The 122,910-nt window shown below is 37.2% G+C and overlaps 2 protein-coding genes and 1 pseudogene across 5 annotated transcripts; 1 reads left to right on the top strand and 2 right to left on the bottom strand.

Annotated features, from left to right (window-relative positions):
• The first annotated feature begins 12,068 nt into the window (after positions 1-12,068).
• LOC120781377 (lysosomal thioesterase PPT2 homolog) lies at positions 12,069-88,464 on the top strand. 4 transcript variants are annotated; one of them, XM_040113581.1, is made up of 5 exons: positions 12,076-12,323; positions 87,478-87,619; positions 87,686-87,793; positions 87,846-88,119; positions 88,177-88,464. In XM_040113581.1, exons 1-5 carry the CDS (start codon positions 12,195-12,197, stop codon positions 88,373-88,375), a joined length of 852 nt encoding a protein of 283 aa, XP_039969515.1. In that variant the 5' UTR covers positions 12,076-12,194; the 3' UTR covers positions 88,376-88,464. The 4 variants fall into 4 exon arrangements, with proteins under 4 accessions (XP_039969519.1, XP_039969517.1, XP_039969515.1 ...); XM_040113582.1 differs by lacking the exons at positions 87,478-87,619; positions 87,686-87,793; positions 87,846-88,119; positions 88,177-88,464 and adding exons at positions 46,045-46,294; positions 46,348-46,546; positions 46,604-46,963 and having other exon boundaries at positions 12,257-12,323; XM_040113585.1 differs by lacking the exons at positions 87,846-88,119; positions 88,177-88,464 and having other exon boundaries at positions 12,069-12,323; positions 87,478-87,579.
• LOC120781378 lies at positions 47,223-49,682 on the bottom strand (annotated as a pseudogene).
• Positions 69,437-76,516, bottom strand: LOC120781396 (lysosomal thioesterase PPT2 homolog). Its single transcript, XM_040113605.1, has 6 exons — positions 76,454-76,516; positions 70,595-70,696; positions 70,282-70,423; positions 70,108-70,215; positions 69,782-70,055; positions 69,437-69,724 (listed from the first exon to the last, which is right to left on the bottom strand). Exons 1-6 carry the CDS (start codon positions 76,514-76,516, stop codon positions 69,526-69,528), a joined length of 888 nt encoding a protein of 295 aa, XP_039969539.1. The 3' UTR covers positions 69,437-69,525.
• Positions 88,465-122,910: the final 34,446 nt, after the last annotated feature.

The raw sequence follows: 122,910 nt of genomic DNA, 5'->3' as shown, positions 1-122,910 counted from the left end.
ATGCTTCGCTACGTATAAAGGTATTCAAGCAATCAGTAAGGAAGTAAGTAAAGTTACTGAGCTACGTGATGGTAGCCTACTGCTCTTTGTAAATAACAACAAAACAGCTAGCAAATTTCTTTCTGCAAAAATTTTACCTGGCGGAGGTCATATCAATGTCAAGCTTCATAATACTTTGAATACGGTTAAAGGCACCATATACGCCCCATTCCTGAATAACTTATCAGAAGAAGATATTGTTGATGGTCTTAAGGAGCAGGGTGTTTCTGCTGTACATAAGTTTTCACGAAGTGCTGACGGCTCCCGTAATCCTACGGGTGTAGTTTTATTAACTTTTGATAAATACAAACTTCCTGAAAGAATTGATGTTGCCTGGAGGAACCTCACTGTCCGGCCGTATTACCCTAATCCTATGCGTTGTAAGCAATGTCAATTAATTGGCCACACAGCAAAATACTGCCGTAATTCACCTTCTTGTGTCTCATGCAACCTCCCTTCCGATCATACCCCACCTACTGAATGTAAGAGAATAATGTGTGCAAATTGCTCGGGCGACCACCCGGCATCATCTAATACTTGCCCTAAATATCAACAATCCAAAGAAATATTAAAAATTAAAACTATTTATAAATGTAGTATGCGTGAAGCTGTTACCAAGTATAAAATTCAATTTTCTCCATACAACTTCTAATGCAAACTCTTTTGCCTCTATAGCTAAAATTTCTAACAATACTAATCAAATCAATAATGAAACAACACCTAATAACAAATCCAACAATCCTACCAAAACTAATCTAACAACAACTACAGACATCAATTCATCTAAACAATCCCTTCCAACCCATCCTACCTCCTCTTCTGCAACTTCTCCTTCCCCTCTCTTTTCCCCTTTATCCATCTCTGAATCTCCTCTCAATATCCTTTCCTCCTGTCCTATCACACCCTCCCCCACCCTCTCCTGCTCGCAAGATCCTCTTGCATTACCCAATTTTCCTTCTTACAATGAAGACATTTAGTTTAAATAAAATATTCGTAGCTTAACTTTTTTCTTTTATAAGTTTACATATGATATGATGACACTTCTTCAATGGAACATTAACGGTTATGTTAATAATTATATTAACTTAGAGTTACTTATGGGATCGTACAATCCATCTATTATCCTGTTGAATGAAACTCACCTATCTTATAATGCCTCAGCTTTTACCCCTAGGGCTTATGTGGGATATTTTATTAATCTCCCACATAACACCACCAACAAGCAGGGAGTTGCCATCCTAGTTAAAAGAAATCTACCTCACGTATTACTTCCCATACCCCTTTCAATTTTTTCTTCTGTAGCTATTGAGATCCTCGCCCCCTATAAAATTTCAATCATCTGTGCTTATTCCCCTCCTGATCAATCATTTTCTACTACTGAATTTTTAAATCTTATTCCTTCCGGTTCAAATCCTTTTATCTTGTGTGGTGACTTCAATGCTTGGAGTCCCCTTTGGGGCTCTGCTTCGGCTAACTCCAAGGGACGTAGCATTGAGGATGCCTTACTAAGATCCAACTGCATTGTTTTAAATGATGGTTCCCCCACCCATTTTTCCACTCACTCTACCTTCACTAATATTGATCTTTCCATATGTTCTGCCTCCCTCTCCTCAAAAATATCCTGGTGTTGTATTGATGATCTCCATGGCAGTGATCATTTTCCCATCCTTTCCAAAATATCTACTTCTCGCCCTCATTCATTTTTTAAGCCCAGGATTCGGTTTAAAACTGATTCGGCTGATTGGGATAGGTTTGAAGAAGCCTGTTTTTCGCATTCACGTTATTTCCCTTTTCTTCCAATATAAATCAAGAGGCTTCTAGAATCCAAAAATTATACGTTCTGCTTCTAACTATTCTTTTCCCCTTTCTTCTTCTAAACCAGTCAAGCTTGCTCCTCTTTGGTGGAATAATGAGCTTTCTGCACTAAGAAATCTGAAACAGATCGCATGGCATCAATTTAAACGTTTACGTTCTAGTGCAAACTTAATAGCTTACAAAAATCCAATGCACTTTTTCGCCATAAAGCTAAGGCTGCTAAGGTTCATTGTTTCCAAGAATTTACGAATAATATCACTTCTTCTTCGGATTCTAGAAAATCTGGACTGATATGAAAAGACTGGCTGGTTTATCACCTTCTTCTCCTATCACTTATTTAAATACTCCTCGGGGCACTCTACTATATCCCAAAGATATAGCCTTAGAGTTTGCCACCCACTTTTCCAATATTTCTTTGGACTCCAATTTCTCTTCTGATTTTTCCTCTAGTAAACTTTCTTCTCTTTGCTCTCCTTACCTTCCTCCTTCCACCTTATCTCAATCAGCTGAATATTTAGATGCCGATATATCTGAACTTGATCTCGTCAGTCAAGGGCAAAACTCCTGGCATTGATAAAATCTCTTACCTTATCATCAAGCACCTTCCTCCATTCCTTATATCCCGTCTAGTCAAACTTTACAATAGTATTTTTCTCAGTGGGCAACTACCCTGTCCTCTGGAAGACTAGCGCGATTATTCCTATTTTAAAACCTGGTAAACCTCCTGGTGTGGTCAGCAGTTATCGTCCCATTTCCTTTCTTCCTTGCCTTGGTAAATTGATTGAAAAGATTATTGCTACTAGACTCGCCTGGTATGCTCAATCTAATAATCTCATTTCGCACAACCAAGTTGCGTTCAAGAGGGGCAGGGTACGTTGGATGCTCTCCTGCACCTTGATCACTTTATCTCTGATACTCTGTCCCACAAAAATCATGTTTCTATTCTTTCTTTAGATTTCCTAAAAGCATTTGACAGGATTGGGATTCATGTAGTGTTAAGACAGCTTAGTAGGTGGAGAGTGGGTTCTCGTATTTTTAACTTTGTCAAATCTTTCCTATCCAACCGTAAATTAAGTGTTATCATATCCAATGTTTCATCCTCTGTTCTACCATTAGATAATGGTGGTACCCCACAAGGGTCACCGCTCTCGGTGATCCTATTTACTATTGCATTTGATGAAATCAGTACCATTCTATCAGATTTTGTTACTATCCGGCATCAGATTTATGCTGATGATTTAATTTTATTCTCAAAAACTTCAAATTTGACTTCAGTAACAATTACTTTCTCTGAAATTTTATTGCGTCTTTCTCGTTGGTCCTCTACTTCAGGCACATCAATATCTTTTCCTAAATCGAAACTTTTTCATATTTGTAAAAAACATCAATGTACTATCCCAACGCTCACATTTGATAATACAAACATTTTGTGTACAGATAGTATTAAGTTCCTTGGTATTGTATTAAGGTTGGTATGCAGCTCGCAAGTAATTGCTCAAGAAAAAAATACATTATTTCTCAAGTAATTTGACAGCTGGTTACGCATTGTGAATGATCTACATTAGAAGAGCAAGAGAGAATAAACAAAGAAAACAAACTTTGTGCGTAATATGTATGTGTGTATGTGTATGGTAACATAAATATTTTCATTGAGATTTGAGAACTTCATAATAATGATTTCAACTAATTTAGGATGAATTTGACGATTACTTCGATGTTCCTTCAAGAAACAATTGTTGATTTGATGTTTCTTCTCAAAACCAGGTTTGCCATATTCACATTTTACTGAAAAAAAGTATTAAAAATTAGTACTAGATTTCTTGAGAGCTGCGTACTTGCACAAGTAAATTTATCGCAGGAAAGCTTCTTGACCGTTTCTTAAGCGTTTTTTTATATGAAGTTTTTACGTTTCTTGAGAGCTGCGTACTAAGCTTTAGACTCTAAGTATACATTTAAGAAACATTGTCAGTATATAAGAAAAAGACTTTTTGTTAATTTAAATATTATTAAATACCTCTCATGTAAGCGCTCACTCATCGGCTCGGCTTTACTGGTCAACGTCACTAAAGCCCTCATCTCATCTGTAATTAATTATGGCTTGGAAATTTATGGACATCATTCTAAGAATCATCTAAAGATGCTTGCTGCGCCCTATCATTCTTCAGTTCGTTGTTCTCTTCGAGTGTTTCCAACATCGCCAATTAAAAACATACTGACGGAAGCTGGCCTACCTTCTCTAAAAGATGCAGTGGAAGATAGCTTAAATAAGCTTTATTCAAAACTCATACTCAGCACGAACTTTACTATAAAAAAGGACTTTCAATCATCACTTTGCAGAAAGAGGTCTCCTAAAATACCGTCTTCTATTTTTAAAAGTGCTTTGTTTGCTAAAACCAATGAGTTGCCGCTTAAAATATTGCTGCCTTGCAGTAAATATATTCCACCGTGGAAAGTAAATGAATCTTCTTTCATTAGTGATCTTACTTTTCTTCGCAAATCCATCACTCCAAGCACTGTGTATAAATCTCGATTTTTGGAATTATCTGCGCACTTCAAATCTTTTGGTTGGCAGTTTATATATACTGATGGCTCCAAATCGTCGCATACATCTTTTGCTGTAGTTGATGATAACCAACAAAGAATATCGTATGTTTTATTATTTCCATTTTGTTCAATTTTTACCGCTGAAGCTACGGGTATTCTCAAAGCTGTCCAGTATGCCCAACAAAACCTTGGTAAATTCATCATCTGTACAGATAGTCTATCGTGTTTTCAAGCTTTAAAAAACCGCAGTAACTACAATGACGTCATTATTGGCATTAGATCGCTGTTGTTTTCGTTAGCACATAGACTAAAAATAATGTGGATACCCGGTCACTCTGGAATCATTGGAAATACTTTATGCGGACTCGGTGGCTAAGGAGGTGTGCATCACTCCAACAACTACATCTGCCTTGTTTGTTAAGAGTGATATAAAACGGCTTATTATTCAACAAAGATCCACTAAATTGGCGCTTGATTGGATGAATTACAGACACCACTACTCTAGAATAAATTCAAATCGTATCAAACCATCCTTTCCGTCATCGCTTTCATCTAATTATATCATTCCATATATCAGACTTCGCATTGGCCACTCCATTATCACACACGCTCACATACTAAATGGCACTCAGATCAACCAATGCCCATTTTGTGATTCAGATTTAAATCTATTGCATCTTCTGCAACATTGTCCAGCACTTCAAACTCATAGACTGTCAAACTTCAATAATACTGATCCAATAATTTTATTGATGGATCCCTCAAGCAACAACATTTCGAAAATCTACAACTTTTTGAAAGACAGCGACCTTCTTCGACGCATATAACATAACCAGTCGGCCGATAGCCCATGATGCTAGTGCTGCGTATTTTCTTAAGTTTGTATAATAATTGTATTATTATGTAAGCTTTTATAAAATAAAAAAAAAAAAAAATTAAAAAAAATAAAAAAAATAAAAATTTATTTAGAATAGCATCGCCCTATTTCGGGCTTTAAATGGGTATATACCAGGTATATATGGATTGCGGAGGTCTTCCCGATTAAGAAAATATATATACATAGTTGCCACTAATTTATGGTTTTTCAGATATTTGCATTTAAAGTTCAAATATTCAACTATTTATAATGCGTGTTTCTCCGACTTATATTTTTAACTTTTGGTAAAGGTTCAGGAGAGCGGCTTTTCCGAAAACGTGCACCAATTTTCACGGGAAATGTCTTAAAACACTCGTTTTTAGTTCTACTTTACGAATATGTTAGGCGCGTGCTTTTAAAAACAATATTTTCTTTGTTTTAATAGAAAAACATCGTATTTCCCGAAATCAAAAATTCACTTTTGCACTTTACACGCCTTTAGATGTTAAAAATTTATGTTCTATCAATTATATACACGTAATTATTGATGTTCTTTAATTAATTAATTAGAGAAATGGTTTTTATTGTTATTTTTATAAAAATATGTAAAACTTCACAATTACTTCACTTCAACGAAAATGGCAAGGTTATGTTCGAAATTATGGCATCGCTGTTGGAAATTCGAATCTATTGATTTATGCACTGATCGTTTTCGAATTATCGATACTCTCGATATTTGAGTCTGAAAGAGAATTGGTTAGAAGGAGAAATACGTAATAGGAAAATTTATAATTCATTATTATTGCAGAAAGAAGAAGAAGTTGGACACAGAAGAATTATGAACGCCGGGGTGTTGGACCGACCAGGGTTATTTTTTTTCGAGCGCTCGAATATGCAATAATAATGAATTATAAATTTTCCTATTATGTATTTCTCATTTTTACCAATTCTTTATCAGACTCGAATATTGAGAATATCGATAATTCGAAAACGATCAATGGATGAATCAATAGTGACCATTCGAATTTACAACAGTAATGCCATAATTTCGTACATAACCTTGCCATTTTCGTTGAAGTGAGGTGATTGTGAAGTTTTTCATACTTTTATAAAATTAACATAAAAACCAATTTCTGTTATTGATAAACTAAACAACAGCAATAATTACGTGTACATAATTTATAGAAAGTATAATTTTAACATCTAAAGGCGTGTAAAGTGCAAAAGTGAATTTTTGATTTCGGGAAATACGATGTTTTTCTATTAAAACAAAGAAAATATTGTTTTTAAAAGCACGCGCCTAACATATTCATAAAGTAGAACTAAAAACGAGTGTTTTAAGACATTTCCCGTGAAAATTGGTGCACGTTTTCGGAGGTAAAGGTTCAGGAGAGCGGCTTTTCCGAAAACGTACACCAATTTTCACGGGAAAGGTCTTAAGATACTCGTTTTTAACTCTACTTTACGAATATGTATGGCGCGTGCCTTTAAAAATTATATTTTCTTTGTTTTTATCTAAAAACATCGTGTTTCCCGAATTGAAAAATTCAATGTTACACTTTACACGTCTTTAGATGTTAAAATTATACTTTCTATAAATTATGTACACGTAATTATTGCTGTTGTTTAGTTTATCAATAACAGAAATTGGTTTTTATGTTAATTTTATAAAAGTATGAAAAACTTCACAATCACCTCACTTCAACGAAAATGGCAAGGTTATGTACGAAATTATGGCATTACTGTTGTAAATTCGAATGGTCACTATTGATTCATCCACTGATCGTTTTCGAATTATCGATATTCTCAATATTCGAGTCTGATAAAGAATTGGTAAAAATGAGAAATACATAATAGGAAAATTTATAATTCATTATTATTGCATATTCGAGCGCTCGAAAAAAAATATCTCTGGTCGGTCCAAAACCCCGGTGTTCATAATTCTTCTTCTTTCTGCAATAATAATGAATTATTAATTTTCCTATCGTATTTCTCATTTTAACCAATTCCCGATCAGACTCGAATATTGAGAGTATCGATATTTTAATTTTTTTTTATTTTTCCAATTATTATTATTTTTCTGTTATGTATTTCTCATTTTTACCAATTCTCTTTCAGACTCGAATATTGAAAATATCGATATTTCATTTCTTTTTATTTTTCCAATTAATATTGTTTTTCTATTATATATCTCATTTTTATCAATTCATGTTTAGTCTCGAATATCAAGAGTATCGATATTTCGAACCCGATCACTGTTTGTATCACTAGTGCTCAATTGAATTTCGAACAGTGATGCTATTTATAGCGTAAATATCGTGCAAAACCGTAATATTTTTTATTGTTTTATTGCAAAAAACAGAGAAATACATAACTCGCCATACATATTCGTAAATTGGAATTAAAAACACATTTTAAGACATTTTCCGTGAAAATTGGTGCAGGTTTTCGGAAAACCCGCTCTCCTGAACCTTTACCCGTTTAACATTTCACTCATTCGTTTCTAACTATTTATTTTATATTAAATAGTGTAAAACCAACTTTAATTTTATATTAAACTTTAGTTGAAATCCATTTATTTATACAATAAGAATATGACTGCAAACAAGTAAAAAATTAGTGTTACCATATTTTGTAATGGAATAAGAATAAGATAACAGAATAATTACAGAGAACGTAAATTATAGAAAAGGTGCATTAACGGGCAAGTGTGTGAACTGTCAAAAGCTAACAAAATTCGATGAGCGTGTTTCACCACAGCTAGTTAAGTAGGAGAAATTTTAACAGTGTCGCGTGAACAGCGATGAGCATTCAATGAAAGTTATGCTCAGAAATATACATTGCTATTACAGACGTATGTTGGCCTTTTGCTTATATTTTTATAAGTACGTTTACATGCAATCATATTAATTGATATGAGTATAATTTTGCGTATTTTTCTGAATAAACAATATTTGTAGTTAATGTGCGAATAAGAGTTATTTTTTAAATATTCCTTATGTTTAATAATTTCATATAAGAATAAGTTTGTGTATATGCTATGTATACGTTAGGGTGCTTCAAAAAAAAGGTTAACTTTTTTTTCAACTCTTACCCTCTCAAATGTTAGTGATTGACAAACAAAAAATCCTCTCTCAAGCCAGTCGCTGCAGCTTAACTGGGCATCTCCGCAGGATAAAATCTATGTCTTACTAACTGTCAAATCTATTGCCATTGCCAAATCTGTATGTGGGCATTTGTTATCATAAGATAATCATTTGCGCAAAGGCGTAGGGTAGGTAGGTTCGAGCTGATGTAGCGCATGCGTTGAGCTATTGAAAAATTTATTTTATCACTTTGCGAAATGCCGTCGGGTAGGTAGCTGATGTAGCGCATGTTTTGAGCTCTTGAACTGTTTAAATCTTTTATGAGGAAAATAAAAAAAGGATTACGTTCCTTTTACAAATGTATTTCTGGGAAAAATAAGAAAAGGAAAAAGATTCTTTTTTTTGCAAATGTATTTCTGTGAAAAATAAGAATTCATATTTTTGGACTACTATATAATATATATATTTTATCAAAATGGCACATCAACTGCTAATTGAGCCCGATAGGGCTGCACTCCTACCTACCTATACAATAATTGTAGCATATATACGAATTAAAATAATAAATTTAAAATGAGCAATGATATTTTGATTTTGGTAGTATAAGTTTATTAAATTTAAGATTTCGCTTATTCATAACCCAATTTGTATAATTTTTCTGTAAACTAACATGAATAAACTAAATATTAATTTTTTTTAATAAATGTTATTTTGAAAATGTAATTTATATTTATAATATAACACAACAGTCTTAACACTCGCCTTTCTAATTTTCATATTACCGAAATGAAAATGCCGTCGGCATATGTGCAAATAATAATGTTGCCTCTTCGAAATTTTCATTAAAATGAAAACAGCGCTGTCAAACTGTTGAAGCTGTCACGCTTATAGCTTACGGGCATTCTAATTAGTTCGCCATATATTGTAAGCTATAAGCCATGTGGTGTCTCCACAGGCAATAAGCACGGCAATACAGTTAGTAAGACATAAATTTTATCCTGTCGAGATGCCCCGTAACACTAAGGAGTCGCTATTTTTGTTTTAGGTTCCCATACATTTTACATAAGAATTTTCGTTTTTTCATTCAAACTAAAATTTCACCTACTAATTTTCGTTCCACCATACACATACACACATACATATTACGCACAAAGTTTGTTTTCTTTGTTAATTCTCTCTTGCTCTTCTAATGTAGATCATTCACAATGCGTAACCAGCTGTCAAAATTACTTGAGAAATAATGTATTTTTTTTCATGAGCAATTGCTTGAGAGCTGCGAACCAATCTTTAAAGTTTAAAGGCCTGGAAAGAAATATGTTCATGTACATACTATGTATATCTTATGTAACGGTCAAGAAACCTGCCTGCGATAAATTTACTTGTGCTAGTATGCAGCTCTAAAGAAATCTAGTACTAATTTTTAATAAATTTTTTTAATACAATTCGAATATGGCAAACCTGGTTTTGCGAAGAAGCATGAAATCAACAATTTTTTCTTGAAGGAAATTCAAAGTAATCGTTAAATTCATCCCAAAATAGTTCAAACCACTATTATGAAGTATAGTTACTTTTGAATTGTTGTGTAAAACTTACCAATCATGAACAACATTCATTAAATTGCAATGAAAATATTTATGTTATTACACAAATGAATACATACATATTACTCATAAAGTTTTGTTTCTTTATTTATTCTCTATTCTATTCTAGTCGATCTTTCACAATGCGTAAGCAGCTGTCAAAATTACTTGAAGAAATAATGTAATTTTTTTCTTGAGCAATTACTTGAGAGCTGCATACGAGCCTTAAGGGGGTTTATTTCGTCGAAAAAAGACCTTTTTTCATGAATTTTTTTAGGCTTATTTTACTTATTATTATATGAAAGTACAATATTTGAAGGATATTTAAAAAAAGTTTTGTCGGAAAATAGCGAGGAATAACGGATTTGTCGTCGATCTCTACAGTTACCACGAAAAAAAGTTTTTGTGCGGTGACCAGCCTACAGCATCACTGGATCATCTCAAACCAAAAAATCAAAATGCTTTCTATAGTTTATTAGTTTATCTTTCAATTGACGTCGAGTTTTTTTTTTAATTTTTCAATGTTTCAATTTTTGGTACCATTTTCAAGCCAAAATGACGATTTTAGACGAAAAAATCGACCTATTTGTTATTGTAAAATTGTTAGTAATTAAAATTTTTGGAAAAGCTCAACGCCATTCGAGAGCTATATATACATATGTAGAATATTTGTACAAAATTTCAAAACGATCGATGCAGTAGTTTTTTCTGTGGGCTGGTCACCGACTTTAAAAATGACATATTTGGGAAAATCGATTCAAAGTTTTTACCGCTCAGCGCAGGTAGCTGGAAGGCGTGCAAACCTAAGTTAGAGGTACCGTTATTCAACCTACTGTAACTTCGTTAGTTTTTCTCCGAATGACCTAAAACTTTAACACAATATTCTTGAGATGTGGATGGTTCAGAAAAAAAAACTAAAAAAAAAAATGAAAAAAAGTTGTCAAACCTTAACCCCCCCTTAACAACAACAAACAATGACTATTATTTATTTCCAAGGATTTTAATATATGTATGTATGTATATAAATTAAATGCAGAGTCGTTTGTGCATTGTAAATATGCGAATCTGTAAGCGTACATTCCTTAACATCGGAAATAGCATAATTTTTCTCATTTAACACTGAAAATGCTCAATTCTGATATTTTCGTGTCCCCTGATGTTAAATGTGGTGAAACACGCTAATCATTTTTCTGTGGTGTGATGAAACATGCTCATCCAAAACAGTAAATATCTCATAAGTGAAATATCCCTAATCGTGAACCTTCCTTATGATATACGTTCTCTGATGATTATGACGTCAATACAAAATTTCTTATAGTGTAATGAGTAATGTTACATCTAGCAGAATTTTTATTATCTTGATAAATCCCGGTGTTGTATCGGCGAGGGTTATTTTTGTGAAGCGCGACCGAAGGCCGCCAATGCAGAAAGGAGTTCAACGCGAAAGAACTTTCACGCCAATGTGGTGGTCCGATCAGGGTCTGTTTTTCGAACCGCTGTTGCAGACCGCCAATGCAGAAAGAAGTTCAACGCGAAAGAACTGATTAAGCCCAGGTGTTGCTCCGACCACCAGAAAGTAATTCTATGCGAAAAACTATAGTTTTTTTTTCTCTTCATTGGGGTATTATTTGTTTTCTTTATTTCTTCTGGTGCTTCTGTGAAATATGTACGTAAAGTAACACTGTTTATTAGTTAGAATGCAGAACTTTTGTTATTGTGTGACAAAAATAATTGACAAAAGTTAAATGTTAAATAAAATTTATTTTTTCTCTATTTAATATGAAATAAATGATTAGAAACAAAAAAAAGTGAAGTGTTAGGGAATATAAAAGCTAAAAAATTAAGCGTTAAATTCATTATAATCGGAGAAACACGCGTTTTAAATAGTTGATATTTTGAAAGTTAAATGCCAATATCTCAAAAACCAGAAGTCAGCGGCAACTATATATGTATACACTTGATCTGGAGGACCTCCTTTATGCGTCCATATCAATTTTAGCCCCGAAATCGGGGAATGCTAATCTAAAATTTACCCGCGAATTGTAACAGTATGGAGCTATTGATTTGCGATATAAGACCAAGGTCTAAACGCTTCTTTTGGCAATATTGACAGCAAAAAAAGAATTACGACTATATAAATAGCTAGTCAGGATGTTATGTTAGGGGTATGGAGTCTTAATTCGTAATATTGTAATAACCTGAACCATATCTCTCGAATGTGGTGAAACCCGATAATAAATTACAAATTTTTTAGTGTGACAAGCGTATTCAATAATGAATCTTCTTTTTTTGCTTTTATTCGGATTAATATGGAATGGGGCTACTTACAAGCCAGTGGTTTTAATACATGGTATTCTATCAGGACCTGAAAAAATGATTGTATTATTTGAAGAAATTGAAAAGGTAAATCGGATCGAGCTTTGTAATGTCTATCTAAGTTTCTATTGTTTTTAATCTGTAAAATTGGTACATGTATCCGATGATAAAGAACTTTTTACAAATATTATTGTTGCTTGTTGAAATGTATTGTTAATGAAGGAGGGAAGGGTAAATTTTAGAAGAACATCCTCAATTTCGTGGTTAAGGTCCTCCAGATCAAGAAAATGTAGGTACATACAAGGCGCCTTCCAAAGTAAATGGTACTTAAAAAAAACCAAAAAAAATGTTTTTTTCGGCAAAAGCAATTTATTTTATTCAAAAAGTCGGCTGGGATTTAGAATAGCATCCCCGGATTTCGGGAATAAAATGGGTATCACTGGAAAGGTGATGTTCTCCAGATCACGAAAATATATATATATAGTTGCCGCTGACTTATAGTTTTAAAGATATTTGCATTTAAAGTTGAAAAATTGAAAACTTTTGCATTGGTAATTTGTATATTGTGAACACCTTTTTCACTTATATTATGCACTTTTCAGCTGGGATTTAGATTAGCATCCCCGGATTTCGGGGATAAAATGGGTGTCACTGGAAAGGTGGCGCGGCGCGAAAAAAAAAATAACCATGGCAACCCTTTTCTTATTGTGCAAATGCAGAGAATTGTAACTAAAATAAAATAATTTAAATAAAGCTTTATTTACAATAAATATTAAAAAAAATAATATACAGAAACGTTATAGTGAAGTGTTAGTAAGTGAAAAGTGCATAATATAACTGAAAAAGTTACTCACAATACACAAATTATCAATGTAAAAGTTGTCAATTTTTCAACTTTAAATGCAAATATCTTTAAAACTATAAGACAGCGGCAACTAAATGTATATATTTTCGTGATCTGGAGAACGCCACCTTTCCAGTGACACCCATTTTATCCCCGAAATCCGGGGATGCTAATCTAAATGTTACCCCACTTTTCACTTACTAACACTTCACTATAACGTTTCTGTATATTAATTTTTTTAATATTTGTTGTAAATAAAGCTTTATTTTAATTATTTTATTTTAGTTACAATTCTCTGCATTTGCACAATAAGAAAAGGGTTGCCATGGTTATTTTTTTTGGAGCGCGGCCGAAGGCCGCCAACGCAAAAAGGAGTTCTATGCGAAAAAAATTCTGAAACACCCGGGTGTTGGACCGACCAGGGTTATTTTTTTTGAAGCGCGGCCGAAGGCCGCCAACGCGAAAAGGTGTTCTATGCGAAAAAAATCTGATACACTCGGGTGTTGGACCGACCAGCGTTATTTTTTGAAGCATTAATAGATAATTTGTACCATTAATAGATGCAATTAAATATGTATATACATTGCACTGAAACATTTTGGTTTTCTTTATTTTGAATTATTGTCCATACAAAAATGTTGGCTGGGTTGCATTGGTTTCAGTTTGTATGGAAAAATGAGCAAAAACACCGATTTTTGGTCATTTTCAAAGGGCTCCCTAGAGGTCTATAGTGGGTCGAGGGGGGGTTTATTAAAAAGTTCGAACCTTCCTCTTTCCGATAAGGGGGCGTGAGGGGGTCCTCCCCTGTTTTTCTCCATAAACGATACTAAACCGGTGCGATACCAAACATTTCCCGTGATTTGTCTTATAAAGAAAATTTCAGCTCGTAAATTTACGTTTTTCAAGAAAATTATGTATCTTAGTTTGTCTGAGGGCGAAAATTTTTCGAAACACATAAAGCAGTTCTCTGATGTCATTGAGAAAATGGCTGAAATAGGTATAGTAGTACCAGAGGAAATGTTAGTCATTATTCTGCTATCAAATTTACCGCAGTCATATGAAAATTTCGTGGTTGCTATAGAAACACGTAATAATTTACCATCATTAAATGTGTCGAAAATTAAATTACTTGAAGAAGGTGAACGTCGTCAGGAGAAGGATGCAGATGTTCAAAATATCGAGAATCAACAGGCTTTTTCGGCAATGACGAACTTCAGGAAAAATGTAAGTGCGCACAAAAATCTGAACAGAAATACTCGTAAAGGATATGCTTCAAATTCGGTAACGAAGCAATTTAACGTTAAATGCTATAATTGTGGGAATAGAGGTCATCTGGCTGCGCAATGTAGAGCATCTATGCAGCAAACTCATAATGCTATTGGAAGTGTACTCGCAGCATCTGGTGTACAAGAATTTAACCGTTTGAAATGGTGCGTGGACAGTGGAGCGACATCACATATGTGTTGTGAGGGCAGTTTGTTTCATACGTTTCAGAATCATACTGAAAAGGTGAGTTTAGCGGGTGAACATTTTATCGAAGCGCAAGGTATTGAGACTGTGATCCTACGATCAGGAAACGAAGATGTTATCATGAGGAATGTTTTATACGTCCCAGATCTACAATCAAATTTTATATCTGTTGGAAAGGCTTCGAGCATAGGGTGTACAATTTCGTTTAATAAGAAATTTTGCGTTATCAAAAATGATGCAGGCAAAAATTTACTGAAGGCGCACAAACGCAATAATTTGTTCATTTTTGGAAAAGCACTGAATTCATGTTTTTATCTAACGCTAATGAAGTAATGAAATGGCATAACAGGTATTTGAATTTTAAAAGATCTTCTTGAGTTAATCCATACGGACGTTTGCGGTCCAATTAATAAAACATCAATTAGTGGTTCAAAATATTTTGTAACTTTTATCGATGACAAATCGAGGTATGTACATGTTCGTATATTTCCTTAAAACTAAGGGAGAAGTTTTACTAAAATTTAAACACTTTAAAGCTATGGTGGAATGCCAAACTGGGAAAAGAATGAAAGCTATTCGCAGCGACAATGGGCGTGAATTTTTAAATAAAGATTTCGATAATTACTTAAATATGTACGGTATTAAGCGTGAACTTACTGTACCATATACATCTCAACAAAATGGTGTAGCTGAGCGCGCAAATCGCACTTTAGTTGAAATGGCGCGATGTATGTTAGTTCATACAGGAATGGATGAAAGTTTTTGGGGAGAGGCAATTCCTACTGCTGTATTTCTACGCAATAGATCGCCAACAAAGATTCTAGTAAATAAAACTCCTTACGAAACTTGGTTAGGAAGAAAACCAATGGTTAATTTTCTAAAAACTTTTGGATCATTAGCTTTAAATAAGAAAGAAATTCATAAGTTTCGACCTAAAGGTAAAGAATATATTATGGTTGGATATGCAGAAAAGGCCAATGCATATCGTTTATATGACCCAATAACACGCAAATTCATCATAAGTAGAGATGTTATATTCATTGAAAACTCTCAGAAAATTAATGAAGTCAGTGATAAGGTAGACGTGAGCGAATTATTACTCAAAACAAGTAATGACGAAGCAGTAACTGACACAGAGTGCATAGAGAATCTAGCTGGAGGAGGAGAGCAACTAAATACCAGCAATATTCCGATAGCAAAAGATGATAAAGTTGAAGTAGATCCTATTAATATGATAAATAAGGTGAAATCTAATACAAGAGGAAGAGGAAGACTAAAAATAATCCGAACTGGCAGGGTTGGTTGTCCTAGAAAGCAACATAATATATTGAATTCAATGAATAACAGCATAAAGATACCTGAAACTGTTGGAGAAGCATTACTCAGCGAATATTCTGCAGAATGGAAGAAAGCCATGCAAGTTGAATATGATGCGTTGATAGACAATAACACATGGACGCTGGAAGAATTACCTTCATGTCAAAAAGTTGCCGGATGTGAATGGGTTTTTTCTGTGAAGCGAGATGTTGATGGTAATATTGAACGTTTTAAGGCAAGGCTAGTAGCAAAGGGTTGCAGTCAGTAATACATTATAAATTACAATGAAACTTTTTCACCAGTGGTACGCTACGAAACTCTTAGGACGACAATTGCATTAGCAGTAGAGTACCAAATGCATTTACATCAAATGGACGTTGCAACAGCTTATTTAAATGGGGAACTTCATGACCAGAGTATTTTGTAGGTAAAATTTTCCCAAATCGTGTTCTTAAACTTCACAAGTCGTTATATGGACTCAAACAATCAGGAAGAGAATGGAATTCAAAACTCGATTTCATTTCGAAGAAAATTGGTTTTTTGTCATGTCCAAGTGAACCTTGCGTTTACACGAAACATTCAAGTGGGTGCTTGACAAGTGATTATACATAAATTGCATTATTTAAAAACATTGGGGTAGCGACGCTACGGACAGAAAGTCTTATACGGGATATGCTTTCTTTTTGGCAGGTAGCGTATTCTCTTGGCAATCTAAGAAACAAAACACAGTTGCACTCAGCAGTACAGAAGCGGAATACATGGCGATGTCCGCAGCAAAAGAAGCCAGATATATAAGAAAACTTATACAACAAATCGGGATTGATCCAACAAATAATCCTATAAAAATTAACGGCGATAATTTGGGGGCACAACATTTAATTAAGAATCCTGTATATCATTCCCGCAGCAAGCATATTGATATAAAATATCATCCTGTACGCGAAGTTTTAAAAAGTAGACAAATTTCAATTCATTACGTTCCAAAAAATGAGATGGTTGCCGATATACTAACGAAAAACTTAGAAAAATTTAATCATCATAAATTTGTTAAACTTTTGGGATTAGAATAATACATATACATATTTGGGTTGTTACTGTTGCAATTAATATTGTATTGAGGAGGAGTGTTGAAAGTACTTGCAACACAAACTACTTGTTGCAATTATTATATTCTAATCATTGTATTCTTCTTGTGATTTGTCTTATAAAGAAAATTTCTTCTTTGTCTGAATAAATGATTCTTACGAATAAAACGTTTTCTACATCTAAATTATAAACTTTTAGTTTACCAACTTTATTTATTTTAAAACAAAATAACAACATTTTTTAACATAGCTAAAGATATACTTTATTACGTCCATAGAACGTCAAAACATTCAATCGCGTACTTTCTTTTAAAAAAATTCAAGAAAATCGCCTAATTTTTCATGCGTCACACTGGTATAGCCCCTTAATGCAAGATTGGATAATTGCAAGATACAGTTTGATCCAAAATTAACATATTATTTAAGTTTGCCGCCATTTATTTAGTACAGCATTGTCAACCCTAAAAAGAAACAATTTGACTGCTGGCTTTTGCTTAGTAAAAATGGAGCCTCAGATGATAGAACAGTAAAAATTGAGATATCGTAATGAAACTTCGTACATGTATACTTCGACTAAAAAGTGAGTTCGTAAATGGGGGTTATAGGACTATTGCCATTTTCACACTAGCTCGTGTGGTATCGACGGGTCTGACAGGTCCTTACCGATTCTGATGTAGCTATTGGTATTGCTCGACGTAAGTTTACACAGTCGTATTAGTTTTGTGAAGCCCAAATTCAGACATAGCGGCATAGAAGCAGTTTCTTTCCGAACTATCGAGGCTTTAAAAATAAATTCCGGGCGATATAAGCGTTCCCTTTTTTGTGAATTGGGCAGAGTATCTTTATGTTCAAATCGTTGGCCATGCTTCATCCGACCATATTCTATAAAGAAGCTGATGCATCATCCTTATAAGTTCTTCGCCGCCGTGTTTGAATAGCTCGGCCGGCAATCCATCGGCCCTCGCCGCTTTGTTGTTTTTCAGACGGGTAATTGCTATTCGAATTTCTTCATGGTCGGGCAATGGAACGTCTGCTCCATCGTCATCGATTGGGGAATCGGGCTCGCCTTCTCCTGGCGTTATGCTTTCACTACCCTTCAGCAGGCTGGAGAAGTCTTCTCTCCATAATTTAGTATGCTCCAGCCATCGGTTACTAAATCACCTCTGGGGGTTCTACAAGAGTATGCTCCGGTCGTTAAACCTTCTGTTAGTCGCCGCATCTTTTCGTAGAATTTTCGAGCATTACCCCTGTCGGCCAGCTTGTCAAGCTCTTCATACTCACACATTTCGTCCTTTTTCTTTTTCTGTCTGCAAATGCATCTCGCTTACCTCTTTAACTCTCTTTATGTATCCCATACCGCAGTCTGTTTTCTCTCCACTGCGACACGGCACTCCTCATCGTACCAGCTGTTCTTTTGCTATTTCCGAAAACCAATGGTTTCGTATGCGTACGTAAGGAGCTTGACATGCAGTCCCACAGTTCTCCTATACAGAGTTGCTGATGAGTTCTTTCAGAGAGAAGGAGCGCAAGTAGAGCAGAAAATCGTTCGGCGGTCTGTTGTAATTGCAGCTTCTCGACATCGAAACTTCCTTGTGTTTGTTGACGTGCGTTTTTTGCTGCACAGTGGCGGGTGCGCATCTCCGCTGCAACAAGATAATGGTCCGCGTTAATCCTAGGACCTCGGGGCGTACGCACGTCTAAAACACTGGAGACGTGTCTTCTTTCTATCACAACATGATAGGTATGGTGGGTGGCTTTTCGATCCGGAGACAGCCTGGTAGATTGATGAAATTTCCTATGCTGGAATCTAGTATTATAGATAATCAATTTTCGGGCCCCGGAGAAGTCGATCAACCTCAACCGTTTTAGGAGTGTTTCATCATGTAGGCTGAGTGTACCGATCTTTGTGCCAAAGGCACCTTCTTTGCCCACCCTGACGTTAAAGTCGCCAAGCACGATTTTGATATTGTGGCTAGAGGACCATCCACCGGGCTGAACGCCAGGACTCGGTGACGTCTCTCTCCCACCACGAAACCCACCTCAAAATTTACGCTCCTTTTTATGGCCACTGTGGACAATACGACAAGGACCTTCTCGCCTTAGTCCTTGTTCCGTCCATCGCATGGGCGGCGGTGATGTCAGCCAAAATAACCCAACTCGCTACGGCCAAATCCTTTAAGAACCCCTGCCGACCCGACGGTTCGAAAATGGATGAAATCATATTATAACCCATATAGCAGTTTTGTTAAAAACTAATAAAAGGGCGACAAATCCATTGATAAATGCTTCAGATATATAAAACTCTACATATACCCAAGATGGTACGGTAATGTTTCATAGAAGCCGGAGTCAACTTACGATGATGGGCATGGTACCGTTCATTTTAGGTGAAAATCTATATTCGGGACCTATTTGAACGATTTTGGCCAAATTATTTGTAAAGCGCGGCCGAGGGGTGCTAACGCAAAAAGGAGTTTGAAGAGGGTGTATACATTTTTTAATGCTTGGGACTTCCTCTATCTGTCCTTACCAACAGAAAGTATAAATGTACCATTTATTCCAATGTGAGAGCGTATCAAAATTATAATTTTTGAAGACATTTTGTATTGTTGCCAGATCAGAAAAAAACTATTTTGTGGGTAAATAAATAGAAGTCTTTTATTTTCGTTAGAAAAACCTCGCGGCACTTACCCTTGGTGTTGGCAACTAATTTGCTGGCAAAAACGAATCGAAAGCGGGATACTGGTCGGTTGGTACTCGTATGTACGTATAAGCGCACGGATCGAATAAGAAAAGAGGCTCGGCGCCGTCCGTAAGTTGCTTTTGTTCATGGTGTCCAGTGTTCTCGTGTGTGGTGTGAAGATGTGGTGTGTATGTTGATGATGTGGTGGGCATCATGCCGATGTGTTGAGAAAGCGGTGTGTAGTGTGAGATGAACAAAAATGATGCGCATGATGCCAATGTGTTGAGCATGGTATGTGTAGTGTGGGGTGAAGATGTGTTGAATATGGTGTGTATGTGTGGGGTGTAGTGAGATTATATTAAGAGGGGGGCGCAGAATCTCATTTAACCATCCAGGTCCCCCTAAACGAATGTTTAGCCTAAAAGGCGCTGCAGCTGTTGCAGCGTTGCCACAACGCTGCTCAGCCCCGTAGACCGACGAGGTGGTGGTCCAGCCTGCTGACGCCGCAACGAGATTCCGCTTCGCTGGGGCGCGCCACGAGATGCGGATTGGAAGCGGGGTATGCGGCCGTGCGGGATGGGTGGCCGATTCACTTCGCGTGCCGCGATGCGATGTAGCAGCGTGTGATGCGGCCTGTGGCATATTTGGCACAGCCCTCGTGACTCACACGCTGCAGTCCCATGGGTATGTGACAGGCAGTTATGGCAATGCCCGTTGGCCTGGGCAACTTGCTGCCGTTGCACGGGTCGCATACCCCTAAATATGCCACAATGGTGCAGGCGATGTGGGCGCCGACAGATGGGGCACCGTAGGGTCCCCGTGGTCCGCGACGGGGGTGGTGGTGGTCGAGTGCCGCCACGAGGTGCGGATTGAAGGACCGCTGCAGACGCGGTTGCCGGTACAGGTGCCGGTCCAGTTGCCGGTGCAGTTGCCGGCGTCGTTGCCACCACAGTTCGGGGCGCTGGAGTAGGCACGGTGCGTGACGCATTGGTAGCCCGAGCTGTGGGCGTGGTTGCGACTGGTGTATCTACATCCATGGTGATCTGTGTAGGGAAGATTATCGATTATAAATCTATCATATAATTAGATATGGACCATCGTGCCACGATATGTGGCATGAATGGGTCGTCGTAATGATTGACTGATTTGTGTTAGTTTTCTTCGTTATTATTCGACGGTTTGTTATTTTTTTTGCGATTGGTTATATTTTGACGGTTTGTTATTTGCGTACTTTCTCGGGTTTTATTGGTATCATTTGGTTCGTTTATTGTGTAGCGATAATACCGGTTTATTTTTGAGGTTTTCGGATTCGCGATCATCGGAAATTGGCAGAAACCATAGCTTCACGAGCGGTCTGGTTAGCGTTCCGTTTTGCGTCCGGAGATCAACGATTCGTATGTGACCGTCGGAGCCGTAATGTAGTTTTCTATGCGGCCAAGCCGCCACTCGGTAGGGGGCAAACAATCATCGTGAATAAGTTTAGGCGCCTGTTCAGGAGTCTTCCAGCGGTATCTTTTGTGGAGATCCTTTATATATTCGTCCTTCCATAGGCGGCTGAAATCATGATGGAGAATTTTAATTCGTTCCCATCGATTCAATAGGGATAGCGACTCCACGCCTGGCTCAGGAATGGCCAGAATGGATGCTCCTTTTAGAAAATGCCCTGGAGTTAAGGCGGTGAAATCTGTGGGATCTTGCGATAGTACTGTGAGTGGCCGTGAATTGAGAACGGCTTCAATTCGATTTAATAACGTCGTGAACTCTTCGTAATTGAATTTATAATTTCCAGCTACCCGTTTGAAATGGGTTTTGAAGCTTTTTACAGCTGATTCCCATAAACCGCCCATATGAGGAGCGCTTGGGGGTATAAATTGCCAATTGATACCTTGAAGGGCGTACTTTTGAACGATGTCGGATGACACTTGTTTGAAAAAATCCACAAATTGCTTTTCTGTGGCTCGTTGAGCTCCAATAAAGGTTTTGCCGTTATCGCTCATGATCTTTGATGGGTAGCCACGTCGAGCGACGAAGCGAGCAAATGCCGCGAGAAAAGCCTCCGTCGTCAGATTACTACATAGCTCAAGATGTACTGCCTTTGTCGTGAAACATACAAAGACAGCCACATAGCCTTTCATGAGAGTGGGAGACCTTAACATGGACGCCTTTACCTGGAAAGGCCCAGCAAAATCAACACCTGTTGTAGTGAAAGGCAGAGCGAAATTGCAGCGTTCCGGTGGAAGTGCTGCCATAATCTGCGTTCGCATCTTCTGTTTGTGCATAGTGCAAATCTTGCACGTGAAGATGCACTTCTTAATTTGCGGTTTAAGACGGGGGATGTAATACTCCTGGCGTACCATATGTTGCATGAGGCGATGTTCGGCGTGTAGCATTAAGATGTGGATGTAATGGAGGAATAATGTGGCAAATGGTGATCTCTCTGGAATTATTATGGGGTGGCGTTCATTGTATGTTAGGCTCGAATTAGCGAGCCGACCATTGGCACGAAGCAGACCTTTCGTGTCCAGAAATGGGTTTAGAACTAAGAGTGAGCTCTTTTTATCAATCGGCTTCGATTCTCTTAGTGATATGTCGCGGCTGATGTAGCGCGCTTGTGTATATGCAATTAGTGCGACCTTTGCCTTTTGTAACTCTAGGTGAGTCACTGTGTTGCATGGGAAATTAGTTGATCCTTTGTCTTTGCTTTAGAGTTGCTCTATAAATTTGAACATCTAAGCAACTACTCTGAGAGCTCTTGGAAACGATGAAAATCGTTCAAGGATGTCGGTATCATCCAATAATGTATGAAAGGTGGCGATTTTGCGATCCACTGGGGCGATAATGTTGCGCATGGGGGACTGTGGCCAAGAGTCAGGAGATTCTATCAACCATCGGGGGCCATTCCACCTGTGGTGGTAGTGGCAAGGTGCAGTGGCTTGCACCCTCTTGTACCTAGATGTCAGCACTGGCTACGTGACGCCAAGTGGCTGATCCCAGTAGGTCAAGTATTTGAGACGTTCGATGAGAAATATACGTCTTCCATGCATGTGGTGGTTTTTCCAACCAGGCTAGTACAATTTCAGAATCGGACCACATATATAGTTTGCATTTCGTCATATTTAAATGCGTTTGCACCATGGCTACTAATTTTGACAGTAGTAGTGCGCCACATAACTCAAGTCGTGGGAGACTTATAGTTTTCAAAGGTGCCACCTTTGCTTTTGCTACTAATAAGTGGCTTGTGGTCGTGGTGTCACTTTGCGTGCGCACATAGATAGTAGCGCAGTATGCCTTTTCTGAGGCGTCACAAAAGCCATGTAATTCGACTTTGTGTTCGGGGGAGTAGTTTACCCATCGTGGAATTTGTATCTGATTGAAGATACCATTTTTCTAAGCGAAGAGGTTTCACTTGTTCGTCCCAGTCGGTTCCATCTTGCCATAGTTCTTGTATTAAGATTTTAGCTTGGATCATAATTGGCGAAAGCAATCCTGCGGGGTCGAAAAGTTTTGCCACCGAGGATAAAATCTGTCTTTTTGTGATGGCTGATAATGCGGATATGGACTCTGTCGTGTATGAGAACTGGTCCGATATCGCATTCCATTGGATGCCTAATGTTTTTGTCGTACTTTCCTTTTCGAATATAAGGAAATTAGTGTCCAACAAATTTTCGTTTGGAATATTTTTGATTATATTGGGGTGATTTGCCGTAATCTTTTTTAATGGAAACCCTGCGGAATTGAGGGCTTTTATTACCTGTGATAAGGCCTCGTATGCTTGTGGAAGTGTGTGACTTCCAGACAGAATATCGTCTACATACGTTTGAGTTTTTAACACTTCAGTTGCCAGAGAAAATTCTGACTTTGTGTTGTCTGCCAATTCGTGGAGTGTTCGAATGGCTAGATATGGTGCACAGTTAACGCCAAATGTAACTGTTTTTAGTTTGAAGTCGCGTAAAGGACTGGAGGGGGATCTTCGAACATAATACGTTGAAAATCTTGGTCGTCTTTATGTACGACTATTTGCCGATACATTTTTTCAACGTCCCCATTGAATACGTATTTGAATATATGCCAATTTAATATCAGAAGCATTAAATCTGGTTGGAGTGTGGGTCCCGTAAATAGGATATCATTTAGGGAATTCCCTGAACTAGTGGTTTTCGAGGCATTAAAAACAACTCTTACTTTTGTTGTTTTTTTGTTTGGCTTCACTACTGCCGTTGACGATTGGCTTTGCCGTTGACGATTTTCTCCCCTGGGGTTACTTCCTCCATGTGATCTAAACGGAGGTATTCTTCTAACACACCATCATACTCTGATTTGAGTTCACCTTTTTTAAGTAAATTTCTTTCCATACATAGAAACTGCTGTATTGCAGAGGTGCGAGAGTGATCTAAGGCGAGTGTGTTGGGAAATTGTTGCTTAAGTGGTAGTCGTACGACGTACCGACCGTTTTCTGATCTAGTAGTTGTGGCTTTGTAAAAATCCTCACAATACTGATCTTCAGGGGTTGTGACTGATATGGGGGGGAGTTCTTCTAATTCCCAAAATTTTCTTAATTGTGAATTGAGGTACTCGTTTAAGACTTCCTCAACTTGAGTTGTCAATGTTGTGACTGGTTCCGCAACTAGTCCACTTAGGGCCCATCCGAAAATGTTATTTTGCGCCAGAAGTGTATTAGTAATTTTCTCAATACCTTCGAGTATTATCTGTGGTATGAGATCGCTGCCTAAGAGAAGATCTATTTGAGCGGGTGTGTATCAGTTTGGGTCTGCTAGCTTTAGGTGTGAAACCTTTTGCCAATGCTTGCTATTTATATGATAGCTTGGTAGCATGTTGGTTAATTGCGGTAAGACAATAGCTTCTGCTTGTATGCGCTTATCCGCTTTGGGGGAAAAGAGGGTAATGGGGCAGATTTTATTTGAGTTTTGAACAACTCTTCCGCCCATTCCCGTGACTTCAAAGTTGGCCAGTTTTGTTGGTAACTGTAGTCTGTTTTGTGCCCTAGACGCTATAAATGATCGTTGTGATAATTGGTCTATTAAGGCTCTGAGTTTAAACAGTTCTACTCGGTGTTCCATGGAGACAACTGCTGTGGGTAATAGTACCCTACTGTGGTTTTCGCTATGTAGCGTTTGGGTTTTCATCGCCTTTGAGCAGCATGGTGCTTCTTGGCAGTTTTCAGAATTTGTTGTGGCAACTAATCCTGTTGCTCGTTTTACGTTTGCATTGTTTGGGGGTGAGCTGGAAAAATTGGTTATATGTAACATAGAGTGATGTCTTTTATGGCAATAAACGCAATTAAATTTGCTTTCGCAATCTTTAAGCGTATGCGCATGTGACAGACAGTTGGTACATAATTTTTTTGTTCCTACGAAATTGTTTCGATCGCTTACATTCATTTTTTTGAATTTTTCGCATGATTTTAGTTTGTGACCTCATCTACAAAGTTCGCATGACGTTTGCGTATATTGTTCAGAAGTGAACGATTGATTTTTAAAAAAGCTTCTATTTAAATTATTGTGACTACTTGCTTGGAGTCTATTGAAGCTTCTATTGAGGTGGTTTTGAACGTTTTTCGTTCTGACTAGTTTTTTATCTACCCTTTCTGCTATTTCATATTGGGTAGTAAGAAATTCTTTCATTTGCTGCCACGTTGGGCACTTTCTACGCGATGAGAGCGATTGCTCCCACAAAAGTAACGATTTTTCTGGTAATGCAGCTGTGCATATATTTACCAGAATGGGGTCCCAATTATCTATGGGAATATTCTGTGTTGATAAAACAGACAAACAATTTGAAACCGTGGATTGAAGCTTTATGAATTCTTCACTGGTTTCTTTCTGAATTTTTGGTAAATTCATTAGTATCGTCACTTGCTTGTCGACCAATATTTTCTCGTTTTCGTAACGTGCTTTAAGAGCTTCCCAAGCAAAATTGAAATTTTCGTCATTGAGAGCGAACTGTTTGACTATTACGCCTGCCTGACCTTTGGTTTTGTATCTGAGGTGATACAACTTCTGTGCTTGTGATAATTTAGGATGGTTTATGTACACAGCTGTAAACATGTGCCGGAAGGACGGCCACTGTTCATAACCACCATTAAATATATCTGTGTCGCATACTGGCACTTTAAGGTGAATGCCTGAACTTGCCTCTTGGGCTTGTCTTTGTGGCAGCTCTACTCTCGGTTGTGGAGTAGGTGCAATTGCTCTTAAAAGCTTTAGTTGATCAGAAATCATTGCCTTTGTGTCTTCGAACTGGTCTAGGCAGTGTTCATACTTGGTGTATGCCGAGGATTTAAAATTTTCCGGTAAATCTGAGTCGTCAGATTCTACGATTGCGTCATATGCCGCTTGGAGATGTGTCCAGAAATTGTCTAAATTATCTTTTTTGATTTCTAAGACCGATTCAGAATTGTCTTGAATCGGTGAAGATGAAAATCGAGTGCAGTATCGTATCAAACTGTCACTCTCAGCAATGAATTTTGTATAAGAAATATCTTTACCCCTCTTTAGTTTTGTAGCACCTTGCTTTGAGCGTGTAGCTTCAGCCGGTGTACACGGACTTTTTTCGTCTGAAATCATCTTTGGAACTTTTAGCAACTGAGTTGTTTTAGATTCCTTTGAGTCTGAGCTCATTTAAAGGATGTATATAATAAATTAAATCGTCTTAGTGAAAACTAGACTTGTAGATGTTTTGAAAATATTTCGTAAATTAAATGCTGAATAGAAGACTCTTTTGTATGTAAGAATTTCAAAAAATCAATAAAAGCAATGGCTTTTTAATAAACCGAGATTTCAAAATACTTTCGTGTATACAGTATATGTATGTATTTATGTATATAATTAGACGAGAACTCTTTTAGCTAAATAAGAGCTTTAAACGAAATTGAATAAAGATAACGCTTTACGTATTTCGGAGTAATAATATGCGCAATCGCGAACTCTTTTAAGTTAATAAGAGTTTTCAAATGAAATAAATAATTGATCGATTAAATTTGATTTAATTATTTATTAACGACCGGAAATATTTTATGTATTTTGATTTTCTATGTATATTTCTTTAATATATGCTTTATGTTCCAAAGTCCTATAGGGTATACCTATAGGTGGATATTTTATTTGTTATGTGCTAATGAGCGCTCGCTGTAGAGATCACTGCACTTTGTACATATGCATGTATGTACATATGTATTACGCTTTGGTTTTTTACACAATCCTGCTTGTTTTTGTTGCTCAAAAATCAAGGGGTATTGCGGGACATATGCCATTGTGGACTTCGAATATATTTTATACGCAATCCTGCTTGGCTTTGTTAGTCAAAATCCAAGGGGTATCGCGGAACATATGCCAATGTGGACTTTGAAGCACTAAGCGTATCTACATATGTGACAGTACACTTTTGTACAAATATTTAATTATGAAAAGTTGTTATAAAAACCTTTTGTTATATAATTTGTACCCAATGTCGATTGGGTATTTGTTCCAGTATATATTGACTATATTTATATGCGCCCGTATGTGCATATACATATATCTACGCGTGTATATATATACGTATATATGTTTGTACGAAAAAACACCGAAAAGAGACCGACCGTAGGTAATTTCACTTGTAAATAAGAATGTGTATAATTTGTGTAACTGCGCCGCATGTACATAAGTATGTATGTATATATGTACGCAGAGATAAGAAGCCGCGTAAAAAATTGAATAATCTTTTAAGATTAGATATGTATACATATGTATACTTGAAATATGTTAATTTGAATATTGTTTAACTTAGCAAAAGAGCAAGTTATGCTCTTTGCATGTTATAGCGGTATATGCAACATATATGTATGTATGTATGATGTACAATTTTATTTGCGCGTATGCTTTTTGATTGATTTTTTTTTCTTGTGATTGCCGTAGCTTATTTTTAAGCAATCCTGCTTATACTTGATTAAGTATAAGGGGTATTGCTGGAAATTGCTGCAAGTAAATACTTGAAAGCTTTTTTTGTTTTTTTATTGGTATTGGGATGATTTTTGTGTTATAACACAACGGTAAGCATTTACCGGCAATCACTAATCCGCTGTATACAGTACCAAACTGCTTTGTTAGCGGTTTTTCGGTTTTTACCGTAAAATAAACCGAATACCGAAAACAGTTTGGAAACGGTTTTCAAATACTTCCGACCTGAATTTCGGTCAGACCGCAGATTTAAGTTTCTGGTAATAAATCATACATATATGTATGTATACATATAATATAAAAATTCAAATGAAACGATACAACTCACTTTGCTTTCCGCCAGGGGCTTTTGGGGATATTGTGAGTTTACGTATGTATGTATCTGATGTGTGGGTGGTGTGCGTGCGCCTGTGGTTGTGCCTGCCTGTGCTTCGCTTGCTTCTTCAGTTCTCCTGTCCTTTTGTTGCTGGTGTTGCGGCTTGTATTTTTGTATTCCTTTTTTCCTTTTGTTTGTATGTTTTATGTCACTCCACTATCACCGTTTATATATATATACAGTGTCGGACAAAACTCATTGGACTAACTCGAGTCTCACACATGTTCCGTCATAACTTTTTACATAGATGCATTAGAAGAATAATTTTTTTTGCAAAAGATAGACCACATATTCTATATTAAGAAACAATGCAATAATATTTTTTAACTTTTATGTAAGATTTATAAATTATAACAGAAGGGAAAAAAGTAAAAAATTCGTGCGACATAACTCATTGGACTTTAGCTAAATATGAAAATAAATTAGTTTTAAATTAATATTTTACTGAGTAGCCATTATTTTTTTTTTGATTGCAACACATCTTTTAGGCATAAATGAAATTTAGTTACTAATATGTGAATCATTTATTCCAGTCTCGGCTCGTTTTAATACATCAAGTAGCTTGTTTTTATAACCGTGGACCTGTTCCTCTTTAATTTGCCTGTTGACAATTTCCCATAAGTTTTTAATCGGATTCATGTCACGAAACTGGTCGGACCATCTTATAACATAAACTTATTATTCCAAAAATCAATCCTTCACAACTTTGAGGATGTGCCTGGGGTCATTGACATGTTGAAACTGCCAATCAGGCAGCATTTTTTGGATAGCGTGAGGAAACATTTGGGTTGGCAGTATATTTTTATATTGGAACCCATCCATGTTCCCTTCTATTCTGTAAATTGGTCCTACACCCTAACCAGAAAAGCATTCCCACACCCTACCATGCTTTACTGCACCCTGCAAATATCGACACTCTAAACGCTTCATGTTGGTCTTCGTATACCTGTCATTCCATCTAAGTTCTGCAAATTAAATTTGGACTCATCTGAAAACAATATCGGCTTCCATTGCTCTTCAGACCAATTTATATGCAGTTTCGCAAATTCCAAAGGTGCTAACCGATTTTTTTGGAAATATTAGATTTTTTTACTGCACGGAAGCTAAAAAGACCAACATCAACGGCGCGCCGTTGTATTGTACGCGTACTCTCTCTTAGTTGTGAGCTATCTACAACATTGTTTGTTGATATCTGGCGATATTTTATAAACTCGCGCACTATTCGCAAGTCATACTTTACCGAATTGACTCTGGGACGTCCTCCAATATTAAGTTTTTTAACGGTTCCTTCAGCTTTGTTCTTGCGTAAAATAGCAAAAACAGTTGTTTTCCCCAGAAAATATTTTTTTTAAAGCTTCTTTTCCACACATTTTTTGTGAATTGTGCTTACAATTAATAATTTAAGTTCAGTTGAATGTGTTTTGTCTACTATTTTTATCAAAAATAATTTTTTTGTAGCATTATTCGGGAGAACTTTAAATATTTCACAACACACTCGTTATCATTAAAATAAATAACTCGAATAAGTGTGATCTACGATTTATAATAATTATAATTATTGTAAGTACCTGTAAAATTCTTTTCCCGCCACATAACGGTAAATTAATTCAATGGAAGTGGTTATTTCGATATCCAAAGTGTTAGTCCAATGAGATATGTCGCACGATTTTTTTACTTTTTTCCCTTCTGTTATAATTTATAAATTTTACATAAAAGTTAAAAAATATTATTGCATTGTTTCTTAATATAGAATATGTGATCTATCTATTGCAAAAAAAAATTATTCTTCTAATGCATCTATGTAAAAAGTTATGACGGAACATGTGTGAGACTCGAGTTAGTCCAATGAGTTTTGTCCGACACTGTATGTATGTATAGTAGGTGTCAATTTTTTTCGTTTACTTTGCTCTCTCTCATTTCACCGCACTTTTTAGTTATTATTACTTTTTCTTTTTCGCTTGTGGGCCGTTTCAACTCACTGTCACCTTACATATACTCGTATATGTATTGTATGTGTATATTAATTTTAACAATGCACTTTGTCACCTCACTTTGTTTAAGCTTTATACAGCACTCATTTGCACACGTAATGTGGTTTTTTGGTCTTTTCTTTTTTCCCGTTGTGTGCGTATGCATATGTATGTATGTAGATATGAAAACAAAATTTTTTTTTTTTCGTATGTTGGCTTTTATCTAACCATGTCACCACCGCTATTTTCCGCACTTTTAACAAAATATTTTTTTTTTTATGTATCCAACAAAGGTTATCCGAACTGAGTCACCTCACCACCGTTTTTTTGTTTTTCTTTTCACCTTTTTGTATGTATGTACATACTTATATATCCACCAACGGTTTATTCTGTAACCGTTTTTAAAAAGTGTCACCTCACTACCGTTGTCTTTTCACAAATTTTTGCACTCTTTTTTTCTTTTCTTTTTTTCCAACTGGTTCTTCACTTTTTTGTTTAAACCGTTGTAAACTCCGGGATTTTTTATTTCTTTTTTGTTTTAACTCCGGGTTTTTTTTTCCACTTTATTGCTTCAGTTACCGCGTTACCGTCACCGTTTTTTATTATATATATATATATTTTTTTTTATTATAATTTTTGTTCTTGTTACCACAACTGCCGTCCGGTACGGCTTCGAAGGACCATAAATAAATAGAAGTCTTTTTTTTTCGTTAAAAAACCTCGCGGCACTTACCCTTGGTGTTGGCAACTAATTTGCTGGCAAAAACGAATCGAAAGCGGGATACTGGTCGGTTGGTACTCGTATGTACGTATAAGCGCACGGATCGAATAAGAAAAGAGGCTCGGCGCCGTCCGTCAGTTGCTTTCGTTCATGGTGTCCAGTGTCCTCGTGTGTGGTGTGAAGATGTGGTGTGTATGTTGATGATGTGGTGGGCATCATGCCGATGTGTTGAGAATGCGGTGTGTAGTGTGAGATGAAAAAAAATGATGCGCATGATGCCAATGTGTTGAGTATGGTATGTGTAGTGTGGGGTGAAGATGTGTTGAATATGGTGTGTATGTGTGGGGTGTAGTGAGATTATATTAAGAGGGGGGCGCAGAATCTCATTTAACCAGTGGGCATTTTAAATAAAACAACCAATTAGCATTTTACACACCACCTATGAGGTACGCAAAAAAATTTGCATAAAAGAAAAATCTATACGATAACTATTCACAGTTAAATGTTCTTCTTCTTAATTGGCGTAGACCCCGCTTACGCGATGATAGCTGAGTTAACAACAGCGCGCCAATCGTTTCTCCTTTTCGTTACGTGGCGCCAATTGGATATTCCAAGCGAAACCAGGTTTTTCCCCCACCTGGTCCTTCCAACGGAGTGGAGGTCGTCCTCTTCCTCTGTTTTCCTCGGCGGGTACTGCGTCGAATGCTCTCAGAGCTGGAGTGTTTTCGTCCATTCGGACAACATGCATTAGCCAGCGTAGCCGCTGTCTTTTAATTCGCTGAACTATGTGAATGTCGTCGTATATCTCGTATATCTCGTACAGCTCATCGTTCCATCGAATGCGATATTCGCCGTGGCCAATGCGCAAAGGACCATAAATCTATCGCAGAACTTTTCTCTCGAAAACTCGCAACGTCAACTCATCAGTTGTTGTCATCGTCCAGGCCTCTGCACCATATAGCAGGACGGGAATTATGAGTGACTTATAGAGTTTGGTTTTGGGTCGTCGAGAGAGGACTTTGCTTCTCAATTGCCGAAGTTGCACCAGTTGCCAAGAGTTATCCTGCGTTGGATTTCTAGACTGACATTGTTGGTGGTGTTTACGCTGGTTCCAAGATAGACGAAGTTATCTACGACTTCAAAGTTATGACTGTCAACAGTGACTTGAGAGCTAAGTCGCGAGTGCGACGACTGTTTGTTTGATGACGAGATATTTCGTTTTGCCCTCGTTCACTGCCAGACCCACTTGCTTTGCTTCCTTGTACAGTCTAGAGAAAGCAGAACTAACGGCGCGGGTGCTGAGGCCGATGATATCAATATCGTCGGCATACGCCAGCAGCTGTACACTCTTATAAAAGATTGTACCTGCTCGATTAAGTTTTGCAGCTCGAATTATTTTCTCCAGCAGCAGGTTTAGGAAGCCTTGTCTGAAACCTCGTTTGGTATCAAACGGCTCGGAGAGCCGTGGGAGACTTATCCCATGGTAGTTGGCGCAGATTGAGGGGTCTCCCTTTTTGTTGATTGGGCAGAGCACACTTAAATTCCAATCGTTGGGCATGCTTTCGTCCGACCATATTTTGCAAAGAAGCTGATGTATGCTCCTTATCGGCTCTTCGCCGCCGTGTTTGAATAGCTCGGCCGGTAATCCATCTGACCCCGCTACTTAGTTGTTCTTCAGACGGGTAATTGCTATTCGAACTTCTTTATGGTCGGGCAATGGAACGTCTGCTCCATCGTCATCGATTGGGGAATCGGGTTCGCCTTCTCCTGGCGTTATACTTTCACTGCCCTTTAGCAGGCTGGATAAGTGTTCCCTCCATAATTTAAGTATGCTCTTCTACAAGAGTATGCTCCGGTCTTGAGATCTTCTGTAAGCCGCCGCATCTTTTCGTAGAATTTTCGAGCATTACCCCTGTCGGCCAGCTTATCAAGTTCTTCATACTCACGCATTTCTGCCTCTTTCTTTTTCTGTCTGCAGATGCGTCGCGCTACCTTCTTCAACGCTCGGTATCTATCCCATCCCGCACGTCTTGTGGTCGATCGTAACTTTGCGAGGTATGCAGCCGGTTTTCTCTCCGCTGCGACACGGCACTCCTCGTCGTACCAGCTTTTCTTTTGCACTTTCCGAAAACCAATGGCTTCGGTTGCAGCTGTACGTAAGGAGCTTGAAATGCCGTCCCACAGTTCCCTTATACCGAGTTGTTGCCGAGTGCTCTCAGAGAGCAGGAGTGCAAGCCGAGTAGAAAATCTTTCGGCTGTCTGTTGTGATTGCAGCTTTTCGACGTCGAACCTTCCTTGTGTTTGTTGGCGTGCGTGATTTGCTGCACAGAGGCTGGTGCGAATCTTGGCTGCAACAAGATAGTGGTCGGAGTCGATGTTAGGACCTCGGAGCGTACGCACGTCTTGAACACTGGAGACGTGTCTTCCGTCTATCACAACAGGATCGATATGGTTGGTGGCTTTTCGATCCGGAGACAGCCACGTAGCTTGATGTATCTTCTTGTGCTGGAATTTAGTACCACAGATAACCATATTTCGGGCCCCGACGAAGTCAATCAGCCTCAACCCATTTGGGGATGTTTCGTCGTGGAGGCTGTGTTTACCGACCATAGTGCCAAAGATACCTTCTTTGACCACCCTGGCGTTGAAGTCGCCAAGCACGATTTTGACATCGTGGCGGGGGCAGCTCTCATAAGCGCGTTCCAAGCGCTCATAGAAGGCATCTTTGGTCACATCGTCCTTCTCTTCCGTCGGGGTGTGGGCGCAAATCAGCGATATGTAAGAACCTCGCTTTGATGCAGATTGTGGCTAGACGTTCATTCACCGGAGTGAATGGTAGTACTCGGCGACGGAGTCTCTCTCCCACCACGAATCCCACACCAAACTTGCGCTCCTTTATATGGCCACTGTAGTAAATGCCACAAGGACCTACTCGTCTCTGTCCTTGTCCCGTCCATCGCATCTCTTGGACGGCGGTGATGTCAGCCTTTATTTTGCCAGAGGATACTTGGTCAAAGACCGGAAGTCGTGAGCTGCTTGAGCCATATGTAAAAGAATCGTTTCTGGCCACTACCAAGTAAATGGCGATCAGAGAACTTTCCTCACTTGCGTGAACTTCTACACATGACCCCATCCTCCATAGATATAAAATAAAATCAACCAAAATAATATCAGGACATATCACAACAAAACATATACAATAATAAAAATACCTATATATGCAATAAAAGCTACGGAATTTTTTTTAATTGAACAAAAACGGTTTTGGATACAATGATATTCTTTATTCCTGTAAAAATACATTCGATGATATTATGAATGGAACTCGCATAGCTACCACGGGCACGCTTGCAGAAGTCCATACGCTGAACCCAATTTTCGACGGTTTTGAAACATAAATCAGCCGATACGTACCTAGTTCATCAATCGTCGCTGGATCGTAAAAACTGGATCATTTCGTGGGATAACACGTTCACCAAACCTAGTTTTCAATAAATCGATTGTGACATTTGCTCTGTGGCTTGAGGTGCCGTCCTGTTGGAACTACAAATTGTCCAAGTTCACATTATCCAATTCGGGCCAAAAATATTCGGTTATAATCGAGCGGTAGTGATTCCCATTCACAGTAACGTGCCGGTCTTGATCATCGCGGAAGAAGTACGGCCCAATGACGCTTCCGACCCATATACCGCACCAAACCGTAATTTTTTCGGGATGCAATGGTATCTCCTGGAGTACGTGTAGATTGCTGTCTCACCAATGTCGCATACTTTGCTTATTGACGAAGCGATTCAGTCTGAAATTAGCCTCATTGCTTAAGATGATTTTGCGATGAAAATCCGGATCAATTTTAAGTTTTTGCTCAGCCCAAAACACGAACATATGACGATTCTGGCGGTTAAGCGGTTTTATTTCTTGATCGGCTTTAGAATTTGATCTTGTAAGGATGTAGGCCAAGATCTTTTCGCAAAATTCGACACAACGATGATTTGGGTCTTCCTCAATTGATGCGCTGCCGGCAGCAATATTCTCGACACTACGGGCACCTCGTTGTTTCACTGGTATGTGATCGTGTATTTTTCCATTATGAAATGGCAAACCTTACTGAAGAAAAATGTGAAAAGAGCGGGGAAACAGATGGCGTCGTTTGTTGTCCCAGTTGGTCTACTTTTGTAGCGTTCCTGTTGAAAAATCCGTTACAAATGCATACCTTTAATCCACAAATTCTCATTTAAAAAATATAATCTTTCTAAAAACGTCCTAACTTTAGAGTTTTTCTAGTAGTAGCCGGTCTGTTTAAAAATCTCAAGTGCGGAACACATTGGCAGGAAGCATGCGAGCATTTTAAAAATTTTCAGAAAAATATTTTTGCAAAAGTAATTAAATGTGTTTTATTTAAAAAGTTAATTTCTACACTATTGCTTAAATTGTTATGATTGATTGATAGAGTTTTCCAGTCGTGGTAAGCCCTTGAAATCCTCCCAAGGAAGGCCAATTTAAAGGAAATATTGCACAAGAAGAACATTATTCCTATGTTCTGAAATTACTGTATCATTTGCTTTTAAATGCAGCTCACAGTTATGTTTTGTTACGATATTTATGTAATGTAAGCCGCACGATTTCCTGTATATACTAGAAAATATGATAGGTGTTATTCTAATACCTCTCTTGATATGGAAGTCCTAACTGTAACAGCAATAGTCACAACAGTCTTAAACTATTTATATTAATTATCCACTCCTTGATAAAATTACTACAGGGTTTGTCCGAAAATTATATATATTTTCCCGTAGTTCCTAGTAATAGTACTGATTTTCTTCCGCCGCGGCTGTACTTTGGAGCGTCGTTCCTAGCTAACGAACGACTTGCTGGTCAGTTGTCTCCGAGCGCTTGCAGAGTCAGGACAAACATTTTCGCGCGACGTGTTTCTGTGAGTGGTACAAGCCGAAAATGCAGCATTCGTTACGAGCGTTTAAATTCTGTGTGTAACTCGGTAAATCTGGGACAGACGTTTGATATGATCTAGCAGGCTTACCCAGATCTTGCTTTAGCAAGAAGTGGTGTGTTTCGGATGCACCAGACTTTTTTGGAGGGCCGGGAAAAGGTCGCTGATAAAGACCTGCGACTTGAGTCGTGTGCGCAAAGTTTTGAACTCAAACCGTCGACTAATTATAATAACCGAGGCATACTAACGCTTTCGCAGCCGCCGTACAGCCCAGATAAAAAGGAAATGTACAGAAAGAATAATTTATTCAGATTTGCTTTCTTTGGTTCGAACTAATCGTGTTGTTATAGGAGCCGATTACTTTTAACACTCTTCCTCAATACGTAAAAACACATAAAAGTCATTCAATTTTTTTAAATTCTTAGTTAGAATATCGGCTATCATTTCATTAGTACATATATACATATACAGAAGATATTACACGTAGTAAAGATAATAATAGCAAATTGCATCCAAAAGGCAAAAAATATAGTATAGTAGGTTTTTCTCAAACATCGAAACCATATCAGTTATATGATCCTGATCAACACATGATAGTTAAGAAACGTGACGTAGTGTTTCTACTGTTTAAAAAAAACGATATAGTCGATTTTTCTGAGGTACCAAGTGACAAAGAAGCAGATGTGATGTGATTACGCGTTTGAAGAAGTTGTAGAATAATCGTTAGAAGCAGATTCTGAGAGTAATTACCAAGAAAGTCTTAGAGAATCTCCGGTTCACGAAGAGAGTCCTGCTCAAATAAGACCCAAGGTACTACGTAGTGGAAAACCAGGTACAATCAGGAAGAGAGTGGAACCAGAAATTGGATGAAGTCGTGAAAAGTGCATGCACAATGAACAGTGTTTGTACAGAACGAGCAATCGAGGTGTACGTTGAAAAAATATCAGTCAGCAATAAGTGCATTAATGTACTTAGGTGGCGTTATTCAAAGACTGTAATTAAAAACGGTGTTTGCATTACCAGCAAGCATAAAAGGAAATGTACAGAAAGGATAACTTGTTCAACTTGTCTTTGGTACGAACTAAACGTGTTGTTATACAAGGAACGTTCCAAAGTAAACTGGACTTAAAAATAAGGTTTTTTTAGGCAAAATCAATTTGTTTTATTCAAAATAGTCTCCTTCTTCAATACAGCTTTTTGCACGGTCCAAAAGCATGTCGAACAAGTGTTTTAGCTTGTTGGCCGGTATGGCCGCCAGTATGCCGGTGCAAGCCTTTTGGATGGCCTCTACGTCTGCATAACGCTTTCCTTTCATGAGAAAATGAATTTTTCCGAAAAGGAAGAAGTCGCACGGTGCCATATCAGGTTAATACGGGGAGTCGTTAATGCTTAAAATGTGATTTTTGGTCGAATAGTCGTCCTTGGAATGTTGGATTCTGAGCATTTAGTCTGAGTATTTTTAGTCGTCAGTCAATTTGTGCGGAACAAACCGTACACACACTTTTCGTAGGCCCAAATGTTCGGTCAAAATGCCATAAATCGATGTTTTGGAGACGTTCAATTCCATTTCCATGAATTTCAATGATGATTTGGGCTGATTTTTGATGAATTCACGCACAGTTTCGATGGAATTTCCGGTGATCACGGATTTTGATGGCCTACATGTTGATCGTCATTTATGTCCTCACGACCACTTTGAAAACGTTGAAACCATTTGTGCACTCTGCTACGGAATAGGCAATCATCGCCATAAACTTGTTTCATCAATTGAAACGTTTCGGTAAAAGTTTTACCAATTTTTAAAAAAAATTTAATGTTGGTTCTTTGTTCGAAGCTCATTTTCGCACCGATAACACAAACATATTGGCACTTACAACGCACTTCCAATCGATGAAATGTCATGAACTGGACAATCGATAAAGATAGCAGATTCTAACGCACCAGTCGACATATAGATGGCACCTAGGAACCGATTATTTTTAACAATTCCTCTATCAAAAATAAGTTTAATTAATTCGTAACAATGAAATAAATATATGTTTATACTCTCGCAACAAAGTTGCTAAGGAGAGTATTATAGTTTTGTTCACATAACGGTTGTTTGTAAGTCCTAAAACTAAAAGAGTCAGATATGGGGTTATATATACCAAAGTGATCAGGGTGACGAGTAGAGTTGAAATCCGGATGTGTGTCTGTCCGTCCGTCCGCGCAAGCTGTAACTTGAGTAAAAATTGAGATATCATGATGAAACTTGGTACACGTATTTCTTGGCTCCATAAGAAGGTTAAGTTCGAAGATGGGAAAACCGAAAACCTTAAAAGTGTCATAACTAAGCCATAAATAAAGATATTAAAGTGAAATTTGGCACAAAAGATCGCATTAGGGAGGGGCATATTTGGACGTATTTTTTTGGAAAACTGGGCGTGGCCCCGCCCCCTACTAAGTTTTTTGTACATATCTCTGAAACTACTATAGCTATGTCAACCAAACTCTATAGAGTCGTTTCCTTCAGGCATTTTCATATACAGTTCCAAAATGGAAGAAATCGGATAATAACCACGCCCACTACCCATACAAAGGTTATGTTGAAAATCACTAAAAGTGCGTTAACCGACTAACAAAAAACGTCAGAAACTCTAAATTTTACATAAGAAATGGCAGAAGGAAGCTGCACCCAGGCTTTTCTTAAAAATTGAAAATGGGCGTGGCGTTGCCCACTTATGGACCAAAACCCATACCTCAGGAACTCCTCTACCGATTTCAATGAAATTCGGTATATAATATGTTCTTAACACCCTGATGACATGTACAAAATATGGGTGAAATCAGTTCACAACCACGCCTTCTAATATAACGCTATTTTGGATTCCATCTGATGCCCTCTCTGTATAATATATAATGGGTTGTCAAAAAAGTCTTGCGGTACTTTTATTAAATTTTTTTTTATTGAAAATGAAATGCATTTTTGATGACTCATGCCCACCTTTTGACCGATGCTACGGCTGCTACTATGCCGGTCTCTTTCGACCAATTCAGCGATTTTATCGCAATTTTCGACGACAGGCCTTCCGGAGCGTGGCGCATCTTCGACCACCCCTACACCAGAACGAAAACGTTGAAACCATCGTTGTGCGGTGGAAATGAAATCTGTATCGGGTCCATAAACTGCACAAATTTTATTGGCGGCTTGAGATTAATTTTTGCCTTTATCGTAGTAGTACTGTAAAATATGCCGTATTTTCTCTTTATTTTGCTCCATGTTTGCGACGCTATAACTCACGAACGACTTAAAAGAAACGACAATCATTCAAACACGTGTTAGCGCGTGAAATGAGCTTTCCAAAAAGGTATAGCATGACTCGATCCGACGAATAAAACTAGAACTACGCGCTTTCAACGCCAACTAGCGAAAATACTGCAAGACTTTTTTGACAACTTAATACATTAGGAACCAATGATGATAGCGGAATAAAACTTTACACAAATACGATATTTGAAAAATATATAAATGACGGATAATGAAATCTAGATTATCACTTTATCATGCGAGAGTATAAAATGTTCGGTGACACCCGCACTTAGCTCTTCCTTACTTGTTTAACTTACATTTTTTCAACCGTCTAACAGAACACAGAAATAACAACGCAATATTAAAATTTGTTAGCGTTTATCTTCTTGCTTTATTTCTGATATCAAAATAGCTAAAATTGGTTTCGATGACACCCAAACCGATACAAATTCTGTTTCAAACCAATATCTGAATTCATGACACCAACTACTTCTTATCGGATTCAATTCTGATTCCGACAACTATCACATTTCATAACACCCCTGAACACTCGGAAAATTTTATTTGTTAAATAACAAATACTTTAAATGTTATTTATGGTATATTTTATCAACATTGTATTGTATCCAAAAATATGTATTTGCTCATAATGAGACACCTTGTAAGTAGTGAGTTATTGTGAATGAATTTCTCCTGACTCTATTTGTTTGTCCGACAGAAAACATGGAAAGTTCTGATTTCGGGGATGTTCGAGCAAGCAAATACCTGCAGCAATATTGCGACGGTGTTGTTTTTCTGCATATACTCAGCTGATACTTATATTGCAAAATTTTTGCGTCGAATATGATGCCTTGTTATACTGCCGCAGTGATTGAGACTCGAACATCGTCTTCCTTTATGAACCTTGGTTTTAAACTATTATTTTGATTGTATTATTTAGAGCTCGTATATTTATTTGCAAGATAAATAAATTTCCTTTCTTACGGGGCATCTCGACAGGATAAAATCTATGTCTTACTAACTGTATTGCCGAGCTTATTGCCTGTGGAGACTCCACATTGCTTACAGCTTACAATATATAACAAACTAGTTAGTATGCCATATATCGTAAGCTATAAGCGTGACAGCTTCAGCAGTTTGACAGCGCTGTTTTCATTTTTATGAAAATTTCTAAGAGGCAACATTTGCCCAGTTGCACATATGCCGACGGCATTTTCATTTCGTTAATATGAAAATTAGAAGAGAGAGTATTAAGACGGTTGTGTTATATTATACAAATAAAGCCTTTGCGCAAATGATTATGTTATGATAACAAATGCCCACATACAGATTTGGCAATGGCAATAGCAATAGATTTGACAGTTAGTAAGACATAGATTTTATCCTGTCGAGATGCCCCGTTATAGTAATAGTTTTCAATTGAAATTACTAAAAACATTTATTAATGGAGAGCTAATAAGCTTAAATCATTTTATTCAGGGGTGTTGTGGAATCCAAGACAGAGTTGCTTAGCTGTCAGAATTGCAAACCAATTCTGATTTACAATGGTGTCACAGAATCTGTTTCATCTTTTCGAACATACGAAGAATCAATATTCGAATCAGCTGTTTACTAATCTGACAAAACTTGCAAATGAATACATTTGGAAGCAATCCTATTAAAGTTTTTAATGAGTTCCGAATTAAAGAAAGATTTTAAGAGATAACATTTATCGAAATAATAAAGACGCATTTGAGTGTTAAATTACGTTTATTACGTTTTGTAAATCTAATATCTTTAAATATCCAGAATTTTTTTCCAAAAACTCAATAATGAAGACACTTCGTGTTTTATACTTATGTTTTTCCCCACAGAAATAAAATAAATTAATTCGGAATAATAAAATAACTTGATTTCTTAACTTACATTTCAAATCTGTGAGCGACTATCTTCTTGGTTTCCGTGACACCCAAAACCAATTCAAATTCTGTTACGAATATCAAACCAATAATATCTGAATTGATGACACCTACTACTTTTTTTTGATCGGTTTCAATTCTGATTCCGACAATTATCAGATTCCACAACAACCCTGATTATGTCTTGAAAGTTCAAAAGTTGTTTTAATATGGTTTCTCCATATTATTAAAGTCCAATATATAATAATTTTTAATCGTCCTGATGTGGCATCGAACGAATTCTTTTTATTCCCATACGAATAAAATGAGGCGGAGTATATTTGTGTGTATTGTTATTATTTGTTACTGGCTTTCTTATCATATTTAAGTTCAGGATATGTTATTTTATAAAAAATTACACAACGAAAACAATTTTACACATTTTATTTAAACATATAATAAAGTTTTTACCAATAGATCCACTCGTTATGAATATATCATTTTAATAGGCATAAAATATTAAAAATATGTTGGCTGTTTGAGCGTTTTACACGACGCAACTTTTGTTGCGGCAACTCTTGGTTTATAGGCGAGTGGGCGACGAGGAGAGGAGAATCGCGCCGAGTTTCCAGTGTTCAGCAAATCGCTTTGTGTTCTTATTCGTAACAGTTCGCTGCGACGTTTTTCGGCATTCGTGTTCTTTCTTTCGTAGTACATAGTTGCATTTGCGTATCTTTTTTTGAAACTAATATTTTGAATATATTTAAAAAATTTAATTTCATCTTTTGGTAAGTAATTTGCAAATATGTGTACAAGTATACATAATATAATATAAATATTTTAGAAAATGAAGTATGACGAAAAAATCGAATTAATTAAAGATATTGTGCAATGTATGGAGGAAGCCATACAAATTGATTCAGACGATAGTAAAAAGGGTGATATAACTTTGTTTTAATAAATAAAATGTATTTCTTAATTGACAGAGCTGATTAATAAATGTGATAGAGTGGCCCAAATACTTATAAGGAAAAAGAAACGACAATGGGTTAAAGTAAAGAGTAGCCAATGGGTTAAAGTAAAGTGAAAGAGAATGAGAAAAAAACTCGAAGAGAGTTGCGCATCACAAGTTGCTCGTGTGAAGGTAATGGGCGACAGCAAAAGAGAATCGCCCCAAAATTAGCAACAAAAGTTGCTTCATTTAATCGCGGTCTTTGTGTTGTTATAAATGTAACATTATTCAAAAAAGTCCTCGGTATTTATTTTCACTATTCATTGCATTGCCTTTCAAGCACCAAAACAGAGTATGTTCTTTTGTTGAGAGAACCAAACAAATCATGTTTGTCTAGGACTTTTGCCTTCAGTGCTATTTAAGTTCACCACTTACATTGCTGTAAATGATATCAAACACTGTTAATGCAATAGATCACTCGTTACATCGGTGATTGCGAGCATTCGAATAGTTGCTCTGCAGGGAATATTTGAACAAATGAAAATTGTTTGAAATCTAAACAGCGTTTAATTTTTGCTCGCCTTATATTTGTGAAGATGCCAATTGCGCCTGTATATACTACAAAGTTTCTATAAAGTTATAGGCTTAGTATTCAGCTCTCAGGAAATGTGAAAACTTCATATAAAAAAACGCTTAAGAAATGGTCAGGAAAATTTCCTGCGGTAAATTTTCTTCAGCTAGTATGCAACTCTGAATAAATCTAGTACTAATTTTTAATACATTTGTGCAATAAAATGCGCATATGGCAATGCTGTTTTTGCGAAGAAACATGAAATCAACGATTGTTTGTTGAAAGAAAACCAAAGTAATATCAGTCGAATAACAAGAATTCTAATAGCCTTGACAGACGGCGACGTTAATCCGGATTAACAGCGCACTTAATCACACTCAAACTTGTAGGTGGCAGAAGGCAGCTATGCGATATTGGAACTCTCGTAAACAGCTGATTGTCATTTTTATAATATTTCCAATGAAAATAGATAGAAGACAAACATTACGGTTGTTAGCCGCCCAGTCCTTATAAAACCATTTTTTATTACAAAAACATATCAACAAGTTATTTTGAATACTGCATCATAACATAAAACTTCTTGTTTTATTATTGAAAATTTGAAAAACAGCTGTCAGTGTTGTTTTTTTTTATTTACAGTAGATTAAAACTGGCCATTTTTAACAATGTTGCCAACGAAAATGCAGCTAATAGCCCTGACAGACGACAGCGCTAATATGCATTAGCGGGCATAAGTTACATTTATTTGCGCATTTGACCTATGTGAATGCAAGTTTGTAATAGCCCTGACAGACGACAACGCTAATATGCATTAGCGGGCTTAATTTACATTTATTTACTCATATGACCCATGTGAATGTAAGTTTGTAATGCACAAGAATTTCGTGCATTTGGCTGAATTTAGTAGGCAACATTGGTTAAAAATGACAGATTTTTGCTATTGTTTGACAGATGTCGCTTAAAATCTGCCGCCTTGTTTGTGTTTATAGCTTGAGAGGTAAACAGTTTTTATATTGCTAATTAAATTATACAAGTATATTAACAAAAACAAATTTTAATATTTTTAGATGGCAGAAAATAAACAACGCACAGTTTGCTATCCATTTTTCCAATATTCTTCACTTTTTCACACACTTTCATTTCACTTTTTGTTTTAATAAATAAACAAATTTCACTATCAGCTGTCCAAATGCACAAGTCTGCCGTCTGTCACCATAAAATTTCAATGCGCATTAACGTTGCTTAAAGCGCATTAATTTTGCTCGTCTGTCAGGGCTATAATGCACAAGAATTTCGTGCATTTGGCTGAATTTAGTAGGCAACATTGGTTAAAAATTACAGATTTTTGCTATTGTTTTACAGATGTCGCTTGAAATCTGCCGCCTTGTTTGTGTTTACAGCTTCAGGGGTAAACGGTTTTTATATTGCTAATTAAATTATGTGCAAGTATATTAACAAAAACAAATTTTAATATTTTTAGAAGACAGAAAATAAACAACGCACAGTTTGCTATCCATTTTTCCAATATTTTTCTCTTTTTCTCTTTTTCACACACTTTCATTTCACTTTTTGTTTTAATAAATAAACAAATTTCACTATCAGCTGTCCAAATGCACAAGTCTGCCGTCTGTCACAATAAAATTTCAATGCGCATTAGCATTGCTTAAGGCGCATTAATTTTGCTCGTCTGTCAGGGCTATTATGTACGGGTCTTGTGAAGCCAGAAGAAAGTTCTCTAGTTGGATATTAGTTATCGACAAAACGCTCTGAGCTTATCACTAATTACCGCATGAATTTCGATCGGACAGTGTCCGATCTATAAATTTCCCTACTGATAAAGAGATGGCGCTAAATCAAAGTCGCGCAAGGGGATTCCGAATAGATCTTCGGTGACGAGATTAGCAAGTATTATTTTTGTATGGAGAAATCTTGCTAAATCGATCAGGTTAGTGAGTTAATCTACTCAACAGCCTAAATATTTTGATTAAGTGTATTTTTGTACATTGTATCGGGTGATTTTTTAAGAGCTTGATAACTTTTTAAAAAAAAAAAACGCATAAAATTTGCAAAATCTCATCGGTTCTTTATTTGAAACGTTAGATTGGTTCATGACATTTACTTTTTGAAGATAATTTCATTTTAAATGTTGACCGCGGCTGCGTCTTAGGTGGTCCATTCGGAAAGTCCAATTTTGGGCAACTTTTTCGAGCATTTCGGCCGGAATAGCCCGAATTTCTTCGGAAATGTTGTCTTCAAAGCTGGAATAGTTGCTGGCTTATTTCTGTAGACTTTAGACTTGACGTAGCCCCACAAAAATAGTCTAAAGGCGTTAAATCGCATGATCTTGGTGGCCAACTGCCCATGCATCCCGAAAAATGCACTGTTTGGTGTGGTTTGTACGCTGGTGGAATCATTGGACCGTATTTTTTCAAAGATGCTGTTGGACGCAACGTTACGGTGAATGACGATCGCTATCGTTCGATGCTAACAAACTTTTTGTTGCCAAAAATGGAAGAACTGAACTTGGTTGACATGTGGTTTCAACAAGATGGCGCTACATGCCACACAGCTCGCGATTCTATGGCCATTTTGAGGGAAAACTTCGGAGAACAATTCATCTCAAGAAATGGACCCATCAGTTGGCCACCAAGATCATGCGATTTAGCGCCTTTAGACTAAGACATTGGGGCTACGTCAAGTCTAAAGTCTACAGAAATAAGCCAGCAACTATTCCAGCTTTGGAAGACAACATTTCCGAAGAAATTCCGGAGCTATTCCGGCCGAAATGTCGAAAAGTTGCCAAAATGGACTTTCCGAATGGACCACCTAAGACGCAGCCGCGGTCAACATTTAAATGAAATTATCTTCAAAAAGTAAATGTCATGAACCAATCTAACGTTTCAAATAAAGAACCGATGAGATTTTGCAAATTTTATGCGTTTTTTTTTTAAAAAAAGTTATCAAGCTCTTAAAAAATCACCCGATATTAAGAGGGTAATTTTGATAAAATAAATTAATTGATAAAAAATTAAATTTTACTTTTTTTGTCATTTGATTATTTATATTTAAAGAGTATACAGAATTAATTTCAAAAAAAATTTCTTTAAGTTATATGTATTTGAACTAGAGGATTAAAATGCTGTGCCGCCATGATGTGTACCTTTGTAATCATCTGCCTGCTTAGTACGAATGTCGCTATCTCAAGATGCTGCAAAACAACAAACTTTTTTTTTTAATATTATAACTTTCAATTTAAAATTTTTCTTGCTTCATGTGATAGAGAGATATTTAATGAATATTCATGCATATTTCAGGTAAATAAAGTAGTTTAGGGAAAAACGCGTTTGAAGTTTTACTTTAACGTTTACAAGTACAGTTGTTGCAACACTAAATAATTATAATTTTGAAAAATCCCCTAAGAGAGATATTTTTTTATTATCTAAACTATCGAATTATGAAAAAGGTCGATAAACTAGAACACCAACTTAAAGCATATTAATCTAAAAAGTGAAAAATAATTCTTGATCTGACAGTAATATTGACCAAGAAATACTTGTATTATTTTGAGAAAAGTATGGTATGCTTGATATACGAAAAACAAGGCAAAGAGCTTATGTAAAAATGTATGCATTTCATCTAAAAAAGAAGTTTAAAAAATGTAACAGGTCAATTGAAAAGTTCCCAGCCTACCATAATAAAACACATTTTGGAAGGTTAATGCTAACTAAAATCATATGAATTTAATTCCTGTAGCACCATCTATGTGTCAGTTCGTGTCAATTGATCTACTAGTCCTGGGTGGTTACTCTGTAAGGCGTTGCGCAAGTGAAATGAAAAAAAGAAACTCTGTAAGGCGACAAGCGCATTGGAAATTGCGTTTTGCGATCTTATTTTTACCCCTTCGCAATGGCAGCACTCTGTATTGCGTAAACGAGTGTCAAATCTGTTCGTTTAAAGAATTTTTGATTCGATATCAAACTGGAAAGCGCAACGGACAAAAAATGTAAGTTTATAAGGCATATTTGTAGTTTTAATTAAAAAAAAATTATTTAACAGGGAACATTCTAAAAATAAACAAACAAACCCAACACAATTCGAAATTTTAATTAATTATATGAAAACACATTCGGAACTTTCCAAAGGACAACTGAAAACTGTGGACGCGAAAAATGTTGCAAATAATTCATGGAAAGAGTTGGTACGTGACCTTAATGCTGCGGTGCCACCATCGCGCGATGCTTTAAAATGGAAAAAGGTAAAAAAGATTAATTATAATTGATTTTTGAAGCACATATTACTTAATTAATTAAAGGTTTGGTCGGTTTATAAAACCCATTTGAAAGCAAAAATGCGGCGAAACAAACTAAGTATCTCTGGAATTGGTGGTGGTCCTCCAAGGCATTGCTTCTTAACACCGTTGGAGGAGCAGTTTAGTGAGCTTCTGGCAATGGAAATATCCGTCAGTGGAATAAGCGGCACCTTAGAATTTCGTGCAGCACAGTTAATGCAACCAAGTGGGTCAAACATCACAACCGACGAATTCCGACAGAATGAACCAACGCCAGTGGATGAAATGCCACATTGTTCACGTCAAAGAGTCGCTCCGCAAAAGAAAGAGAGCCTTTTAAATAAGCAGGTGGATAAAATGAAAAAAAAAAAAACATAAAATGGGTAAAAGAAAATATACATAAATTGGCTGTTGAAAAATTCGAACACAAAAAAAGGATTGATTTGGACAAAACTAAACTAAAATTTGCAACATTAGAACTAAAAAAGCAAATGCTAGAAATTGAACGGCCCGACCAATCAAAATGTTGTATTTTAGTTATTGACATTGAAGTCTGTTACTTATTTTTTAATTCTTACTGATAATTATTTATTTATTATATTAATAGTTTAAATGAATTGTTTTGATTTAAAGACATATTTTGTGTTGCTGTGATAGGTTTTACTTTTTATTACATATATAGATATGTATACACATGTGCAAGAGACTAAAGCTTTATATCATTAATGTGAATTTTAATCAAATAAATGTGAAAATGTGAAAAATTAAAAAGTTTATTAAATAATATTATATGTTTATAAATTAATCATACGGTTTTTTAATTGATCCCTTAAACGTTTAGGTTTCATTCGCATTTCCTATGGTTTCAGTATAACTAGCATCGACTTCTTCAACTTCTATTGCTATATTGGCAGGTGATTCCACATTAAAAAGAGTGCAAATATTATGAAGAGCACAACATACGTTCAAAATTTGCACCACATTTTCTGGGGCATAATGTAGTTCTCTAGCAGCTAAAAGGCATCGGAACCGCGCTTTTAATACTCCAAATACTCATTCGATAAGGAATCTGGCTTTTGAAAATTTTATGTTGTAGTAACTTTCAGCAGAGTTTACAGCAGAATTTCTGTATGGAGTTAAAAGCCATGGCTCAAGCGGATATCCAGAGTCGCCTATAAGAAAAAACTTAAGTTAGCAAAATAATTGATGCATATAATAGCTAACGAGTAAAATTAACGAATGTGTATATGCTCACTAAGAATGCGAATTCCTATTTCCCCATTCACATAGTTGGTTTGTAAATATTGGCGCTCGCTTGACAAATTCCACACATGTGAATCATGACACGCCCCAGCAAACCGACCGTTAACGGCTTTTATTATCATCTTATGATCACATATCTAGGTTTTGGAAACAATATTTATAAAAAAACAAAGATAAATTAAACAAGTAAAGAAGGGCTAAGTTCGGGTGTCACCGAACATTTTATACTCTCGCATGATAAAGTGATAATCGAGATTTCATTATCCGTCATTTACATATTTTTCAAATACCGTATTTGTGTAAAGTTTTATTCCGCTATCATCATTGGTTCCTAATGTATATATTATACAGAGAAGGCATCAGATGGAATTCAAAGTAGCGTTATATTGGAAGAAGGCGTGTTTGTGAACCGATTTCACCCATATTTCGTACATGTCATCAGGGAAGAAAATATTATATGCCGAATTTCATTGAAATCGGCCTAGTAGTTCCTTTTGGTCCATAAGTGGGCGACGCCACGCTCATTTTCAATTTTTAAAAAAAGCCTGGGTGCAGCTTCTTTCTGCCACTTCTTCCGTAAAATTTAGTGTTTCTGACGTTTTTTGTTAGTCGGTTAACGCACTTTTAGTTATTTTCAACATAACCTTTGTATGGGAGGTGGGCGTGGTTATTATCCGATTTCTTCCATTTTGGAACTGTATATGGAAATGCCTGAAGGAAACGACTCTATAGAGTTTGGTTGACATAGCTATAGTAGTTTCCGAGATATGTACACAAAATTTAGTAGGGGGCGGGGCCACTCCCACTTTTCCAAAAAAATTACGTCCAAATATGCCCCTCCCTAATGCGATCCTTTGTGCCAAATTTTAATTTAATATCTTTATTTATGGATTAGTTATGACACGTTATAGGTTTTCGGTTTTCGCCATTTTGTCGAACTTAACCTTCTTATGGAGCCAAGAAATACGTGTACCAAGTTTCATCATGATATCTCAATTTTTACTCAAGTTACAGCTTGCACGGACGGACGGACGGACAGACGGACGGACGGACAGACAGGCATCCGGATTTCGACTCTACTTGTCACCCTGATCACTTTGGTATATATAACCCTATATCTGACTCTTTTTAGGACTTACAAACAACCGTTATGTGAACAAAACTATAATACTCTCTTTAGCAACTTTGTTGCGAGAGTATAAAAACAATTGCCTTACCACCATAGCGTTTATACTATGATTACTTTAATTTCCTATTGAGGTATAGTAAATGCTCATTTACTGCCGGTCGTATAATTTGGATGTGAGTACCATCCACCACTCCAATTACTCCTGGAATTCGAGACATTGAGTAAAAAGCTCGTTTCGCTTCATTTTTCTCCTCTGAAGACATTGCAAAACTTATGTGTTTTGGACACAGCACTTTCTCGATTGCTTTACAAACTTCAAACACACAACGCGAAACTGTTTGACTGTTGATACCCTCCCTGCGCCAAAAATTTTAAAGTTGCCGGTAATTTCACAATTTCGGGTATTCCTGTGGACCTGCGTGGAGTTTTTAGCTCACTACGTATGCTATCCAACACATATTTGAATGATTCCTTGCTTAAGCGAAAGTTTTGCACGAAACTATTTACGAGCAGAAGCACAAACAAGTTTAAATAATTACATTACACTTTATCATTCAAACTTACCTTTTTCCCTAATAATTTTCCGCTCAACTCGTTCATCTTTTGTGTTTTCCTCCCATAACACAACGGAATCCATATCCACACCTTTTTTATTGATTTAAAATTACTTGCATATAAAACTTTTCAAATTTAATTATGTTTGTCTGTCAATTTTCTACACTTTTTCACTTTTCTGTTATTGTGTTTGTTTTCATTTTCCTTCGTTTCGGTCAGTAATGTCAACTATACTGGAAATATGTCAACGGGAAAACAGTGCAACACTGTTTACAATGCAAAAGTGTTACAGAGTACCGATTTCCCTTTGCAACGCAATTCACTTTCGTAACGCATTGCTATTCGCAACGCCTTACAGAGTAACCCCACTGTTTTTAACTAGTTTCGTAGCCAAGGAGTTGTCAAATCGCGTTCAATTACAAAATATAAAAAATAGGCATTGGACCAAACAGTCGCACTTGCAATTATGGCTACACAAGAAAGATGCATGCGAGTTCGAATCTTTACGTAATAATACATATTATTTACTGGTGGATAGGACGACCTTCCTGAAATTTGTCGTGGAATAATGTATGATCTCGATTGAATTTACCATACTATCGATAAATGCAGATTCTTGAAAAATTTAATTAAGTTCATTTATGCCCTTTTTATGTGTTATTCCACGTCGAAAGTTGTAAAAAATCGGGTAAATTTTAGAATAGCATCCCCTTATTTCGGGGTTAAATTGGGTTTGTACGGATAGAGGAGGTCCTCCAGATTAAGAAAATATATGTATATACATATATAGTTGCCGCTGATTTATGGTTTTTGGGATATTTGCATTTAAAGTTCAAAAATTCAACTATTTAAAATGCGTGTTTCTCCCATTTATAATGAATTTTGTAGGTATATTTTTAACTTTTATATACACTAACACTTCAGTAATTTGTTTGTTTTTTTTTGTGTCAAAGCAAAAGGCTGAAGTAAAGCGAAGCAAATGTTCTATGTGAATCAACTCTAAATCTTTTCTAGGTTTTCTTCAGTATAGAGAAGCGTTAATTCATTGCCTACTTTTGTATTGTCATGGAGCCGTATTTTTAGCTGATTGCTTATGCTTTCAAGTTCAGTGCAGGAATCTGCTGTTGGTAAATAATAGCGGGATTCTGTAACCAGTCTCTAGTATCTATTTGAGACATTTTGAGGTAAAATCTCAATTTGTGACTAGTTACTATTCACTATACAGTCTCTAGCGTTAGTCTCAAAATATTGCCTCAAATTTGAGACCTGGTAGTTAGCAGGTCACAAAACCAAAAAGAACTCTTGTCTGCCATTTTGAATATACTCAATAGAGATCATCATAGAAATTAATCGATTGTCGTTTTTTTATATTTCATAAGCAACTCAAACACGAAAAGGTTAAAAATAAATCAATTTTACATAAATTTCGTAAATATTATGAAACAAAGTCAACATATATTTTTATTTATGTATATTGATAAATATGTTTTTTGACTATGTTACAGAAAATTTAATATTTGTTATCGACATATTTATTTTCATTCAAGTTTAAAAACATCTCTGAATAATGAAATGTAATAGATTTTGTGACTGTCACTTACAGAATAGCAAAATCGTCTCAAGTCTCAAAAATTGTCTCTAACTCAAAATCTTTAATTTAGAGACTTGAGACTGTATCACAGTACAGAATCGCACGGTAAATATCAATACTAGTTTAAGGCTTTTAGTCTATTGTAATGTTTTTCCTTCTGACCAAACGTAATTTTTTAATTCCAACATTATTATCATAAGAGTATGGTATGCTTGACCTTGCATAGTTTTACGGAGTTTGTCTTTTTTAATGCTACTTAAACTGTTGAATGTTAAGCCCAATGCCACTCAAATATATGTACATATCTATTCGCTTTTAAGTATTACTAAACAAATTACAAACATATAGGTGAAACTAATGAAAGCCTTATGTGAGGTTTTAATTCAAATATTTGAAAAATCATAATACAAAGAATACTAAATTTGCATAATTTTGTAGCATGACATTTTCATATCCGGGAATACGTTCGAATTTGAAATTTAATTCTCGAATGATGACAAAAAATATCCTCCAACGATTCGTTCAGAACTGATGGATACAAGTAGAAATGTATTTATATAGCATGTAGGTTGTGTTTTGAGAACTACATAATAATACAAATACATTCACGAAGGGAAGAATATAAATTATATATATAAATATAACGTTATTGATTAGTAAAACTTCATTATTAGTCAAGTAATTTGGAAATTTGAATTTGTTGGACGAATGCATTTAATAATTCAAATGTGTAAACCTGCTGTGTCGACCACTGTTTTTATTAGTTGGCGGTATGGGAATTTTTAGTGATTGCTACACTTGATCACTAAGCCATCTGTACGTAATTCACACTATTAATTAAAAGTGAAGTTAAGTGCGTAATATGGAAGATTAATGCCAAAAGAAGATAGCTCAAGCTCCTACAGAAAGTAATATAACGATTTACCGATTCCGATTCTTTTTTCGTTTACCGCTCATATAGGTCTGTATATAAGATATATAAACAAAGTTAAATTAGATTAGGTTAGGTTACTGGCTGTCACGCCATACATAGATACACAGTTAAATTAACTATGAGTAAAATCGGTCCATGAATTTCCAGAGAACGGTTCACCTGTGTATATTTCAATAAAATGAACACCCCTATTGCGAGTGTAGTATACGCTAAGAAACTTGCCTATTGTAGGCGTAACTGACGCGTCAATTACTGTTAATTAAGCAGCATTACTGCCCAACCCCAACTGCCTGCAGTATGTTGCGAGTTTGGAAGAAATTAACAATATTCACCAAATGTATACAATTTTAGCATCTTTATGTCACAATGTGAAAAGGTGCGAAATTAAACTGAAAAATCTTGAAAATGCTCTGCTTTGGAGCAGTGATCGTTCCATTACCGTTACCCCCTCTCCCATATACCACACATAATAATTCTTCGCTAGTCCAGTCCAATAATGTTTAATAATTCGGTCAATGTTGGAGATGTGTCATGTTAAAAGTTAATGAAATCAGCTCAGGTTTCCCATAGTCCCAATAATTTGCGCCACAATTATTCGCACCTGATTTCAGCAACTATGATTTAATAAAAGATTCAAACCATGTCGTGTCAAGTGTCAGCTCAGAATCATAATTAAATATTGACAACTAGCATACTGAAGAAAGGAGAATATACAAAATTTAACATATACTATGTTCGGACCGACAACGAAAACTTGTTTTCGTGGGAAAAACTGGTTTTCGCACAAAAACTTGTGTTCTCGTCCATGTAAAATCTGTCAAACGAAAACACAGTTTTCGCTGAAAACTACTTGAAAACTTACATTCCACTCATTATAATCGGTGCCTGCTCTAGTTTAATCGATGTTTTTGGAAGACATATTTTGCCGGCCCTAAATTGTCACTTGATATTTGTTTACATTCCATATACAAAAACCGCTGTCGCTTGATATTCTCATATTAGGGGGATTCTCTTGCTCTTGCAAAACCTTGCATGGTGCAGAAATTGCAGAATTTTCCAACACGGCACAACAACAAACACACGCAGAAAATTATTTGCTATGGCTATAAATATGTCAGACCAAAATCCACGTTTATTTTCGTGCCGTCATATATTACTAGATTCTGCAATGGGTGCTCTCTTGGCCTTGCATATTTCGGTATAGGATTTTTGCATTTTGTGTCATCGTGCAATCTTGCAAGAGCAAGAGAATGCCGCTTTTGATAGTTGTCAGTGAAAACTCATCGAAAACACACATTGCCGGTCCGAACGACTTAAGGCCTAACTATAATGTGCATAAGCTGCCGTATGTTACTGTCAAAAAATGAACGAAAAGCCTGTCAAATGCATAACGAACGCAGAGTAGACATTTGAATGACTATAATGTGCTTACATGCATAAGAAGAAAGTGTCAATAAGCAATTTGTGTTTTGGTTTTGTTTCGTTTGAATTTTGCAAAAATGAACAGAAAGTTAAAATATTTAAAAACAATAAAAATCCTTACGTCTGTTTTAGACGGAATACGCATATTGACAGAAATTAGTGAAATTACAAAAAGAGTTCGGTCGTGTTCAGTGAGGGAATAAACAGAAAGAGGAAGAAGGATGGTTTCTTTGTACGATTCCTGGAAATGAAGAGGATTGACCACGCTGATTTTTTTATATACACGCGAATGACGCCACAAGTATATGGGCTTTTGCTTACTCTTGTTGAGCCCTTTTTAAAAAAAGAATTCGTTGAGGGAGCCTGGCAGGTCTTGCATCAGACACAAAACCGTCGTCATAAAGGCCTCATCAGTTTCACTTCTTTCAGCCGGCGCCGCTATCTGCTTTTCTATGTTCTCCATTGTTCGGAGGTGGCGATGAAATTTCATTTACACTATCACTCGTAGATTAATCCAAGATAGAGTCTGCATTTGCTTCTGCATTATCACGAGTGCTGCACAATGAAAAAGTTATATTTAAAAACATTAAAATTTATACAAAGTACTTACCGACGCGGTGTGACGGAGTCTTTCAGAAGCATCATGGGTTTTAAAAAACGCCATTCCTCTAAGTAGCTCATTCCGCTACCTGATGGAGCTTCTAACCTTTTTATTTCTTTACAGAAGCGCTCCCGGAGTAGCTTCCATCTATGTTTGCATTCTAGATCTTTTAATTGAAACAAACATAAAAAATATATAATACAAAAATATATATTTCTATAACAGTGTTAATACATACCACTTTTACCGTATAGTTCTGCGATTGCTTTCCACGCTTTGTCTTTATTTACGAGATTGAAATAAAAGGCATTTTTTTTCTCGTACAAACATTTATATTTTTCCACACTCTCTATTAAATTTTTTAAAAAACACTCGTCGTCCTCCATATTCAAATATACAATGATTTTATCTGTTGACAAAACACTCTTCTTCCTTTTCGTTTTCAAATTCAAAATGATGTATCAGTTGACAAAAAGCGAAAACAGCTGATTCCAGTATGGAAAGTGCGATCAGTTTGCACTTTGCTTAAGCAAATGACATTTGGAAAAACTTAACGAAACTTGATGTAAAGTACATTATAGTTGCAACATACAATTTGTGTGTATTCGGACAGTTGCTTACGCTGGCTTAAGCTAGCTTATGCACATTATAGTTAGGCCTTTAGATTGCACAACATACAAATGTGTTTTCAATGTAGGTCTGAACATAGTAATAGGCTTTATTCAAAAATTCAAAAAATGTTATAAATACTACCTTAATTCTAGTAAATCTGTATTTTGGTCAAACAAATTTTTTTTTTGAAAATACCGATTAAAAAGAAATTTAAATATCCAATATTATCTTCAGCCGACAAAGATGATTTATTAATCCCGGGAAATAAGCTGAATGAGACATAAATTGAGGTATTAAATCATCCACGTTGTTGAAGCACTCTTTAGCTATTTGAAATAACCAGCAATATTAATGTTACTCGTCAAATGAAGTAAATGTGATTCCTTTAAAGTTCAATTAGATTTTACAAATAAAACTGGCCCAGAAAAAATTAGAGAGAGAGCATAGACATACTTGAATTCTAAAGACCTTGTCAAATAATTAGACACATCTTGCGAAACAAATCAAGCTTTTGGTATGACTGTCAGTGATATGTATGACAAAAGTTTTTTCGTATTTTGTCAATAGATGTCGTTGCAGTCGTATATCTCCAGTGCTACCAATCACACTGTGTCATACCATACAATGTTGGAAAGGTGTGATTAAGCTTCATTTAACCAATATTAAAATTCGGGAAAGTTGAAAAAAAAATTACAGCTGTTCAAAAATGAGTGAAAATAATGAAGAAATTCGCTATATTTTGAAATTTTTGTATAAAAAGGGGAAGAATACCACGCAAGCCACCAATGAAATTTGTGAAGTTTACGGAGACGATGCTGTATCAGTTCGTGTAGCACAACAATGGTTCGCTCGCTTCCGTTCTGGAAATTTCGAAGTTTCTATTGACAAAATACGAAAAGACATTTTCGACTACCCAATGTATATGTACAGTATGTACCACAATTGAGCAAATAAAATCAAATATTCCTGATTTCAAATTTTTTTTGGTACTAAGAAACTTACTAGGAATAGAATATATTATATATGCATTCAAATAGGTACACTAGTTGAGTTTTTTTCGCGGAAAGATAACGGTACAATTTCTCAATTTTGTTGTGGTGGTGTTTGGTGTGCGTCACGTGCACATTTGTTCAATTGTGTTATACATTGCGTGCAGGCGTGTGAGCACAGCTAAGACCAAATAAACAATTTTCGAGTATTTTAAATACCAGTAGCTCTATTTTTCAACAAACTAGCATTTCCAGAAGTATTTTTCATTTTATAAGCGGTAAGAAGATTTATTATATAAAGTTTGATTTTTTGTGAAGATAGTTGTTTTAGAAAAATTAAGAAAATTGCTAACTCTATTGAATGAAGGGCTCTCATATCGGGAAGTTGCAAATTTAGCTGAGATTTCGATTGGGTCAGTGAAAAATATTGCAAATTTTCATGAAATATCAATGCGAAAACATCGATTTGATCGACGATCCGTTTTAAATAACCACGATAGACGAACTATCAACCGTCTGGTGACCTCGTGCGGCCAAAGGAGGCAGGTACTGAGATTCAAAAAGAGGACTTACGGAAAACAAGTTTCTCGCATGACTGTACATCGCGTGTTGATATAGATTGTGTTGTATATGGACATATTAAGGCAAGCATATTTTTCTTCGTTAGAGAAATTGGGTCTGGACATTATCGAAACCGTTCTGATGCAAGACAACGACCTCAAGCTCAATGCTAAGAGGACTATTGAGTATCTTAGAAGTCCAAGAATTGAAATTTTGGAATGGCCACCGAAAACAAAGGCGTAATCATTTGCTAGAACCGTAGAAGTATGGAACTCCATCACTGTTTTAAACTGAATGTAATTTCTATCAAACCTTACAGCTGGTGGGGGGAAATGAACATCTTTCATTGAGCTGAGAATTATTCACTCTGATTTTATTTTCATATTTTAAATCTTTATATACTATTTTTCAAAATATCCTAAATAACTAAATATATGTGTATGTTTATATGTATGTATGTTGGCTATTGTTTTAACCTATGTTGTGTGACCTTTGGTTTGTTTGGGTTTGTTTTAATGTGCGTACATTTACAAACAGTTGCTAATATGTATTCTAAGAACCCATGGGTTATCATATGCAAACATCTTATCCTTAGTACCGAATACTTAGACTTAGGCTCAATACAGTTTCCAAAGCTTACTGTTTCGTTTACCGTTATTCTGTCGCGCCGTTTTTAGCGTCTTCACATTTCTCATTGTCATTGTAAAATTTTATACGAAGTGAATAAGGTGAGAGTGAACATAATATCTTAAAATAATTTAAAATGCCATATAAAATAAAACAGTGTGTTCGTAGTGAGTCTAGTGAAGTTGTTAGTTTGTTATTAAGTGCAAAAAAAAAAGAATAATGAAGATGAGGATATTGCAACCAGCTCCAGTCAAAATGATTTTTAGTGAAGCAAATATTATTTGTGATGAAATCAATGAAACAGAAAATGAAATTTACAGTTCTGAGGAAAATGATAATGCTGAGCTCTTAATTAATAACGCGGATATAAAAAGAGATCTTGATATTCGGTCAGTTAAGCATACTATATCAAATAGTGCAATCAATGAGTTACTGATTATCTTACGAAAAACTTTTCCATATCTACCACGGGATGCAAGAACTTTAAAACAAACACCTCGTGATGCACCTATAACTCAAATACAAGGCGGCAAATCTGTTCATTACGGCCTAAGAGATTGCCTTACTGATTTTTATGTCAAAGAACATATTTAAATGATATAATTGATTTAAATATAAACATAGACGGACTTCCAGTAGCAAAAAGTTCCTTAGCGCAGGCCTGGCCAATTTTAATTAACATTAATGGTACGGAGGCAGTACAAACTGTTGGCATTTATAGTGGAAACAGCAAGCCAAAAGATGTTAACGAATTTATACAACCTTTTGTGGAAGAATTAAGAGAATTAATGAATGAAAATTTTACATACAATAACAAAATATATAAAATTAATTGCCATGCCATCATATGTGATGCTCCAGCTAGGTCGCTACTAATGGGAATAAAAAGTCATACAGGCTACAGTTCTTGCCATAAATGCAACCAAAGAGGTGAGCACATAAATCACCGTATGGTGTTCAAATTTCAAAAAAACAGCACATTGCGGACGGATGAAAGTTTCAGACAAAGATCGAATACAAATTTCCACAAAGAATTTAATCACATGGCCATAGAAGACTTATCCGTAGACCTTATGAAATCCTTTCCTATGGATTACATGCATGTTGTTAGTTTGGGTGTTGTGAAAACATTGATGAATGCTTGGATTAAAAAAAAAACAACCATATTCACTTAAAAATCAAAATATAGTTAACCTTAACGATCAGCTACTGTTTTTAAAAGGAAAGCTACCACGCGATTCCGGAGAAGTACGAGAGATTTGAAAGAGTTCGAAAGATATAAAGCGACTGAATTTCGAACTTTTCTGCTGTATGTTGGGCCGTTTGTATTAAAAACTGTTTTAGACGAAAAACGGTATTTGCATTTTCTGCAACTCAGTTTATCCATGAGGATTTTATTGGACAGTAAGCAATGCCAAACTAACAATAGGTGTGCTGATGAGTTATTGCAGAGTTTTGTGAAGTTATTGCCTGAGTATTATGATGCATCTAATTATATTATATTTTTAATGATTGTTTGCTGTATGGATCAAGCGAAACTATCAGCGCCTTCAAATTTGAAAATAAACTTGGATTATTAAAGAGACTTTAAAAAAAAAACAACATATCGGTACAACTATAAAATCGTTTGGTGGAGCAAAGCATTAATCCCTTAAGTCAAGAAAATTTTGAAAAAAAAACAATACCTTTTTTTGTCAGAAACCAACCCAAACAATTATTACAGCGTTGGAAATAATATTTATAAAGTCTCAACAATAATAAATAGCAAAGTTATTGGTCATCAAGTTTTGAATTTGAGATCTATGTTTCCAAATCCGCTAGAATCATCTCTTCTCAACATTTGGGAAACATCAAATTTAACACTTTCGCAAGACACTTACGAACATCTTTCTAAAAATATAAATAAAATCTGTGCTCTTTCCAATAAAAATAATGAGTTCGGGTTTTTTCCAGTCATTCATGATGTCGGACAAACAGAATAATAATTTCAACAACATTTTTTAACAGACACAAAATTTATCTACACTCCAAACAGTATATAAGGATTCGATTAATGGAAATAAAAACACTTTACAAGTTGAAGCTGTGTCATTTGATGGTAAAAATATTTGTTTATAATAAATTTGTATGCACTTTCTATCTTTTTTTCATTAATTTCGAGAAATATCTCGAAAATTTGCTGCGACTCTTGAACCCATGTTCATCAGATTGACGAACGAGATAACTTTGTTGCGTCAGGAGGTCAAATCTCTGCGTAAGAAAGTCAGTGAGTTAAAACAAGACAGATATAACATAGAATTGGTCATCCCACAACAGCCATTTCAAACAATGGAGGATTTTTTAAATTTTGAAAAACAGCTACAGGAATATCCAAATTTGTTTGCTTCATTCGTAAGTTTACTAAAATACTAAATTAATTTGTTCCATAATCAATAATTTGTTTTTTCTTAATTTTAATCATAGGAAATGGAACTCTAAACTGTTGGAAAATAGCCCAACTTTACCAAAAATTGTTGGAGAAAATTATTGGTCGATAAGCTGGCGGAAAAACTGTGCTGGAAAGGGACGGAGCAAAAAAAAAGTGTACGCAGCCTAAGTACATCGAAATCAATTAGAAGTAAATACTTAAATGTTTTTTTGAAATGTATATATTAATTTATTTTTCACAATTTTTTCAGATGCTGCAATTTCTATTGGAATCGGAGAGGATGAATTCATCCGCAACACAAAGTCTTTCTTCCAATTTGCCAAAAACCGCCAAGAAAGCAAAGAAAAATATAAATATATATAAAAAAAAATTAGCTCAACTGTAATCTCAAATGAAATGAAATAAATGAGAAATAACAATACAACAATTTAAAAACGCTTACTATTTTAAATTTTTCACAAGCTTATAAAAATTTTGCTAAACTAAGCTTATTGTAAGCATGTTTAGAAAACTATTCTTTCAGTAAACTTGTTCTATAATTAGACTTCTAAGCTTGTTGTATACTTCGACTACTAAGCTTATAGCGAGGGATCGTTTTTCTTTATTCTATAATTATTAAAAAGCCTTTCACAACAGTAGTCACTACAGTTTCCTAAGCATAAGGCTTAGGGCAGCAAGCTTGTTACAAGTTATTTCCAAAGCGTTTTGGTATGTTGGGTAATGTTTGTGTTTATGTCTGTTGAATGCTATAATTTTGCAAGACAATGCATTTTAAGTATGTGTCTGTTTGTGTATATTTAATATTAGGGGACTGTATGATTTTATATATTTAGAATTATGTAGATATTTCTTATCTTATCTAATTCAATATGTAAAATATATAAAAGGCCCTTTGGTAGCAACGAACGTGTTCAATTTGTTTTGTGATTGTTCAAAATCACTAAAGAAAGTGAAGATTTAGTAAATATCATTATCTATGCTGCAATTCAAAGGTCGAGATATCCATCCATTCAACAGAATGCTTTCTTTGCTCTTCCAGAAAACATTCTCCTTAGTATGATGACTGACGAACGGATAGAAGTCAGAAAGTTGGCCCTTGACCGTCTTCTGGCAGCCAGAGAAGCAGAGTCTGACACTGTAAATGGAAGGGTTAGATGTACTAAAGTGCGAAAGCTGAATTTCAAAGCTAATAATTATTACGATATGATTAACTGGAAGACTATTACCTTGACTGTTCCACCACTTCTTTGTTCAGAACGAAGAACTCATAAAAGGGCTGCCGGGAGACAACTGCAGAGGTATGGAAATTTAGTGAATTCCCCTCTCACACCGTGGCAGTCGGGAGAACCGTCAAACTGGTGACAGAGGCATCTTCTAAAGTTATTGGCCCCCAATCTCGTGATCGTTTTATACGCTCTACACTGAAATCTAGGCAACAAGTGCCAAAGTTTAGTACAAAATCTGACTTTATCAATAAATTTGACACAGATTCAGACTAAAACAAGCCTGACATATGGTTGGTTGGTTGGGTTGGGCTTGGGAGGAACCCGAAGTGCAGCCACCTTCACGCGGTGGGTTTTGGGTGACCAATACAGGTTATCTAAGAGCTGCAACAATTTTCACCTTGCGCTGTGGCGCGCCGCCTTTTCGCTCGTATCTCGGGAACGGTTCGTCCTACGGCCATGGTCACATACCATTTCGGTAGCAAATGACGTGACAAATAACTTTTTTTTTTTACATTTTGCCATGAGATGCGTATTTCAGGCGCTAGGTAGACAATTTCACGATTTTAGGCGAATTCGAATCCGATCTCAAAACAAAAAGTTGCATTGGAATAAGGAACTACTAAGGCAAATCGAAAAAAGTCCGGAATCGACCCACCCTAATATATATATATATAATGTAATTCAATTCGCCCAAATTTAATATACTTTTTTTGTTAGAATCGACATTAGTGATTTTTTTGCTCATTTGTGTTACATAGTGTATATCGTCACCTGAAATGCAAAATAGCGTAACAACATTTTCGGAATTTTACAGTGGCATGATTGAAAAACGAAATAAAATGGAACATGAGTGAAAAAAAATTTAATATTGGTTAAAACTGGTTTATATCTGAGGGCAGAACCTGAAAATGTTGGACATATGTAATATTAGGAATGCAATTTGAAGTAGTGAATCATAATCAATGAGACATTCAATTTCGAATTTTTTGATGATACGTTATTTTGCATTTCAGGTGAAAATATATAAATAAAAAGCCAAAGCTAATGCATATTTACACTAAATTTATAAAAAATACTGATAAGATATGCAGATTTAAGTTGGCTTCAAAACATGATGCAATGCAGAACCTTAAACTTGCATTGCAAATGACTTCAAATTGCGCATTTGAAAATTTGCATTTTCAAAAATAAAAATATGCGAAATATAAATATTTCTTACTAATACTCTCCCTGTCGATAGCAAAAATTATCGATTTCAATTAGAGAGTTACAAAACGATAATAAATCCTCTTACGTCTTCTTGTACTTTATTGGTGTATACACCTTTTACGCGGTTATAGCCGAGTTTACAACAGCGCAAGGTCGTTCTTTCTTTTCACTGCCAATTGGAGATTCCAAGTGTAGCCAGGTCCTTCTCCAGCTAGTCTTTCCGAAGGAATGGTGGTCTTCCTGTTCCTCTGCTCCCCCGGCAGTTACTGCGTCTAATACTCTCGGAGCTGGATTGTTTCCATCCATTCGCACGACATGACCTAGCCAGCGTAGCCGCTGTTTCTTAATTCGCTGAATTATTTCGGATATCTCGTATATATCATTGTTCCATCGACTGCGGTAATAACAGTTATGCCAATGCAAATACTCTGGATTAATACAATTTCTCTAAAGATATATGCGATATTAACACAACCAAAAGGTTGAAAGTATTTATTATACAATTGCATTAAGGACTTGAATCATTCTTATTCAGCGGTAATCCACACTATGATTAAAACAATATTTCTAATTAAAACCACTAAAATATCACACTTCTGATTTATAGGAGAGCACTTTAAAGATTTAAATCGACTGCACATTATCGTGGCACAAGAGTTGGCCAGTAATTCCAGCCTCTGCTTACGAATAGCGACACATAACACTCAAATAGTAGTTCTTATTTACAGTTTGGCCGGTCGGAAGGAATTCGATGTGTACCACACCGCGATAATCGAAGAAAACTGTCAAGATAACCTTGGTTTTTGATCTGCTTTTACGTGTTTTTTTCAGCTTTTCATCGTCCGGATCGTAAGCATATATCCAAGACACATTAGTGGAAATAATACCTCTCAGCATATCCTGGTAGTCGGAAAGCATTGTTTCACAGGCCTTAACACAACGCTGTTTTTAGTAATTATGTAACCAATCATGCTTTTACTTTTATGCCCAAATGATCTTTCGAAAGGGTTTTCACTGATCCTATCAATATTCCAACTATGAAAGCAAGATTTTGGACTATTAATCGTCGATTCCCAACCATCAATTTCTTTGTTTTATAGCTACATACTATTGAGAGCAAGGAAAAAGACTTGTTAATTTAAATTTCGCGCGAAAACCCATTCGTTAAAATATTTTTTTTTCTATGTTGGTATGACAGTGTCAGTTCCATTAAATCTTTTGTGCGGAATCAAATTTCTGGTGCCGAAACGTTCAGAATGTTGGAAAAGGCCTTCGGTCATAGTTGTTTGTTGTTCAAAGAGGATAAAGAACGCGTTGACGATGAACCACCCCCCTGGTTATATGCATATATACATATGTATATATTATTTTATGCCAATATGTTTTTGTTTAAAATACTATTTAGTAAGAATTTACATTGATCTATTGATATATAATAATATTTATGATTGTAGTAATTGTGTCTTGGAGGATGGAGTCATGTGTAGAAGTTCACGCAAGTGAGGAAAGTTCTCTGATCGCCATTCACTTGGGAGTGGCCAGAAACGCTTCTTTTACATATGACTCAAGCAGCTCACTACTTCCGGTCTTTGACCAAGTATCCTCTGGGTAGTCTAAGAAAATCCGTTTGAAGGCGAGCTAAAGTGAGAAGGCGAAATATCCCCTACATAGGGTTATGTGCTGGGCTTGGGACCCGCCACGTAAAAAAAAAGTGAGTGTGCTTATGACCGCACGACTGAAGTGAAACTTCTTTCGCTCTATCTATATGTATATATATATGAATGTGTGTGTACAAAATATACATGTATGCACATATACATATATTAATTTCCTACAAATATTTAAATTTATTTTACAAAACACACCTCTCGCACAGAGAACATAAACAAATTTTTTATGTTCTTGTCTCACATGCCCAAGAATATGAAGAGACATAAATATGTATATGTATGCATGCTCCTTATGATGCTCCCAACAACAGCATTGTGATATTTTCATGCTTCAATTTTTCTTTCAACTTGGGAATCGCAATGTATGCAAATATGTATGCTTTTATTATGATTTGAGTATAATTTTGTATGAATGCATGCATAGTAATATTTATAGTCAATTTGGACTTGCATATCTAATCATTTTATTTAATTTTTAAATAATATACTATACTAATAAATATTTTTGTGTTATATTATATTTCCTACTAATAGAAATTAAATCGATCACAACAATATATACAAGGCATTTATGAGTTTGATGGAATACCCTTGTTGTAGGTCGGAATTCGCCTCGCAATTTTAACATTTTTTACAATTCTTTCACATATTCTAACCGAGAATATGAAGAGACAGAAATATATGTATTTACGGCATATGATGACATGGCATATATGCCGAAGCAGAGAATAGGTAGAGACAGAAATACACTCCCAACGAAGAATTTCGTTTATATTTATTTCTTTTTGAACAGCGAAAAATGTGTACAAAACACACCTCTCGCACAGAGAACATAAACAAATTTTTTATGCATGTATGTACATCTTCTATCATATTAATCTTATGTCTCTGCACATGCTCATATCATAATCTTATTATGTGTACGCATGTGCGCATTTAGAAATTGAAATCATGATTTTATAACTTATCAATATACATAATGTATTACATGCGCGCGCATTGATCTGCATGTTCTTGCATTCATATATATTTATATGTACATACATATGTATATTTGCATACACTTCCGAACAAATAATGCACAAGCATACAAAACATACATATGTATGCGTACACATGTACACATGTACCAGCAATTACCGTTCGCCTCGCCTGATCACACTTTTCGTAACGCGTTCGTCAGCTTACTCTCCAAGCCAAGCGCGCGTAAAGAAGTTTCACTTCAAAAACACCCCCAATGAATAGTAACAACCAGCCTCGGATGAGAGACCCCCCTTTTGATGACGACCACGGCAAACGAAATAAGGACTACGATTTGCGGGCATGCACCTGGAATGTCCGGACCCTTAATTGGGAAGGTGCCGCTGCCCAGCTGGTTGATGTCCTCGCAAAAATAAAGGCTGACATCACCGCCGTCCAAGAAATGCTATGGACGGGACAAGGACAAAGACGAGTAGGTCCTTGTGGCATATACTACAGTGGCCATATAAAGGAGCGCAAGTTTGGTGGTGGGAGAGAGACTTCGTCGCCGAGTACTATCATTCACTGCGGTGAATGAACGTCTAGCCACAATCCGCATCAAATTCTTCTTCAACATATCGCTGATTTGCGCCCACGCCCCGACGGAAGAGAAGGACGATGTGACCAAAGATGCCTTTTATGAGTGCTTGGAGCGCACTTATGAGAGCTGCCCCCGCCACGATGTCAAAATCGTGCTTGGCGACTTTAACGCCAGGGTGGGCAAAGAAGGTATCTTTGGCACTACGGTCGGTAAATTCAGCCTCCACGACGAAACATCCCCAAATGGGTTGAGGCTGATTGACTTCACCGGGGCCCGAAATATGGTTATCTGTAGTACTAGATTCCAGCACAAGAAGATACATCAAGCTACCTGGCTGTCTCCGGATCGAAAAACTACCAACCAGATCGATCATGTTGTGATAGACGGAAGACACGTCTCCAGTATTTTAGATGTGCGTGCGCTCCGAGGTCCTAACATCGACTCGGATCACTATCTTGTTGCAGCCAAGATTCGCACCCGCCTCTGTGCAGAAAAAAACACACGCCAACAAACACAAGGAAGGTTCGACGTCGAGAAGCTGCAATCACAACAGACAGCCGAACGAGAGGGAAGCGAGACGCATCTGTAGACAGAAAAAGAAGGAGGCCGAAATGCGTGAGTACGAAGAGCTTGATAAGCTGGCCGACAGGGGTAATGCTCGAAAATTCTACGAAAAAATGCGGCGGCTTACAGAAGGTTTCAAGACAGGAGCATACTCTTGTAGAACCCCCAAAGGTGATCTAGTCACCGATGCCCAGATCATACTTAAATTATGGAGGGAACACTTCTCCAGCTTGCTGAATGGCAGTGAATGCACAACACCAGGAGAAGGCGAACCCGATTCCCCAATCGATGACGATGGAGCAGACGTTCCATTACCCGACCATGAAGAAGTTCGAATAGCAATTGCCCGCCTGAAGAACAACAAAGCGGCAGGGGCCGACGGATTGCCGGCCGAGCTATTCAAACACGGCGGAGAAGAACTGATAAGGAGCATGCATCAGCTTCTTTGTAAAATATGGCCGGACGAAAGCATGCCCAACGATTGGAATTTAAATGTGCTATGCCCAATCCATAAAAAGGAGACCCCACAATCTGCGCCAACTACCGTGGGATTAGCCTCCTCAACATCGCATATAAGGTTCTATCGAGCGTATTCTGTGAAAGATTAAAGTCCACCGTCAACAAACTGATTGGACCTTATCAGTGTGGCTTTAGACCTGGAAAATCAACAAATCAACAACCGACCAGATATTCACCATGCGCCAAATCTTGGAAAAGACCCGTGAAAGAAGAATCGACACACACCACCTCTTCGTTGATTTCAAAGCTGATTTCGACAGCACGAAAAGGAGCTGCCTTTATGCTGCGATGTCTGAATTTGGTATCCCCGCGAAACTAATACGGCTGTGTAAACTGACGTTGAGTAACACGAAAAGCTCCGTCAGAATCGGGAAGGACCTCTCCGAGCCGTTCGATACCAAACGAGGTTTCAGACAAGGTGATTCCCTATCGTGCGATTTCTTCAACCTCCTTCTGGAGAAAATAGTTCGAGCTGCAGAACTAAATAGAGAAGGTACCATCTTTTATAAGAGTGTACAGCTGCTGGCGTATGCCGATGATATTGATATCATCGGCCTCTACACCCGCGCCGTTAGTTCTGCTTTCTCCAGACTGGACAAGGAAGCAAAAAAAATGGGTCTGGCAGTGAACGAGGGCAAGACGAAATATCTCCTGTCATCAAACAAACAGTCGTCGCACTCACGACTTGGCACTCACGTCACTGTTGACAGTCATAACTTTGAAGTTGTAGATAATTTCGTCTATCTTGGAACCAGCGTAAACATACCAACAATGTCAGCCTAGAAATCCAACGCAGGATTGCTCTTGCCAACAGGTGCTACTTCGGAATGAGTAGGCAATTGAGAAGCAAAGTCCTCTCTCGACAAACAAAAACCAAACTCTATAAGTCACTCATAATTCCCGTCCTGCTATATGGTGCAGAGGCTTGGACGATGTCAACAACTGATGAGTCGACGTTGCGAGTGTTCGAGAGAAAAGTTCTGCGAAAGATTTATGGTCCTTTGCGCATTGGCCACGGCGAATATCGCATTCGATGGAACGATGAGCTGTACGAGATATACGATGACATTGTCATAGTTCAGCGAATTAAAAGACAGCGGCTACGCTGGCTAGGTCATGTTGTCCGAATGGACGAAAACACTCCAGCTCTGAAAGTATTCGACGCTGTACCCGCCGGGGGAAGCAGAGGAAGAGAAAGACCTCCACTACGTTGGAAGGACCAGGTGGAGAAGGACCTGGCTACGCTTGGAATATCCAATTGGCGCCACGTAGCGAAAAGAAGAAACGACTTGTTAACTCGGCTATAATCGCGTAAGCGGTGTCTGCGCCAATTAAGAAGAAGAAGAGTAATTGTGTCTTAAGGCAGACTGCATTTATATAATATTTCGGGTCCTTTAAATTTAAAAAACTGACCGTTTAATTATCATTAATCTTACAATTTTACTGTATGTTCCTTGTAAAATTGAAATTCAAATACACTAAACAAATTTGAACAATTCTGCAAAATACTTTAAACAGTGATTCACAAAATGTAAACTAAGAGCAATTGTTTTCGTTTTCAAATGTCCTATTTTTACATAGTAGTCAAACTCAAATGATATCATCAATGAATGCTAACCGGGGAAAGTTTTCCAAGCCAAGTTTCACGTTAATTCACTTAAAGCAAGATTTCGCTTGTATCATACAAGGTAAGGTTTAGAAGGTAATAATGCTTTGAACACAAGACGACTGAATGATAGCGAAATTTTCTTGTCTGCCAAAATCGTCTTGAAGCCAGCTTCTTCAACATTTTGAAGATTTGATTGAAACTTTTTGTAAATAGGAAAGTATATGGGTCGATTCATTTGTTTTAAATCATCAACTGAGACTGTGAAGCTTTGAATAATTTTTAATTGTACTTATTAGTGGTAGTTGTGTGCGGCAAAATCAGAAATGGTTTTAATTTAGTGAAAGGGACAACTGCAAGCCTGCTGCCGTAAAATCATGTTATACGTTGTGTATTTCGCATAATATTAACGTATCGGGCAATTTTAGATTGTTAAAAGTTGTAACACCAGCAATATTGTCAATGGAAACTGCACATTACATATGTTAGCACAAAATAGAATGGACGAATAATTGCCAGAACTAACTCGACAGTGAAATTCGTATTTGCCAGAATGTTCGAGTCCGATGTTTTGGTATCAATCTATTGTAAAGCCTGCCGGATTTTGTAACAGACACAGTTCTAAGTAGTTAGAGTACTACCCTATTAAGAGCAATAGGGGTTGGGTTTACTTTAGTATCTCATTTTCATTGCTTATTCCTCTTAAATGCGTGCACGGATTTTTTTAAATTTATATAGCACGGATAGCCAATGAATTAAACTTTGGTTTAAATGTAAATTTATTGTTAAATGTTAATTGGTTTTTTAGATATAAGTAAGCAAAAAACGCACATTTTCACATTTGCTCAAACAATGGCTCTCTTCTTTGAAGTTTTGTTGCACTGCTTGCAAAAATTTAACCAATTTAACACACATACATTCTTTGAAATATATTTAATTGAATTAATGATAAATTATGAATTTTAAGTTGCAATTTTATGTACAATTTAATAAATAAAACAGCTTTAAATTACGTGTTATACTGTTCCTTTAAATGTAAGCAAAATTACTGAATTTGAACTGTCAAACGACGAAGAAAATAAGCACAAAATGAAGACAGTAATAACCCAACGAATCAAAATGGTAGGTCTTATATACATTTGGGTTACTTTACATAGGACTCGTTTCGGATCGAGTATATAAGACCTACCATTTTGATTTGTTGGGTTATTACTGTATTCCTTTTGTGCTTATTTTCTTCGCCGTTTGACAGTTCATATTCAGTAATTTTGCTTAAATTCAACTATTTAAAATGCGTGTTTCTCCGATTTATAATGAATTTTACACTTGTATTTTTAACTTTTATATCCACTAACACTTCACTTATTCGTTTTTAACCATTTATTTTATTTTGCAATCATCTAAATCCGTCAGAAAGTTAATGATCTTAAGAAAAGAGAAAGACTTAAAAACATTGATGCATTTCCAATGAAACTTAGTTACTTGCAGAACATTCAGACGTAAAAATTTTTGTTAAATGCACTTGTGTATTAAGGTAAACCTATTTGGTAGTAGTTACATGCCTTTCAAATAGATGCGGATCATTGTAGTGCATGGATAACGCGTTGAAAGCAGAAAGTAGAAGTGAATTGTAGAAAGCAAAGTAAAGAAGAAATGATAACTTGATATTTTGGGAGACTAAAAAACTTCAGAAAATTTATCAGAATGCGAACTGAGCGGCGAACTAATAAACATGATCTACAACGTGCGCAAAATATTACCCAGAACCGGATCAAATCATATAGAATATGTTAACTAATAAATATTCATGCATTTCGTAAATAGATTTTATGTACAAAATTAGGTTTTTTATTGAATTGCACAAGACCAAATAAAATATTTAATCCAAGTATGGAATAATTACTTCTTGTATGACGTGTCGATTTGTATGCCATGTAAGATGATGGACAAATGGCTTGATGATTATTACTAATTTGCCATTATTTTCGAGATATTTCAAACCAATTGCATCTTCAATGTATATTGGTCGCTTGTGTAGAGGTATTACATTCAATGTTGTGTTAAAATATCCAAAGTGACTGTAAGAAATCACTAATAAATTATTCAATTCTTTACAATCGGATTGACTTACTAACCTAGATTCCCAAGGGGAAATTACGCCATCATTTGGACCTCCTATTAAAATCATTTTATTCAAACGAAGTAAAGTGTTTTTGTACTGGCTAGAATTATATGTTCGTATTTCATTATTTATTATTGGCAAAAATTTGCTAAATTTATAGTATAAATCTTGCTCTAAAGGATCATTCCAATAATTCGCTATCGATATGTGCTGCCCAATTTTTGAATAAAAAAGCTCATACGCAGTATTTGCTGCCAAATCCGGAAATACAAGATGCAAAAAATTCGCTGAAAGTAATATTGTATTTTGTAATGGCAATGGCTTTTTATATAAATTTACCTCCAAATTGACCAGCTTGTGGTGATGAAAGTGAAATGAAATTATTAATTTTATGAAAAGGAAGAGTTTGAATAGCAGCCCGAGCTATAAGTCCCCCTTGAGAGTACCCTGAATAAAAAAATATCAAAGATATAATTGCAAACATTAAATAGAGAAAACATATAGAAATCATGCCTACTACGTTGATACCATCGGGATATTTCCTTCCAATTACCTCCAAAAAACTACGAAACTCTAGAACTTGCCTCCAAGTATTTTCCAAACTAGACCATCCATCATATTTATCAAAGTTGTAAATTTTGGTATCAGGATGGGCCTGTAATATATAAGCAAATTCATTATTTACAAACTGTAATTTGAGAAAAAAATATCTTGAAATGATATTAAATAAAGCAATGAAATTTTCATAGTGATGCGGACAGAACGGCAAGTCTGTATCACCATGAAAATTTGAATTGGTATCATTGAAAAATTTAGGCCAATTTACCTTCACATCCAGAAATAAACTAATTTCATGTTCACTTGACAATATTTTAATGTAAGACTCTTGATAAAATGAAAGCCCAGAGCTAATGAAAACAAAAGGTGCCTACGAAAACACCGCTTACGCGATTATAGCCGAGTTAACAACAGCGCGCCAGTCGTTTCTTCTTTTCGGTCCAAGGTTTTCGGTCCAAGGCTTGGTTCCAAGATAGACGAAATTATCTACAACTTCAAAGTTATGACTGTCAACAGTAACGTGAGTGCCAAGTCGCGAGCGCGACGACTGTTTGTTTGATGACAGGAGATATTTCGTCTTGCCCTCGTTCACTGTCAGACCCATTTGTTTTGCTTCCTTGTCCAGTCTGAAGAAAGCAGAACTAACGGCGCGGGTGTTAAGGCCGATGATATCAATATCATCGGCATACGCCAATAGCTGTACACTCTTATAGAAGATGGTACCTTCTCTATTTAGTTCTGCGGCTCGAACTATTTTCTCCAGAAGCAGGTTGAAGAAGTCGCACGATAGGGAGTCGCCTTGTCTGAAACCTCGTTTGGGATCGAACGGCTCGGAGAGGTCCTTCCCGATCCTGACGGAGCTTTTGGTGTTGCTCAACGTCAGTTTACACAGCCGTATTAGTTTTGCGGGGATACCAAATTCAGACATCGCGGCGTAAAGGCAGCTCCTTTTCGTGCTGTCGAAAGCAGCTTTGAAATCGATGAAGAGGTGGTGTGCGTCGATTCTCCTTTCACGGGTCTTTTCCAAGATTTGGCGCATGGTGAATATCTGGTCGGTTGTTGATTTGTTGATTTTCCAGGTCTGAAGCCACACTGATAAGGTCCAATAAGTTTGTTGACGGTGGGCTTTAATCTTTCACAGAATACGCTCGATAGAACCTTATATGCGATGTTGAGGAGGCTAATCCCACGGTAGTTGGCGCAGATTGTGGGGTCTCCTTTTTTATGGATTGGGCATAGCACACTTAAATTCCAATCGTTGGGCATGCTTTCGTCCGACCATATTTTACAAAGAAGCTGATGCATGCACCCTATCAGTTCTTCTCCGCCGTGTTTGAATAGCTCGGCCGGCAATCCGTCGGCTCCTGCCGCGTTGTTGTTCTTCAGGCGGGCAATTGCTATTGGGTTGGATAATGGAACGTCTGCTCCATCGTCATCGATTGGGGAATCGGGTTCTGCTTCTCCTGGTGTTGTGCGTTCACTGCCATTCAGCAGGCTGGAGAAGTGTTCCCTCCATAATTTAACTATGCTCTGGGCATCGGTCACTAGATCACCTTTGGGTTTTCATTGGTTAGATTTTTTACGTGGCGGGTCCGAAACCCAGCGCACAACCCTGCGGAGGGGATGTTTCGCCTTCTCACTTTAGCTCGCCTTCGAACGGATGTTCTTAGGCTACCCAGAGGATACTTGGTCAAAGACCGGAAGTAGTGAGCTGCTTGAGTCATATGTAAAAGAATCGTTTCTGGGCACTCCCAAGTGAATGGCGATCAGAGAACTTTCCTCACTTGCGTGAACTTCTACATATGACTCCATCCTCCAAGTCGTATCGTTTACTTTCCACTTTTTTCATGATGCATTTATGTATGATAAAGATTGCAGTTTTTTAGAACAAAAACTGTAATAATAAGTAAAAAAGAAGAAACCAAACGGTTTAAAAAATTTAATATACCGAACTGTTATAAGTTACGACTTTATTTTGCATATAAATATTATTAGTAAATAAAGATTCACTGCCTTCTATACTTAGCTTTGTGTATTCAAACACATATGTACATATATTTAACAAACACAAAAATCAAAACAAATTCAATTATCTATTTATTTCCGGCCAATACCCCTTATGCTCAATAATGCAATAAGCAGGAGAAAGTCAAAACAAAAAAGCGAAGGCAAATCAAAAATATAGCAAGAAAAGAGAGCAAACTAAAGTAATCATACATAATTTTACATACAAACATACGGCAAAATCTGCCTGTGACGCAAAACACAAAATCTCAAAAAAACCAAAAGTTCAATCCACATTTGTAATTATCCAGCAATACCTCTTGTTCTTTGCCAAACAAAAGCAAGCAGGATTGTGGACAAAAAGCTAATTGATCTGTCTAACGAGCTCTCAATTACTTACGAACATAGCATAACAAACAATTCGTGCATATTTATGTACAATGCATATTGATCTCTTTGACGAGCTCTCAATTGCACAAAAACAAGTCAAGCCAATTATTAGGGTGTGCCTATATACGTATATAGAAAATACTTAAAAATAAAATTGCGGTTTAAAACAAATCATATAAAATAAAATTAAAATAAAAAAAAATTTAAATAGCAAGTAAATAAGCAACGGTATTAATAAAACAAATAATCCGTCTTTTACGAAAAACAAAAAAAAAAAACGTTTATATACTTAAAAAAGTATTCAGTCACACTGAGAAACCTTTATTTCATTTTAAAAAAATATTTCTACATACAACCAAAATAATGAACAATAACAAATATCGAAGTACACCTGCAGCTACACGCTCAAAACAGGTTGCTAGATTTATTTCAGAAAGTCACAGTTTAACAATGTACTGCACTAGATTTGCCTCTTCACCGATTCACGAAAACTCGGAATCGTTACTAGAAATCAAAATTATAAATCTCAACAATTTTTGGACTCGCCTCCAAGCGGCTCATGACGCCATAGTAGATTCTGATAGTTCAGATCTACCACAAAATTTTAAATCATCGGCTTACGATATTTACGAAAACTGCTTAGACCAGTACGAAGAAACAAAAGCTATGATCTCCGATCAACTAAAGCTCATTAAAGCATTTGCACCTACTCTCCACAGTAGAGTAGAGCTACCACAAATATACAGTCAACAGGCAAGTTCAGGCATCTACCTCGAGGTGCCCGCATGTGACACAGAAACATTCTGTGGAGGTTATGAAGAATGGCCATCCTTCCGGGACATGTTCACGGCCGTGTACATAAACCATCCTCAACTATCACATGCGCAAAAATTGTATGACCTCAGATACAAAACTAAAGGTCAAGCAGGCGAAATAGTCAAACAGTTCGCATTAAATGACGACAATTTCAATTTGGCTTGGTAGGCTCTAAAAGCTAGATATGAAAACGACAGAATACTGCTCGATAAGCAAGTAACGACACTAATGAACTTGCCAAAAATTAAGAAAGGAACAAGTGTAGAATTCATCAAACTAAAGTCCACTGTTTCAAATTGTTTGTCGATTCAATCGACACTAAATATTCCCACAGACAGCTGGGACCCAATTCTGGTAAACATTTGTACCGCCGCATTACCAGAAAAGTCGTTACTTCTATGGGAGCAATCGCTCTCATCACGAAAAAAGTGCCCAACGTGGCAACAAATGAAAGATTTTCTCACCACCCAATATGAAATTGCGGAAAGGTTAGAAGAAAAAATAATCAAAACTAATATTATTAAGCACGACCAAAATGGAAGCTTAAATAGACCCCAAGCTAAAAGCAAAAGCAAATCAAACAAAATTTTTAACAAAACACAATCGTTTACATCCGAACAAAGAAAACATACGTCATGCGAACTATGCACAAGAGGGCATAAGCTTAAAACTTGCGAGAAGTTTAAGAAATTAAATATTAACGAAAGGAACAACTTTGTCAGATCAAGAAGACTCTGTACAAACTGCTTGTCCTATACACACAATTTTAAAAATTGCAAAAGCAAATATAATTACTTATATTGTCACAAAAGACACAATTCAATGCTTCATTACAGCCGATATCCTATCTCACCCCAAAGAAGCGCTTATACACAAAGAACCACGGGAATAATTGCAAAAGCAAATCCCGAAAAACAAAATTTGAAAAATTGCCAAGAGACACCATGTTGCTCAATGGCACAAAAAGTTCAAACGCTGCACAGCGAAGCACAAAATGGACTAGTTATAGAATCAGTTACCACCAGACCAGCTCAGATTGAGAACAAAAACCGTAATTCACAATTAAGTAAATCGCAAATATTAAAGAAACTTCCATTAGCAAACAAAACTATAAGAGATCAGTATTGTGAGCACTTCTCTAAAGCCACAACTACTGGATCAAATAATGGCCGGTACGTCGTACGACTACCACTAGAGCCAGAATTTTCCAATACTCCACAAATTGGTATAAAAAACAAAGTCAAAGTTACCTCTGACAGTCGATATATTAAAAGCGCATAAAACCTTCGACCCGCAGGATGGCTTTTGCCAATAATGATACAAAAATCATGCTTAAAAAATCTCAAGTTATGTGCTACGAAACGCCACATTAGTGCATACGCACTTAAATATAAAATACGAGTATAACAAAATTGTCTCCAAAAGTCGAAAAATCGACAAATTTTATACAATATTGCCCCATAGAGGTTTAAATTTTCAAAAATAAATAAAATAAAAAAGGAAGTTAAGGGATCACCATACTCCTAGTGCGATACATGGACGCACCTACTCTTACAAAAGGTCGCTTTTATCGCATCTGCCCAAGCGCTCCTCATATGGTGAGTTATGGAAATTATCTACTCCACGAATCGAAGCCGTCTCTATTCACGGCCACTCCCTCGCAAGATCCTTCTAGATCAGGCGTGGAGATACTATTCTTCAAAGAATAAATAAAATGCAAACCATTTCATAAAAGACAAAGAATACATTTCCGGTATACCAAATCAATAAAATAAGAAATTGTAAACCCGCAAAATATAGTTCGTAGCCATACACGCCTAAAAGTAAATAAATACAAAATATTATGTTTGAAACCAAAGCGACTTTCAGGATTTACAGCATGTATTCTGCGCCCTCGGCAACTCTACCAGCAGTACGCCGAAATACATGCAACATCATGTACATACGCAATACTAGGCAAAATATTCGCCTAGGGGGCCCAGGATGTTTAAATGAGTTAAGCATCCCCCTACTCTACCTGGGAAAAACTGGCGCACCTTACCAAGAGAGCATAATACACCACATCTGATGGCACCGTACACTTACTTCACCATAGCTGATGACACCAACACAACTCACCATACCTAAGCACCCACTCATCAAAAGGATGGAGAGCGGGAAGCAGACACATTTCGTTCTAAGCATTTCGACCATCAACTTTCGCCATACACACATTCGCGGACACATTGCGCCCCGTCGTCATCACCCGGTCCTCTTCGCTACCGCATCGATACATAAATTGGATCTCCGTCTGATCGCCGTTGATCTTGTCATTGATTTTATATACATATGAGTGGCCTTATTTTTTCCTTTGGAATATTCCTTGTGAACCACGAATAATTTCGATTGCAAATTAAATGTGTCTTAAACTTGGTTCTCATGTGCATTTTCTTGTTTATCCGAGGTACTTAGTGCGACAGTGTGTGAATTATTAAAACAAATGAAACATAACTATACATTTAACTATAGATAGATTTTGTGACTGTAACTTACAGAATAGCCAAATTGTCTCAAGTCTCAAAAATTGTCTCTAACTTAAAATCTCAAATTTAGAGACTTCAAACTGTATCACAGTACAGAATCGCACAGTAAACTGTACAAGTCACTCATGATCCACGTTCTGCTATATGGTGCAAAGGCATGAACGATGACAACATCTGTTGAGTCGGCGCTACGAGTTTTCGAGAAAAGGTTCTGAGGAATATTTATAGTCCTTTACGTATTGGCAACGGCTAATACCGCACAATTGGCCATCCACTCCTTAATTGATTACCGACAACCAACTCAACAAAAACTTTTTTTATTTTCTCCAAGTATTTAGTTACAAACATGTGTCTTTGGACCGTTGTGCAGTTCGTTAGAAACTCGCAATTCTTACATTCGGAACAATCATCAGATCTAGGGAAGTTTGTCCATCTTCGCGTTCCCATATGCATTGCATCTAGACTCCAACTTTAAACAAGTCCATCGTGCCGAATATGCTTTTGCGACTGGGCTTTCTGCAGCTATTTCTTCCCTTGTTGACCAATCGTTCACCTCCACTCCATGTATTACACTTTTAAATCTGAATCTTCTTGCTGACATTTTCATAGTGCCTCCGAATCCCAGTATGATGTTATTGTCATTGATCGGACATTTGTAATAGAACATTTTTAGCGGAATTTTTGCACTTCAAACTACATGACTACTACCCTTCCGATGTTCTATAAAGTCATATTTTTAGAGAGTCTCTCAATCTACCGTGCTTACCTCCTACTGCATTCCGACGACGATCTTGGGACCATGTATGCCAACATTGGCGAAGTAATTAACCGATTCTTCAGAGTTTGTAAAACCATACCTGTTCTATATTCCACTCAAAGACCGTTTCTTCATGAATTCAAGTAGACTACTAACTAAGCTGCCAAAATTTCAACGAATCATGGATAATATAGACACAGTCTAAGGAAACTCCGCAATTCATATAGATTTTTAGGAGTAGGCCAATCTTTTACTGCTCCTTTCATTACCTGTGCAGATACCCTTCGTTGTCACCTTGTGTTTTAAGTACCTTACTTCCTTTTTGAAAAGGAAACACTTCTTCGGGTTCTTCCAAGTTCTTAAGGAGTTCATCGAAGCTTTTACTCAACACGATGATATCGTCGAGGTATACTAAACAAGTCTTTCAGTGCTTTTAACATCTAGTCCATAAGTCTCTCAAAGGTAGCAAGAGTGTTACATAATCCAACGGGCATTACGGCAAATTGCCATAGACTATCTCGAACGCTGTAAGCCGTATTTTCTTTGTCATCACCACTTTTCAAATGAAGTGTTGAGAACCATTTTGTGCCTGCTAACGAGACCATCGTTTCTAGGTAATGGATAAAACTGTATTTCTTCGTTACGTCATCCAACCCTTTATAATCCACACAAAACCTCATCTTGCAATCTTTCTTGAATTCCAAGGACTCACTGATGGTTCAATTATTCCGCTTTCGCTCATTTCACATATGGCCAGACTTACGTTTTGCTAAAGTAGCGTTTCGAAGAAACGTAAGAAGGAGTTGCTTAGCCTTATTCTGCGGTCTGTCTCTAGTTCCTTGGCCCATGCGTTAATTTCGCTCGATATGTCGTTTTCGCCCATGAAATCTTTTTAAAGACGTATTTCACAATTTATCACGGTCTCAATCTCCTGAAACTGCTTTAATTAAGCTCTTTTGGACAAATTTGTTGATGAATTGCACTCAAACTCTGATTGGAAGACATTTATCTTGCCAGGGTTTTGCCTATAAGTAAATTTGGTGAAGATTGTTCTGTGGCTTCAACAACTGATTTGCCACTCCAATTAGGACGGATTGGGTTTACTTTAGTATCTCATTTTCATTGCTTATTCCTCTTAAATGCGTGCACGGATTTTTTTAAATTTATATAGCACGGATAGCCAATGAATTAAACTTTGGTTTAAATGTAAATTTATTGTTAAATGTTAATTTGTTTTTAGATATAAGTAAGCAAAAAACGCACATTTTCACATTTGCTCAAATAATGGCTCTCTTCTTTTGAGGTTTTTGTTGCACTGCTTGCAAAAAATTTAACCAATTTAACACACACACATTCTTTGAAATATATTTAATTGAATTAATGATAAATTATGAATTTTAAGTTGCAATTTTATGTACAATTCTAAGAAATAAAACAAAGCTTTCAATTACGTGTTATACTTGTTCCTTGAAATGTAAGCAAAATTACTGAATAGTGAACTGTCAATACGGCGAAGAAAGATAAACACAAAAGTTGAATACAGTAATAACCCAACAAATCAAAATGGTAAGGTCTTATATACATTTGAGTTACTTTACATAGGACTCCGTTTCGGATCGAAGGTTGAAAGTATTAACAAAATACGTCCATATAACGAAAATTTGGAATAAAAAATTGCAACGGAAAATACGTCCATATAACGAAAAATTGCTTTCAAATACGTTATAAAAAAGAGGGAAAACTATTAACAAAAAGATACGTCCATATAACGAAGAAATAAGCCAGCAACTATTCCAGCTTTGGAAGACAACATTTCCGAAGAAATTCGGGCTATTCCGGCCGAAATGCTCGAAAAAGTTGCCCAAAATTGGACTTTCCGAATGGACCACCTAAGACGCAGCCGCGGTTTATCAGCATTTAAATGAAATTATCTTCAAAAAGTAAATGTCATGAACCAATCTAACGTTTCAAATAAAGAACCGATGAGATTTTGCAAATTTTATGCGTTTTTTTTTAAAAAAAAGTTATAAAGCTCTTAAAAAAATCACCCGATATTAACAAAATACGTCCATATAACGAAAATTGGGAATAAAAAATTGCGCGATTCGAAAATACGTCCATATAACGAAAATTTGGAATAAAAAATTGAAAGTATTAACAAAATACGTCCATATAACGAAAATTTGGAATAAAAAATCGCGCAATTTTTTATTCCAAATTTTCGTTATATGGACGTATTTTCGAATCTTGCAATTTTTTATTCCAAATTTTCGTTATATGGACGTATTTTGTTAATACTTTCAACCTTCGATCCGAAACGAGTCCTATGTAAAGTAACCCAAATGTATATAAGACCTACCATTTTGATTTGTTGGGTTATTACTGTATTCCTTTTGTGCTTATTTTCTTCGCCGTTTGACAGTTCATATTCAGTAATTTTGCTTACATTTCAAGGAACAGTATAACACGTAATTGAAAGCTGTTTTATTTATTAAATTGTACATAAAATTGCAACTTAAAATTCATAATTTATCATTAATTCAATTAAATATATTTCAAAGAATGTGTGTGTGCTAAATTGGTTAAATCGCGCAATTTTTTATTCCAAATTTTCGTTATATGGACGTATTTTGTTAATACTTTCAACCTTCGATCCGAAACGAGTCCTATGTAAAGTAACCCAAATGTATATAAGACCTACCATTTTGATTTGTTGGGTTATTACTGTATTCCTTTTGTGCTTATTTTCTTCGCCGTTTGACAGTTCATATTCAGTAATTTTGCTTACATTTCAAGGAACAGTATAACACGTAATTGAAAGCTGTTTTATTTCTTAAATTGTACATAAAATTGCAACTTAAAATTCATAATTTATCATTAATTCAGTTAAATATATTTCAAAGAATGTGTGTGTGTTAAATTGGTTAAATTTTTTGCAAGCAGTGCAACAAAAACCTCAAAAGAAGAGAGCCATTATTTGAGCAAATGTGAAAATGTGCGTTTTTTGCTTACTTATATCTAAAAAACAAATTAACATTTAACAATAAATTTACATTTAAACCAAAGTTTAATTCATTGGCTATCCGTGCTATATAAATTTAAAAAAATCCGTGCACGCATTTAAGAGGAATAAGCAATGAAAATGAGATACTAAAGTAAACCCAATCCGTCCTAATTGGAGTGGCAAATCAGTTGTTGAAGCCACAGAACAATCTTCACCAAATTTACTTATAGGCAAAACCCTGGCAAGATAAATGTCTTCCAATCAGAGTTTGAGTGCAATTCATCAACAAATTTGTCCAAAAGAGCTTAATTAAAGCAGTTTCAGGAGATTGAGACCGTGATAAATTGTGAAATACGTCTTTAAAAAGATTTCATGGGCGAAAACGACATATCGAGCGAAATTAACGCATGGGCCAAGGAACTAGAGACAGACCGCAGAATAAGGCTAAGCAACTCCTTCTTACGTTTCTTCGAAACGCTACTTTAGCAAAACGTAAGTCTGGCCATATGTGAAATGAGCGAAAGCGGAATAATTGAACCATCAGTGAGTCCTTGGAATTCAAGAAAGATTGCAAGATGAGGTTTTGTGTGGATTATAAAGGGTTGGATGACGTAACGAAGAAATACAGTTTTATCCATTACCTAGAAACGATGGTCTCGTTAGCAGGCACAAAATGGTTCTCAACACTTCATTTGAAAAGTGGTGATGACAAAGAAAATACGGCTTACAGCGTTCGAGATAGTCTATGGCAATTTGCCGTAATGCCCGTTGGATTATGTAACACTCTTGCTACCTTTGAGAGACTTATGGACCAGATGTTAAAAGCACTGAAAGACTTGTTTAGTATACCTCGACGATATCATCGTGTTGAGTAAAAGCTTCGATGAACACCTTAAGAACTTGGAAGAACCCGAAGAAGTGTTTCCTTTTCAAAAAGGAAGTAAGGTACTTAAAACACAAGGTGACAACGAAGGGTATCTGCACAGGTAATGAAAGGAGCAGTAAAAGATTGGCCTACTCCTAAAAATCTATATGAATTGCGGAGTTTCCTTAGACTGTGTCTATATTATCCATGATTCGTTGAAATTTTGGCAGCTTAGTTAGTAGTCTACTTGAATTCATGAAGAAACGGTCTTTGAGTGGAATATAGAACAGGTATGGTTTTACAAACTCTGAAGAATCGGTTAATTACTTCGCCAATGTTGGCATACATGGTCCCAAGATCGTCGTCGGAATGCAGTAGGAGGTAAGCACGGTAGATTGAGAGACTCTCTAAAAATATGACTTTATAGAACATCGGAAGGGTAGTAGTCATGTAGTTTGAAGTGCAAAAATTCCGCTAAAAATGTTCTATTACAAATGTCCGATCAATGACAATAACATCATACTGGGATTCGGAGGTACTACGAAAATGTCAGCAAGAAGATTCAGATTTTAAAAGTGTAATACATGGAGTGGAGGTGAACGATTGGTCAACAAGGGAAGAAATAGCTGCAGAAAGCCCAGTCGCAAAAGCATATTGGGCACGATGGACTTGTTTAAAGTTGGAGTCTAGATGCAATGGCATATGGGAACGCGAAGATGGACAAACTTCCCTAGATCTGATGATTGTTCCGAATGTAAGAATTGCGAGTTTCTAACGAACTGCACAACGGTCCAAAGACACATGTTTGTAACTAAATACTTGGAGAAAATAAAAAAAAGTTTTTGTTGAGTTGGTTGTCGGTAATCAATTAAGGAGTGGATGGCCAATTGTGCGGTATTAGCCGTTGCCAATACGTAAAGGACTATAAATATTCCTCAGAACCTTTTCTCGAAAACTCGTAGCGCCGACTCAACAGATGTTGTCATCGTTCATGCCTTTGCACCATATAGCAGAACGTGGATCATGAGTGACTTGTACAGTTTACCGTGCGATTCTGTACTGTGATACAGTTTGAAGTCTCTAAATTTGAGATTTTAAGTTAGAGACAATTTTTGAGACTTGAGACAATTTGGCTATTCTGTAAGTTACAGTCACAAAATCTATCTATAGTTAAATGTATAGTTATGTTTCATTTGTTTTAATAATTCACACACTGTCGCACTAAGTACCTCGGATAAACAAGAAAATGCACATGAGAACCAAGTTTAAGACACATTTAATTTGCAATCGAAATTATTCGTGGTTCACAAGGAATATTCCAAAGGAAAAAATAAGGCCACTCATATGTATATAAAATCAATGACAAGATCAACGGCGATCAGACGGAGATCCAATTTATGTATCGATGCGGTAGCGAAGAGGACCGGGTGATGACGACGGGGCGCAATGTGTCCGCGAATGTGTGTATGGCGAAAGTTGATGGTCGAAATGCTTAGAACGAAATGTGTCTGCTTCCCGCTCTCCATCCTTTTTGATGAGTGGGTGCTTAGGTATGGTGAGTTGTGTTGGTGTCATCAGCTATGGTGAAGTAAGTGTACGGTGCCATCAGATGTGGTGTATTATGCTCTCTTGGTAAGGTGCGCCAGTTTTTCCCAGGTAGAGTAGGGGGATGCTTAACTCATTTAAACATCCTGGGCCCCCTAGGCGAATATTTTGCCTAGTATTGCGTATGTACATGATGTTGCATGTATTTCGGCGTACTGCTGGTAGAGTTGCCGAGGGCGCAGAATACATGCTGTAAATCCTGAAAGTCGCTTTGGTTTCAAACATAATATTTTGTATTTATTTACTTTTAGGCGTGTATGGCTACGAACTATATTTTGCGGGTTTACAATTTCTTATTTTATTGATTTGGTATACCGGAAATGTATTCTTTGTCTTTTATGAAATGGTTTGCATTTTATTTATTCTTTGAAGAATAGTATCTCCACGCCTGATCTAGAAGGATCTTGCGAGGGAGTGGCCGTGAATAGAGACGGCTTCGATTCGTGGAGTAGATAATTTCCATAACTCACCATATGAGGAGCGCTTGGGCAGATGCGATAAAAGCGACCTTTTGTAAGAGTAGGTGCGTCCATGTATCGCACTAGGAGTATGGTGATCCCTTAACTTCCTTTTTTATTTTATTTATTTTTGAAAATTTAAACCTCTATGGGGCAATATTGTATAAAATTTGTCGATTTTTCGACTTTTGGAGACAATTTTGTTATACTCGTATTTTATATTTAAGTGCGTATGCACTAATGTGGCGTTTAGTAGCACATAACTTGAGATTTTTTAAGCATGATTTTTGTATCATTATTGGCAAAAGCCATCCTGCGGGTCGAAGGTTTTATGCGCTTTTAATATATCGACTGTCAGAGGTAACTCTGATTTTGTTTTTATACCAATTTGTGGAGTATTGGAAAATTCTGGCTCTAGTGGTAGTCGTACGACGTTCCGGCCATTATTTGATCCAGTAGTTGTGGCTTTAGAGAAGTGCTCACAATACTGATCTCTTATAGTTTTGTTTGCTAATGGAAGTTTCTTTAATTTTTTGCGATTTACTTAATTGTGAATTAAGGTTTTTGTTCTCAATCTGAGCTGGTCTGGTGGTAACTGATTCTATAACTAGTCCATTTTGTGCTTCTGCCGCAGCGTTTGAACTTTTGTGCCATTGAGCAACATGGTGTCTCTTGGCAATTTTTCAAATTTTGTTTTTCGGGATTTGCTTTTGCAATTATTCCCGTGGTTCTTTGTGTATAAGCGCTTCTTTGGGGTGAGATAGGATATCGGCTGTAATGAAGCATTGAATTGTGTCTTTTGTGACAATATAAGTAATTATATTTGCTTTTGCAATTTTTAAAATTGTGTGTATAGGACAAGCAGTTTGTACAGAGTCTTCTTGATCTGACAAAGTTGTTCCTTTCGTTAATATTTAATTTCTTAAACTTCTCGCAAGTTTTAAGCTTATGCCCTCTTGTGCATAGTTCGCATGACGTATGTTTTCTTTGTTCGGATGTAAACGATTGTGTTTTGTTAAAAATTTTGTTTGATTTGCTTTTGCTTTTAGCTTGGGGTCTATTTAAGCTTCCATTTTGGTCGTGCTTAATAATCTTAGTTTTGATTATTTTTTCTTCTAACCTTTCCGCAATTTCATATTGGGTGGTGAGAAAATCTTTCATTTGTTGCCACGTTGGGCACTTTTTTCGTGATGAGAGCGATTGCTCCCATAGAAGTAACGACTTTTCTGGTAATGCGGCGGTACAAATGTTTACCAGAATTGGGTCCCAGCTGTCTGTGGGAATATTTAGTGTCGATTGAATCGACAAACAATTTGAAACAGTGGACTTTAGTTTGATGAATTCTACACTTGTTCCTTTCTTAATTTTTGGCAAGTTCATTAGTGTCGTTACTTGCTTATCGAGCAGTATTCTGTCGTTTTCATATCTAGCTTTTAGAGCCTACCAAGCCAAATTGAAATTGTCGTCATTTAATGCGAACTGTTTGACTATTTCGCCTGCTTGACCTTTAGTTTTGTATCTGAGGTCATACAATTTTTGCGCATGTGATAGTTGAGGATGGTTTATGTGTACACGGCCGTGAACATGTCCCGGAAGGATGGCCATTCTTCATAACCTCCACAGAATGTTTCTGTGTCACATGCGGGCACCTCGAGGTAGATGCCTGAACTTGCCTGTTGACTGTATATTTGTGGTAGCTCTACTCTACTGTGGAGAGTAGGTGCAAATGCTTTAATGAGCTTTAGTTGATCGGAGATCATAGCTTTTGTTTCTTCGTACTGGTCTAAGCAGTTTTCGTAAATATCGTAAGCCGATGATTTAAAATTTTGTGGTAGATCTGAACTGTCAGAATCTACTATGGCGTCATGAGCCGCTTGGAGGCGAGTCCAAAAATTGTTGAGATTTATAATTTTGATTTCTAGTAACGATTCCGAGTTTTCGTGAATCGGTGAAGAGGCAAATCTAGTGCAGTACCTTGTTAAACTGTCACTTTCTGTAATAAATCTAGCTACCTGTTTTGAGCGTGTAGCTGCAGGTGTACTTCGGTTTTTGTTATTGTCCATTATTTTGGTTGTATGTAGAAATATTTTTTTTAAATGAAATAAAGGTTTCTCAGTGTGACTGAATACTTTTTTAAGTATATAAACGTTTTTTTTTTGTTTTTCGTAAAAGACGGGTTATTTGTTTTATTAATACCGTTGCTTAATTACTTGCTATTTAAATTTATTTTTATTTTAATTTTATTTTATATGATTTGTTTTAAACCGCAATTTAATTTTTAAGTATTTTCTATATACGTATATAGGCACACCCTAATAATTGACTTGTATGTACTTGTTTTTGTGCAATTGAGAGCTCGTCAAAGAGATCAATATGCACTGTACATAAATATGCACGAATTGTTTGTTATGCTATGTTCGTAAGCAATTGAGAGCTCGTTAGAGAAATCAATTACCTTTTTGTCCACAATCCTGCTTGCTTTTGTTTGGCAAAGAACAAGAGGTATTGCTGGATAATTACAAATGTGGATTGAACTTTTGGTTTTTTTGAGATTTTGTGTTTTGCGTCACAGGCAGATTTTGCCGTATGTTTGTATGTAAAATTATGTATGATTACTTTAGTTTGCTCTCTTTTCTTGCTATATTTTTGATTTGCCTTCGCTTTTTTGTTTTGACTTTCTCCTGCTTATTGCATTATTGAGCATAAGGGGTATTGGCCGGAAATAAATAGATAATTGAATTTGTTTTGATTTTTGTGTTTGTTAAATATATGTACATATGTGTTTGAATACACAAAGCTAAGTATAGAAGGCAGTGAATCTTTATTTACTAATAATATTTATATGCAAAATAAAGTCGTAACTTATAACAGTTCGGTATATTAAATTTTTTAAACCGTTTGGTTTCTTCTTTTTTACTTATTATTACAGTTTTTGTTCTAAAAAACTGCAATCTTTATCATACATAAATGCATCATGAAAAAAGTGGAAAGTAAACGATACGACTTGGAGGATGGAGTCATATGTAGAAGTTCACGCAAGTGAGAAAGTTCTCTGATCGCCATTCACTTGGGAGTGCCCAGAAACGATTCTTTTTTTTTTACATATGACTCAAGCAGCTCACTACTTCCGGTCTTTGACCAAGTATCCTCTGGGTAGCCTAAGAACATCCGTTCGAAGGCGAGCTAAAGTGAGAAGGCGAAACATCCCCTCCGCAGGGTTGTGCGCTGGGTTTCGGACCCGCCACGTAAAAAATCTAACCAATGAAAACCCAAAGGTGATCTAGTGACCGATGCCCAGAGCATAGTTAAATTATGGAGGGAACACTTCTCCAGCCTGCTGAATGGCAGTGAACGCACAACACCAGGAGAAGCAGAACCCGATTCCCCAATCGATGACGATGGAGCAGACGTTCCATTATCCAACCCAATAGCAATTGCCCGCCTGAAGAACAACAACGCGGCAGGAGCCGACGGATTGCCGGCCGAGCTATTCAAACACGGCGGAGAAGAACTGATAGGGTGCATGCATCAGCTTCTTTGTAAAATATGGTCGGACGAAAGCATGCCCAACGATTGGAATTTAAGTGTGCTATGCCCAATCCATAAAAAAGGAGACCCCACAATCTGCGCCAACTACCGTGGGATTAGCCTCCTCAACATCGCATATAAGGTTCTATCGAGCGTATTCTGTGAAAGATTAAAGCCCACCGTCAACAAACTTATTGGACCTTATCAGTGTGGCTTCAGACCTGGAGAATCAACAAATCAACAACCGACCAGATATTCACCATGCGCCAAATCTTGGAAAAGACCCGTGAAAGGAGAATCGACGCACACCACCTCTTCATCGATTTCAAAGCTGCTTTCGACAGCACGAAAAGGAGCTGCCTTTATGCCGCGATGTCTGAATTTGGTATCCCCGCAAAACTAATACGGCTGTGTAAGCTGACGTTGAGCAACACCAAAAGCTCCGTCAGAATCGGGAAGGACCTCTCCGAGCCGTTCGATACCAAACGAGGTTTCAGACAAGGCGACCCCCTATCGTGCGACTTTTTCAACCTGCTTCTGGAGAAAATAGTTCGAGCCGCAGAACTAAATAGAGAAGGTACCATCTTCTATAAGAGTGTACAGCTACTGGCGTATGCCGATGATATTGATATCATCGGCCTTAACACCCGCGCCGTTAGTTCTGCTTTCTTCAGACTGGACAAGGAAGCAAAACAAATGGGTCTGACAGTGAACGAGGGCAAGACGAAATATCTCCTGTCATCAAACAAACAGTCGTCGCGCTCGCGACTTGGCACTCACGTTACTGTTGACAGTCATAACTTTGAAGTTGTAGATAATTTCGTCTATCTTGGAACCAAGCCTTGGACCGAAAACCTTGGACCGAAAAGAAGAAACGACTGGCGCGCTGTTGTTAACTCGGCTATAATCGCGTAAGCGGTGTTTTCGTAGGCACCTTTTGTTTTCATTAGCTCTGGGCTTTCATTTTATCAAGAGTCTTACATTAAAATATTGTCAAGTGAACATGAAATTAGTTTATTTCTGGATGTGAAGGTAAATTGGCCTAAATTTTTCAATGATACCAATTCAAATTTTCATGGTGATACAGACTTGCCGTTCTGTCCGCATCACTATGAAAATTTCATTGCTTTATTTAATATCATTTCAAGATATTTTTTCTCAAATTACAGTTTGTAAATAATGAATTTGCTTATATATTACAGGCCCATCCTGATACCAAAATTTACAACTTTGATAAATATGATGGATGGTCTAGTTTGGAAAATACTTGGAGGCAAGTTCTAGAGTTTCGTAGTTTTTTGGAGGTAATTGGAAGGAAATATCCCGATGGTATCAACGTAGTAGGCATGATTTCTATATGTTTTCTCTATTTAATGTTTGCAATTATATCTTTGATATTTTTTTATTCAGGGTACTCTCAAGGGGGACTTATAGCTCGGGCTGCTATTCAAACTCTTCCTTTTCATAAAATTAATAATTTCATTTCACTTTCATCACCACAAGCTGGTCAATTTGGAGGTAAATTTATATAAAAAGCCATTGCCATTACAAAATACAATATTACTTTCAGCGAATTTTTTGCATCTTGTATTTCCGGATTTGGCAGCAAATACTGCGTATGAGCTTTTTTATTCAAAAATTGGGCAGCACATATCGATAGCGAATTATTGGAATGATCCTTTAGAGCAAGATTTATACTATAAATTTAGCAAATTTTTGCCAATAATAAATAATGAAATACGAACATATAATTCTAGCCAGTACAAAAACACTTTACTTCGTTTGAATAAAATGATTTTAATAGGAGGTCCAAATGATGGCGTAATTTCCCCTTGGGAATCTAGGTTAGTAAGTCAATCCGATTGTAATGAATTGAATAATTTATTAGTGATTTCTTACAGTCACTTTGGATATTTTAACACAACATTGAATGTAATACCTCTACACAAGCGACCAATATACATTGAAGATGCAATTGGTTTGAAATATCTCGAAAATAATGGCAAATTAGTAATAATCATCAAGCCATTTGTCCATCATCTTACATGGCATACAAATCGACACGTCATACAAGAAGTAATTATTCCATACTTGGATTAAATATTTTATTTGGTCTTGTGCAATTCAATAAAAAACCTAATTTTGTACATAAAATCTATTTACGAAATGCATGAATATTTATTAGTTAACATATTCTATATGATTTGATCCGGTTCTGGGTAATATTTTGCGCACGTTGTAGATCATGTTTATTAGTTCGCCGCTCAGTTCGCATTCTGATAAATTTTCTGAAGTTTTTTAGTCTCCCAAAATATCAAGTTATCATTTCTTCTTTACTTTGCTTTCTACAATTCACTTCTACTTTCTGCTTTCAACGCGTTATCCATGCACTACAATGATCCGCATCTATTTGAAAGGCATGTAACTACTACCAAATAGGTTTACCTTAATACACAAGTGCATTTAACAAAAATTTTTACGTCTGAATGTTCTGCAAGTAACTAAGTTTCATTGGAAATGCATCAATGTTTTTAAGTCTTTCTCTTTTCTTAAGATCATTAACTTTCTGACGGATTTAGATGATTGCAAAATAAAATAAATGGTTAAAAACGAATAAGTGAAGTGTTAGTGGATATAAAAGTTAAAAATACAAGTGTAAAATTCATTATAAATCGGAGAAACACGCATTTTAAATAGTTGAATTTTTGAACTTTAAATGCAAATATCTCAAAAACCATAAGTCAGCGGAAACTATATACATATAGTATGTATATATTCCTGATCTCTAGGGCATCCTCTGTGCGTACATACCCATTTTAACCATGAAATCGGGGGATGTTATTCTAAATCGCAGTCGACGGCTTATACCGCATATATACATATTTTTTTTTTTTGGTTTTGTTTTTTTTTTTTTAGTTACCGGAGGGGGAATCTTCGAAAGATACCGTCCTGTTTCAGACGGCATGCACGATTCATCCTACACGCGCATGTGCAGCCATTGTTACCAAGTGCGGTAGGATGCTTACGTACTAAACCTTAACTCCGTCTCCTCTAGCTATTTATTTTTCCTTGCGGGACCGCCGCTAGGCATTTCTTCACAAGGCTCTCGATCTATAAATTTACCAACTCCATGTGGATCACCGGTCTAAAATCACTGTCTAAAAAGACCACTCAAACCCATCGTCATGTCCATATTTGTGTAAGTACTCTCTGAAGCAACCGTGCGCAGTCAGGAACTGCGTCAAATAATAGTCCGTTTCTCCGTGTTGTCTCTCTACCCACATTTGCACGTTTCTGATCAACGTGTGTGTACATCTACCTTTTGTTGTTTCTTCCCATCGTTTTTGTCACTCATTAAGGTTGGTTTGCCTTTCTTGCTGTTTTTCTTGATTATTTAGTCGTCTGCCCGCGTTTTTCGCTTTGTCATACATTCTTTTTAGCTCCATTGCTATAATATCTGGAGGCATGATACCTGAAATAATTCCAGCCGCTTTGTGTGACACAGTCCGGAGAAGCGAACGTTACCCTGATTGCACTTAACCGAACTACTGCTTTTGCCGCATTCGCATACGTTTTGTGCAGCAATGCTGGTCCCCATACGGGTGCGGCGTACATTAGAACTGATTGGCTAACTTTTGTCAGAAGAGCGCGTCTTTCTGACTAGATTCACCTATGTTGGCCATGATTCTACTTAATGCAGCCATCACCTTTGCTGCTTTCTCACAGGCTTTCGTGATGTGGGCCCGATAATTTAGCCTCGCGTCAGAAATTACACCCAGGTATTTCAACGACTGTTGCGTTGGGATATTGTATCCATCAATGTTGAGCGTAGTCGCCTCTAGTTTTTTCCTACTCGTTATCAGCACCGCTTCGATTTTTTGGCTTGCTAACTGGAGCTTTGCTTTCGTGAGTCATTCTTTTATTTTAATCGCCGCGTGGTTGCACAGGTACTCTATCTGGCTTATTTCTTTTGCCACTACCGTGACTGCTATATCATCAGCGTACCCGATTATCTGTATTTCTTTGGGCAATGGGAGTCGTAGCACACCGTCATACAAAACATTCCACAGTAGCGGCCCTAGTACAGAGCCTTGTGGTACACCGCCTGTTATCATGTAGTTTTTAGGACCTTCTTATGTATCATATAGCAGTAATCTGTCGGAGAGGTAGCTGGATATGATCCTCAGCAGGTAGAGTGGTGTCTTCTTTTGTTTCAGGGCTTCCATGATGTGCGGGCAATAGGCCGAGTTGATGGCATTTTTTACGTCGAACGTCACTACCGCGCAGTATTCTTTGGAGCTATATAACCACCTGGTTCCTTCAATAGCCTTGCTTGCGACCTCCGTTACCTTTTTTATAGCGTCTATTGTTGACCTGTGTCTTCGAAAGCCATATTGGTTTTCGGCTAAGCCCGGCGGCTCTCTTTCTAGATGTTGCTCTAGCCGCAGGCAGATAATACGCTCCAGTATTTTCCTTATTGTGTCCAGCATACATAGTGGTCGGTAGGAACCTGGCTCCCCTGCTGGTTTATTTGGCTTTTTTATAAGCACTAGCCGCTGTGTGTGTCCAGATATTAGGGAATACTCTCTCTCATAAACATCGTGTATAAACTCCCGTAAAGGGGGTGGGTTTATATTTAATAGCCAGTTTTAGGGGCTTATTCGGGATGCCATCTAGGCCTGATGCTTTACTATTAGCGAATCTCTCTGCTGCTTCTATGGCTTCTTGGTCAGTGACTGGCGGTGCGTTTGTAGCTTCAGATTCTTTTATTTGCTGCCTTTGTAGCAATTGCGTCGGAAAAAGAGTTTGGAAAACCGTCTTTAATAAACTAGGGCATGTAAGCGCTTGTTCTTTATAGTCTTTAATCTTTGACCGGACGATTTTATATGCATCTTCCCACGGGTTTTCTTCGAGCTTGTTGCAGAGCTCTTTAAAACAACAGGCTTTGCTGTTCTTTATTGCTTTCTTGAGTTCATTTCGCTTTCGTTTAAAGCGCTCGTTTAGCATTGTGAAATCCGCCGTTTGTCGTCCCCTTTGACACTGGCGCCTCGCTTTGTAGCAATTACTTCTTAGAGCTTCAATACCCTCATTCAACCAGTTTGCGGGTTTCCTGTATACGTATATCGGAAAACATGTGAGTTATTTCAATAAAATTGAGGAAAAATGTTTTTCTAACAACGGTGCACCTTTGCTGCTAAATGGATAAAATCGGGTGAGACCTTGCCTTAGACCCAATATAACCAACCTGATGCACCTGAAGATTATTTCTGGTTTTTATACTGACAAAAGTGTGAAATGTTTCATTACACCCAAAATTAGCGCTTCCTTACTTGCTTATACCGCATATATACATATATCGGAAAACATTTGAGTTATTTCAATAAAATTGAGGAACATTCACCGTCGAACTGTCATCGTAACCGGTTTCTTTTCGCTCTGTGCTTATTGAGTTTGTTAAAACGGTATAACGGTTTGTTCTGCGTTTATATTACGCTCGTGCTTTGTTTGTGAATTAATTTTTTATCGTTTTATATCTTTTCAATCACTTAATTTCTTAATTTGTTAAACTAAAATTCGCGTTTACTATGGCCCCTGGGGCCACCAAATTAGGGGATAATAGGTTTTCCCTATTATCTCCAATAATGAAAAAGAAAAGAAAAAAACCAAATCCGATTCCGTTAGACCAATTTCCAGAATTACCAGTCTCAAACACGGACGATCCAAAATTTTTGGTCATGTCATCGCTGGACGACAACAAGCCACTTAATTCGTTATCATGCTTCGCTACGTATAAAGGTATTCAAGCAATCAGTAAGGAAGTAAGTAAAGTTACTGAGCTACGTGATGGTAGCCTACTGCTCTTTGTTAATAACAACAAAACAGCTAGCAAATTTCTTTCTGCAAAAATTTTACCTGGCGGAGGTCATATCAATGTCAAGCTTCATAATACTTTGAATACGGTTAAAGGCACCATATACGCCCCATTCCTGAATAACTTATCAGAAGAAGATATTGTTGATGGTCTTAAGGAGCAGGGTGTTTCTGCTGTACATAAGTTTTCACGAATTGCTGACGGCTCCCGTAATCCTACGGGTGTAGTTTTATTAACTTTTGATAAATACAAACTTCCTGAAAGAATTGATGTTGCCTGGAGGAACCTCACTGTCCGTCCGTATTACCCTAATCCTTGCCCTAAATATCAACAATCCAAAGAAATATTAAAAATTAAAACTATTTATAAATGTAGTATGCGTGAAGCTGTTACCAAGTATAAAATTCAATTTTCTCATACAACTTCTAATGCAAACTCTTTTGCCTCTATAGCTAAAATTTCTAACAATACTAATCAAATCAATAATGAAACAACACCTAATAACAAATCCAACAATCCTACCAAAACTAATCTAACAACAACTACAGACATCAATTCATCTAAACAATCCCTTCCAACCCATCCTACCCCCTCTTCTGTCACTTCTCCTTCCCCTCTCTTTTCCCCTTTATCCATCTCTGACTCTCCTCTCAATATCCTTTCCTCCTGTCCTATCACACCCTCCCCCACCCTCTCCTGCTCGCAAGATCCTCTTGCATTACCCAATTTTCCTTCTTACAATGAAGACATTTAGTTTAAATAAAATATTCGTAGCTTAACTTTTTTCTTTTATAAGTTTACATATGATATGATTACACTTCTTCAATGGAACATTAACGGTTATGTTAATAATTATATTAACTTAGAGTTACTTATGGGATCGTACAATCCATCTATTATCCTGTTGAATGAAACTCACCTATCTTATAATGCCTCAGCTTTTACCCTAGGGCTTATGTGGGATATTTTATTAATCTCCCACATAACACCACCAACAAGCAGGGAGTTGCCATCCTAGTTAAAAGAAATCTACCTCACGTATTACTTCCCATACCCCTTTCAATTTTTTCTTCTGTAGCTATTGAGATCCTCGCCCCCTATAAAATTTCAATCATCTGTGCTTATTCCCCTCCTGATCAATCATTTTCTACTACTGAATTTTTAAATCTTATTCCTTCCGGTTCAAATCCTTTTATCTTGTGTGGTGACTTCAATGCTTGGAGTCCCCTTTGGGGCTCTGCTTCGGCTAACTCCAAGGGACGTAGCATTGAGGATGCCTTACTAAGATCCAACTGCATTGTTTTAAATGATGGTTCCCCCACCCATTTTTCCACTCACTCTACCTTCACTAATATTGATCTTTCCATATGTTCTGCCTCCCTCTCCTCAAAATATCCTGGTGTTGTATTGATGATCTCCATGGCAGTGATCATTTTCCCATCCTTTCCAAAATATCTACTTCTCGCCCTCATTCATTTTTTAAGCCCAGGATTCGGTTTAAAACTGATTCGGCTGATTGGGATAGGTTTGAAGAAGCCTGTTTTTCGCATTCACGTTATTTCCCCTTTTCTTCCAATATAAATCAAGAGGCTTCTAGAATCCAAAAAATTATACGTTCTGCTTCTAACTATTCTTTTCCCCTTTCTTCTTCTAAACCAGTCAAGCTTGCTCCTCTTTGGTGGAATAATGAGCTTTCTGCACTAAGAAATCTGAAACAGATCGCATGGCATCAATTTAAACGTTTACGTTCTAGTGCAAACTTAATAGCTTACAAAAAATCCAATGCACTTTTTCGCCATAAAGCTAAGGCTGCTAAGGTTCATTGTTTCCAAGAATTTACGAATAATATCACTTCTTCTTCGGATTCTAGAAAAATCTGGACTGATATGAAAAGACTGGCTGGTTTATCACCTTCTTCTCCTATCACTTATTTAAATACTCCTCGGGGCACTCTACTATATCCCAAAGATATAGCCTTAGAGTTTGCCACCCACTTTTCCAATATTTCTTTGGACTCCAATTTCTCTTCTGATTTTTCCTCTAGTAAACTTTCTTCTCTTTGCTCTCCTTACCTTCCTCCTTCCACCTTATCTCAATCAGCTGAATATTTAGATGCCGATATATCTGAACTTGATCTCGTCAGTCAAGGGCAAAACTCCTGGCATTGATAAAATCTCTTACCTTATCATCAAGCACCTTCCTCCATTCCTTATATCCCGTCTAGTCAAACTTTACAATAGTATTTTTCTCAGTGGCAACTACCCTGTCCTCTGGAAGACTAGCGCGATTATTCCTATTTTAAAACCTGGTAAACCTCCTGGTGTGGTCAGCAGTTATCGTCCCATTTCCCTTCTTCCTTGCCTTAGGTAAATTGATTGAAAAGATTATTGCTACTAGACTCGCCTGGTATGCTCAATCTAATAATCTCATTTCGCACAACCAAGTTGCGTTCAAGAGGGGGCAGGGTACGTTGGATGCTCTCCTGCACCTTGATCACTTTATCTCTGATACTCTGTCCCACAAAAATCATGTTTCTATTCTTTCTTTAGATTTCCTAAAAGCATTTGACAGGATTGGGATTCATGTAGTGTTAAGACAGCTTAGTAGGTGGAGAGTGGGTTCTCGTATTTTTAACTTTGTCAAATCTTTCCTATCCAACCGTAAATTAAGTGTTATCATATCCAATGTTTCATCCTCTGTTCTACCATTAGATAATGGTACCCCACAAGGGTCACCGCTCTCGGTGATCCTATTTACTATTGCATTTGATGAAATCAGTACCATTCTATCAGATTTTGTTACTATCCGGCATCAGATTTATGCTGATGATTTAATTTTATTCTCAAAAACTTCAAATTTGACTTCAGTAACAATTACTTTCTCTGAAATTTTATTGCGTCTTTCTCGTTGGTCCTCTACTTCAGGCACATCAATATCTTTTCCTAAATCGAAACTTTTTCATATTTGTAAAAAACATCAATGTACTATCCCAACGCTCACATTTGATAATACAAACATTTTGTGTACAGATAGTATTAAGTTCCTTGGTATTGTATTAGACTCTAAGTATACATTTAAGAAACATTGTCAGTATATAAGAAAAAGACTTTTTGTTAATTTAAATATTATTAAATACCTCTCATGTAAGCGCTCACTCATCGGCTCGGCTTTACTGGTCAACGTCACTAAAGCCCTCATCTCATCTGTAATTAATTATGGCTTGGAAATTTATGGACATCATTCTAAGAATCATCTAAAGATGCTTGCTGCGCCCTATCATTCTTCAGTTCGTTGTTCTCTTCGAGTGTTTCCAACATCGCCAATTAAAAACATACTGACGGAAACTGGCCTACCTTCTCTAAAAGATGCAGTGGAAGATAGCTTAAATAAGCTTTATTCAAAACTCATACTCAGCACGAACTTTACTATAAAAAAGGACTTTCAATCATCACTTTGCAGAAAGAGGTCTCCTAAAATACCGTCTTCTATTTTTAAAAGTGCTTTGTTTGCTAAAACCAATGAGTTGCCGCTTAAAATATTGCTGCCTTGCAGTAAATATATTCCACCGTGGAAAGTAAATGAATCTTCTTTTATTAGTGATCTTACTTTTCTTCGCAAATCCATCACTCCAAGCACTGTGTATAAATCTCGATTTTTGGAATTATCTGCGCACTTCAAATCTTTTGGTTGGCAGTTTATATATACTGATGGCTCCAAATCGTCGCATACATCTTTTGCTGTAGTTGATGATAACCAACAAAGAATATCGTATGGTTTATTATTTCCATTTTGTTCAATTTTTACCGCTGAAGCTACGGGTATTCTCAAAGCTGTCCAGTATGCCCAACAAAACCTTGGTAAATTCATCATCTGTACAGATAGTCTATCGTGTTTTCAAGCTTTAAAAAACCGCAGTAACTACAATGACGTCATTATTGGCATTAGATCGCTGTTGTTTTCGTTAGCACATAGACTAAAAATAATGTGGATACCCGGTCACTCTGGAATCATTGGAAATACTTTTGCGGACTCGGTGGCTAAGGAGGTGTGCATCACTCCAACAACTACATCTGCCTTGTTTGTTAAGAGTGATATAAAACGGCTTATTATTCAACAAAGATCCACTAAATTGGCGCTTGATTGGATGAATTACAGACACCACTACTCTAGAATAAATTCAAATCGTATCAAACCATCCTTTCCGTCATCGCTTTCATCTAATTATATCATTCCATATATCAGACTTCGCATTGGCCACTCCATTATCACACACGCTCACATACTAAATGGCACTCAGATCAACCAATGCCCATTTTGTGATTCAGATTTAAATCTATTGCATCTTCTGCAACATTGTCCAGCACTTCAAACTCATAGACTGTCAAACTTCAATAATACTGATCCAATAATTTTATTGATGGATCCCTCAAGCAACAACATTTCGAAAATCTACAACTTTTTGAAAGACAGCGACCTTCTTCGACGCATATAACATAACCAGTCGGCCGATAGCCCATGATGCTAGTGCTGCGTATTTTCTTAAGTTTGTATAATAATTGTATTATTATGTAAGCTTTTATAAAAATAAAAAAAATAAAAAAAAAAATTGAGGAAACATTTTTTTCTAACAACGGTGCATCTTTTCTGCTAAATGGATCAAATCGGGTGAGACCTTGCTATGGACCCAATATAATCAACCTGATGCACCTGAAATTTATTTCTGGTTTTGATCCTGACAAAAGTATGAAATGTTCCATTACACTCTAAATTAGCGCTTCCTTACCTTATTGATAATGCTATGTCTCAATCTAAGGATCTATGTAGGAGCTACTTATAGTATGTACATCTTTTATCTTTTATTATTTTTATTTTTTACCGAAGTGGAAAGTGTGTTATTTCAATTTTTGTGGATAATTCATTTAATTTTTATACCATTGAACCAACGTGATTTTTTTATATTTTTGCAACCTGTTGCTACACAGTAAAATAGTTTTGTTCACCTAACGGTTGTACGTATAACATAATAGCGGATTCTGTAACCAGTCTCTAGTCTCTATTTGAGACATTTTGAGGTAAAGTCTCAATTTGTGACTATTTGCTATTTATTAAACAGTCTCTAGCGTTAGTCTCAAAATATTGACTCAAATTTGAGACCTGATAGTTAGCAGGTCACAAAACTAAAAAATAGAGATCATCTTAGATATTAATCGATTGTCGTTTTTTATAATGTGGAACAACTCCAACACGAAAAGGTTAAAAATAAATCAATTTTACATAAATTTCGTAAATATTATGAAACAAAGTCAACATATATTTTTATTGATAATTATGTTTTTTGGCTATGTTATAGAAAATTGAATATTTGCATATTTATTTTCATTCAAGTGTAAAAACATCTCTAAATAATGAAATGTAATAGATTTTGTGACTGTCACTTACAGAATAGCAAAATCGTCTCAAGTCTCAAAAATTGCCTCTAACTTAAAATCTCAAATTTAGAGACTTGAGACTGTATCACAGTATATAATCGCTCGCTGAAACTAAGCGAGATAGATATAGGGTTATGTATATAAAAATGATCAAGATGGTGAGAAAGGCTGAAATTGGATTGACTGTCTGTTCACCCGTCCATCCGTGCAAGTGGTACCTTGAGTAAAAATTGATTATCTTGATGAAATTGGGTATGCTGGTTTCTTGGTACAAATCAAATGACGTAGATGGCCGTAATCGGAACCCAAGACGTTTTGAGGGAAGCTCTGTTACCGGCTTATATCTCAATTTTCCGGCTTGGAAAAATTACCCTACAAGGTGCGTTCCAAAGTAAACATAAACAAAACGGAACAAATGGTTTTTTCAGCAAAATCAATTTATTTTATTCAAAATAGTATCCTTCTGCTTCAATACAGCTTTTTGCATGGTCCAAAAATATATCGAACAAGTGTTTTAGTTCGTTGGCCGGTATGGCCACCAGTCTGCCGGTGCAAGCTTTCCTTTCATAGGCAAATGCATTTTTCCGAAAAGGAAGAAGTCGCACGGTGCCCTATCAGGTGAATACAGGGAGTGGTTAATGGTTAAAATGTAATTTTTGGTCAAATAGTTGTCCTTCGAATGTTAGATTCTGAACAATTTTTGGTCGTCAGTCAATTTGTGCAGAACAAACTGTGCTTACACCTTTCGTAAGCGCAAATGTTCAGTAAAAATGCGATAAGTCGATGATTTAGAGATGTTCAATTCCATTTCCATGAATTTCAATGATGATTTCGGCTGATCATTTATGTTCTCATGACCACTTTGAAAACGTTGAAACCACTCATGCACTCTGTTACGGGATAGGCAATCATCGCCATAAACTTGTTTCATCAATTGAAACGTTTCGGTAAAAGTTTTACCAATTTAAAAAAATTTAATATTGGCTATTTGTTCGAAGCTCATTTTCGCACCGTTAACACAAACATACGGACACTTAAAACGCAATAACTTCACTTCCAATCAGTGGAATGTCATGAAATTCTCTCTGGACAATCGATAAAGATTCTAACGCACCAGTCGACATATAGATGGCGCGACCAGGGGGCGCTAGATTCAAAAACTCCAGTTTACCTTGTATATTGTCAAAAGTGTGCTCAATAATGACAAAAGTCCGAATAAAATTACTCAATCCACATTTAAGGAATTAATTTGCTTGCGCTAAATTATACAAAGAATACTTATAAGTGCTTCGGATTCATAATTGTCAGAGAAAAGAAAGCAAAGATTCATAAGTATTGTGAATTCATAACCGATCACTTGAGTATTGGTTCATACAAGCCAAAACTCTGTCTCTCATAATTGTAAGGGAGCAGTAATCACACTTGTACCAGTGATCTGCAGTGAATACTTGGCTTGTGATTGTACTCTCATATTCATGAATCACCCCCATTGTTCACTCATACTTGTTCTCACTAAAAATATTATATTCTCACAATCACATGGCTTGCTGGTGTAATAATGAGTGTGAATATGTTTCACAATCACTTATCGCTCACACTTGGCTTGGCTTGGTTCTCTGTATGTATAGATGAGTTGAAAGGCTCATGAATACATTCACTAATAAGTGGCTCATTGTTTATTCATGAATATATTCACAAATTCCGTGCCTATTCAAAATTTATTTTATATCTACGCGGAGGGATTGTAGTGACTACAAAACTGAAGTGCGGAACACAATGACAGCGACAGACTGCAGCAGCACGACAGTGAACTGAAAACGTCGTTGTGCATCTTACTAGATGTACATTTTGAGAAGCAACAACAACACAATGGCCGGCTTGTACACAAAACAACCCAGTTGCCCATTTTGTATGTATACAATTTCGTTGTGGCCATACTAATTCCTTTCACTTCAATGAAATTTTAATATTTTGTTCAAAGTGAAATTTTTTATGCAAAAAATAAGTAAATAGGTAAATATTTTTGCTTTAAATTATCTATTGTTGTTACAAATGATATAATAGAGCTATAATAGAGCTACTTTATGCTTTTATTTGTAAAATAACTTCAAGTTTGTTGGAGCTGTGAATAATTTTACATTTTACATATTAGTGGCATCACCACTCTACCTCTTCTTTCTATCATCCATTCTACTGTCAACTCTACTGTCGTCCTACTGTCGTTGGCAAATATAGGAGGATATTGAAGTTAGCGAGAACGACAACTGTCGGCCTGCAGTCGTGTAGTCGTGCAGCTGTCAAAATAACAGTGTCCATAAAAACGTGTGTATTTTAATATTTGACAGATGTCGTTTGCTGTCTGTCGCGCTCTATGTGTTCAGCGTTTCAAACTTCTTTATTTCTTATCATTTTATTCAATTATATCTTAAACCTAGATGCAAAGCTTTATCTTACATTCTAGAAAGTGGAGAGCTTAGGTAGATGAGTCCCTGAAGTTTATACCTACGCGGAGGTGTTTTAAAAGGAACGACTCTAATGACTTCGTAAAAACTACAAAACTGAAACTTCTTTGTTTCTTATCCTTTTATTCAATTATTTCTTAAGCCTATGTATATGCAAAGCTTTATCTTACATTCTAGAAAGTGGAGAGCTTAGGTTAGGTTTATAAGGAAGGACTCTAGTGACTTCGTAAAAACTACAAAACTGCAACTTCTTTGTTTCTTATCCTTTTATTCAGTTTTCTTTTAAAATATCACATTAAAACATAGTAAAATTACTAAGAGATACTATATATACAAGAAATGTGGGCGGGTCAGGCAAGAACATGAGATGTGCGCTTACGACGCTCCGAGTATTTCTCTTACCTATTTGAAAAGCGATAAAGAGGAAAAGATTTTCAAATGCGGGTTCAATTTGGTTTGAAGCTTGGAACAGTATACAGATCTAAGAGTGAGAAAATCGGAAAAGTGAGTCTTAGTAAATAAATTGTTTGGTAAATATCATCTTGTGAATTAGTAAAAACAATAAAATAACGTTACTTAGTTCTAAAATTAAAATAAGTTACACGAGGATTTGTTAATATTTTTTTTCTGCTATAAAGTGGAGCTGAGTAGCTGATAGCCAACGTCTAAAGTAGTGCGGGGTACAAGGGCTTAAAAAATCATGAATGATCAAAATAGAATAAATTTGATAATGGTACTTATTAATTAACACAGAAACGAGGTAAAAGTGCAGTTTGGAGCGTGTTTCCTGAAATAAAACAAAGCGATGGAATTACATTGGAAGGGTTTGTTTACTGCCGAAAATGCAAACATTTGTTGAAGTTCAATGGCAAACAAACAAGTAATTTGATGCGTCACAAATGCTTCGCTAACACTTCTGGACAGGAAGTGGTTATAAGAAATGTAAGTCAAGAAGACAAGGAATGCGCTATCAATGTCTGTTCACAATGGATACTAGAAGAGTGCCGCCCTTTTATTGCTGTTGAAGGATCTGGGTTTAAAAAATTAGCAGAATTTTTTATTAAAATTGGATCGAAATACGGTGAAAATGTTTGTTGAAAATAAGTCCGTTTCCAATGCGACTCTGTAACAGCAAACATGCATATTAACCAAAAGTGTACAAACCGAACAGGTCTATGATTTTTTCACTTTAACTGTTCATTCCTGTTAAATACTTTGAAAAAAGCGGTCAACAGGTTATGGGCCCAGGCACGTGGGTCCCGCGTTTTTGATATTTAAAATATTTAAAAGTAAAGTAAAGTTTATACTAGTGTTCATTTAAGAATACAATCGCAATGAGTTCCATGTATCAAATTGAAAAATTAGATGAAGGTAACTACGATACCTGGAGCATCCAAATGCGCAGCGTGCTGGTGCATGCAGAGGCGTGGAAAGTCATCAGTGAACAGAGACCAGCAGCAGACGGAGAGGGCTGGGATGCACTCGATAGTAAAGCATTGGCCATGATGACATTGAGTGTGAAGCCATCGCAATTGTGCTATCTAAAGAACTGCACAACTTCAGCTAGTGCCTGGAAAAAGCTAAAAGAGGTGCATCAACCCAGTGGACCAGTAAGAAAAGTGTCACTTTATAAGCAGTTGCTTAGTTTGCGGATGATAGAAGGCGACGTTATGTCCAGCTATATAAATAAATTTTATACAACAGTTGATAAGCTTTCGGAGGTTGACATTAAGCTCAGTGAAGAGCTGGCCGTAATAATATTACTTTCAAGCTTGCCCAAAAGCTTTGTGATCGCAATGGAAACACGCGATAGCCTGCCTTCCCTTGAGATATTAAAAATAAAGTTATTAGAGGAAGGAGATCGCAGGGGCACTTCATCTAAAACAGATCATTACAGTGAACAAGAGGCGTTTCAAGAAACCACAAAGCCTATGGAGAAAAAGCGAGAGGAGAAGAGTCATATCAAATGTTACAAATGTGGTCAACGGGGTCACTACAAAAATCAATGCAGAAATAAAGGAAAAGAAAAATCGACAGAATCGCAACAACAACATAGGTCATTTACAGTTTTAGCAGCGACAGATGTGGGTGACTTTAAACACTCGAGATGGTACCTGGACAGCGGCGCGACGGCACATATGAGTGGCTCACGTAATCTTTTTACAAATTATGTCACACAAACAGGGGATGTTATGTTGGCAGACAACCACATTATACGCGCAGTAGGCAGAGGCGACGTTATAGTTCAAACAGATTTTTGTGAGTTAAGGTTGGAGAACGTATTGCATGTCCCGCAAATGAAGGGGAATTTTGTATCGGTGAGTCGAGCTGTCGAACGTGGCTGTACAGTAAGCTTTAACAACGAATACGCTATCGTAAGCCAGAATGGCGAACAAATTTTAAAAGCGAAAAAAAGAAATAAATTGTTTGTATTTGAGTATATTAACAACGCGTGTTTTGGTGCAGCACAGTGCAGTGCAGAAGTTTGGCATAATAGATATGGCCACTTAAATTATGGCAGTTTGATGAAGCTAACAAAAAATAAAATGGTGTTTGGCATAGAAAATGTGAAGTTCGCAGATAGTACGCAGTGTAAAACGTGTATGAAAAGTAAAATCCACACACAACCGTTTCCAGCGGCGTCTGAAAATCGAGCAAAAGAATTGTTGGAGCTAGTGCATACTGACATATGCGGCCTATTTGAAAAGCGTTCTCTTGGTGGCTCATCATATTTTTTAACATTCATCGATGACATGTCTCGGCGTATTTTCACATTTTTTCTCAAGTCTAAAGATGAGGTGTTTGAAAATTTCGTAACTTTCAAGAAAATGGTCGAATGCCAGGCTGGGCGGAAAATCAAGGTTTTACGGAGCGACAACGGCCGAGAATACATCAACAAACGTTTCGATGACTTCCTAAAACAACAGGGCATAACGCGTCAGCTGTCGGTACCCTATAGTCCCGAACAGAACGGCGTCGCAGAACGAGTGAACCGCACTCTTGTTGAGATGGCAAGAAGTTAACTTGTACACTCAAATATGCCAGAGTTTCTATGGGCAGAGGCGGTGCTATATCCACAACAGATCGCCAACTGCAGCGTTGATTGGCATATGAAGCTTGGAGTGGTAGAAAACCAAATGTAAAAAATATGCGTACATTTGGGTCCGCGGCTGTTGGCTTAGACAAAACGCGAAAAAATAAATTCCATGCAAAAGGTAAAGAGTACAGATTCGTTGGGTACTCCTTGGCATCAAAAGCTTACAGACTCTATGATCAAGAGAAGCATCAAATTGTAGAAAAACGTGATGTATTGTTCTATGAACATTTCAAAGAATCCCAGTCAGATGATCAAATGGTGTTTGATGAATTACCAGGACGCCCGAAGAAGAGCTACAATGTTGTACAGGCAGTACAATTTGTAGAGATACCATTACCACAGAGGTTTAAAGAGGCAACTGACGGCAAGCTTGCTTCATACTGGCAGGCGGCTATGGACGCAGAGCATAATGCATTGGTAGCAAATGGCACGTGGACTGTGGCAGACTTACCAAAGGGTGAACAAGTAATTGGGTGTAAATGGGTTTACACAGTTAAAAGAGAGCGGCGCAGTTGATCGCTACAAAGCACGTTTGGTAGCCAAGGGGTGCTCGCAGAAGTTCGGCGTGAACTATAACGAAACATTTTCTCCGGTGTGTCGATATGAAACGATACGCTTGATACTCGAGCTCTATGTCGAGCTGAAGTTACACTTGCATCAGATGGATGTTTGTACGGCTTATCTCAACAGCGAGTTAAAAGACGTGATCTACATGAAGCAGCCTGAGGGGTATGTAGACAGAACGTGTGGCGAAAAAGTTTTACGATTGAACAAAGCGATTTACGGGTTAAAGCAAGCAGGAAGGGAGTGGAACTTCAAACTGAACGCGGTGCTGTGTGAAATAGGTTTTTCTCAATGCCAGAATGAACCGTGTCTGTATAAAAAGGACATAGAAGGTAGCCTTTGTTTATTATTAATCTATGTAGATGATTTACTTATAGCGTGCCAGAAGAAGTCTGATTTAATACAAATTAAAACAATGATCTCAAGCAAGTTTGAATTCGTTGGTAAAGGCCCACTTCAGATGTTCTTGGGTATGCAGATTCAGCGCGATGGCGATACAGGCGATATTTCAATGAATCTGTCTCCCTACATAGACGATATGCTACAACGCCACGGCATGCATCAATGCAGGGTAACAAATTGGATGCAGGATATCAGGTACCGTGCAATGAAAAAACGTGTGAGGAAGTGGATGCAACGGCTTATCAGGCAGCAATAGGCGAATTGATGTGGTTAGCTTTGACTTCCAGGCCCGATATTTACCATTCGGTTGTGAAATTAGCACAAAGGAACAACAACCCTCACACCGAACATCTGACTGGGGTGAAACATGTAATGCGATATTTAGCAGCAACAAAAGACTTGAAACTGAATTACCACGGTTGTGGGCAGGCGCTTGGTGGCTATGTAGATGCAGACTGGGGAGGTGATATGAGTAACCGTCGATCATACACCGGGTACGTGTTCTTCCTGGCAGGTGGACCAATCTCGTGGAAATCGGAAAAAAAAAATTCCGTAGCCCTTAGCAGTACGGAGGCTGAGTATATGGCTTTATCGTCAGCGGCCAAAGAAGCGTTGCACTTGAGACGTTTAATTATTGAAATTGGTTGTGGCAAGGCTTGTACACCAACAATATTGTATGGCGACAATCTCAGCGCGCAGAATCTCGCTAAGAATCTAGTTTACCATAACAGGTCAAAACACATCGACATAAGATATCATTTCGTCAGAGAAGTTGTCCAGAGTGGTGACATAGAATTAAAGTACATTTCAACCGAAAATATGATAGCTGATATACTATGAAAAAATTTATTGAAAACAAAGCATTTACATTTTGTTAAGTTAATGAATTTATATTAGATTTTATGTACACAGAATCACATTGAGGAAGGGTGTTGAAAATAAGTCCGTTTCCAATGCGACTCTGTAACAGCAAACATGCATACTAACCAAAAATGTACAAACCGAACAGGTCTATGATTTTTTCACTTTAACTGTTCATTCCTGTTAAATACTTTGAATAAAGCGGAATCTCAACAATGTTAATTTACATGACCTTATTCCAAATGCAACTACTATCTCGCGGAGGACCTATAAAATTTAAAAAAACAAAATTTTGGGTATCAAGTCTATGGATTTAGAGAAATCAACAGGTATAAATATTCAGAACAAACTACTCAGCATATTTTCTCAGTTTGATATTTGTAACCTCGAATCTGTTATATTTGTGACTGATAGAGGAAGTAATATCAAAAGCGCATTACAAAACTATGTACACGAGAATCAATTGTTCTAATCATTTATTCTCTAACGTAGTAAATGCTGCATTTGAGACTACAAATGATTTAAAACCTTTAATTGGTTCTTGCAAAAGCCTCGAAAAATATTTCAATTACTTGGCAATGCTTAAGTCCATTTCGAACAATTGGCCGACTATCGACAGTATTTTAACAGAAAATAATCAACAAAGTCGGTTGTTAGAGATTAATATGAATTCCATCTCCACCAATTACTTCAACATCAAATACGTCTTCATCTGTAAATGACCTGAACTTCTTTTTTCCAAATATTTCAAACATGGGCGGGCAGGAACGTATCGAAGATGAGATAGAACGATATTTTAGAGAAAGAGTGCAATTTGATAATGACTTCGACGCAATTCAATGGTGAAAGCAACATAAAACTAACTTTCCACGCATATCAAAACTTGCACTTAAAATATTAACTACACCTGCAAGTAGTGCGGCGTCTGAACGTGTATTTTCTTTGGCAGGCAATTTAATAACTGATAAAAGAAATCGACTTGCACCCAAAACTGTAGATAATATAATATTCCTGAATTCTATATTTAAGACTAATTAATATGACAAGAAAACCTTAGAAACGTAAGTGAAATGAAAAGTAATTTTTTGTAATACCTCAATCTGTAACGTGGCTTTTACCACCTTACAATAATTTACTCCAACACTGTACATATTTATCCTTACCATACCTCAACATAGTGCTTTCCACCATACTAGAAATATCCTACACTTACTAAACTTCACCTCACTGCATTGACCAAAGCTACGCACACAATTAACCTCACTACGCTGACCAAAGCTGCGCTATGCAATAGGCAGTGGTAAGTGCACTAGTTAGTTTTTGTTGACATTGCGTTGAAAAGGTAGTACACCAATCGGTGTGTTACCAGTGCACGCAATTAGAGTGGGGTATCTTGTTAGGCTCCGCAGGCATTGCGTTGAAAAGGTATTACACCTCGGTGTGATACCAGTGCTCGCAATGGCTCTGCCTTATACCACCAACACCAAGACGGTGTGATATCAGTGCGCGCAATAGATCAACCGTAGTCTCAGTTGCGTTGCGATACAGCGATATCACAGCTGCGCTGCCTCGAGCAGCGTCACTACAGCAGCCTGCACACCAGTGCACCGTTAATATATCAGTCACAGCTGCGCTGCCTCGAACAGCGTCAGTACCACTGCTTGCACACCATAGTGCACCGTTACCAAACTAACGCGATTAACAGGCGACTCGCATGTAAGTACGGACTAGAGAAAAGGAATGGTGCTCGAAGAGTTGCTAAACGTAGGTCAACGCGTTCGGTTGACATATTAATATTTTTATAATTTCTCCTTCGCAGGGGATCCATAGAATACTGCACTGTACCGTACAGCCAACACCGTGTGACGGGAGTGACTACTCCTCACCAGAATATAGAAGGACCACCACCTTACCGTAATTACCGTACCAACGCCTGGCACACCAAATCCAATCGATTCCACCTGACTCGCCATATAAATATAAGCTGGTCTGGCTGTCCACATAAGGGGTGTGGATACATCTATTACAAAAAGTAAATATTTTTTGCTAAGGGTTCGTGGGTCCCAAGGCTGACCCTGGAGCGGCTGAGCATACCTCAGCTATGGGCGCTACAAATGGTGCCCTAGCAGGGACCTGACTTTGTGAGTGACAGTGAAAAATATGGAACGCTCACCAACGCTCATGAATCAGGTTCGCCGCACCCCCTACACAATCACAAGCATCGCAGTACTTCAGCGCATAAGGCTCTAACGCTTGAGACAGACACGACTAGTTGGATTTATTGGCTAAAAAAGGAACGATAGTCACCGAGTGCAGACGACACCACATCGCTGTCGAAGGGCACACCGTAGCAGATCTCCGTAGCGAGCTGAGCGCCTGCATCCGTGCAAAGCGCCACAATATATCCGCGGAGGACTTAGTGAAAGCTTTAGTAAGGGAAATGAAAGAGGAAGGTAATGCCACCATAATTGTTCCAACCACCACGGTAAGAATCCCGAGCAAAGCCATAGCAACACGTGATGACATCACACCGGCAGCAAAATTGTCGGATTTGGAGGTTTTAAGCTCCGTGCGGCGCTGGAACATACGCTACAGCGCTCGCGAAAATTTACACGACTTTCTAGAGCGACGCGAAGAACTAGCCGAATGCTACTATAGCAAATAACCAGCTTCTTGCTACTATGCCGGAAATTTTGCAAGATAAAGCGCTGCAATGGTTTCGTATAAAACGCAATGTCATAAACACGTGGGTTGACTTTCGTTAGGAGGCTGAACGGTTTTTTTTTACCGAAACGACACCTCGCACATCTGGAAGAAACCACCCATCAGCGCAAGCAATTACCCAGGGAGAAAGCAAAAGATTATGTGTTGGCCATCCAAACGCTTATTCGCCAGCACCCTAAACTTCGCGATGAAGATCACACCGAACGTATATATGACGGTCTAAGGGTGGAATATCGCTTATACGTCAGCGTAGACGAACTACTCGAGTTAACCGAAGAATTCGAATTGTTAAGAAGCGAGGAGGCCAGGCAAGGAAGAAACACCAATCACTGTTTGACGGCGCTAAGTACTAAGTATTGCCGCGAGAAAGTTTGTTGGCGATGTAAGCAGCCGGGACACCGAAGGCACCAATGTCGCAACCAGCAGCGAATATTTTGCTCTCGCTGTGGACGCGACGGAATAATGTCGCGAGACTGCGACACGCGACAGTGTGAGCTACTCCGTCCAAACCCGGTACAATAGCACTCAAAGCAACGATGCCGTACCCAGAAGGGAAACAAGATGGCCGTTATTATTTGCCCATTACTGTCGCAGGCATGCAGATAGAAGCTCTGGTGGACACCGGAGCCACGCTCACATATATCGGTAAAGAACTTCAACGTCATCTAGATAAACACCAAATTAAAGCCAGACGCCAGACCCGTCGCATTCAGCTAGTTAACCAGACATATATACATAGCACGAAAATGTATCCTGTTACTATAGAGCTGGGTAACAAGTCTACGCACCTACTTGTATCAGCTCTACCGACGCTTTCGGAACATGTCATCTTAGGCATGGATTTCTTAAGGAAGCGAGGCCTGACTATCACCATCGATGGTCAACCCCTAGCCGCTACACGCCTAAGCACACAGGCACCTACCGATCACCTTGCTATGCTAACCGAAAAGTAACATCTTACAGAAAAGGAGAATCACCAATTGAATACTCTCCTCACTGAAAACGCGGCAGTATTCTCGACAATCACCAGCCCCAGCACAGCCACCGAACACATAATTCGCCTTAAACACGACCGTCCACTAAAGCAGAGATATTATCCACGCAACCCAGCGATGCAAGAAGTAATCAATCCAGAGGTGAACGAATTGATTACAACAGACCGCATCGAAGCCTCTAACAGCGCCTATAGCACGCCCATTGTCCTAGTGCGAAAGAAACAAGGAAGTTGGCGAATGTGTATAGATTACCGGCAACTTAACGCAGCAAGCATACCAGACGCATACCCACTTCCCCAAATAAACGCAATCCTAGACCAACTCAAGGAAGCTCGGTACATTTCGACCATCGACCTGAAAAACGGCTACTGGCAAGTTCCGCTACACCCCCGTTCACGCCTGTACACCGCATTTACAGTACCGGGGAGAGGTTTATTCCAGTGGCGAGTAATACCTTTTGGGCTGCATTCGGCGCCGGCAACATTCCAGCGTGCCCTAGACACCGTTCTGGGATCAGAACTAAAGCCGAAAGTCTTTGCCTATCTGGTCGACATCATTGTATTGGGAAACACTTTTGAAGAGCACTTAGATAACTTGCAAACGGTGTTCACGCGCTTTCAGCAAAACCATATGCAGATCAACTTCGGAAAGTGTAAGTTCGTGCAGCAACGCCCCCATTACTTGGGCCATGTAGTCAGGACCGAGGGTATTCACACAGACCCAGCTAAAGTCCCAGCCATTAGCGATATGGCAGCACCTACCACCATCAGAGAATTACGCCGCTTTCTAGGAGCAGCCTCGTGGTACCGACGTTTCGTAGCAGACTTTGCCAAAATATCAGCACCGCTGAACCGCGGTATTTAAAGAAAGACTAACTAGTGCACCCATCCTGGGTTTCCCCGACTTCGAGAGGCCCTTCTGTCTGCAGACTGACGCCAGCGGAGAAGGACTAGGCGAAGTGCTATTTCAGCGCCATTCAGACCAAGAACGGGTCGCAGCATACGCCAGTCGCAGCTTGACAGAGTTGGAGAAGCAGTACTCTGCCACTGAACAGGAGTATCTAGCTGTATTGTGGGCATAAGAAAAATGCGACCGTACCTGGAGGGCTATCATTTCACCGTAATCACCGACCATCATTCACTTAAATGGCTTCACACCCTGCAGAACCCATCCGGAAGACTTGCAAGGTGGGCACTAGAGCTACAGCAGTTTGACTTCGAAATAGAGTATCGCAAAGGTACCCTCAACGTAGTCGCCGATGCGCTATCCAGATGCCCACTGAAAGACCAAGAAGGCGATGCGGAACTTTTGCATGCCGTCCATGATCAACCGGATAGATGGTATGAAAGACGTACGGGCCAGGTACACGATCAACCGAAGAAATATCCCGATTACCAACTTATCGATGGCCAACTCTTTCGGCTCGTCGCCCCACGCAATAAGCTATTCAGGTCACCATGCTGGAAACTATGCGTACCAGAGACCCGTCGACTCGAAGTCCTGAGAGAAAATCACGACGCTAGTACCGGCGGTCACATGGGTGTACACAAAACACTCAAACGCACACAAGAAGGGTATTCATGGCCTGGGATGCATAGGGATGCACTCAGATATGTTCGTCGATGCCAACAATGTGCCGAATATAACGTAGACCAGCTCCGACCTGCCGGGATGATGGCCACCATGCAATGCTCACGACCGTGGGAAGTTGTAACGGCGGACTTTGTAGGTCCACTACCGCGTTCAACAAATGGCAACACATGCTTGCTAGTGCTCACGTATAAGTTCTCCAAGTGGGTGGAGCTCATGCCAGTCCGGAATGCAATCACCGCCAGTGTTATAAAGGCGCTACGAGAGCGCGTGATATACCGGTTTGGTTGCCCTGACATATTCCTTACCGACAACGGGAAGTAATTCACCGGCAAGCCGCTTACACATTTCCTGGAGAGCCACGGAATCAAACATTGTTTCACCGCCATTTACGCTCCACACGAGAACCCAACCGAGCGCACAAACAGAATCGTGAAAACTATGATTTCACAACGAGCAAAGGCCGATCATCGAACCTGGGACCACCAACTAGCCGAAATAGCTTTCGCAATAGATACATAACAACACTACTCGACAAAAACATCAGCAGCTGAGATAAACTTCTGGTACACACCGGCTACACCGAAACAAATCCGTAAAGAAGGGAATGCGCCTGACGAAGAAGCCACCACCGTGCTGACACTCACCGAGCTTTGGCAAGAAATTTCTCGCAACTTGTCTACTGCAGCAAAACGCCAGAAGAAATACTACGATTTGCGCTGACGACCATGGAAGCCACTTATCGGCGAGAAAGTACTCAAAAGAGATCATCCGCTCTCTTCCGCAGTAAACAGCCTTGCACAGAAGCTTGCTCTGAAATATTCTGGCCCATATATCGTCAGAAAATTCAAGTCGACTAACCAGTCGAACTCGTGAATCCTAACGAACCAGGCGCGCGTACCATCCATGTGCATCTGCAGGATCTAAAGCAGTTGCCAACCGAATACTAAACTCGAATAGCTGCTGGCGCGCTCTCTACCGAGCTTACGGACTCCAGCTCCGAGCTACTTATTACTAAGTAACGCAACAATAGACGTTGCCAACACTAATCGAAGCGTCCGTTTGCTCATCTCTCTCCAGATAAACGAAATGAAACACGTAGTTAGCGGAATGCCACACGCATCGGGCCGCTATACCAAGCTCCAACCACTGCCACCAGATGAGCCTACAAAGCCACAGCCTTTTCGTCCACCACCGGGAGCACGACCTCGTGTGCATACGAATGCAACAGAGGTGCATCAATTGCACGCAATCAACGTAGACGCCAATGGGTCAGCTGCCCGAACTCGCCCGAGGACACCCAAGCAGCCCCGGGAGCACAGCGTCAGCAACCAGCAACCGCGGCCGGTCATAAAACCAACAAAACTGGAAGCATTGCCCCGACAAACGCCGCTCAGCACGAACGCGCGTAAAATACCAACCACCAGACGAGTCCCATCTGCATGTGAAGCAAATCGCGAAGCCTGTGCTACGACAGGGCTGCGCGCCGCCCAAACCTCGACACACCCCGTAGTCAAAACAAATGCTCAGGTGACGCTCTCAGCAGATCGAAGCGAAGTGACGGCTGCAGCTTCAATCCGACTCGTCCAGCGAGGCACTGCAACGAGTACCAGGGTTCCTGGAAGGGCTGATAATGACACGACATCAGGCGTTCAAGGAGAACACCAATCTTCCGAGGCCGGCGCTTAGCCCTGCAAAAGTTGGAAGGCGATCGCGTACTGGTGCGATACGGCAAGGAGAGATGCGTTGTACATTTGTACGACTAAATACACAAAGCCAGAAACTAAAATTTGTGTTAATAGTTTTAAGTACTCATAATCATAAGACATAAGGCACCTTGTACCATGTCTTAAGAAATTGCTGTTAAATAAAGATCTCCACACCCGCTTCCAGTCCACGGCACATGCCAACCAAGACAGCCAGCCAGCCTCCAGCCAAACCATCGTGGGAGGTCGAAACCACTCCTTTCACCTGTACCCAGCGAAGTATCGCTGTCCGAAGTAAGGGGGCGACTGTAACGTGGCTTTTACCACCTTTCAATAATTTACTCCAACACTGAACATCATTTATCCCTACCATACCTCAACATAGTGCTTTCCACCATACTAGAAATATCCTACACTTACTAAACTTCACCTCACTGCATTGACCAAAGCTACGCACACAATTAACCTCACTACGCTGACCAAAGCTGCGCTATGCAATAGGCAGTGGTAAGTGCACTAGTTAGTTTTTGTTGACATTGCGTTGAAAAGGTAGTACACCAATCGGTGTGTTACCAGTGCACGCAATTAGAGTGGGGTATCTTGTTAGGCTCCGCAGGCATTGCGTTGAAAAGGTATTACACCTCGGTGTGATACCAGTGCTCGCAATGGCTCTGCCTTATACCACCAACACCAAGACGGTGTGATATCAGTGCGCGCAATGGCTCAACCGTAGTCTCAGTTGCGTTGCGATACAGCGATATCACAGCTGCGCTGCCTCGAGCAGCGTCACTACAGCAGCCTGCACACCAGTGCACCGTTAATATATCAGTCACAGCTGCGCTGCCTCGAACAGCGTCAGTACCACTGCTTGCACACCATAGTGCACCGTTACCAAACTAACGCGATTAACAGGCGACTCGCATGTAAGTACGGACTAGAGAAAAGGAATGGTGCTCGAAGAGTTGCTAAACGTAGGTCAACGCGTTCGGTTGACATATTAATATTTTTATAATTTCTCCTTCGCAGGGGATCCATAGAATAATGCACTGTACCGTACAGTCAACACCGTGTTTGGGAGTGACTACTCCTCACCAGAATATAGAAGGACCACCACCTTACCGTAATTACCGTACCAACGCCTGGCACACCAAATCCAATCGATTCCACATGACTCGCCATATAAATATAAGCTAGTCTGGCTGTCCACATAAGGGGTGTGGATACATCTATTACAAAAAGTAAATATTTTTTGCTAAGGGTTCGTGAGTCCCAAGGCTGACTCTGGAGCGGCTGAGCATACCTCAGCTATGGATGAAACCCCATTACAAATCTAAGTATATATTTCGGAGCTACATACTTATAGTATATATCTTTGGAGTTAAATCTTATGTATGTACAAAAATCTTTATGTAAATTTTATGTTTAGTATTTTTATTTTTTACCGAAATGAACTGAAGTGTGTTATTTTGTGTTTTGTTAATAATTCATGCAATTTTTATACCATTAAACTGACGTGATTTTTATTTTTAATTCTAATTCCATTGAAAGGAACTGAAATATCATTTTATAAAATAAAATGTAATATTATCTGTGCGATTCTGTACTGTGATACAGTCTCAAGTCTCTAAATTTGAGATTTTAAGTTAGAGACAATTTTTGAGACTTGAAACGATTTTGCTATTCTGTAAGTGATAGCCACAGAATCTATTACATTTCATTATTCAGAGATGTTTTTACACTTGAATGAAAATAAATATGTCGATAACAAATATTAACTTGTCTATAACATAGTCAAAAAATATCATTATCAATAAAAATAAAAATATATGTTGACTTTGTTTCATAATATTTACGAAATTTATGTAAAATTGATTTATTTTTAATTTTTTCGTGTTTGAGTTGCTTACAAAATATAAAAAAAGACAATCGATTAATATCTATGATGATCTCTATTCAGTATATTCAAAATTACAGACAATAGTTCTTTTTGGTTTTGTGACTTGCTAACTACCAGGTCTCAAAATAGAGGCAATATTTTGAGACGAACGGTAGAGACTGTTTAGTGAATAGTAACTAGTCATAAATTGAGATTTTACCTCAAAATGCCTCAAATAGAGACTAGAGACTAGTTACAGAATCCCTCCATATAAGTGATGAACATGAATATAAGTATGTATATGTGATTTTTTTAATAGAGAAAATTAATACAAAATATGAAAACCCCGTTTTTTATTTCATTATATCTAGTCATTATTAGAACCAGTTACAAAATCCTTGTTGTTAAACAATAATATTATTGTAACTCTTAGTACTTTCGTAATGGATTTTTTAGTTTTTGGTTCATAGCGTTACGGGTCTAAAGTGGCTTGCGCACAATTGAGCTTTTTCGTATATTCACAAGTGTTTTGTATTCATAATTATAATTGTCAGAGAATCATAAGCAAAGATTCATATGTATTGTGAGCTCATAACCAAACACTTGTGAATATATGCTTCATACAAGCTAAGCAGCTCACAAGCCAAAACTCTCTCTCTCATAATCGTGAGCAGTAATCACACTTGTACTCATTCCGTGAATAATTTGCTTGCTTTATATGAAATTTTTCGCAAGTACCTCAAAGTTGTGCTTAACTCAGATCATTAATATATATAATTAAACTAACAAAAAAGCTTGTGTTTCCTTTTTGAATGTGTTATCGTTGACATATATAACATATATCGATAAAATGTATATCTTTGGAAAGGAGAAGACGGGCGAAAGTGTACCACGTTAACACAGGTAAAAATGTTATCGCAAATTTAGCGACTATAAGCGCCAATTCATTGGTCGATCCTTTGCTCGTCCTTACGGCAGATTTGTGACTGGGATTTTTTCTAGTTAGTTATTTGTGTTTGGACTGAATTGAAATGAAAATATCTATATACGCTTTAGATTTGATTTAACAATTTTATTTAAAGCAACAAGTTTATATTTTAAAAGGTTAGTAAATATGATGCCGGTGCTGAAGATCGTGGTCGAATAGCATAATCTGGAAGAGTATCGAGACAGTATCCTTTAGCATTAAAAGTTGAGCGTAGCACGCAGGATTGATGTCGATCGAAGTGTAGTGTTGTAGCGAGGCGGATCCTGGTGATAACGGACGTTTTAATCGAAACTTAAACGCTGCGCGCAGAATGGGTGTCGCCAAACGAATATATGAAGAATTGTGTAGTAAGCGATTATCCAATTCCTTTTTGTTGGTTTGGCGGCGATGTCGTCGTGTGGTGACCGCTTGCTGGGTGTGGTGATGTTCTCAAGTGTAGTGTGATATGGTAGGGTGCGCCAGTTTTTCCCGGGTAGAGGCGGGGGGAGTTTAACTCATTTAAACAGTTACAATAACATTTTAATGCACATTAAATTTCTCCTTAAGTAAGACTTGTGATAGTGTTTTAATTAAAAAAATTTCTGTTGAATTGGATAGATTTAATTATGTATTTTGTTCCTTTCGTATAGTGAAGGAACAATGCAATGCACAAAAAAAGATTTGCATGGCAATTACTATGAATCGAAATAGAGATAAAATGATGCAACGTGAACAACGTGGTTAAGAATGTATCAGTAGTTGATTCTGCTGTCCATCGGCATATCCCTTACTATTCCCAAATGAAGATTTTTCTTGCCACGTTAAAATATCGCTTAACGTTCAACATAATTCTAAAAGTAGACCGATTCGAAATAAAGTTCTCATGTTAAAACTAGATTGTTTCCGATTTGCAATAAGGAATCAATTTAGCATTTTGCATAAGTCCAAAAACAATTGTTACAGTATATTGTTGATATGTAAGTATGTAAGAGTAGATAGATATCGACTACATTTATAAGACAGAATTAAGTGAATTGGGGCAGATGTATATAACAACATCAGTGATTATTCGCAAAAGAATAGGAGATGTTAGCTTGGGTCGTAAAGTGATATTGTCTTACACCTACACTAGATCTCCAAGAAACATGTACATTAGGGTGGGTCGATTCCGGACTTTTTTCGATTCGGGATTTCTAATAGTGCAGAAAAGTTGCCTTAGTAGTTCCTGAACAACCACACGACAACACACCACACTAACGCGATCCACAAATGAAGACACCACAAATGCAGACATTCTACATGAAGACACCACACACTACTACACACGAATATACCACACATGCTGACCTCACACCACAACTCTACACTATCTAACCATCAAAAGCGACCGCTCCAGAGGACGATCTCCCCTTTTTTTTACATCGATCTCGCACCGAGCGAACGTGTCTTCGCAGCGTCAGTTTCCGCACGTATCCATATCATTGCATACATCGTTATCTATTTTGGCAGTAGTGACTAAACCAAAATCTAAATTGTGCCTTTTTTACTTAATTAAAATAAAACCCCCAAATTGTGTTTTTTATAACTAAATCAAACAAAATAAAACCGAATTGTGTCTTTTGCTTCATATTGCCGGTGAAACAACCAGTGCCGAGTTCTAAGGTGAGTGGCTTAATCGAAGTAAGTAAACATCTTGAGAGCTGGATACTAAGCTTTACATCCGCTAAATCTTCCAATCTTTCACACACAGTATTTGTTCAAATATCATTGAACATACTTACTTATCAGCAAAGCCGAAATTCTACTAAATATAATGTTGAACAGAGTTACGTACACGCAGTTTCAATGTAAGATGACGACTGACTTTATTGAATATAATATACATAAGAACAGCGTAAAGGGAGTAAGAAATTTACATTATTTCATAACACTTCCCTTTAATGAAACATCTGACAACACTAATAATATTAGTTAAATCAAAAAATTATGTTAAATGATACATAACTTTAGTTTAAGCCTAATTTAACATTAATAAATTCATTCTCAACTGCAGGTATAGCCTTTGTTAAGCCATCTGCTAACATTCCGCTTGTTGAGATACGTTCCAGCTGCAATGACTTATCTCGTAACTTCTCTCGTATAAACTTCGCCTTGATTCTGTGAGCAACCTTTAACCACGAGCCTTGCTTTATAACGAACCAGCGCACCTTCAGCATTGCGCTTAGTTTTAAAAACCCACTTCGAATTTATTGCTCTTTTACCTTCAGGCAATTTCGTAAGCACCCAAGTTCTGTTTGTCCTATGAGATTTTATCTCCTCTTTCATTGCGCGTTTCCACTCATCTGCCTCTGGACTATTCAATGCCTCTTCAAGATTCACAGGATCATTAGCATCAGACACCACGCTTAACAATAAGCTCTTTTTAGCATTGTTAGCAATACGCTCCGATCGACGACTGCATACTTTTCACATATTCACTTTCCGAAGATATACTGACATCACACAATTCGCTCTCATTCAGCTCCCCTGAATTGTTAATGTCATTAGCTTCGTTTTCATTAATAATATCAACTATTAGATTTTGTTCTGCGCGCTTGGATTTATTGCTTGTATTTTCTAAAAACTTTACATCACGACTTACGATAAACTTGTAGTCAGATTTTCGGTAAAGCCTAAATGCTTTTGACTCTAAGCAATAACCAACAAAAATACACTCTTCTGATTTTGCATCTAACTTTAACTTTTTTGCTTTGGTATATGAACCATCGCAGTACAACCAAATATGCGTAATTGTTTCAAATTTGGTTTAACACCAGACCATATTTCTCCTGGACTTCGATTATTACCTCTACAAGGAATACGATTTACTAAGTACACTGCTGTATTTGCAGCTTCTGCCCAAAATATGTTTCCTAGGCCAGAATCCAGCAACATGCATCTCACACGTTCAATTAACGTACGATTCACCCGCTCAGCCACCCCGTTTTGCTCGGGTGTATATGGAGCTGTCTTTTGGTGAACAATACCACATTCACGCAAAAATTTTATAAAATGGGAATTACAATATTCAGTGCCATTATCTGTTCTCAGCACTTTTATTTTACGATCACATCGCGTTTCTACTTCGCTTTTAAATTGCTTAAATTTTTCAAATGCGTCTGATTTGGATACAATCGGTATAGCAAATACCTTTCTTGAAAAATCATCAACAAACACAAACAAAACTCTTGAACCGCTGAACGATTTTGTGCTAATTGGACCAAGCACGTCCGAATGTACAACGTCCAAACAATTTTTAGCACGAGTACCAGCTGATTTAGTTGTTATTCTAGTTTTCTTACCCTTACAACATACAATACATTCGTTTTCACTTGCGCCGTTGTAATTAACTCCAAGCGTTGAATTCTGTACCTGCTTCATGCTGTTTTTGCAAATGTGTCCTAACCTTCGATGCCACAGTTCAAAATTATCAATGGTTGTCATTGCTTTCCCAACTGGAATTTTAGCGCAATCTAATTTGTACAAACCATTTTCTGCATACGCTTTTGCAATTAATCTGTTTTTCGCATAAAGGATTTTACATACATTCCCTTCGAACACCACCTTTTTGTTTTGTTTTGTTATTTGCCGAACCGACAAAAGATTCGCGCAAAGACTGGGAACATATTCGACATTTCGAATATTTGTTTCGACTTTTTGTCTGTTTACATTTAAAACCAGGCTGCCTTCGCCTACGCTGTTAACAGAAACTCGCTCTCTGTTAGCTAAAATTACTTCATTATGCTCTGCTGCTCTCAACTTCGAAAGTAACTTCAGATCGTTTGTCATATGTGACGTTGCGCCGGAGTCAACGTACCATACATTTCCGCCGCTCTGAGAATGCAAACACGAATTTGCGCGAATTTGAAAACATTGCCATCCTGCTTTTACTTTCATTCTCATTTACTTTCTTTGATTTCGGAGACTGGCGACACTCTTTACGCATATGGCCTTCCTGACCACAATTGAAACAAGGAAACTTTTTCCGATTAGAACGGCATTCAATTTCCTACAAAATCTTAGGAACAATATATTTTTTCAAGTAATTGGAAGCGAGATATAAATTTTTCTATCTGATAATAAGAAAAAATAGAAAATTGTATGTAGGAGGACCTTCCCGTTACAATTAAAAACTCATGTTTGGAGAGGCTTTCTTAGGGGTGTTTAGGAACCTATTTTTTCCGAGTTCCAAACGAAAAAAAAAAAAATTTTTTTTAATCACTCTAATGTACTATATATCAGTGAGGTGACAAAAAATGTGAACAGAGTACAAAGAAACTAAAAACAACACATAAACCGGGCGTGAAACCTCCAACTTAAAAATATATATAAACAATAAACAAACATACGCGCGCGAAATGTAACTACAAAACATAAACTAAATGTAAAAGCTCCTAAATAATAAAACATACAGAAAAAAGGAAAAACGGGCGCGAACAATTAAAACAACTATACATACGAACAACAACACGCACGAGAAGCCAGTCAGCTGGAAGAGTACAAGAAGAGGAATAAAGGAATTGGAACAAAACGAACAGGCATACTACACATAACCTTTTACCCTACTGTTCATCTACTATAGCTTTATTATGCATACATGTATGTTAATTAGTAAATACGGTTAACAAACATTTCGGCTTTAATTTTCGGGAAATCCCTGAAACCGTCTGGCATTATATATATTGACGTATATAACCAAATAATAACTTTTTGCCTATTTATGCTTAGCAATAACTCTTCTGTTGGAAAAAAGCAGTAAGAAGATAAACAAATATGCAAAAGCAAATTTAAAAACACAACCAGCATTATCAACAAACAAATCTTAATGTTAACATATGTACATATATGCTTATTGACACAAAATATATAAAGTATATAGCAAACATATTCTATTTATATACATTGTACAAATGAGCATCCTCCCCCGACCTCAACACACACACACCACATCGATTCAAAACTTACATCACTAACACGCAATCTTCACCACACCACACCACACTTACAACCCACATTCTACACCGACACCCACACTTACATACATATGCATCATTCTATCCAGCATCAACGGGGATAAAGAAGGACCGATTACCAGATATTCCAATCAGTTCGTTAGCGACATCATCAGCGATCGGTCGACTTTATCTCTGCGCGTCCCGCTTCCAATCCGCCAGTATCCAGATCCTCACCGCAATAAAATTTGCTCGTTATATGTACATTAATCATTTTCAATAATTATACACACTGCAAGGTTTTTTTTTTGGTTTTTCTTAAAAATAAAAGGCTGTTTGGTGTCTGCCGACCACACACTCGCGGATAAATTCATTTCTTTCCTATTTCTGTATTTGTGGTACGAAATTCCAAAAGGTGAGTGCAGAGAAGTTACATGGTCCTTCGAGCCTACAGAAAGGCACATTGGTATAAACCGTGAAGTGAGTGACAAAAACTATATATGTATATGTATACATATGTATATAAAGGTTCCAAAAGTGAACATATAAGCATATAAAACATACACATAATAGCATAAAACAAAAAAAAAAAACAAAAAAGTAATTAAAAGTGCGGTGAACCTAATGCGCAGTGAAGTGCACACAAGTACAAAACCAAACGAAGAAAAAAACAAATAAACGTGCATACAAGTGCAAAACAAACAGAAAAAAAGAAGGGAAAACAGTGAAATTTAATACAAAAATCAATAACTCCAAAAACAACACAACAATTAAAACTCTGCTAACAAAACGGGCGCGAAATTTAAAAAATCGGGCGCGAAACTTAAAAACAAAAAAAAACATAAATAATAAAAATAAAATAAAAAATCATTTAAATTAATAACCAAAAGAACCACTAACACTGGAACAGCGGAGAAGAAGCAGCTCAACAACAGTAGGAACACCAAGATCGCACACGGACCCAGTTTTCTTACAGACAGAACTCCCCAAAATCCCCTGAGGGGACTTAAAGTGAGTGTATCCATTCCACTTTTAATTTGTCATTATATATGTATGTATATATGTACTAAATCCGTTTAATAAAAACGGTTAGTAAAAGCTCGGCGGTAAAATCAAGTACCGATATAAGCGCAATACAATACGGTTCATAATATATATATATGTATCCCCAATATACATATATATATGCAACCAAAATAATTATTATTCTTTTCCGTTAAAACTTACCTCAGTGTATACAGATACACACAAACCGAAAAAAGGGGAAAAAATCAAATATTTACTCTCTAATCAGTCTGGCAATACCGCGTCGGCTTATTGACTGTGAGAGGGATACGTGCAAATGCAATACCGCTTTAGATTATTAGGCCGAGAGAGGGATAATTGCAAAAAAGTAAGGAAAAGCATAAAGAAGAATAAAGCACAAAAAGAGCAAATACAATCATACATACATATATACATATCCACAATCGCAATACATAGCAAAGCAAATTTATATATACATACATATACATATTATATATTTGACATTCTCGCTTTCGCATATTTGTAATCGCGAATATATAAACGCGAAATATCATCCAAATATATTGCCGAAAACTTTTAAATGTTGTATACCTATAAACATAGGATACAAGAAATTAAATAAACTGCAAGAAAAATCAACATTGGTTGAAAAAATTAAATATTGCAAGCTAATTACCTTTGTACATACATTCAAATATTAAAAGTCCAATTTGGCGATTTTCGAGCATTTTCTTGTTCCTTGTCAAACAAGAACAAGCATAAGTGCACATATTTCATTTAACGCATATTATATGCACATAACATCCACACGTATGTATGTACAAAGGGTATTGACCTAGTGTTCAGCGCGCGCTGATACAAGGGCATACCGATAAAACCATAACAAAAAAAAATATATATATTTTTTCCAAAAAAAATAAAGCAAGTAAATACACGAGAAATAAATTCGATAAACGCATTTTTTAAATTCTTTTTCGGAAATAACAGCTCTTATTTTTTGAAAAGAGCTTCGGTTACAACATATATATTTAAATAATCAAATTTTCGGAAATAATAACTCTTATTTATTGAAAGAGTTTTCGGTACCACATTTTTCTATTTTATTAATTCAAAATTTCTGAATGAGCATAGACTCAAAAGAATCCAAAGCAGAATTCTTAAGAATTCCGAAAATGATTAATGACGACAAAAGCCCATGTACACCTGCTGAAGCTACACGCTCTAAGCAAGGTGCTACAAAGCAAAAAAGGGGGAGGGACATTTCTTATATCAAATTCATTTCTGAGAGTGACAGCTTGATTAAATACTGCACTCGATTTGCATCTTCACCGATTCAGGACAACTCTGAATCGGTATTAGAAATAACAAATAAATCGATTGACAATTTTTGGACACGCCTCCAAGCTGCATACGACGCAATAGTAGAAACTGATGATTCAGATCTACCTGAAAATTTTAAATCTTCGGCTTACGCCAAATACGAAAATTGCTTAGACCGCTATGAAGACACAAAAGCAATGATCTCAGATCAATTAAAACTTATTAGGTCAATTTCACCTACTCCCCACAGTAGAGTAGAGTTACCACAATTGCAAGCCCAAGAGGCAAGTTCAGGCATTCATCTCAAAGTGCCAGCGTGTGATACGGAAATATTTCATGGAGGTTATGAACAATGGACGTCCTTCCGGGACATGTTTACAGCCGTGTACATAAACCATCCAAAATTATCACAAGCGCAAAAATTGTATCACCTCCGATACAAAACTAAAGGTCAAGCAGGCGTAATAGTCAAGCAGTTCGCATTGAATGACGATAATTTTAATTTAGCTTGGGAAGCTTTAAGACAAAGATATGAAAATGAGAGAATATTAGTTGACAAGCAAGTAACGATACTACGATACGATAAATATTCCCACTCACAATTGGGATCCTATTCTGGTAAACATATGTACCGCCGCATTACCAGAAAGTTCATTACTTTTGTGGGAGCAATCGCTCTCATCAAGAAGAAAATGTCCAACGTGGCAGCAAATGAAAGATTTCTTAACTACCCAATACGAAATTGTGGAAAGG

Source organism: Bactrocera tryoni, unplaced genomic scaffold (genome assembly GCF_016617805.1).
Source record: "Bactrocera tryoni isolate S06 unplaced genomic scaffold, CSIRO_BtryS06_freeze2 scaffold_7, whole genome shotgun sequence".
Taxonomy (NCBI): domain Eukaryota; kingdom Metazoa; phylum Arthropoda; class Insecta; order Diptera; family Tephritidae; genus Bactrocera; species Bactrocera tryoni.
Note: the sequence above shows the minus strand (reverse complement) of the source record. Positions and strands in the feature narration are given on the sequence as shown.

Bases quoted from the DNA above. Each gene is read 5' to 3' on its own strand.
- LOC120781377 (XM_040113581.1), top strand. From the start codon at position 12,195: ATGAATCTTCTTTTTTTGCTTTTATTCGGATTAATATGGAATGGGGCT. The intron at 87,620-87,685 runs GCATGATTTCTA...TTTTTTATTCAG, and splicing joins CGATGGTATCAACGTAGTAG to GGTACTCTCAAGGGGGACTT. The intron at 88,120-88,176 runs GTTAGTAAGTCA...GATTTCTTACAG, and splicing joins ATTTCCCCTTGGGAATCTAG to TCACTTTGGATATTTTAACA.
- LOC120781396 (XM_040113605.1), bottom strand. From the start codon at position 76,516: ATGCAATGCATATGGGAACGCGAAGATGGACAAACTTCCCTAGATCTG. The intron at 70,697-76,453 runs GTAAGAATTGCG...GTGTTTTCGTAG, and splicing joins ATCTGATGATTGTTCCGAAT to GCACCTTTTGTTTTCATTAG. The intron at 70,056-70,107 runs GTAAATTTATAT...TATTACTTTCAG, and splicing joins ACAAGCTGGTCAATTTGGAG to CGAATTTTTTGCATCTTGTA.